Source organism: Gymnogyps californianus, chromosome 10, assembly GCF_018139145.2.
Source record: "Gymnogyps californianus isolate 813 chromosome 10, ASM1813914v2, whole genome shotgun sequence".
NCBI classification, from domain to species: Eukaryota; Metazoa; Chordata; class Aves; order Accipitriformes; family Cathartidae; genus Gymnogyps; species Gymnogyps californianus.
In genome coordinates this window covers 25,722,041-25,866,219 of record NC_059480.1, presented here as the reverse complement: position 1 = coordinate 25,866,219, position 144,179 = coordinate 25,722,041, and the positions used below count along the sequence as shown (strand labels likewise).

General features: G+C 39.8%; 1 protein-coding gene across 1 annotated transcript; it reads right to left on the bottom strand.

Moving 5' to 3' along the window:
* Window positions 1-39,069: 39,069 nt before the first annotated feature.
* SI (sucrase-isomaltase) lies at window positions 39,070-91,905 on the bottom strand. The gene is made up of 47 exons (XM_050902271.1): window positions 91,782-91,905; window positions 90,162-90,235; window positions 85,786-85,906; window positions 85,589-85,698; window positions 84,737-84,888; window positions 82,257-82,428; window positions 80,778-80,877; window positions 80,061-80,173; window positions 78,818-78,943; window positions 77,842-77,973; window positions 77,544-77,663; window positions 76,223-76,336; window positions 73,417-73,501; window positions 72,678-72,795; window positions 72,117-72,288; window positions 71,342-71,458; window positions 70,636-70,790; window positions 70,006-70,090; window positions 68,678-68,734; window positions 67,901-68,025; window positions 67,424-67,512; window positions 64,608-64,657; window positions 63,105-63,275; window positions 62,005-62,154; window positions 60,170-60,376; window positions 59,191-59,345; window positions 57,755-57,923; window positions 56,786-56,882; window positions 56,562-56,674; window positions 56,334-56,459; window positions 55,392-55,520; window positions 55,167-55,274; window positions 54,821-54,883; window positions 54,418-54,552; window positions 53,832-53,916; window positions 52,787-52,925; window positions 48,697-48,830; window positions 48,243-48,277; window positions 48,035-48,151; window positions 46,626-46,774; window positions 45,586-45,670; window positions 45,434-45,490; window positions 44,657-44,781; window positions 44,285-44,373; window positions 42,758-42,807; window positions 40,399-40,569; window positions 39,070-39,132 (listed from the first exon to the last, which is right to left on the bottom strand). The coding sequence occupies exons 1-47, from the start codon at window positions 91,903-91,905 to the stop codon at window positions 39,070-39,072; spliced, it is 5,433 nt and encodes a 1,810-aa protein (XP_050758228.1).
* Between the last annotated feature and the right edge of the window lie 52,274 nt (window positions 91,906-144,179).

Genomic DNA, 144,179 nt, shown 5'->3' with positions numbered 1-144,179 from the left:
GGAGGCTAAAATGCTTCATCAACCAGAAACAATGCATTTGGTTTCATTTACGTCCCCACAGATAAGATTAGAGAGATGAACAAGTTCAGGTGAAGTACAACCAAGGGCTTTGATGAAAAGAAAGAAAAAAATCTGCTAAATTCAATATGAACATTTTTTAGATCTTTATGAGTTTTTTTATGAGCCATTTTTTAACTTATTAATTTGCGTGCAGTTATCAGTTTTCACATTGAAATTATAGAAAATAGGAATTTCTATGCAACTATCTTTGGGCAGTTCTTGTTTGAAAGAAATTTTATATTTCAGACAGATTTGTTTTTCCTATTGTATGCATTTTCTTAAAAAGTGGAAGATTTAATTCTTTTATTTCTGAGTTAACAATTCACCATGTCTTCCTTTAACGTTGAGAACATATTCATGCTCAGAATCTGCCATAGTCTGTGTGGCTAGCGCTTGTTTTGTAGCTATATTTAATGTTATATAGCCCCTATATCTACTGGTCTGCAAGGTTTCATACCTTCTCCTGCACTTTCTCTCCTAACAGCCATGTTAAGCAGGAAAGCGCAAAATTTTTTTTTTTTTCTTCCCCCTTTCTGTTTCAGATGGAGAACTGAGGCATGAGAGATGCTGGTGGTCAGGAGTGGTTGGGTCCCTAACCACTGAGATAAGGAGATGGGTGTTCAGGAGGCTGAACTCTGCCACTGGAGGTAAGGATGGAAACATGTTTGTTTGCTGAAGAGACCCACAGTAATCGTGAGCACAAATGGCCTTGTCTGTATCTGTTTGGTATGAAAAGGAATTGGATCTCTTGTTTTGAAAGTGTGCGTCTAGCAACAGCTGCAACTCCTGGCCAGAAAGGTGCCATTAAAGGAAATCTGATATTCTGTCCGTGTTCAAAAACATTTTCCATGTCAGGAAGTGAGCTGGCAATTGTGTAACTAAGGTTTCACAGCATAAATACCTCTCTGGATTAACCTTTGCTAGACAGTAGCTCTTTCACTGCTGTGCACTTCAGCACCTCTCTCCATTCAAATCCTACTTCGGAGCCGTGGCTTCTTACATGAAGAAATCCTTTCTCCAGGTATTATTTTCTCCAAAGTACAAAAAGGATATGCACTAAAGCAACATGGCAATTTGTGGTGCCTCCAAGTGACTGCAAATTTACCCAAATACCTGCTCCACAAATACGCTTGAGAACCTGCTCTACCTCTGCTTGCAGCGATTGCTGGAAGGACTAACTCCTCCGTCCTTGGACAGTCACAAAAGGCAATCAAGAGACACATTTGTGGCATTACAGATGCTAGTAGCTTTAGAGAGAAGAAGCTTTTAGGGGCCTGCTTTCTTGATATGGTGACCTTTTAAGATCAGGAGAGATGAAATCCACCTTGTGACTATAAGATGAGCAAAGGCAAACAGTGCAGGCTCACTGGAAATAGCTATTGATGCATTTGTTCTTAATGTTGCGCATACAAAGGGTTCACGTTGTTTATTTATTTATTCGCTTTAGGTAATTGGGCACAAATATGAAAAGGCTGCATAGTCCAATTCACTTTTAAAGTCTTACACTCTGGAGAGAGTTAGCGGTGCTGCTGAGATCAACACCAAGGACCCCATGTATTAATTCAAAGATTCTCATAAATAAATTTCCCGCATGTTTATAGTTTTCCCTGGAAGTTTAATTTTTTTAGAAAGGCAAAGAGATTTTTGGCAGCTGGACTGAAATTAATATAGCACAGCTTGTGCATTCAGGAGCAGTGTTGAAGGCTTTGTGTAATGCTGGGCAGAGCCTCTTCTTCCTTCCCACGGTGAAACCCCGAGTGTGACATTTTGGATCCCAGGCAAAAAGGACAAATCTGGCCCTTTTAGCCCAAACCTTGCTGCAGCGTGTCCTGCAGTCCAGAGGGAGTGGGTTATTTGCTTCATCAGCAAGACTGTACCTACTCAAGAGATTACCAGCTGCTTTGCAGATTGATGGAGACGACAGAAGTGCTCTCTGCTAATAATTCCCGTCCGTTGTTATCCATATCTGCCATTTCTTCACTTCTGAGCAGGAGGGGACGAGCAGTCTGTATGCAAAGTGGCCTCTTGCATACCTCGCTGTGAACAGGCCAATTTCTCATGTTTTAGCCCAAAATGGTCACTGAGCAATACAACCTTGTCATTCCCCACTGAGATTGGGGAATATGAAGCACTTCGCAATTAACTGTTCCTACCGACGGTCTCCCTCCTAGGTGTCATTGTCTTTTAAACAATTTTTCTGAGTGGTTTATGAAATAATGCTACAGGGAGTGGCATGGCTGATAAGGTCTGTGTGGTGTTTGTACCAATTACCTCAGATTATTGAATCTGGCCAATGTCAGTTACTGTGTAAATGAGATTATTATTGCTCCTCCAAAAACAATAAAGTGTGCACAAGTCAGAAGCGATGCATGAATATGTAAATGACGCAGAAGGCCATTAATATCATAAAATTTTGCAGCTTAGTGCTATGCTTGGAAACCACAGTGGTTTTATTTTGTACGTATCCAAACACAGCAGATTGGTTTCCTCAAGGAAAGCCAGGTTATGGAGAAGTTATATTTCTATTACGCAGCATTTGCATAGAAATGATTGCTTCCTATGGGGCTTGATGTAGTAAGAGAGCAAGAGAAAGAGGAAGTGCAATGGTAAAACACCATGATACCGTGATTATTTTTTAAACGTAGGAAGGAGGACTTGTTATACCCACTTGTAGTGGTAATGATGGTATCAGTATGAGGCTTCTTTAAAGATAGCCTCAGATGTAATCACCTTGAAGTAATGCATGTTATTTGTCTGCCACTTACCAAAAACTGATAATGGTTAGTGATATATCAAAAAAAACCAACAAAAAAATTATTTTTTAGTTCTTATGGAAAACCAAACTTACTTTTACATCCTTGATGAAATGTGCAGTAGAGAAGCCAAGAACAGAACAAGACAATTTCAGACTCAGGAGCCACTGTTCTCCTGGGCATGTTTGAGGTACATTAGTAAGGAACCACTGGGAAGCTTTAAAAATGCTGCTTTTCACATGGAATTAAAATCATTAGACATGTTTCTAACAAGGGTCGTTAAGTACAGAAACGCCATCTGGGACTTGGGAAGTCCTTAGTGGAGCTCGCTGAAAGCTGGGCAAGGAGGCTGCAGAAGTCACTTTGGTGCTTGCGGGGTGGGTAAGTGGCCGCTGAGCTCCCGTTCGGTGACCGCCGGAGCAGGACGGAGCCACTCTCCCAGCACAGCCCGTCCACGGCTCTACGGCACCCGTGCAGGAAGGGATGGGACTCTCAACTCCAGGGATCTTTGTCCAAGGGCGATCTGGGTTTTGGAGTGTTACAGAGGAAAAATAAAATCTCGTTCTTCTGATGGTTTCGTTAATGGGCATGCTTTTAATGGTGGATTTAAAATCTCATAATTTAGATAGGCTTGCTTAGCTTTTATTTGTAATTGTTCATGCTTCTTTCCTAATTACTCCTTGCCCACTAGAGAATTTGGGCGTGCGTTTTACAAAGCAAGTGGGAAACAGGAGTCATGGCAGAGGGCAGCTGGAAGCCATGCCAGATGATTCAGCACAGTTGTTTTCGTAACGGAGAAATGACAGGCAAATCGATTGATCATGCGAATGAATTTCTTGAAATGTATAATGTGCAAACATGAATTGAATCCTTCATGGTCCTGGTACAGAAGCATATTTTCCCTCATTGAAGAGATTTTAAAGAGGAGGAGAATGTTCTCATTACAATTTTTGTCGTGAGGACAGATTGCTTTCTCTTTTTCCATTCTCATTAAAACCTCTGTCAAAAAGAAGCTGTTTGGAATTTTAATGCTTTATATTTCTTGTAATTCATGATGTTTAGGCTGTAAGAATCTGACCTTTCCACTGCTCTGTGATTTGACTGACTGATTACTTCTTCTTCAAGTTACCACCCATTTTTTTCCATGTTACAAAGAGAGGTAATTAAGGAAGATTTACATGTCTGTTCATCACTTCTTTCAGTGGTGTAGGTCAGACATGTCCGATTGTTGCATTGAAGTTAAGAGATATTAATCACTTTGGGTGAACTTACAAAACATCCGTTCCTTTTTTTGCCGTTTATTGTTCCCAGGTATTCTAAATGAGAATAAAATATGCAAGACTACTTTCAGGCATGAAAATTAATGATCAAGACAGAAACTCACTACAGTGGAGACTTTGCATGGAGCCTGGGTGTTGGCTGTGATTTCAGAATTGCTGTTTTCAACAACTTAATAGTCTTTCCACTCCAACAACAGATTCCCTCTCTTTGCTGAATAACTCACAGAGGAATTTAATGCATTTTATAAACACCTTCTAACAGAGTTTTCAATTTATTAAAGTTGCTTTTCATGATTCTCTGTTGCGGGTGTTTATATAGCCATTGTACCGGCATTAACAAAGTATCTCCGTTGACATATTGTCCTAACCTTTGAATATTGCTAAGGTGAAATCCTCCCCCTTCCTGACATTTATATTAAACTATTTGCAGCATGCATTCCTGAATAAAAGTCTTGAATAAAATCTATTCCTGTTTGGCTACACGGCATCCGCTTTGGAAACCACAGTATCCTAATAAAAACATATATCTAGAAAGGAGATTATAGTTTACATGCACTTATTTTTGAGCTTGCCAGATTTGTTAGATCCAAGTGCTGTAAGTTAATATAAAACACTACCAACATTCTGTGTGGACAGAATTTTTATTAATAAGGAGAAAAATTTATTGTGAAGCTTAGTTCATCTTGCGTTTTTCTGATATGTTCTCTCTTCGGTGCTTTTTGTTTGGTAGAGCAACATTCTCATTTAAAAGGAGTTCTCCCCTGTGTTTGAACAACCTGATTTACTGTTTCACTGGCCAAAGGTATTTTAACTGCTTCTTTTTTTAATTATGACTCTGTTAACATTTTGGTACTAACACATCTGTATGAGAATAACAGAAATAAATGTAAGCAGAACAGCAGCACCTCTGGCGTCAGAGGAGGGAGAAAGCCTGGTTTACTGTTCAGCCCCAAGGCTGAGTGCGAGACCAACCTTTCCTGGTAATTGCTTGGGAAATTTTGATGTGTCGGCTGGTAAATACGTCTAAAGCCATTTCTGCGGATAGCTTCTCGGATTCTTACCGAATCTGAACCCACGGGCTCCACACGAGCGCCGTGATGACCACTACCACCACAAAGCTCGCTGCTGCACCGGGCGTTTTGGTTGAAATGGCTCATCTGAGCTTCAGCCTAGACCAGCCTCGCGAGTCTTACGTCTTCTGCCAGGATCACATGGCAGAGCTACTTCTGCTTTCTTTTTACCAGTTTTAAGGTTTGGTAGAGAGGTAAGTGAAACATTTTTTGTAGGCTGATTTAATACTGCATTGCTCTGCCTGCAGCTTCTTGAAAACTGCTTTTATTCACATTTAAAAAACAAATGATCTCAATCATTCTTGCTCTGTCTTTTCCCAGAGTTGTCTGAGGGCTTCCTTGCGGCGCTGTTGTCCAGGTCTGTGACTGTAGGTGGACAGCCTGTCACTAAGCTGTGTGTTACTCCCTGCCTTCACGCCTGATGCATAGGTCTCCTGTGTATTGGTACCAGTGCTGGCACTGGGCATCCTGTGCTCAGTGGTATTTTATTGGCTATAAAAATCTGGAAAGGCAACTTCTTTGTATGCAGAGGTAGGAAAATCTTCCGTCTTCCTTCTGTAGGATCCTGTAGGTTTGTAAAAGTCTGTTAATGACAAGGCTGCGTTTCAAGGCACTTCGGAAAGCTGCAGTTGTGACGTGACATTTCTTTTCCCGTGACAATCATTGTCACAAAAATAGCTATGTGCTGTCTGCAGAGACTCGCGGGGTGCGTTTTCTTGTGGCTGGCTGGTGACGTTATTACAGACAGAAGGTTTAATGGAGCTCGTGCTGGGCACACACTTGAATAGAAAAATTAATTGAATAATCATTAAAGTTTATGGACCAAATTGCTAAATGTGTCCATGTTCAGAGGGAATCTAAACAGAAGTAGCTCGTAACTCCTGCCTTCCGCTAGTCCCCTCGTGCATACGAGATGTCAGCTTCCATTTTCATCGATAGGTGTGGACTCACTCTCACCAACACATAACCATATTTACAGTCACCTATTTTGCCCTCTTATGCTAAAAGAATCTAAATCTAACTCTACTTGAATATAAAAGGAAGGAGCATAGTTGCTCAGGCATTTAATGTGAGTGTGAAATGTTTTGAAAGTTTAAATTGGTTATTTTTAATGTAACTTGTGCATTGCTCTGCTCTGCAACAGACAAGTCGTGGCACTTTAGCACCTGTGTAATGCTCACATCTCCGCCGGTTTAAAGTTAGAGAAAAAGGTGAAGTGTTGTAATTTGGTCTTAAATCTGAAGGTTTCTAATTTCAACTACTTTATCTTCTGAATTTATTTCACCCTATAACTTCTCTTCAGAATTCAGTGAAGAAGCTCTGAGACAGATAACAAGAATGATCAATCAGTTTGTCAGGTTGGGAATGAAAACGCTGTTTGGGAAGTGAAATCACAGCGTCTATTGAGGAGAACAAATTAGAAATTATTCAACAAACTCATGGGCTTTTGTTACTGACATAAAATGTTTCTGAGGGACCACCTTCTTTGGACACATTTGGTTATGAAAGTTTCTTTTAATTCCTCTCTGGCCCAAAAGGATAGGAAAAAACTGAAGACCCTTTTGGATAAGACATTCGCTTTGGACACCAGAGCTGAATGTTGCAGGTCCCGCTGTGTTTGCTGCTCACAGGGGTGAAGGGTCGGAAGGCTGGCGGGGTGAGGCGTCTGCTGGGGGTGATAGGAAGGAGCAGCCCAGGGAAGGGCACCGGAGCTTTTTACTTGGGGCGGGAGATCGGGGTTTAACTTCTTTAGTTAACTTGTGATTCTAAATGTGATTCTGACTCGTGATTCTCATTGACCTGAGCCCTCTTCTACCTGCCGTCAGCTAAAATCCAGAAATACTTAGACACCAATGTTTCCAAACGAAGTTTTGTATGCTTAATACTTCCTTTTCTCTCTGATTGCGCAGCTTTGATGATAACTCCTCTTTGTGTTGCCCCAGTAGGTATGATCATTTGAAAGTCTTCCGGAAAAAACTGTCTAGATCACTGTGTCATCTGAAAATTCAGGAAGAATTCAGACAAGTGAGATATCTTGCTTCTGCTTTTGCTCGGGAAATTCCCGGTGAAATCTGGCTGGGGCAGGTTTGTCACTTGCACTTGTACTGAATCTTCCTGATAATTTGAGAAGCATCAGGAGAGATGACTTATCATATTCCTCTAACTCTCTTGAGCATCTGAAGAGACTTAGATTAAACTGCAGAGGGAAAACTCTGCTATAGGCAAGGGAAAAGCATGAAATAGTGCCTGGAAAAGGTGAATCTTTTGGCAGATGGAGTTTCAGAGACTTATGAAGTGGGACTGAGATTAAAATTTTTTGTAAGATCAGATACAATATGTACTATTTAATTCTTGCCTTGGTGTAGCAGTAGCTTTCTGAAAAATAGGGTGAGATTTAGTGTTTTCATTGGTTTACTTATATGTTTAAAGCAATTTATTGTTTAAATGGCTATAGCATACATCTTTTCTCCACTTGCCAATTTTCTTAAATTGCTAGCTGGTTTTGGAAGCCTGTGTGTTCACGTTTTTCTTTAAAGTTTATATTTCAAATCTGCGTAGAAAATTACCAATGAACTAAAGATATTTTCTCTGGAACTTGCAAACTTTGCTGTGTCTTGATTCCTGCAAGCAACAGCAAAGACTGTTTCCCATTTAAATGAATGAGAGAAGTCATCGTAGAAGATTTATTTCTGCTGCCCCATTTTTCTTATTTATTCCTAACATTCTGCCCATTTGCCATGAGCTTCTTCACATTTCAGAAACAGCTAGTCTTCTGTGAGAACAAATTGTGCTATTTATTTCTGTCCTCAGAGGAAAGTGATGGTTTAGTGGGTGAAATGTCCAGGACAATAAGGAGAACTGGTGCTACGTATTCCCAGCCGAAGAAATACATCTTAAGTAAATTGCTCTCAGCTGAAATCATGGGATGTCATGGAAGTAGGAACTGATTTGTATTCTGCTCTTTGTGTTTCTGAAGCATCAGAGCCTGCCTGTGGGGAGGAAAAGCGACGGCCTGGGCATCGCTATGCAAATAGTTTGCTTTTTGTCGGGGGAAAAATGGCAAATGGATTTTTATTGCATTTTTTAAATGCAATGTTTACCCTTCATCTTTAAGAGGATATATCTCTGTTATGAACCAAGAGGGAAACAGCAAATTTCAAAGGAGAAAAAAAAATAGAGTTGTTTGAAATTGCAAGTGTATCTGTGCTGTCAAAAGCTTAGCTCCCTGGTTTGGTCCCAAGCCCCAGTCCTCCACACTTATCTGTTAATATTCGTGATTTTGCTCAGCAATGCTTGGTTTGTTTCAAAGTAAAATAAAATCCAGGATCTTTTCCCTGCTATTTTTTTTTACTGACTGACTCTGCATAGTGCTCTAAAGCTGTCGCAAGACTCCTTGACGACACTCCGTGCTGTTTGACCCATGTTTTGAGCCTCTCTGCCCAGCTGCAGCACAGTCCCCTCATGTCAGATCAAGCTGAAAAATCACAGAACCCTTTTCTTAGAAACACAGGGGGAATACCTGAGCCCTAGAAATGGCCTGGGTCGGGGCCATGATATATGGCAGACGGTTTCAGAAGAGACCACCTCTGAGCCCTCCTGCCTGCTGGCCTCTGATGGCTGCCTGGAGCAGAAACCTCTGTATATATGCGATGCAGGTGCCTATATACATGTTGCTGAAGTTATTTCACTGTTCTTATTTTAAATGGGAAAGAAGGTAATAAACGAATGATGTGGCATGAATCCTAAAGGTAATTGTCTTATCTTAGCCCAGAAAATACGTGCGCCAGGAGCCAGTGCAAAGTGGGGGTGCAGATGGATTCGTAGAAATTCCAGTTCTGCCTCTTTTTAGGCCTGGTCTGAAGGCAGCTGAAGGCAGAGGAGATCTCCTTTAAATGCTGTTTTAATCTCAAATATGCAGAGATGGCATTGCTCCTTGGAGTTGCCTTGGTTCATTCCGCAGCTTCCGAAGGGTATTTTTCGATTTGAAGACAGAAACATAAAACGATCATTTCAAAGGTAGGTAGGTGCAGCGAGGCGCTTCCCGCCATGTTTCAGTACTGCTAAAAAGGCAGTTTCAAAAATCTCATTAGGCTCCTCCAGGCCTTTGAAATTCAGGCTTTTAGTGTTGCTATGTGTATTTAACATGATTAGTAATGTCTCCCAAATGATCTTTCCCTACATTTACTTTGCACATTGCGTAATTTCATTTGACGCTTTGTTGACAGCCACTGGTACGTTCTCACCTGAGTCTGGCAGCAGGTGAATCCTGATCAGAAATTTGTCATTTCCTTTGCAAATATGTGTGTCTATACACTAACATAAAATGACTCCTGATGTCACTGATACATAAAGAATCTGATGATCAGGAAAGCAGTTTCCCCCTGAATACTGTTATTATGAGTCTTTTTTTTTTTTTTTTTAATTGTAAGAATATGTTGTGGAGGGACTGTAGCTATAAAGACGTTTCTTTTGAACAATTCTGTTTGTTTCTGTTTCCTTCAACTTGCTTTGCAAGAGGAATAACCTGTGCGGTAAATATAATTCTGTGCTTTCCACAGAGCAGATACCCCGTAAGCCTAATTTGGATTGCCTGGATTTGAGGGCAGTCCAGGCAATACTCATTTCCTAAATCCAAATAGACTTCTGGATGACTTGTAGTCTCACGGTGTATCTTTGAGAGAAGTTTAAAAGTTGAGGGGCTGAGTTTTGGAGAAAAAAATCAACTGGCTTTCCTGGGTGGGTACTGAAAAGGGAAAAATTCCGTGTAGTTCTGCACAAGAAGTGCGATTTACTGCCAAGGCAGCGGAGCGGGAGGTTTCAGTAAGTGGTTACTGTGCAATACACGGTCTAGTTTTTCATTACAAGTTCGCCCATGATTTGAAGAAACTTACAGAAAACATAAATAGCAAACTCAAATATATTTTTGAAATTTCCATAACTGCGTAAGTCACAGGAGTGCATTACATCAGATGCTATACTTTTCCCTCAACATTTAAAAAAGAAAAGGCTCCTGAAAAGTAGCAAAACCGGAGTCTTTTAATTAAAGTTGTGAACAGCATAATTATTTCAGTTTTCACAACATTTGGGAGAGAGCTGAAGTGTGATATTTATATATATACATATATATATGCACACATACATACACATGTATATATAATCTAGCCTCTTCAATTTTTGGTGTTGTTCATCTGCATCATATGGTATAAAACAGTAAAAAAACCCTCATTTGAGCTGATGCTGGTCTGTTCAGAAAGCTGACGGAACATCTCCTCTGGCACAGCCACGGTGCCCTGTTGTGTGCTGGCAGAGCAATGGAAGTTCCCACCGCAGCAGCATTGGGGTCCTGAATTCCCATACCCACAAAGTTTGCTCTGATTTATGCACTGTGTCGCTAAGGCCAAGGTTTTCCGGGAATGCCTCTCAGGTAGCTGATATTTGCAGTGCTTTCACTGTTTTAAATATTGGAGGGCGGGGTACCTGATTAAGCAAAGCGGTCATCTCTCTTACTCAAACATTGCAGAGCACAAAACACCACTCCAAGCTCTGGTTTTGCAATTCAGAAAGACGTCTGAGTCTCGTTGGGTCTAGGTAAGATCAACTGATAAACTGTCCTGCTCTACCACAGAAATCACCTCTGTGCTTCGTGTGTTCTGGCCGTTACCCTCCAACTCTCGTACTTGCACCGGGAGCTGTGGCTCCCCAACTAAATGGATGCAGCTGACAGCACTGACCTTGTCCGTCAGCCTGCTTAGTAGAGAGCAAAGCGGCCGGTGAGTCTGCCTTGCTGCTGCTCCCTCGGATCAATAACAAATACCAATAAACTCAGGCTGATAGTTGGAGGCAGTATCAAGATACATCCAGTGAGACTCAGAGAGGCATTGGCTGATATATTGTGGGTCTGCGGTACCTCTGCCTCTTCGTGAGGTGCCGCTTCCTTCATGAATTGCACGGCAGCAGCAGAGCGCTGCCGTCCCTGGCACGTTTTGTGTAGGGCTGGGAGGAGCGAAAGCCAAATGGCGATTCTCATCCAGAAAGGAGATGTTCCTTTACATGAACCGAAAACAGAAAAGCATGGGTTAACCGGGAAAGTGCATCTCGACAGAGTGATTTTAAACTTCTCACCAACCTCCTCCACCAGACTGTTGCAAAACACTGTCTAGCGAGGGCAATGCTGCAAACCTTGAGGCCGGTGCCTGCTGTTGAGCACGTCAGCAGTGCTGCTGGCCTGCAGGGGATTGATGGATATCGGTTACAACTGGCTTATTCTGAGGCTTTACTCGAGTCTCCGCTTTTTTGCACGATGGAGCCAGACTTCAGAAGGGGCAGCGGTGGGATTTCAGGCAGACCCTGCTCTGCCCATCCAGCTCTTGGGCATCCCTGAAAGCCCCGCAGCTCTGCCTGCCCCATCCACCTCCATAGCTTGGTGGCAATGGGGTTGCGTGAGGCTTGCAGTTTTTCTGGATTTTTTTTACCCTCTTAGGCTTAAATATACGACCAGATGTGTACAATTAGTTCTCTGTTATTTAACTGTTTTCTGCAGCTACTTGTATGTAAAGTGGCTGTAAGAAAGGGAAAAGGATTGCTTCGTTGAGCTGTCAGACCCATACTCAACATTCTCAGTTTCATCTTTTGCTCAACCAAAAGCATCTTTTGCCAGTTTCAGGATGAGAAAATAGGAATTCCAGTTTTTCATCATTTTTTTCTTTCTGTTCAGTTTACAAACTATTTGGAACAAAGACTCTCATTTGTTATGTGTTCGAATAGTTGCTCCTCTAATGGAGTCCTTGAACATTTTGGGGGGCTATTTAGAACATAAATCATAACTATGCATTAGGCAGAGGGAAGAAAAAGTTTTATTGAATTTTGCATATCCACAGATCTGTAAAATTAAACAAATTGGAAAACAAAACCAGAGCAAGCCTTCTTGCGATATTACAAAGCAGTAAGCATGCCATCTGTTACCCAGCACTCTTCTGTCTGCTGGAGTCCCACAGCAGTTTAGAAAAATGGTCTTTGTGAGACCCTCAGAGAAATATGTCCCCACGACTTGAGAAATTGAATCAGAATAATATCAGGATGTGGAGATTCTGCTATGGAAATCCAATTATGATCTGTTACAGGATTTATTGTGTTGCCTCGAGAAGTTAGTAGCTTCATGGAAACACATCCTTCCCAGAGAGCTCTCTTGCTGGCCTGGTTTCCCCTTCTCAATGTAAATATGACTGAGAGCTTCAGTTTTATTTCCTTTTTTTGGTTGAAGTGCTGCTTTTTCCAGTGAGCTTTAAGGAACTCTTCATACAAACGCCTGAAGCACGGTTTGAGGCTTTGACCTGTTGTAAAGACCCAGTTATTTTTTTAAGGTCTAATTCACATATTAGGCTTAATCTTATGGACTTGAAGGGAAGTCTGTTACTTAATTTTTCTTCTCTAGTGCACCCTACTGTGAATTTTGTTTTTATTTCATTTCATGTTTTCAAAGTAATCATACCACTCTGGAATTTGTTTTCTGTTTCCTAGATTTGGTGAAAGGTATTTATCTATTTCTTATAAAAAATAAGGTCGGTTGGGCTTTTTTTCCTAGGATGGAGTTCTCACTCTGTAATGCATTTATCCTTCCTCTACCTCTGAGAAGCAGGAATGCCTTTTTATCCCTGTTTGACTGGTGGCCCATTAAAAGAAGAGTTTGGTACAAAAAGCTGCTGTCAGTTCCCAGTCCAGCACTGCAAACACAAGAGCGTCCTTTGGGTGTGGTTTGTTCTCAGGCTTTTTTCAAAGAATAAGTATGGTAATGGACTAACTTTTTGAGGTTTGGAGAGATGGTTTGGGAATATTTCTATCATCAGGCAGAAGTCATGAGGATGAATCTGTCTGATGATGTTTGCTGTAATTTTGAAACACTTAGCTGTTGAAAACAGAGGTTTTATCCAAGTAGCTTTTCTCCTCATTGCTAGCTAGAGTGCAGGCAAAGCAATGCCTTCTTCCAGGTTTTGTCCCAGTGTTTTACAGGGTTTGTGAACTCTTCAAAACAAACTCCACGTGTTGAAATTGCGATCAGGAGGGGGAAAAAGAAAAGCTGTTCATAGTGCCCTATAAACTCTTACAACATTGCTTGAGAAATTCTCTTAATGGAGATGACTGATTGAATGGTTTGTTTCTCTTGTGTGAGAAATAATAATTCTAAAATTTGATATGTTTCCCAAATATTCTTGTTGTGTGGCTTAAAAGCGAAGAATGATGGGATTTGTACCTCCAAGGTAAATGTTTAGAAACGATGCGACATAGAGTTTCTTGTGTGCTGTCTAGCTGGGGAAAACAGCTGCATCTCCTATGATCAAGCTGATGGCTTTGTTCGAGTCCGACAGGCAGACAGGCTCCTTCCCAACAAACAGGTAAGCTCTTTCCTTAGCAAATAGGTCACAGAATCTTAAAAAGAGAAAAAATATAGAAAGGAAAGGAAAGGAAAAAGAAGAAAACACCATTTCAGCTCTTAAACTATGCTATTTACATTTCTGTGAACAAGCCAGAGCAGCAAGCAGAAGCTTCAAAAATGCATACTCATTCTCAATACTTCAGTGTCTTTATATAAAAAAGTTTGTATGAAGTATATGTAAATATATATATATATAATTATAATACACATACATAATAAGAAATGCACAATGGACAAGTACCGCGTACAGTTACACACACAGACAAGCACAGCAGAAGCTCTGAACTTTCAGAATATACCAGCAGGCCGCTGTTTGCACGGAGTCCTGTTGACTTGATTTATTCGATACCAACTCTGTAAAAAATAAGAAAAGGAAAATGAAACTTTATTAAAAGTATACTTTGAGGAATTGGGACACACACACATTATAATACGATATGACCATTTGACTGTATTTTATTTATCAAGTGATGGGACGTAGTTTCTCATAGTTTCTTGTTTCAGTTGAATTGTGGAGTTATGAATGGTATGGTTAACTGATACGTGTTTTGCTAGGTGAGCCAAAACGACCTCAGACAGCTAGTGGCTTGTTTTATGTTAGTCTAAACTATTTTCATTAGCTTCTCTAACAAAACAAAAATCTTAAAAATGTCTTTATGTTTTACTCTTTAAAAAAGAAGTACTTTGAAATGAAACATTGAAAGTAAAAAATAGAAACAATTCTGCTTTGAAATGTTGAAACAAAATAAAACACTTTGATGTCTGCTAAAACTTTTTTCCTCAGATGAGACAATTTCCCTGAGATGAGACAATCTTGTGAATTAGATATAAATAGTTCTGTTGACCTGAATCTGCATTTTTCCACAAATACATTCTGAGACCAACACTTTGTCCATTGTTAAAAGTGTTAAGAAAACCATCTAGCACAGAGGGAATGGCACGTAAGCTTGTAAGACCATGCATATTACTGTTAAAGGATCAGATCTTTTAATATTTGTTTGTCTAAATATATCTCAACCACTAAATCTTCATGTTCACTGCTAGTGAATTGGTTTGCTACTGTTTCTGTCTGCTTTACATTAGAAGTTATTTTGAAGACATCTCAATAGGCCAATAAAATCCTGAAAATTTCTGAATGTCCAAAAAATATTCCTCATTCCCAACAACAGTGTGGAAAGTAATTCCTTTTTTCCATTACTTTTTAATTAATACAAGCAAACTGTTGGATTTCTAATACAGTACTTCCAAGAAAATAATTTTCCATCATGTTTTGTGCCCAATTATTTCCTTCTCACTGCCAGTGATTTCCTTTCTTGCCTGGTTCTGTTCAGTTTCTTGCAAAGCCACCCCCTGAGCCCTAATGGCAATACTTTGGGATTTTATACTGAAACACCTCACATGCTCATAGTTGTATCAGTCACTGATCCTGAGATGATCATTAGATTTAATCCTGAGTTTTTAAAGCGGTCAGTGGATGTGCAGCTTGAGATGTCCAGTTTTACTTGAAAAAACGTGTCAGGAAGGCAGGAAGATGATTGGGTCAAACGTATGGGTTTTCTCCTCCTGTGGTTTCCCCACTGACTTAGGCAGCCAGTGCTTTCAACCTTACGAATTTGAAATCATGGGAGCTCTAAATAATCCAGGGTGCTTGGGTTCCTGTATTTTCCTTTTTCCCTTTTTTTTTTTTTCTGGATCTTCTAAAATAGCGCTGCAGCTGAAATTAGAGGTGTGACGTCTCTGCATGTTCTGCAGCCCTCTGCGAGTCTTCTGGTTGTGACCCCTTTTCTGAAAGGACCGAGTTCTCAAATCAAGATGTGTAGCAATGCTTCTGTCTGTCTGTCCTTCCTTTTCTGCCTTTCTTTTTCTCCCTTTCCCTTCTGCCAGTTCCATTGGGAGATCGGTGCCAGGCTGTGCAATATGTGCATGAGTTTTCCCAGGTCAAAGGAATCAAGCAGTTTCATGGATAATGAGGATATGAGTGTACCAGAGGATACGAGCCTACCAGGAAGGTAGAAATTTCTTCCACTTAGATGCTGCACTAAGTCAAATAGGTTTCAAAATTATTTTAGGTCAATCTAGAAAAAAGCTTACAGAAAAAAAAATTATCAGATAGTGAACGTACTCATTTTAGATGGTCTCTTCGGGCAACACTTAGTGCAGAATTGATTGCTTTTTGATTTTTTAATTTGTTTTTAAAAACAACATTTATAAATATATTGCTGTAAACAAGCCTCCATGTTGTTCTGCAGGAGAAATTGCTGCATGCAGTAGTTTCATGCAGCGTGATTATTCAGATGTACATTGTGGACTATATTGACAGATCCCCGTAGCTTTTGAAAAATCCTGTACATACACCTCTAATTAAGGATACATATGCCATGATAAAAGAATCATTTGTATTTATGTATGTGAAAGCTAATCTCTAATTTCAAAGCAAGATATTTGCTTGCTTTCTATTTTTTGATTTATTTATTTTCTTCTATTTTTAATACCCTTTTCTTTTGGTTTTATATCATGTATGTATCAGACAACATACTCTGGCTGAGACTAATTTAGTGGGAAAGGCAGAAATTTTATTTTTAGATACTTGATCTGAGTAATTGTTGAAAAATGTATGGTAACCCAAAGTTTTCTTTTCTCTTACAACATCTCTATTCTTGTGCTATTTCATAAGGTTTTTCTTTTCCTTGCTTGTTGTGACGTCAACACACCTTGACATTTTGACAACTTACGGGGTTTTATTGTTAAGGGGGACACCAAATGACAAAACCACACACTTAGATGTATCTTCTAGTCACTCTCTATTAACCTCACAAAACATGTTTTTACTCTGTCACTGCTTGTATTAGAAGATTTTGATCTGCTGGATTTCTTTTCAATATATGCAAAATGATTTAAAAAATAGATTCATCAAAATAGCCAAAACCATGCATAACTACACATGAAAATCTTGATTTGAACTGACAAAAGGCAAGGATCCCAGTTAAAGCAGCTACAGATTTTCCCGTTTTGTAGCACGTCTGTATCTGCAGCCATCGCGCATTTCTGGCCCCATAATACCTGTCCTAAATTGGATAAACATAAAGTAGAATGGCAGTTTTACACAAGTGACTCCAAATAGCAAAATTTTAGTTCAGCTGAGGCCCCGTCTTGCAACAGCTTTGAGGAGTCAAATTTTTTGGAATCCAACTACATTATCCAAACAGTAGAGTTATTTAAAAATATTTCCATTAAAGTATTTCCATTCACAACTTTTTTGTGCTTTCAGGGTCCTCAGAAAAGCACATCCCACTTTTTGTGCATGTAGAAATGGAAAGGGAGCAGATCATTACTATTATATATGATTTGCTATGTGCGAAAGGTTTAATTCACAATGAATTGTAAGGAGTGAACAAAAATTTTGCTGCTTTATCCAGTAATGTGTGTTTGGTTATTTTGGCAATTGTAGCCACTGTCATCCTATTACCTTCTTCTTTTTCACAACTTATAATAAGAAAGGCATGTTAAATCCATTTCAGCCCATGTTGGGCAACGTCAGCGTGAACTACTCAGTGTCACACATTTTAGTACAAAGGTATAGGGAAATAGAATAAATGGGATTCCTTACCTCTATTCCTTTCTCTTATAAGTTTTTTCATATAATTTTGTTCAGAGTATTATGCAAAGTTTAGAAAATGGCATCCAGGCTAGATCCGCTCCACACCTACTGCTGCTGGGGAAGCGGCGCGATTGCCTCTGAGCGATGCGGAGCGGACAAGCCACCAGCAGAGAGAGGGGGGCTCCGCGTTAGGTTTAGCCGATGATTAGTTCTAGATTCTAAAATTCTCATCATACATGTATATGCACATATATGTATGATATTCACGTTGCCTCTTATTTGCTTTTATTTGTACAGCTGTAGGTTACATGAAATAAATAATCTTTTCATATGTTTAAATGACCTGTCTAATCCCAGGATTCAACATTTCAAACTCTTGCTGCAAGAACTGCTGGCTTATGTTTTTAATTTCCTTGAAATGTCCTTTTTTTCTAACAGCAAGAATGTGTTAAAATGTTTATTAAGTCTTGCTCTTTTCCCTGAGAAACTCAAAGTATAATTACATTTCATAATTATCCGCCTTTGCCTATAACAGCATTGTTCACCCTCTGGACCTGTTGTTCTGTTGCTATTCTATCTCGTGCAGTGAAATTCTCTTCAGCTTACTTAAATAACATTAATCCCATCAAAAGTGACTCAGATAATGTCATCAGCTATGACACAGTGTTCTCAGCATTTCTTGCTTATGCTGTGGTATAATGTCCTCTTAGGTGTAATTAAATTATGTCAAGAGGATTTTCTTAGCGCGAATAGAAAGAGAGCATTTAGGTACAAGATGGTTTAATTTCAGCCTAAGCCTGGACTGCCGCTGTTAGATGACTGTTGATCTCCACCTCATTGTTCAGCGTGTTACGATAGCTCTTTCCTCTCCGAATTGAAGGTGCCGACGACCAGGACGAGGGGTCAGGGCAGGGAGCAGCGGCCGGAGCCTTCTCTCGCGGGGACGGAGCTGCCCCGGCTGGGGAGGGAGGCTCCTGCGGGACCTGCGAAAGCTGTCACGCTCTGGGAACATTTGGTGCACCTTTCCGAAAGCCCTGACCATCTCTCCCCGTTCACAAAATCAGTTATTCTGCATGAAAGGGAGTAATAGCATTTTGGCTTATATTGGGCTTTAATGGTCCAAAGTTTGCTATTGTCTTATTAATGGGAGTAGCCCCACTAACTTCAGTGGGAGATTATCACCCAGTGGAACCACCGGTGTGAGTAAAAGAGCCATAATTTGGTCATCTGTTAGTTTTACTAGCATTCTAAATTATACTGCAGTAACCTGTTATTTATGTAGTACTGAGTGCACTAACTGCTAGATATATTGCATCTAGTTTCTTCCTTATCTGTTTAAGATGCAAAGCAAACCATTACATTTGTTGTATTATTTTCTTCAACCTTTATTACTTTTGTAGTTGGCAAGAGCTTTAAATGGGTTACACCACAGCTTTGTTAGCAATAACTCTTCACACTTTTTCTAGCCATCTACTTGTTTTGAAATGCTGTGGAAGCGTAAGAGCAGCAGTAGTCACACTTACCAAATCTTGAATTTGATCTAAAATATTACAGAAAGAATGTCTTCATTTTAATAAAGTCTTTGTCTTTTTTTCTGTAGGCAGCTTTTGTTTAAAAGCATTTCAGAAAGGAAACACACATTTATGAGAAATGAGATCTGTTTGAACTTCACTCTGCAAATGAAAGCTGTCTTCTGCTGGTTGTCTTTAGATGCATCCAAGCAAAAAAGAAAAGAGGCCATGAAATCTAGATGTGATGTAGATAGATATCCCCAGAGTTATAGGTGAATCTGGAGGTTGAGTTCCCTCCTGTCCATGTTATGGTTAGTCTTTGTAAGTGAAACGAGTCTGTACCCGATGCGTTCACCTTCTCAAAGTCAACCATGATTTCTGCTATGAGAGCAAGTTTTTGAATTTGCAATGAAGGCAAACAAAAGCTCTTGGTGTATGATAGACTCTGTCCAGCTCCTTTTTGAAAGAGAAGTTTTTATTCACCTAAAGTATTCGAGATCTACCTGAACTTCTGTGGGTGGCATTTAAAAACAATGTACTCAAAACTGAAGTTAGCTTTCATTATTGTTAATTGCCTCCCACAGAAGTTCAAGCGGGTTTTGAATTGCGTGAAGAAGGTACAAGAATATCTGAAGTGTTCTGGTATTTAAAAAAAAAAAAAAGATTGACAAATTGCATTTGTACATTGAGAGCCCTAACATTTCTTCATCAGTCATGCAGACTTGCTCTCTATTGTGCTTTTCAGAAATGGAACTTAGTTTTTGGCTGCGAGTGTAATATTGCTTCATTATCTAAGACAATTCATAATTCTTTCCTTTCAGAATAGTTTATTAGAATGATGGAAAACAGTCAAACACTTAGCATATTGTGACTATGAATAGGGAAAAACTATTAATATTTGATGATGATATTTCTGCAGTAGACCAAACAAAATTCTCTGCAAAGTGAAATAAAATGCATAATAGCTGAGCCTGCAAAGGAAATGCGCAGAACTTAGTATGCAATTGTCTTTATTTTTAATAATTTGTTAAATTGTGTGATCACGATAGCAAGTAATGTACATGGCAAACTTGAATGCTCCATACATCATTTTTGGATGCAACTTACATGATCTGGTGGCTTTTTCCTTTAAAGTTTCTCATAACTCTCATGGCAAAATCATCAAAACTACTCAGTGCAGCTGTGGTCCACAGAGATTACAGGCACAAAAGGAATGTGTCAGCTTTCCCGTAAACAAGGTATATTTTATAGCATTTTTAACGTAGCCATAAGCGTTGGTTGTAGCTTGAAACTTGGCACTAAAGTTTCCACCAGTGCATTTTGTTTTCTGCTATTGTCTTCAATGGTGATAAGTTCAGGGAGAATTGGTTTTATGGTAGAGAGAAATAAAAGTGTGAAAAAAAGAAAGTCTCCGGACCAGTGTTCTTGCATGCAAAAGGCACAATTTTTAAGAGCCCTCTCGATACAGATAGACAAGGTATTACTGTTAAGTTCAAGGAAAACAAGTAGAAGAGCACAAGGACACTTATTTGTAATATAAAGTTGTACAAATCTGCCTCATTAAAAAGTTTTAAGAGAGAACATGCAAAAAGTTAGAGCAGCAAATACAACCTGGTTCAAAAAGTTCTGTATGCAGGCGTCTGTGCAAACATGCCACTGCCCAGTGGCGAGAGGCTGGGAGGAATAGTCCCTGTTGCCATCGACAGAGTAACTCACACCTTGTGCAGCTTTCCTGCTCAGAAAAGGGCTTTTCACTTGTAGATTTTCTCCAGTCAGACTAATAAGCATCACACCTTTCTCCAGGAGAATTATTTCAGCCATCAGCAAAGACTCTCAGTTTGCCGAGTGGGCTGACGATCTCATGGCAGAAGCAAGTTAGGCAGCAGAGCAGGAACACAAAAGTGTCTTCGTGAAGCAGTCTGGTGACAGGTTGTGTACATATAAAGTCTGTAGCATCAATAAAAATTCAAATTTACTCGTAAAAAAATGATTATTTTCTCCCAGATTTAGTTTCCCCAGAGGGTCACCTCTTCCATGTCTTTTCTCTTTAAGAATACCTAGTAGGAGACTGCCTTTAATCTTAAATTTCTTTTAATGTGATTTGTAGTCATTTTAGCCAAAATTTCTAGTGTAGCATATAAAACCTAAGGCTGTTTCATGATTGCATGGAGTATGCGTTAGAAGAGAGTTAATAAAACACCCAGTATTTTTCAGACTTTGTGTCATTTACAGAAGACAAAAACTTTTGGCAGCTATAATAGTGGAATGATTAAAGAGCTCTCTAGCAAGCATATCAAATAATTGCTGATTTCACAATACTGAGGAAAAAAAAATATCACCGTATTTAGGAAAAAAGCAGTAGGATTTATTACTACCAAAACCAATGAGTCAGCATAATAAGCCTGCACAGATCTCTTGATCACATAAGTTCCTGTAAGTAGATGTGTACTCCAAGGTCTGCATGTCTTCTCGTGATGCTGCTTCAAATTGCAAGTTCAACCGTTTTGTGAGATTAAATTTAGGTTTATATTACTAACTCGTTCACCAATTTTCTAGCCCGCTCAAATCGCTTGCCTGCTAATTTGCCCCTCAGCAACAGGCCAGGAGAACTGCTCAATTCTTCCTACCGGCAACTGCCCGGGAAGCCTTTCTGCAAGAGTTATGGGGAATTGACGGAGGATCTTCAGCACTCCGAATGATGTTTTATCAATATTTACCTGCACATATTAGAAATGCCTGAGGACAGACAGGCTGTGTGATGGATTTTGCTACAGGGGCTAAGCGCAGGTCCTCCCTTGTGTACATAAGGGATTCGAAGCTGTTCTGCAATAATACGTGAAAACTGTTGGGGTTTGTTGTTGTTTGGTGGGCTTATGTGTGGCTTTTTTTCTTTCCTTTTTCCTATTTTTAGTGGTCACTGATGTTTGCAGTTATTTATTAACTCTGTAGAAGTTATTTGGAAAAGAAAAGTGAGAAAGGGCTAGAGTATCTCAAGGCAGGCTACTGCTTAGCCCGTGCTCGGGAGTTATTAAGGGACAGTGGTGGAATGATTTTTCCTTCCTCCTTTGCCAGTGGAAAATACCATTAAACTGAAAGTGGAAAATTCCCACAAGAGAGAAAAGGAACTTGTTTGGAGAAGGCGGCTGATGGAGACAGGGGGATGTGTTATATCCGTCTAGAGAAGCTAAACCAAATTGTCACCATCAAATGCGCATGGTTTTCATTCATTCCTGTAGAAAGCTTTGTCTCTGCTCTTAAATTAGACAATATTTTTGTTGTGGATGGTTTTGCCGTTAAGCTGTCAAATGAGCCAAGTGAAATGGCGTTTGCTGTTATCTCTTCTGATTGCCTTCTGTGGTTAATTCTTTTTAGTCATTTTCTAATAAGTATAAATTTTGAAGAGAAGCTTATCTCTGACTTGATGTATACATATGTTTAAGATATATTTGTTAACATTATAATTGTAGTATCATGGTATAGAAATGAAAAACGGGCAATTCAGTTTTTGCCCATTATTTCTCAAAATCAGACAAATGTCTAGTTAAAAATAACAGATACTGTAAATCTGCAGTTCAACAGCAGAAGGCTATCCACTGAGGACATCACAGGCAATACAACAAATGCTTGAAACCCAGGGTTTTTTGTTTGTTTAAACACGATTATAGACAAATAAAAATAAAAAGGAATTTTGCTATTTACTTCTTTAAGTATTAGTGGTAAAATCCTTGAAAGTATAGCTCAGCTCTCAAGCTAATGTCAGTGGTGCAGCTCCTCCTTAAATAAGGCTAAACAGTCATATACAGTTTCTTCATTTCAAACACCTTATGTGTTAATAGAATTATTATTGTCTCACAGTATTTTTCTCTTTCTGAAAATAAAGATGTGTTATGGAAACAGGGACATTTAACTTGAGTAAAGATCCTGGACCCAGTCACTAGAAAGGCTGTCTGACATCAGCAATGCCGAGGTTTCACCATCCCCATTTGTGGTGGTACTTGCAAAAATGGAAAAGGACAATTGCATCGAAGTTTTGTTTATTCTTTCTGCACGTTTTTATGAAGAAGCAATCAACTATGTGAGAAATAATTAATACCTGCAACTTTTTTAGCATTTTAACGTTTTGTTTCACATTTATTGAGGTTTCTAGAATAGTAAGAGAGAAATATGGAGCAGGAAACCATTTTCACAGAAAGTCTTATCCCCCCCACTCCTTTCCCTATATTTGGACCATAGACCACTCTAGTAGGGGTCTGAAAACCAGGTGGTTAATGAAATTGAATTTAGGAGTGAATTTGATCTGATGCTGAATACCCTAAAATTCATGTATTTGACTTCGAGGTGGGAGAGTGATCATAAAGTTGTTAGGCCATGCTTGAAGTTAAGTTGTCATCTGTTCTTCTCTGCACTTTTTAAAGGGGTCCTAGTATATTCTTTTCCTTCTTTCCCATTTCTGTCTTGTAGTAATACTTTTCTGTTTCATTAATAAGTTCTGGGATATCACATTTGCTACATTCTTTTCCATTTTCCCTAACTCCTTAATTTTATCTTTAAAAATGGGTGCAGTGGGAGGACTTTCAGAGCTGGTAGATCTTCTTACGGTAAAACTGCTAACAATAAATGTGTTAGCAGGGGCTAGTAACATTCAAAATACATGGGGTTTTTTAGTGGTTTGGGGTAGGCTTGCATCTAACGTGGGCTATTGAAGTGAACGGCGCTCCGTTTCCTTCTGCTGCTGGATGGCAGTTTTGGGGGATGATCTGGGAGATTCCCAGCTCCACATTTCCATGGGACTGCCAGGACGGTCAGACGAGGAAACAGTTTCATGTAACTCGGTTGGGTCTGGAATACTTGACATCAACTGCCAGATTTCTGGATTTTTCTCCAAACACAGCTCTTGGAGGTGGTTTCTGTTCTGAATTATACTGTCCTGAATCCAGAGTCATTCGAGTGGCTGAGTGATGCCTTTAACATATTACTCTCCCAACTTCTCATCTTGAAGTTATTTCCAGCCCGTCTGTAATATATGCAGCCCTGCTAAGCTGTTAAATAAGAAAGAAGCTGCAGAGCACTGAAAATATTTAAATTGCTGCCTTTTCAGATTCTCTTGCTGCTGTCTAATGGGCCTTCAAACGCGCCTTCATTGTTTCTCCAAGCACATTGTGCTGCGAGCCCTTGCAGATAGATCCCTTCTGCTTCCAGAACTCATCTCGGTACCGTGCCTGAGATCAAAATGAATGCTTATTTCAAACTAATAAACAGGCTGCATTTTCTGACAGACTGTATTCACTAGAGTAATATCATAATGTATTTCTTTTCATGTGTTTGTTTCCCAAGTTGTCAATTAGCGGGAGAGAAAGCGTCACTCTCCCCACCATCTTTATTTCTGTGACCAGATCTTTTTTGGTACATCGTTTGTCAAAATGTCAGTCGTGTAAGCTTGCTGGGGGTTTTTATGTGTCTGAAAATATTCTTAAAAGATGTTCTTTCATTATATAGTATACATTTAAACCACATGCTTTTGAAGTAACGTTGTTAGGCTTTGGAAACTTCTGAAGTTGACAACAAAAAAGACGACTGGGAAGTTGAAATTCTTTGATTTCAACAATAATGGTTTTTTTCCTATTGTGAAAATATGTGACTTGGAATTTAAAAAAAAAAAAAAGCTTTCCTGGTTTTCCCATTTTTCCACAGTACTGCATGCAAATTCCCCCCCGCCCCGTTTGCAGCAATCGGGGTGCAGGGCAGCGCTGCTCCCCTTCTTGTGGCCTCAGGGATGCGCTTTCCCAGCCACATCCCTCCCAGGAGCCGCGGGCAGGTAGGGATGTAGGGTGCCCTCGGGATTTCGGGAGGCTCCATCTGGGCTGAACCTCCTCATCTCGCATATTTTACTGTGCCTATGCTCTTCCAGTAGGCTGGCAATAAAAGCTTTAATTGTACCTGAAAGTTAAACCAAATAACCACTCGGTCACCTTGTACTAAAAGCTCATTTTATTCCATGGGTCCTGGTAAAATTAAATATTTATAAGAAGGTACCTATAAAGTAAATAAGACTAAAAGCATGATACTTGCAGTAAAGGGACTGAGGGATTAAAGTTTCTCAGCAGCGTTTCCTCACCGTGTACAACAGTTCTCTCCGCTGTTTGGCTGCAGCATGTTTGAAAACTGCTGCAGATTTGCTGCAGCACAACCATATTTTCCTTTACAGCAGATATACCCAACGCTGTCTCCGGCGAGCACCTAAGCACGATGATGATGTTCTCATACACATTTTGCAATAAGTGCATAGCTGCTACTTTTTACTTTTACACGACAGTGAAACAAGCTGAAGGGCTTTTTTAAAATATTTGATTCCAAAAATTCAAAAATGTTTAAAAAAATGATAAAATTTCAGGCTATAGGAAATGAAGTATTTATTTTGTCATCATTCTTGAAGATAATTACCAAAATATTAAGAATGTCGTATTTTAAGCCTTGCTACTACAGATGTACTGATTTGTTAAATTTCATGATTATTTAAAATTATCTCAGAAAAACAAAGGAAGCACACTGCTTACATCCATACATCTACACAGCTGAACAGATAGCTGGAAAGATATGTATGTGAACAGAAGACATATAGATAGCTGTGCATTTTCTAAGCATAAATATCCGTAAAAACAAATATGCACAATTTCTAAACATGTTAACTTTTTACGGAGTCACCACAGTAAGAAAAAAGTATTCTTCATAGATGCTGGAAAGAACATTACAATATGTTATATTTTTTATTGTATGCATTACATATTAAAAAAGAGAAAAGCGGTATCTTTTGTCAAGTAACTAACTATTTTCCTGTTGACATAATCAGTTCTGCAGAATATGTAGATGCATGTCTGTGTGTGTAAATATTTATCATAATAGACACATTCTGTATAGGTATATGCTATACATGAATGTGAAAGCCACATTTCTAGCAGCTCAAAATATTTCTTCTCAACAACAACAAAAAGAATATTATGATTCATTACCTGATATGTAAAGGAACTCTGAACGAATCTGTGTTGGAAATATATAGCCTCAAAGTTTGACATTTTCCCTGCACAGTCATTAAAAAAAAGCTTCTTTTGGTTTTGCTCCCCCTTTATTTAAGGAAAAAATCATTTGCTTTTTGGCCCATATATGTATCTGTATTCTCATAAATATGCTTTATAGTATGGTGGAAAGTATATTCCCTATCTAACATATATTAGTAATAAATAAAAAAATCTTGTAGGAATTATCTAGCAGTAGGTAGAGAATTCCAGCTTTTGTTCTTCTCTTGCAAGGAAATATTGAATAGAAGGAAAGTGTGAATTACCTCTCCAGAACTGTAATGGAAGACTCAATAAGAAATGCATTAAAATGCATTATGAGAGGCAAAAAGCCTGACCCAAAGTTCTTCTCATAAGATATTAATGAACGGTTCTATTTTCTAGGTACTGAGAGAGTATTTAAATAATCACTCTGGTCATGCATGTGGCGCTGCCAGCGAAAGCCTGCGCTGGCTGACGGCAATATTCATTTTTTGAAAGTCATAAAAGCATAAAAATGTCTGAAGAAATATCAAAAACTTAAGCCTGTTGGAAGTCAGTATAACAGGGCATAAGATAGATCCATCCAGTAAGGGGAATGCTGATCTGAGAAATGTTTCCAGTATGCAGATGAGAAACAACAAACTTCAGTCAGAATAGTCTGCTGCTAGAAAAGACATGGGCATCTTTTTCTGGTGGGTTTTTTCAGCGTAATTTCAGAGATTTCAGTGAAGTCCTACCTGACTTACATCCTATGAGAGAATCCAAGCCCCAAAAATGCTGAGAAAACGCAGTGATATTTTTACTGATCCCATGAAAGACATGCATTTAGCTGCTCTTATATTAACACCAGGGAAACGGAACTTGCTGAGGCTTTGGGGAATCACTTTTGGTGAACGTTTGCCGCCTTTTCCCACCAATCTTCCCGAACTCCTCTTTGCAGCGCCGGTGCCGAGCAGCGCTGCGCCCCGGGGCTCTGCCTCCACCTCTGCCAGTGCAGGGAAGGAAAGGAAAGGAAAACTATTTCCACAATATTCAGTCATTTACCATGGCAACAGGTATATAATGTCATGTCAGCGTAGTTGTGTAATACTTGTCTGGAGTAATAATACTGATATATTTGTGTATCAGCGTGGGATATATGCGTGTGTGTATGTATATATATGCATAATATTTTTAAATTATTTGCAAATTAGTTTTTTAATGGAACCATCAAAGCAAAATAAAATGCACTGAGGCTTAGATTGTCTCATTAGTTTGAACTACACAAATGTTTGTTTTCTCTCATGGACATAATATCCAGTGCTATAAATTATTCTAGTGTGTTGAATGTCTCTGTGCTGCAGTTTATTTGGGGGTTAGTTAGTTCTCTAGAGGATCCACACCAGAGTCATCTACGTCTTTACTGGTTTGGCTGCCTCATACCAGAAGGAGCCATACGTGATGCTCTGCGACCACCTCCCGGTGCCCGTCACGGCAAGGGGACGTGCTGGTACCTCCCGCTCCCGTGGGCATCTGTCAAATGCATCTGTAATAGGTGACCCACCACGCCGGCAGGTCCGTCGCCCTCCACGTACCAGCCGGGCGGTCAGTACCAGCCCGCAGCCCTGCCAGCACATGGCTGCGATGCAAACATCAAGGAGATCCCGCTTATCAACATGTTTGTCCTGTCCTGTTCCTGAGGCATTCACATCGTTGGGAGAAAAAGCATTAAATAGCCTGTTTTTCATCTTGGAGAATAAAGAAAAAAGTCTGAGGTATTCTTCAAGCTCCCTGTTATAAAATAATATACAGGGACTCACAGCCTGGTTCACCTTAGCACATAACTTTTGTTTAAAACCAGCCTGGCTAAATCATGTTTACAAGCGTATCTGCAGGTGTAAAAATCACTGGGTCAGGTAACTATGGATATATTTATAACTGCAAGTCAACATTCCTCACACTCTCATGCACTTTTTACAGCCTTCATTTGTATAGGCAGGTTTTTCTGACCGACAAGTCACCCAGCACTGCCATACTCGAGCAATGTTAGTATACTTGAGTCATATTTAAAGCACACGATAAAATATTGCCTGAGCCCAGAGGTGTTGCCCCGGTGAAATAAGGCATGTGAACTAGCAGTCTCTTGAGTTTTTGATGCACAATAGAATCAGCATAAAGATGCTCAAAAAAAGGATTTAATTGAACTTTGCAGTCCCAGACTCTCCCGAGTCTCACCTCACTTACCCTCTCAGCAGTATTATTTATCATGTATTTTTAGTTTCAACAGGATGATCCTTCTTTATGATCATCTTGGTAATGATGTCCTTTAGTTTCAGAAATAATTTAATTTCAGATTATTTTATTAAAACCATTTCTTTTTGCTTTATTCGCTAGGTGCTGCCATGCAGAACATGCTGAGATGAAAAGAGCCTGCAAGAAGCTCAGCATCCTCAGGAACCCTGACAGCGAGGAACCAGCAGAGCTTTCCTTGACGACAAATAACCTTACCCTAATGCCAGCTCCCTCACCATCGTTCATTAATGTTACAGTTTCCTCGTGAACTTGCCACTCAACAGAGGGAAAATTAGGTTAATCTATGGAGAAATAATTCTCAAAATGAACCAGACTTTTGGGTTATTTCAGTAGCAGAACTTTGTCTCCATGTTCCTATTTCAAAGTTTGCAAACTTTGAAGTAAGCCTCTGTGTGTTAATGCTGTGTTAACGAAGAAATGCACAGGGAATAAATTGTCCTTGGGAGTGTTTCCGAGGCTGCTACGCATGCACGTACATGGGGGAGAAGGAAACTACGCGCAGAGGGAACGGTGGTATCTCTAGCTATATTCAGTGTACCTTTCGAAATTAAATATTTAGCCTTGCCTGTAATAAATTCAGTGTCAAAACGCACCACGTACCGAGACTCTAGTCAGGAGTTTCATTCCACGTCATTTCGTCCTTCCAGGTGTCTTGCCCTTACATGCAACTCAAATCGCTGATTTTCTGAGACCATTCCCAACGTGGAAGGATTCATGAGTAATTTTATAATCAGTTTTTTCTCTATTTTTCTGTGCACACTAGGTAAGAAAATATTTACTCTTCATTTGGGATATGATAGCGAAAGAAGTGGGGCGGGATGTGTGATGAAAAAGGGTATTTCAAAAGAAAAAGCAAAAAACCCACCTTTGTATGTGCGCCAAGTCTGCAAGTGCCACGTGAATTATAAATCACTTAGATCTGTCTAGTTTGAAACTATTTGGGGAAAAGGGGATTGATAACTGTTTACTAGTCCATGCATTATGAATACAAAAATTCAATTCTCTGTTCTGAATTCGTTTGGAGACAAGTATTACTAAGGAAGATTGTTACCTGCATCTATCCTGAAGCAAGAAATCATTTAATGCAAGCACTTAAAACAAGGTAATTAACAGTTTAGAATATTCTAAGTCATACCCTGCTGATATTAAAAAAATTCAGAAAAATTCAAACCATGCCACTATTTTTACCATGTTAATTTTTGATTTATGTTAATTTTTAAAAAAATATTATTATTTGTGTAACCACATGTTCTTTTGAGTGATACTATTAACTTGGGAGGATTTGATGATGTATTTGCAAGCCTATGTATTTTGAAAGGGAATATTTAAAATCTGTTAGCTCAAGCTCTCTGTAAGTGCTAGACATGGGTAGTTTGGGGTTGGTACCTACATCAAAAGTTAGGTGACTAAGTGACAAAACGAGCTGCCTGTTGCCTTACTCCAGCAGTTCTGCTTGAGCAATTTAAGAGCTGTTTTTCCCCTTCTCTGCAACAGCAGTCATCCAGTCATTTGTGTAGGAGAAGCTTGCTTCGGCTTTGCACCTAAAGGCTGCTGCAACCCAAACCAACCCGCTTGTCACTTGCTTCCCTCCTGCATCCCCAGGGCTCGCTTGCATGATCAGAGGGAGGTGGAAAAGAGAGACCTATGCAGGTGTAATTCCGAAAAAAGTGCCGATCAAATTAAACTGTACGTCATCGTTTTCTTTCTAGTTGTTATTGCTGATTTATTTTATCTTAAGGTTTCTGAATCCTGGCGGGAAAGTGGAGCATCCTTAAGGGTGCCTGTCACCTGGAGGGAGCAACCCACAAGCACGGGCGGTAGCGGGACGCTTACTCCCTCCGCTCGCCCTGGGGAGAGCGATCCCTCTTGCCCCCTGCCCGGCGTCCTGCCCGAGTGGGCTGACATTCCGGTTGTGGTCGATCTCCGAGGGCGATTCGGGAGAGGAGGAGGGAGGTGAGTCCAGTAAGTGACCATGGAGTAGGCTGGGCAAAGTCCATCACAGACAAGTTGACTTTTTAGATGTAATCTGGAATATCAGTATTAGATTCAGGGTTTATAGACATATATATTTTTTAATACTGACTTCAATTTAAAACTGTACAAACATCCTACAGTATTATATCCCAGAGCTCTATAGTGGTTATATTCAAAAACAAAAGGACAAACAAAGTGACTGAAACCGTCCCTGTGAAAAAAAATAAAAACTTATTTCACCTAAAAGAATTCTATTTTGATTTATAGGGTGCAGTTACGCAAGAGTTACGGGAGAAATGGGACAAGGATAACAAGAAGGGGGGAGTTATGCAAGAGTTCAAAGGTAGGTAGCTGATCAAAGGTTAAATACAAGAAAAGGAATTATTCTATTCAAGTGAAAGATAGGACATTGTAACCTAAATAGATGTTTAGCTTCAATTAAAACTCTTGGAAAAGGCTTTTGTGCTGTGGGTAAGTTCTCAAAGTCAGGCAAACTTTTTTTTTATTGCTTGAAATGTTATATGGAAAGAGCGAGATTAGGCTATCACTGAAGGATGGGATATCTCAATTTTCATTTGAAAATGTTTCTAGTTATAAAAGGTAGAGGGCAGAACCGATTAGATCCATTTAAAATTGCAGTGTGTAGAGGTGGCATGAAAATATTTCGTTTTCTGAAGTTAGAGATGGAATAGGTAGAACCCGTAAAAGCATTTTCTCAAGCCTGATAGCGGCACAGAGTGCTGAACAGAAGGCAAAGGCTGGCAGTGAAAATGAGAAAAGGAGTAGCTGAGGGGGAGATTAGCTCAATTGTGAGAGGTATTTCATTAAAGGAATCAGATGGAAACTTGTAGAGGAAGCAAGAGCTGCCTGGTATGAAAAATAACAAAACATGCTTCCCGAGCGTCACTGCCTGCTGCAACAGAAGATGAATGCGGGAATATTGGATAGCAGCAAATTAATCTGAGAGCTTGTATATGCAGTGCAGGAAATTCTATTTTCTTTTCATTCATTATTTAATACGATGGAAACGTATAATTTTGAAACATCAGAAAAACATTTGACGGACGCCGTGCCGTAAGAAAGCGTTTAGCGGTGGTTTAGCCTTTGGACTTCAGGGCTTCTGCCAACGCGAGGACGGGGCTGCCCGGTGAATCCACACATGAGGCATCTGCCGAAGCGGTGTTTCACTCTCTCGGTCTGGGCACAGAGGTGGGGGGAGCCGGGGGACCACGCAGCACCGGGGGCGAGGGCTGGGGAGCGGGGCTGCGAGGGACCACCGGGACTTGGGAAGAAGAGTTAGCAGGGGTGAAGCTGAGATGGCACAGGAGGAGGAGAGGGGAAAGCTCTCCCATTGCTTGCCAGCCAAGGGTCTCTGGTTAGAGTGGCCCACGGAGTGCTTTCCTTTTTTAAAAGAATGAATCATTGGTAGGCGACAGAAAAATATCCGACTCTGCAGCCCTAAGTCGTGGCTTTGAGGAATTCAGAGTCCGCTGCCATCCGAAGCCCACAACCAGAAACTGTCTTACGCCAAGAGGCAAAAAAAGCTAGGAGTGCCGCAGGCGTGCGCCCTTTCCTATACCACAGAGATAAGGCAGAAGAAATGGCAAAAAAATGTGAGGATCAAAAGCAGTCTCCGAACTCATTGCGAGTTGTTAGAGAACCATTTTAATGAGGGTTACTATTTCTCCTAGGATTTGCAAACATTGTTGTAACGTTATTACCTAAGGAGATGCTATTTAGTGGTATTAACACAGGAGGAAAACCTTTCCCTTTACCCAGCTCTGATTAGCTTTACCCTTCAGCAATGTCTGGGTCAGCTAATGCTGGCCAAGTCCCTCCTCGGCATCGCTCCTCTCCAGCAAGCGGCACCGGGGAGGGAGTGGAGCACATTAATCCCAGCGCAGCAGATAACAGTGTCACGATTAAACAGCAAACCCAGCTGTGTTTCCTAACAGGACAGATCCTCCCGGAGCTTTTTTTTCCCTGTCTGTTCTAATCCAAACGTCCCAGCGCAAATGATAAGATACGGGTGTCAGGACGTTGCGAGGAATTGTGTAGATCAAATAGGAGACAACGGAGAGGAGAAAAGAGATGTTGCAGCTGTTATTTTAAATGAATGTACTGAGTTGGGCAGTCTTTTCAGAGGAGGCAGAAAGTGTCACTACAGATAACATTTATTAAATATATATCTTGACAGTGTAAATATTGTTAAGAAATGCTATTTATTTTCTCATGAATCTGTTAAAAATAATAACCAAGATAATTAAACACATTGGTGAAAGCAATAACAATGAGCGAAGCAAACTGGTTGGGCTTGAGAAAGAGCCCAGCTCTTTCTCCAATTTCCATTTGCTGGCTTCATTCCAAACATTGCAATCACAAGTCACAGTGTGTTACTCTCCATTACATTCATATTCATGAGAAAATAACACAAGCCATCAACGTTCTGTAATTTTTAGGCAGCAGCTCTTCTGGATGCAAAACATCAGACTGTACTCCCCAGTCCTAGACTTTTATCCAAATATCAAAACCAGATACGAGGTTATTTTTTTAACCGGCTGTTTCAAAGTGAATTGAACTGTCCTCGTGACGTCTTGTACAGGAACGATCCTCAAATACAGGGAACGGGAAGGCTGTTGCATCAACTCCTGTACACATCTGGTTTAATCCCAACTCCCGTGGCTGTATCCTGACGGGCCCTAGGTTTGGATATTCGGCTATGGAGAAGTTGAACATTTTCTATGTTACACAGCAGATGCTCCAGCTCAGCTCTTCCCATGCCAGCAAAGAAAGCCACAGACCTGGAGGGACTCATCTAGACCAGATTCTTTGCTCTCCTGCTTTCCCATGGCGTTTTTAAGAGGTAATTTATGGCAAATAATGTTTTTAACAAATACTTTTTGACCATCCCGCCTGAATGTCACTTTTATTTGCCTTTCCTGCACTGAGCACTCAATGCAAATTGCTTCAGTTCTTAAAAATAACTGGAATATATTAGTATCGGCTGCTTTATGGCCTGACCCTGAATATAGGGTTTATATCAGTGGGAGTAAATGGTGCACTATATCTGCCTGAAAGGTCTCATGAGATTATTAAAAGGGAACCACAGGTCAGAGAGCATTTCTAAATTGCTTATTACATAATTATTATAATGTGCATAATGCCTCATATGCATTAAACATTCAACTGAAATGACTCTGAATTTGAGAATAACCATATAGTAAGTAAAAAACTCCTTATTTTACATAATAGAATTTAAAATATTAATAATTTAAAGAATATATAGTGTGTGTAAGTGTATACACTTATACACACACTTATGAATTATATATATGTAGCATATACCAAATGTGTATTTAAACACCTAACCTTTCCACACAGGATAATTTGAAGTGTTATATCGCGTTGGATTAATTTTTAATGTTTCAGTTTCAATTCATCATCATTCAAAAATTCATATTGCAATATATTCGTATTACTAATAGCAGTGAAAACATCACCAAGCTTGACTTAATCCTCAGAACAATATGAGATCAGTATTTTCAGCAAATGTAAAAAGGAACATACAAACTCTTCATTACTGGTGTAGCTTCCTACCAAAATTTCCTGGTTTAGCTAAAAAAAACCCAAAAAGTTAATCAGCTGATAGTACAAAAAAGCCTTGCATTTTTTTATAAAATAGAATTAAAGTGTTAGTCTTAGCGCCTGTCACTGGAGTTGGGACAAGCTTTAAAACATATGACCATGCTAGTTTGCTCACTACCTCAAGATAAATAAAATGTCAGGAAGAAAGAACTCCGTGTCCCAAAGGGGACATCGAGGTGAGCTGCTTGCTCCGGAGCAGCATTTAAAAAAGCCATTTGAAAGCCTCACACCCTCCCCGGGCTATCCCGAACGGTGAAACACCGCTCGCTTTTCGCAAGCCAGACCACGCTCCCGCCATGGTGCCAGATGTTGCCATCCAGCTGCTACTTCCAGGCTCCAAGGAAAAATCCAATTATCTGCGCGTGTGTGGCAGCTTCATCAGAACAAGCACAGCCAAGTGTGACACGGTTTCGTCTTTTACATTAGTGGAATAGTAATTTCAGGGCCATCAATGTCTCTTTAGCACAACGATATCTGCTCCTGTTCAACAGAGATACTCCACCCCCAGACAGCCCATCCACTCACTCGTATACGTTGTACCCGAGAGAAGTCCTTCAGAGTAAGTGCGTGCATCATTTGGAAATCCTTTGGAGTCACACTGAAGGCAAATGTGAGCTGATTCTTTATAATTTCCTTCCCACACCAGTTAGTGGGGGTTTTCCTCTTCAGTTGGCATAAGTGGGCACTTCTTTTTACCAGTGAAAGAGCTGCTTTCAAAATGCAATAGTTTCACGGAGGAAGATCTAAGCTAAGGGAGGAGATCTTGTATTGAACAGCTTGCTGCTAATATCCTTCAGCCACAACGTGAGACAGGAGGAAGGACAATCACGCAACAGCATCTTCCAAAAGGCAAAAAATGAGAGCACTCCGACTACTTTTTAGTCCGTGAGAACCAGAAATATTTATAAAATCCATTATTTATGTAGCATATGCTATAACTAAGGTATCGACGAAATCTGTAGCTTCTGTCATCTTCCCAGATTGCAGTAATATCAGGTGTGATACTGCAGGAATTAACCCTGCAGCCTGAAGACCTGGGTTCTGACCCAAAAGCATCCTGGAAACACCAGTATTTCGTTATGGTTTCCATAGGTTTTGAGTCAGAATCTGTTTAAGGCAAGTCACCCTCTGGTTATTACGGGGCGCTCCTCTGAAAATGTCCGCCAGCTACTCATCTGGCACGGATGTAATTTACAGAGCTGTCACCTCGATAGTGCTCATCACGTTATGGTTGCTAGAAAGAAAGCTCCCAGCTATTTCCAGGCTTGTGCTTCATGTGTTGTATTATTGAGGGATTCTTGGATCCTTCCACTTTCCAAGCATGAGAAAGGTAATTCGACCTGACTACAACACATCGCTGCAGCCATGTAACCGTATTTAAAATACAAAGATAAACTACTAAATGGTGCAGGAGACTGCAGAGAGGTCTGATGTACTTGCTATTCGAGAAATAGGAAGGAAAAGGAGTGAAATGAAAACCCAGTTTTGCGGTTTTTCTGCTTTCTCTCTCGAAAAGACAAAAAGCAGAGCTTTCTTAGCAGAGGACACAGAGGTCAGGTGGGAATTCACCCAAAAACCCCACCTTGGCCTTGCAACCCAAACATGCCACGTTTCGTCAGAGCGCGGTCTCCTTCGGGTCAGCTGCGTGGGCTCAGCGCACAAGGGCAAACACAACGGTTGCCGGGCCGGCTGATGAATTAATAATAATTGGATACGAAATGCTTCTGTACCGCGAGGTGTTGAAGGTCGTGCTACCTGTCATTGGAAATGTAATTTCCTCTCGATTTGTGGTGGAGTTACGGACCCGGCCTCCAGCAGTCCCGTCGCTGGCTGGCCGGTGGCCTTGCGCTCAGGCTAATTTGGGGAGCTGGAGCACAGCTCGGGCTTGTACGGCACCTTCACTGGTGCAGCGATAAATAACTGCAACATTAACCATTCGTTATGTGGAAAAAGAAATATTTTATATTCTTTAAAACAGTCGGGATTATCCGCTAGTACCTGAAAAGCTGTCATCTGGAGGGGGAATTAATTCATTGGGCCTCTCCTCTGTATCCGCCGCTCTTTTCCAGTGATAAGACATTTGTTCATCTTGCAGAAGCGTGTTAGCCAAAGCTGGGGGGATCGGCACAACCACCATCAGCTTTTAAGTGCAATTGCTGTACGTTGCTACGTTTCCCAAGTCCTTCGCATGCCAAGGTTAGAGCAGCTGGAATGCCGAAGTTTTTGTTTGATTACAACTCCTAATTACCCAGCTAGGCGAGACAGTTTTATGAAGTTCATTAACCTGTTACTTGACCTTGATTTAATCTCCAGGCTGTGTTTTTGGTCTGCAACAATGGATTCAAAGGCCATTTTTGCTCTGGTAAATGAAGCTGTACCCGTGCTGGGACCTGTGCCAGGGGCAGGAGACAGAGGTTTTAAAAACCAGACCTCATCTTTCAGGAGTGGATCCAAAGCCCACAGAAAGAAACTCACTGATTCCCGTGAGGTTTGGATCAGCTCCGGGATGACCTGCTTAAAACATGAACATTTTTTCAAGGGAAAAACAGATACTCATAAGGTCCTGTTTGTACCTGGCTGTTCTCTCGTGTAGTTCCCCTGAAACCTGAACGTTATTAAAATTTTTAAAAAGTCTCATTAAAGAGGAACCCCACTTATTAATGATGAAATAAAACACATGTATTTATATGTGCATATATATTTGTGTATATATGTATATGTGCATATGTTATGTTTATGCATGTATGTATCATGGATAAATAGATGTGTATATACATATTTCTGTACACATGTGTGTAAGCATATATATAGTGATGTGTGTACACATACTTATATAAAATACTCATATATATACATACCTATGTATAAATACACACACACACACTCTCTCAATATCTATCTATCTCAAAGGCAGATTTCAGCTGTACATACGACACGAAGAACCCTGCTGAAAATGGTCGGGGTTCAACTTCCAGTTTGTCAAGGAATTAAAAACGCAAGACGTCTCATTAAGAAGTGAGCTTTGCTTCCGTTCGTTCATCCATCCAAACCATGACGCAGATGCGAAATGGATCCTGGCTCCATGCAAATTGCTATGTCGCCCAGTATCCTGCCTCTGGCCGTGCTCAGGACCAGTTTCAGACCAGGATGCGTGCGGGGCGGTGTTTTCAATGCACCCTCCTCATTTCCAGCAGCCTGTTGGGTCTTCGACATTATTTAGCTGCCTACCGGGGCTAACCCACAACAACATGCTATTCGTAATGTAACTCCGGTATTTTAATACTAGGAAAAAGTTAGCTGAAAATTTTAATATACCAAACAAATTGATGACTTTTCCAAGTACTGTTTTCTTTGGCTTTATTTTTTAAGAATGCCCAGAACAGCAGCCAATAAAGTTCAGGAAAAGGATATTGAAAGCAGAACTTTATGGCTTTCAGGGAAGATATTGTGCCTTCAGTGAGAATTTTCTGGTGCAATGGGCAGCAGGATTGCGTCGAACCTCTAGGTGTTGTTAGGCTATTTTAAGAGTAATTTTTTTACATGCTAGAAAGTCAAACTACACAGAGGGCGATAGTCAAAAAATCCCATCCTCAACACAAGTAGTCTGTTTGTTGCTGCTCACTTAATTCTGTTGAAAACTGCCCCACTACTCAGCACGGCTCATGGATTTTAATGGGACTTCCTGCAGCAGGAGATGTTTCACAACACGTGTACGTATCTGACCCAAAGAGAAGCATTGCCTGAAGAGCTACTATCGACCTGCAAATAAATGCCCCTGAGTTCAGCATATCGCTTTTTTGGTCTCCAGCTAAGGACAGTGATGCTGCACAGGTATTTCAGAAGTGAGCCGTGGGCCAGGCTCTGCTGGGCTGCATGTGCTTGTACAAGCTGGAGGAGGGGATGCAGGATGGAAGAGACACAGCAGGGAGCACCTCCCTAAGGCGGCCGACGCGTGTTTGAAGCTGTGATTTCTCAGTCTGTATGAGTTCCTCATGAATTATTATCTTGGGGACGCAGTAAAGGCCTTCCCCTGTGGCTGAAACGCAGGTAGTTCAGCTGACGTGCTGAGCCTCTCAAAGCCGAGAAAACAGAACAATGAGGTTCCCCAAATAAAACTAACAATAAGAAAAATGATGAAAATCATAAGCTCTTGGAAGCCTTTGGCTGTACCTGATGTTTCACACGTCAGTCGGGTGGGCACAAAGCGGTAGGACATCACATGAGAGGGAACGGGTCGAAGGCTCGGTAACCTGCACCTCCCCTCTCTGCAGCGACGGGACGCGTCCTTGCATCTGCTTACTTACGCAGCTGGTCGTCGCTAGCTCTGGAGAAACAGTGGAGTTTGTTCCTTCAGACAAAAATATTTGTCAAAATGGTAACTTTAGTCCTAAATGATAATTTTCTCTGGATTGCCAATTTCATTATTATTTTACGGGGAAGTTTCAATAAATTCAGCCCTATAATTACACTGATCCAACTATGAGATGCTACTTAGCTGTTTTACCACAAAATGTTAAAGCAGAGAGGAATCCTTTAAATGAATCTTAAGCGCAGTCACTAGAGATTACTGCTACCTCTGACAGCAGTTTATTCCCATCAAATTTAATTGTAAACATGCTTTACCAATCTGTTTAGGTCATATGCTGCACTCTTGGGATACAAAGAGTCTTTACCATGAATTACTATTATAGTAAACATACAACATTTCCTTCAGTGAAATAAACACTCAGAGACCAACATTCATTAGTTAACCTTGAAACTTCAGGTTTAATTTTACAACTTCAGATTAAAACACTGGGGAACACAAATGTCTGGCTAAAGTCATATAAAAAAAAACTTCAAATGACTTTTGCAAGTCTCAGTATTTTATAGATCAACAACTTGAAACATCGTTTCATGCTAAATCAGTAATCTGAAAACATTTACTTCGTCTGGCCTTAAATACTTCTCTGTAGCAGTGACTTACATATGCATAATTAAAATTAAGATGCAAGTTAAATATAGGCAGAATTATGGCCCCAAATCCATGCAGGTAACACCAACCCTATCTTTTTTACAAAATTTGGCATGCATGAAGTAAGCTGGAAATTCTACTCTGAGAAAACACGGAGTTTTACATTCAGTTCTCAGTTTTGAAAGATGAAGTTACACTGAAGTGCCATACTGTTTAAAATACAGATTTTTGCATCACATGGAGACATTGTAGTTAGCCTTCAACAATACTGAAACATGACAGCTTTGTACACATAATACCTTAATATGAACTGACTGTAACTAGTGTGTTTTTATAGTAAAAAGTATTCTAAGATGACAAAGAGGCACTTTGAAAATGGAAAAATTGAAAGATAGTTTTAAAACAAAGAGAAAATTCAGTGGTATGGCCGATGTGATTTTGCAGGCATTTTAGCTCCAATGCGCAGTGTAGTTTTTGCCTAATTCAAGTTGAAGCTCGGTGATTGTCAGGAGCTGTGAATAAAACAGACAAAACGAATAATTAGTAACTCCGCCCTGAAGATCCACTGCTTTTTCTGTGTTCAATAGAGATAGTGGCTTCTCATTTTAAGTTACAAGAACTTATTCCTCTTCCTTTGCTTTTGTGTTTGTATCACTATAAACATAGTTTAACCAGCATAGATTTGGGATGTCTGATCATGAGGCTCTGATCCCTCCCCTTCATTCAGAGGCTCTTTTAGAACTAAGGTTCCTGTTATTTTTTAAAAAAAGAAAGGAATTTTAAAAAGGCAGCAAAACTTGGAACATACTGTAATTCAACTGTGCATATGAATTCCCTTTTTTTTTTCCCATCCAAAAGTCAACAGCAGAATGAAACACTTCCATTCTCTTTTACATTTTTAACTCATCGTTTTGGTTGTGTACAAAACCTACATAGTTCTGGCTTTCCACTGAAAGAGAGGAAGAACTAAGACTTAACAGAATACGGAATTTCAAAGGAAGGCTAGTAAGATCCCAGTAACAGCAGAGGTTAGGCAGTCTCCCTCTGTCAGAAAACTGGCAAGCCTGAACGCCTCAGCAGTTCTGCTCATATTTGAAAGGTGCTCCATAGGAGTGCCGTTCCGAACAGCAATACAATTACACACATTTCTTTCAGCTGCCTTTAGGAGTGCTTGAGCGGGGAGGTGGGAAGGGGTAATGCCCTGGACGGCATGACCCATGCAGATGGAAACCCCGGTGCTCTGAAGCTGGTGGAAGGTATGCCGATAACTTTAGAAATGGGATTTGACTTGTACATGTAGGAACCCTGCGCTGCAATGCCTACAGCCGAAATCTGACATGACAGAATAAGAAATAGTGGTAGGCAAACAGGGCTGGGAAATGAAAATGTTGTCAGACAAGACTGACAACAACGGGGTCATGTAGAGACTACGAAAATACTTGTAGTTGCTTTTCCTTCCTTCAAATCTCACAGGTTGCAAGTAAGCTATTAGGAAGAGTGGAAACCAAGCACAAACCAAAATCCACCACTCTTCCACTGTCAGAAGCAGTTTGGGTTCCTCAACAGTAATTTCTATGCTTAAAAGCTCTACCACACTTACTGCACAATATTTACTATATATTAAACAGTGTATTATATAATCATTACCTGATGGTAGCTCATGTATCTTGCTAAAATATACTTTAAATATGGTATTACAGCTGAGAGCTGAATCTCCAAAGGTTTAAGAGCACATGTGCAGTTGTGAAGGTGGCATTACCCTGCAAATGGCATCTCACCTTCTTGGTGTCATTGTAGTTCACGGTGTGAGACGATGCGATTGTCCTGCCATTCTGTGATATGGTCACCTGCTGAACACTGGTGGGCACCCCCAGGACTTTAATTTCAGTAAACATTAAGTTGTTTGGATCAGTGTAACCATGATGCAAAACCGTGATATCTAAAACGTTCTGAAAGGAAAAGGAAAAAAAAAAAAATCATTAGACTGGTACAAGTCCACTTGAGCTTTTCACTTGCTTTCTTCTCTTCCTATTTCTTTTAATGTATTTTTTTTTAACTACCTGTATGTTGTTATTCATTTTCCAAATGTTGAAGGCTTCAGTTTTCTTCACATTGTTAATCTGGCTAGATCCTGGGCTCCGCTGTGTCTTTAATTGCCACTCGGCTGACAGATGTGAGGAGCAAAGCAACGAGACGCTCTTAACCCCTGACGTGGGCAGCAAGTGCTGCAGGGGCAAACCCCTCCTTCACTGTCACAGCCTCGTCCGCTGGCTTCTATGAGGCCTGATCCAGGCTCTGCTCTCCCTGCTTTACGCCCTCCCAGAACAGCTCCTCCACCCCCATCACCTCCCTCCGCACTCACAGGTCCCCTCGCAGTTCCAGTTGCTGTGACTTTCAGTAGATTATGGGCACAGGGTTTCTTTAGGATGTACCCGGGTCCAGCAGGTCTCCAGAGAGCGAATGCCGTGTTAAGCAGCCTGGAGACGGTGCCTGCTGGTTCACAGCCCGCGTGTGATCCCATGCAAATGTGCTATGATATAATTCTGCATATTTAGTGCTTAGAGGGTATTACTTTTAGTGTGAGTATTTTTCATTGTTGGTTGATTCAAGACCTCTTTAATTAGGCTTTTCCTTACCAGCTTTTTGTAAGAGCAGGGAAAGGTGCATTTATTTTATAATCTCTTTGCAACTGCAAATACTGAATATTAGCAAAACAAACTTCTCTTCCTTAGCAATTAACATCCAATTATTTGACAAAGACAGAATTAAGTGAGAAGAAAGAACAGTGTGGATAAAATTAGAAGACATTCTGGCACCCTGGAAAACTAATGAAATAACAAACTGTGTTTTCTATTACAACAGAAAAAACATTTATTTTAAACCAAAAGTCCATATAATTACAGTCTAATTTAATTCCAGATATTCAACTGGTTATGATAAAAATTGAAATCCGACATCCTAGAAATGCCAGTACTTAAAATAAACACTCCTGTTCATTGACTTTGTTAGCCAGGAATGCATGCCAGATTTTCTGTGTTGAAGAATAAAGAGAAAAAGCAACCCTGAACCGAGGCAGCGACTCCGCACCAGCTGCTGTGCAAAGCTGCGGCTGGGACTAAGCCGCTTTCTCTGCTCTCCCATCAGGCTGCTTCTCGCAGGCTTTGCAAAGCGGCATGGTTTACAGCAGCAAAACCCACCATCTCCTATGGGATGCTGAGATGCCTCTGTAGAATGGGATCAATGCACACATCCTAAGATGCCTGGAGAACTGGGACTCAGGTTTACAACTGATAACCACAAACACATCTCCAGCTTGTCATTGATGGGATGGCATGAGTAGGAGTCATGAATGGGGCAGGTCCTGTTCCTTCCCCTTTGCCTTTTTAGAGAATGATGTATTTTGTGGTTGCCAATGACTGGGTATTGTGCTGCTTCCTCCCAGAACTAAGATTACACACAACAAATACATTCTACGGTGAATATGGGCAAATGCACTACTAACAGAGATGCCCTCCTTCTGACCCTGTGAACTTTTCTTACTTTTTGGAGCAGTGACATAGCTTGAACAACAAGGTAGAGAACAGCAAGGAGGACCCTGAACTTGCAAAATGGATAAGGAACAATTTTAGGCGCCCGTTCTTGAGAAGAAACCCAAATTCTTTGCTGGGCAGAGATATTTCTCTGTAGTTGTAAGCTGGGGTCAAAGCCTTTTGTCCTTAAAACTTCCTGTCTGCAACCTCCATCTCCCTTCCCACCAGCAAGGGCTGGTTTTCCTGGCATGGCTGTTCTGACCCATCTACGTGCTTGAGATGTTCTGCATTGATATGTGCTTTCACTTTATAGAAATCATTTATGAAATAAACTTGTACTTTCAGAATTATGTCAGAAATTACAATGCTATAAATGTATACCCTATTTAACAATACACTATAATTGATAATTTCAGAATCATTCTTTAATTTGTTCTTAACAAAGTTTAATCATATTACTTGTAGTCTATTCAATCGTGAGCACAACTTAATGTTCGGGTGGGATATCTAGACATTATGAAGTCCCAAATTAAAATACCTATAGTTAAAAATACAATAATAATCACCTAAAGTGATTATTAAAAAAATGTGAGCAAACGTTACTTACCTGATTAGCGGTAAATGATATTAGCAGATAAACACCGTCTTCATATGCGTCTGTTAAAAAGAAAGTATAAAATAAAATGTATTTGCTATTCACCTGATTTAACACATCAAAATTTCAGTTCAAGAATTGTGTCCATATACTATACACAAATATATGCTTGTCTATCTATACATAAATAAAGTTCTGTATTTCCAGAAGACATATGCTTTTAGACATCAAATACTTTCTCGTTGGACTGTGTGCTATTTAAATGAGGACAAAATAAGAACATTTCAGAGGTAAGATACAAAAGAAGGCAAAGAAACAGCTTGAGGAAGATCAAGGGTGTTAAGACCAGAAAGAGAAAAAGGTTTCTCACTGAAGAAGGCACGAGAGTCATTTCCCGCATCCACCTCTAGTCACTGTCCATGACCATGGACATCACATGACCGTGACAGAAATCGCTGTTGTATGTTTTATCAATCCTATTATTCAGCACTAAATGCACTCAAAGTAGTGCTGATAATCATGGGCATTGTAGGTTCTTGCTTTTCTACACTACGGAAAACAGATCACAGGCAGCCTGGCGAGATGCACCTTGTAATCTATGCTAATGTCATTTCTCATCAGCCTTCCAAAAACACAGCCATCATTTCTGGATTCCAGTGCTAACAGGCAGTGGTGTACGTGAAGCACCTCAAAATACACTAACAGCATCCTGCAAACTTCCCTACACATCATTATGCAAAACAACACCATTTTCCGCATTACTTGCAGCGATCTTGAGTGATAGCTTATTGTTATTACAAGGGTAATGCACTCTGGATGGAAAGGATAAATGACATTTAAGTATCTCTTATCTGAAGACGATTTAGATTTAGTAATGTTGAGGAAATTAGTTAAAGCTTCCCACATAATCTATAGTTATGGTTCCCATAGCTTTGAGGACAAATCTTTGTTATCTGTGTTGCCTTAGGTCCAGGGCACAATTTCATTTATACAACATATTAATTCTATAAATCATAGCTTTACGCAGTTTAAATCAGGAAAAATCGGTTTACAATAATGCTAATCTGAAGGTTTAATTTCAGTTTTGTCTCTGAAGGCAGGTTCGGATGTGTCCTCCAGAAGTGCGATTGCTTTGGCCAGAGTCCATCATTTCCATCTGCTCCTAATGCTCCTCCTCGAACACCCCACGCTACACTGAGGACTTCGAAGGCAGAAGCAACCACCAGCACTTCTTCTCCAGAGCAACGTAGTTTCTCACAGCTTGGAGTTTCCACTTTGACAACTGTGTTATTGTTAAAAACTGCAGACAGAAAAGCTCATAAGTCAGCTACTGAGCATTATTTGGTTCTCAAGGACTGCTGTAATTTGTTTCATCTCTCCCCAGTTCATATCCTTGGGTTCTGTTCTGTCTGGTTGAATTTAGGCTTTGAATATCTCCAAGGGGGGAGGCTCCACAGCCTCTCTGGGCAACCTCTTGCAGGGTTCGACCATCCTCCCAGCAAAAAAGGATTTTATGAAGGCAAGAAGCACCATACATACCAATGCGAACCCCATCATCCCAATAAAGCTGTCCTTCTGCAAACAGAGTGTCATTCAAAGCGACAGTGAGTCCCATTGGGTTTTTTCGGCTATGGAAAACACAATAATTTTTCCTCAATTTCCTCAGCTAATCACATTTCATATTTCTCTAATTTAGAATTTTTAAAGAAATATTGTATGCCGCTCAATCGATCTCCCATAGTCACCTTCCTAAGCCCATACTATTAAATTTAAAGGAGACCATTAGGACGAAAACAAAAGAAAAACCAGCCATATAGTTCCAGTGCTATCATACATGTAGTTTCTCTAAGGACTGGTAATATTTCTATGTAATTGTGCAAAACTAAATTTTAAATTTTCAGTTACTCTTACCTGTAAAATGTTGTATTAGCAGGTCTTTGCCAAGCAAGGATGTATCCACCTCGGATATGCAGGTTGATATGTTCCAAAGGAGCTGGTAAAAGTCTGAATTGTCCCCTAAAGCCAATATCTTCATCCTATGCACAAAAAAATAAAAAAGTCTTCTACTGAATTGCTCTCGCTTTACAGGGTGTGTTTAGGATGAAATGATAAATTTTTGCTGGACAGATTAACTAGGAGTTGTTACTGCAGGACTACCTACCTCATGCTTTTAAGAGAAACTCTGAAATTCTGGATCTATAAAAGGCTGGCTTGACCGTAGGTGACAGCAGCTGAACCAAAGGGGCCAGTCAGGTGAAATACAAACTTGTGAGTAATGAAGTGATTTTTGATGCCTGCTCTTCCTAGTACCAAATCTTTTCTTATTTGCTGTGAAAGATGATGCAGCTAAACCTGTTTTGTCTTTCTCCGTTCCAGCATTTCTTACAAAGACATTATGTATTTCATCCGAGAGTTTAAAAAGTCAATAGGAGGACTTCAAATCAAAGGTACTATTTCACCTTTTAATTTACCCTAACTGTGGTCATGTTATTCTACAGTATTATACAGGAATCAAGGATTTTTTTGTCAGCTAAGTAGATGATACATTGCTAAGAACCGCTACTGAAAGCAAGTTTGTCAAAGGGAGAGAGAGGGCTCCCACCTCACCACCACTCTCAGCACACCCTGCTGCTGTCTGAACGGCTCTGTGAAGAAGACATACAAAATGGAATTTTTTAAATGACTTACTGTGTAGTAATCATACCAGCGGGCATTGGGTAAGTAAGCATTCACTCTTACAGCATTCTGGAATTAAACATACACGGTTTAGGTGCCTTAAATCAAAAAGTGAAGTTTAGCTGAAGTGACTGTAATATTTTCATAAGCGCTTAAAAACGTACCTGTTGCATCACAGGGCTGATGAGCAGCGCAGGGCCCCAAAGGAACTGCTCATCTATTTCCCAGGTTGTTCTGTCTTCCACAAACCTGCAAGTTAACAGAATAATGATTAGACATTGCGTGCTGAACTTTGCCAAAGTGTTCCTTCTTTAAGACATTTTTGTCAGGAATTGAATCTACTGTTCCTAGTATCTACTGTAGCCTCATCTTTATTCTGCTATTAATAATTCATAGATCAATTAATGCTTGCCAGGAATGCATAAAGATCCTAATGTGAACCTCACGAGAGAAACGCAAGCTATTACTTAGCTTTCTTTTTTTGCCATTTCTTTGCATTTGCTTTTCCGAATATTTAGATCACAAAACTCAGAAGGTGTGTTGTGCTTGGCCATTATTAGCAATAATATTAGGTAGTGCGCAGACTGGGAACCACTTTCTCATTTGCAAATTAGCAAATTAATTTTCAAACAACTCAGTGTTCCTCAGCCAAGACATGCACGCAGATACTAGACCGCATCTAAGTCCACAACAGAAGGAGTTAAAGCTTTTGCAGGTACCGCCCCGCCTGACAAGGAACAGAGAAGGCTTCATGTGTCTAACAACATTTTTTTAAAGTATCTGCTATGCCAGCTTGGACACGCACCAAAAAAGCCATTGTTCCCTGCCAAATTCTCAGGATTTGTGGCAGAATTCCCTCTTTTTTGCTTCAAGTTTTTGTCCAGCTCTTTTTGCAACATTTGGTTTTTTGATTCTACCTATGCCCAGCATTTTGTTCCTTGCCCCTAAAGAGGTTAAAGGTGAGCTTTAAAATTTAAAGATTACTCCTAGAGAAGAAAATGTTCAATTTTGCACAGTGAAAAACGGAGAACTTGTGCTGTTCACGTGAGACTTGATATTGAAAGCTCATATTCTCAATCTCATGCTTTTTTTTTTTTTAATAAAAATTGCTGTAACTAAGAGAAAACTTTATTGTTAGGAGGCTCGTAACTACAGAAGTTCTAGTGGAAATTCCTGATGAGGAGAGCAAGGGAGTCGCACTTACTCATGGAGTATGGGGCGGATCACAGTGCTGCCATGGGCATGGGCGTCATACATTAACGTGTAGAGGTAGGGTAACAGGGTGTATCTTATATTCAGCACGTTCCTGGAAATCTCCTCAAATGTCGAGTTCCAGGAAACAGGATCTTGCCTCTGAAAGAGAAGAGACCGTTGTTAGTCAAGCGGGATTGTTGTGTTCAGAAAAGCTAAAACCAAAATCAACATAGCAAGACAAAGCCGAGGAAATGTCTCCGCCAAACCAGAGCACCTTCATTTGTTTATTCTTCAATTAAGGAGTAAGTGACACTAAAAGCAGGAGGTATCACTGTCAGCCCTAAGAGGGGAACCAGAAAGAGGGAAGGTGAGAAAAACCTGGGGGGAGTACTGTAAAAAATGTTTAATGCAAAGTATCCCGAAGGCGTGACACGTCCCAGCGTACATAATTTATTATCCCTCTTTTCTGCAGGGCAGCACTCAGGACTTGCAAGAAGAGACCGAAGCACTAATGACTGATGTCAGGGAGCACTTCCAATCTTTATTAAATGTAGTGAACAATACCTCAGCAAATTGGGTAGGACTGGAAGCAACATGATAACCCTGAATCTGCATTTTTAAAGGCTTTAAAAGTCCTATCGAAAGGTGTGCCGCTGCAAGATAAAGCACACAGTTTTTGAAAAGGAGACTTTAATCCATTAGATAGATGCCATACAAATAGCTCTACTCTGCTAGACCTGAAGCTTTAACTGGACTACAAGTGCTGGTTCCATTTTTTTTTACTTTTCCAGTTATCTTGCTTTACAGCTTTCTACCATATAGTCCTTAGCCAGCACAGACCTACATTTAGGCAATTCTTTTCCTTTGCTCTTAAAAGAAATACAATATCTGACGGTGGCAAATGTGCAAAGTACAGAAATTGCCGAGTCTTACTCCAGAATCTTATTACACTGTTCCATTTTCTTGTTTGTTGTATAATTATGGACAATTAGGGCTGAGAGCACCAAGGTCAGTTTTGCTCCTTTAAGTGCGTTTGCCGTACAAGCGCTCTATTCTAGCCTTGCCGGTGGAGTGCGTTTAAATAAAAATGGCACGCAGGGAAAAATATGTAGGAGTTTGATTCAGTCAAAGCAAACTTAGAATATGCTTCCTTCAAGTGGTCTGAATCCCAGAGACCTATGCCCTATCCTCTGCGGGCATAAAACCTCCCAGGTGAGGGGGAGGCTTACAGCAGAGCTAGCCTATAAACAAAAAGACAATTTTTATTTGATAGAGAGGCAAACGTGTTCTTTTCTTGTCCATTTTGCTTGGAATGTACCTTTTTTTGAGGCAGGCCAGCTTGTGCTATGTTCTGCCTGGTCTCTACATGTGTGTTGCAAAGGCCCAGCCGTTAACAACCATTAAAAAATTGCAACTCACCCTTGTTCCTTTCTGATTGTGATTCCTCGAATACGGGTAGAATGCACCCAGCTGCATCCAGCGAAGGCACAGCTCATACTCCGAGTCTTTCAAGAAGCCACAGATATCTGCTCCTGTCTGAAATTTTTAAAATGACCCAATTGGAATACTTTAAAATCATGTATGGCATCAAGATAGTTAAATGTAAGATAATTACTCATTAGCTTACATAGGATATTCCAAAGAGACTGAACTCCATCATACCTGAAAGGAAAAATAATTCAACATTACTAGCTGGGTTTTTTCCCCCCTTTGGTATGCCAATGGTTACATAGATAATACATATTCTAATGCTGAATGAGAAGAAAAAAAACCAAACAAACACAAACCCCACGATTTCTCTAATGTGTCTTGTTTTTCTGCTACAGAAAGAGATGGGAGCTGGTTGGCGTAGGAATAAACAAAGAAATGAGTGGCAGGACACAGGGCATGAATGTGGCTGGTCCCAAGGGAATAAAAGAGAATCAAAGAAGAAGTAAAAAAGCAATTGACCACGAATTGTGATTCCTGAACTAAAGTGCTTATTTCAGCTAAAACTACATGAATACTAAAAGCAAGTAGTTGAAGGAAAGGAAATAACTGCACACAGTAAATTGAGTACAGACCCTTTTCCTTCTACATACCAATAACAGATTTAGCTAGCTGATCCCAAGCTGCAGTGTTATCACCGAGCCAGTGTCCTGCCCATCTTCCACTACTGGGATATGTGGAACGGGTAATAACAATCCCACGCTCCTTGGTGGCACTCTGCAAACCGCTGACATTGAAAACAGACAAAAAAAACAAATTACAGGAGAATTTATTACATAAGATCCTCTGAAACTAAACATAAGGGCTTATATTTTCATAGCAAAGGGCAGCATTGTTGTATGCGTGAATATGCATACATCCAATCCAGATGTGCGTTTTACAGCAACTCACTACGATTCACACGTACACAGAAACTCGGCAGTGTCAGCCAACCTGTAGGTGGAAAGAGAACTGGCAAACCAGGAGGTGCTAAAATACAGATTTCCAGCTCAGGCTAATTACTGTGTGGGAAAATACGAAGGCAGCCCAACTTGCACATTTTCTAAGGACTCCACCATGTGTTCCAGGGCACATTCCTTTCTTAAAGTACTTGGAAACTTGCAGCAACAGTTGAAAATAATTTAGCAAAACTCATACTAAAAAGATCACAAGGGGGAAAATAGAGGTGCCAGGAATATTGGACCTGTCAGTATAACTCTAGTTGCCGAAAAGGTATTGGAACAAAAAAAAAAGTCTTGGATCTGTAGTCACTTCAGAAACACCAAGATGACAAGATTGCAATATGAAACGACCAACATGGATTTGTCTAGAAGCAAACGCATTAAACCAGCTGTTTTCTGCTCGGGGCAGGTAACAGGCCTTACAGCTACGGAGTGACTACCAATGTGTGTGACTACCTTGGCATTAGCTGACCCCTTGGTCTGATCACATTTGGCTTCCTCATAAGCAGAAGAGATTTCAACCAGAGGTTAGTAACCTTTTGAGGGTGGTGGGACTTATTTCTCTTTCCCAAATTAGAGGCAAAAACCTACAGGGCGGGAAACGTACAGGTCCTTGCGTTTGGGGGATAGAAGGAAACAGCTAGCAGCAGGCAAGGACTGTCATGGACTTTTCAGGATGCTCTGGCACTAAAACCCTATGGCCTTGCTCAGGATCATTACTATTGGGAGGGGAGACTGTGGCTTGCTGATGACTCAGGAGAAGAGCTCCTGAGGCCCCAGAGGGGTGGGTGTGAATGAGCTGGATGGAGAACCGATTCACCAATTAACCCCGTTCCTCAAATAATTAAAAAAAATATTTAATTTTCTTAAATAAAGCCTTGGCCATTGCCACAAAGTACCTGCAAAGGCAATCAAGGAAGCTTGAGGGGAAAAAAAAAAAAAAAATCGCTGAGTTCAGGGGAATTCATGCTTCCTAGTTGCTCCGCCAAGGATACGAGCACCTTTCTCGGCAGCATATGCTCTTGGTCTATCCGATGTGACTGGCATGGATGCATTACTGCTCCACTTCCTTAGAACAATTCCTTTGCAGCCGTGTACACGTACTGTGAATCATTACAGCAAAATACTAAACCACAATACTAGTTAGAAAGCTACACTGATTAAATCGCACTGCTCTCCAATGCTAGCTCCACAATAATTGCCTAAACAGCTGCTCCAATAAGGCACTATTTATTTTCCTACAGGATTTGCAGCTTTAGTGACACTATAATTACCGCAAAAATACACAAGTCACTTACTTAAATTACCGTAGTAATTAAACTAGACTAATGTGCTGTAATTATTTCTTCCAAGACAAACAGTCAGTTTTCTAGTATCTTTTATTTCTTTGTAACTTACTAGCAAACCTTCTCAGCCTCTGCTTGGTTTACCCTACTTCAACAATGCTTTGGAAATTGCAGCTAAAATTTCAAATGTAAAGAAAGTGTATGATGTTGCATGTAGAACTGCTCAAGGATGAGCACGGCCCGAGTGTTTTGCTGACTCGAGGTGCCCGCTTTCCGCTTCAGGACTGAGCTGAAGCTGTGTCCATGAAAAGCAATCACTCTTGTCACAAAGCCCCACTTTACCTCCAAACGGTTACTGCATTCACTAGGAAGTGTGCTGGCTTTCAAGTCTATGCAAAAGCCTCATTAGGAAAGAAGAGCGTTAAGCCAATATCCAGAAGCTGCCTCTGTCTAACCGATGGAGAACTGAAATTGCATTGTTACATAAAAAATGGAGGTGCGCTTTTAAGCTACGGGCTTTTGTGAGTTTTGCGTGCAAACGATCTTCTTGTTTGGATGGTTTAGTGTCAGAATCAATTATTATTACAACATGTCTTCGGTTACACAAGTACTCCTTCAGTTAGTACCAAAGAATAAATTGGGGCGTGATATAGAAATTTTATTTTTTTTTAAACTAACATTTGTCTATAAATTTCAGGTGTGACAATATCTGTACAAGCTGTGTAATTTATTGCAGTCATTTCTGTTACGGTACCTCTCAAAACAGAAGGAAATATTTCACCACATGTCAGTTCCTACTTAATACGCAGAAACGATGGTAATATTCCTCTTAGTGTTAAATTATTGTCTGCTTACAATGCCCAAATCGCACGTGATTCGGCTGACAGCAGAGGTATCAGACATGCCTTCCTGTCCTGTCAGCAATTTCGCTCCTGCCTTGACTGGCAGCGCTGCAACGGCACGCTGCCAAATATAACATCCACTCAGTCAAAAATTCAAGCAGCCTTGATATTTTCTTTCTTTATGGTAATATCAAAGTTACCAAGGGCTTTGAGGTCATTAAGACCTATAAAAAACCAATTGTTCCTTGCTTACTCGTTGAATTGGAAATGAAACAGCACAGATATATTATCATTAGATCAGACGTTATCTAAAGCAGGCTGGGGTACTATTCACAAAGGAACAGATAACGACGTTTGCCTTGGAACTGAGAAAATAAATTCCTAAAAGTAAAGCATTACGCACACAGTTTGCATTTTAAAAGTCACTGTTTCCCCTTTTCACTACTACTCAGTTTCTTTTAAATAGAGGACATAATCAAGCCCTTCTTAAACTAACATTGTTAAAAAACTATAGTCATTTTCCCTCACTGGAGCTATAGCGTAAGGCAAAACCAATATCAACCCTAGGAGTAAACCAGGCTATCCTAGCAAAACCTAGAAACAAAGAGTATTTTATATTCTCATGACAGTAATTATGTGAGACTATCATTGAGTAATTACTGTTCCCAATAGCTGATCAAAATGTTCAGACCTGTTCTCCATTCTGCCTGGTGAATGAGTACCCGAGCAGTGTCTTGGCATTGACTGCTCTCGTTTACAATGCAGAGCATCGCCCCGCGATGGCCTTGGTGGCTGCCTCATAATAGAAACCGCTGCTGGAAAGGCAACATGTTGTGTTTGAATGTGTCGGGACAAGGAAACGCTCGATGGCGAGTAATTACAGCCAAATTAAACTATATGAGAAATAGCACCGTGGCCATCTTAGTTCATAATACAGGTCAGCAAGTAAGCTTGCATAACATAACTTTTAGATGGATGAAGTCCTCAGAACTGGTACACAAAGAACTGCTCCCCAGCTAGGTGAGCAATAAGTTTCTTTAGTACCAGACTTGGGTAAACTGTCTTTAAAACATACCTTGAAAATTGTGTCTGCTCCGGGTCAGTGATTTTAAAGCTGCTAAACTCAAAAGAAAGACTTTGCCTGCTTGTCTGGAGACAGAGCGCGATGCAGCTGCAGGTGTAGACATGCTTAAGCAGGTGGGTTTTTTTTCTTCTAGCTAGCTCCAGTTGCAGAAGGTATTTATTGCAGTGAAACCACGGAAGCACAGCTGCAGCCCGGACCTGCACAGACCCACCTCACCTTCTCCTGCACAGCCTTTCCAGCAGCTCAGGCTCCTACCACCCTGCTTGCACCACAGGCGAGATCACTGTGCTGAGCAGTAACGGGACTGAAATAATACCAACTGCCAGAGCTATAGCACTGCTGCTCAAACTTTTGAACATCAAACTCCACTTCTAGCTGAATTGAAAAATCAAAGATATTAGAATGAAAAGAAAGATTTCTCAGGAGTGCAAAATGAACTGATGAAAGTTTTGGCCATAAGAATGTAGACACAGAATATTCATTTGTAACATATATTGGAGACAACAAGAAAGTATGCAAACTTCACTTACTCTAGGGTAGGTTTTGTTTGTGACCATCCATAAAGACTGTGGACATCGTAGTGTCTAACTGGGGTACCGTCTGGAAGATATTGTTGACCTTCCATGCATAGAGTTTTGACACTTAATCCATCTGACCGGTACCCCAAATCTAATGGAAAGGGAACAAAAATATTTATTTTTTAATAATGAACATTCAATAATGATTTGAGTTACTTTTTCTTCATTTTCATAAACCCTTAGGCATTCAGTCTCTTTTAGGCATGCATACTGTCATTTATTTATTTATAATTATAAAAATAGCATTTCCAAAATGGAATATTTCTAATATTCCCATGTAGGCCTCTGGGTCTGTAAGTATTTTAATATCTCAGTTACAGATGCTCTTAGTGAAGAGGCTCAAAGAGTAAACAGGGTATATCCAAATTCAGAAAATATTGTAAATCTTTGTAAACACTGTCATATCATCCATATAAACAGAAAAATGGGTGTGGCGGGGGGTATGGTCTGTGTCTGAATATTAACTTCCTGACAATTCCTGAGAAACTATTCATAATAACTGAAGACGACAGTAAGCAACAGTATGCTATAAACCATTAATAAATAATTACTAATTAGTAGTACTTCAAGTATTTGACTGTATAGATAAACAGTAATGAGAGGAGACAAAAGGATATTTTCTGAATTTTTAATTGCATTATTTGTCTGAGAAAACTGTAAAACAGAGAACTACATTCTCTATCACGCCTAAAGCAGAGCACGTAGATATAAAATAGGTATCAAAATCCATATGCAGGCAAGTAGCTGAAAATAACTTTATTTTTAAAAAGTGCCATGCAGTTACTGCTGCCGCTGAAATAGATGGGGTTCAAGTGTGCCCATAATCTCAGAAATAAAGGGCCACTTTCAGTTACGAGTTGTGTTTTTATATACCTAACTTGAGGCATTTACCATATAAGACCATATATTTACCATATAAGACCTTATATTTACCATATAAGAAATTGCGTAGTAACCAGAATGACCTAAAACTGTTTTAAGGAGGGATCAGACTTACGGGGTATATATGGTGGCATATTTAGGAGGTCATTTCTACAACCGTCAATGGCGCCATTCAGAAAAGCTGCCGGTTCATTCATGTCCTAAAAACATGGAGCAAAACCTGATTGTATTTGCTTCAAACTTACAAAACACACTAAATTCGAAATTACAAACAAGCAGCATTGTAGAAGTCCTCAGGAGCCTTTGCAGCCACAGTCTCAGTCTGCCGTTCCATGGTTTCTTGACACGTTCACATGTGGCATGGTGCAGGGACAGGGAGCCACAAAGTGTTTCAAGGGAAGAACAGTGAGTCTGGGCTCTGTTTCCCCTGTGCAAAGTGTCACAGTGGAGGACACAATATACCGAGGCAGTGCAAGTGTACAACCTAGAGTCAAAGTGGTGCCTTTGGCTGGAGGCTCACATTCTGCCTGGTGCTCTGCTTGCTTTCCCTCCAGTCTATTTTTTTATTTTACTTAATGGCAATTTAATGCCAGATACCCTCTGAGCTTTAACAGCAGTACATACACTGTGAAACGTGGCCCTCTCTGCTAGTGTCTGGCAGAGAAAAAAAATCCAGAAATCGAATGCATTTCTACACTTACAATCCACAGGCCATCAAACTTGACACTTCTCGAGAGGTTGGTGGGATTGTTATAGAACTCCAGGATTTCTCTCTTCCACCACCCCACTGTGGAATTGCGAAAGAAGTCTGGGAAAGCAGCATGTGCTCCATAGATCTGTAAAAATAGTAGGACAACAAAACAGATAGAGGATTGAAAGCATCCCGCTGTTAGAATATTGGAGTTTGTTTAAAAAATCTAAAAATTTCTAAAAAAATAAAAAATTACTTGTTCACTAAGGTTTTGGGTTCTGTTAGGAAGGCTAGCCAGTTTCTGCACCTTATTCCTCCCACTAGATTTATCAACTAGTTTGCTGCTATTTTCCTTAATTAATGTGCTGCTCTGTCTATATTTGAGTCCATAACCAAATCATGTCAACATTTACCTGTATTTGGGTTTGCTCAGGCAGTGACTCATTGATTTGTACGTTGGGAAGAAATGGCCAGACCTAATAGGACAAAGGACATTTTAAAATAATCAAACCACGCTGAATATAAACTGAGCATCAGCAACAGACAGATATAACCTTTCTTCCCTGATACCTATGTGAATGAGAACACAAACTGAAGACAATCCAGTTTGTAGTATTTATTCAATGTGTCATTTACAGCCAGGCATGAATATACCATTAGCAGACTTTCCCCCTATGGATAGCACTGAAGTCTAGGCTGACATGTTGCTCACTTGGATACAGCATGCCTCTACTGTCATCAACTTTTTAAGAACAGTACCTTGGAATATATAATGTCATTGGTATTGGGCCATTTTATGAAGACATCGTCCTGCACACCTCTTGAGAAGGTAGGATAATTGGTTTCATTTCCAGAGATGGCTGGATCCTAGAATTAAAAACACTTTTACCCTTATGCTCAAAAAACAAGTTTAGAAATGCTGTTGAACATATTCTGCATTCTGCAATGTTATATTGAAATTTAAAAGCAGTATTCATGACTGACCAGGATAATGATAAATCTCATTCCTTCTTCTTTTATTCTGTTAATCAGAGCTGGTAGTCCAGCAAAGCGTGTGCCAATGGTGAAGTCCAGTTGCCTTTCCATATAGTCAATATCTGCATATTGGACATCCTGCAGTTCACAAAACCAATTAATGTAAAATGATTTTTTTTTTCTTTTTTTGCCAAATACATATTTATTGAAAATCTGCCAAATTAAGTAAACTACTGAACTTTTGAATTGTAAAATTGGAAGCAGCTGTAACTTAAACTAAAGCTTTTAAATGAATATTACACAACCTATCAGCAAGTTCAATACAAAATAAACCTTTCACTTATGGATCTAGGCTGAGGGTAGAAATTAATACATGACAGAGAAAAAAGTCCTGAGTTTGTATATACATGTACGTACACAGAAACTGCACGTTACCATATCTATAAGGAAATAGTGGAAAGAATTGTTCTGTATTGAAATAGTGATGTTAATTACATTTAAAATGAAGTCACATTCAATTTACAGTATAATTTTGTTAGATCTATGTGCTATACCAACTTTCCCACAACAACCTGTGCCAAATCATAGCTGACTTGACATAGAGCAATACACCATTGAAATGATGCTGCTGCTTTTTTTTTTCCTGCTTGTTTTTTCTTGTTGATCACTTCTCCTTCATAGCCAGCATGGCGAGAGCCCATGACTGATTAAGGCATCTGGGTGCTTCTTTGGTATGAATGATAAAGAAAATAAAGCAGCCTAAGGCCTACATTTAACACAGCCCAGAGTGTGCAGAGATGTTCAGCTCTGGCATAAAATACAGTCTGCTCTACTCCACCGTGGTGGTGGGTTTTTTGGTTGATTTTTGATTTTGTGTTTAAATGGTCTTAGTTAATACTATGAAGCCAAAAGTTCGAGCATGAGCTCAAATGTTAACTGCTACCAGCATACATAGGGAATCCCAGCTGCCTTCATGTCCTCCACCAGCTGGGCGATTTCTGAGTCGTTCCTGTATCCATAGCGGCACAACTGGAATCCCAAAGACCAGTAGGGTGGCATGACTGGTCGTCCAATCAGCTAAAAATAAGAAAGAATATTTGCGGTGAGTAGGTGAAAACAAACCAAACCAACCAACCAACCAAAAACCGGCAGTAGTTTGTAATAGAGTAAGAATCCTACTGCAGTGTACTCCTGAACAACAAGTTCTGGCGTTGGGCCCAAAACCACGTAGAAGTCGAGAATTCCTCCAGTGGTGCGGTATGTCAGGGCAGGGGTTGGCTGGAACGTCACATCTGGAAATAGAGGAGGTGAAATGAGAAGAGGATGCCTGGATTCGCCACTGTTGCAAAACACTGACCATAAAAATAAAACACATTGAGAAAAGAAAGTGAAGGTTTTCTTACCCATTGCATTGCTGTTAAGCAAGAGAACTCCATGGGCATTGCCATCTTCTTCAAGAGCCATGTAAAATGGCTGATAACCATAGGAATTCAACTTGTACTGCAAACAAAATAAAACACATTTTACTGGGGAAACATCACAAGCACTCACTTATTTACATTGATTAATAAATTTAATAAAACATGAGACACACAACTGCCAAACATACAACAAATAAACTCCAAAATTATATACTTTAACCCCACATACTTGCAAAACATACCTACAGAAGATTACTTTCCACTTCACACTTTGAGTCAGTCTTGTTCAGACTGACCAGGCAGGAAAGAAAGCAAAGGTATTACTGCCTTTAAAACTTGCTAATGAGAAAGCGCTTCCCCAGGACAAAACTTTCCCTTCTTTTCAAACAGTAGCAGGTTTCTATATGATCAGGAGATGCTGGTGACATTCTGTTATCTTTCATTTACTCAAAAATATTTTCAAACCTGAACTGGAAATTAGAGCTATAATTAACCACCACTATTTCATTGGTCATTCCCTGCAAATTGCAAACATTGGGCTATCTCGTAGGAAATAACACAAGTATATACATAGGCATAAGATTTACCCCTGTAAGTACTAAATTAATCCCACAGTAGTAGGAGTTGTCCTGACTCGTGTCTAGATTTCAGAATAATTAGCTGAGAAGAATAAAAAAAGGAGGAATGTGCTGTTATTTCTAAGCCATTTGTTGTCTTCTGACATCTGACTCAGGGCCTGAGCTCCACACATTGGTCTTGCTGGTCACAAAGAATAGGTTTAGAGAAGACCATTGCCATTGAGACACCATCCAAATTATAAGCCACGATAAATACGATCAAAGCCAATAGGTGTGTCCAGTATCAGCAGACACCCACTGGACTTTAAAGTCCTGCTGAATACCTCCGCACATTAGGCTCATTGGTCCAAAAGCCACATTTGGTTCTACTTACAGCAGGAGGTTGGTCCCTTGTGAACATTCCCCAAGTGTGCCAGCTCATGTTACGTCGAAACATGGTGTGCTCAGTTTCTCCAAATCCATATATATACTGGGATGTTAAGCGGGTAGAAATCTGAATGAACATGTCGCTGAACGTGAAGGTGGGCAGCTGCGAATCCCAGCTGAAATGGAAAGAGGACGATAAAAACAAGACTATAGCGTCTTCAGTGCTGTGTTTAGCTGGCAGACACTTTTTTTAGGCTAGTCTTTTTCTCTGAAAATCTCACTCTTCAGTAAAAGTGGAATAAAACTGTTATAGTTATCAAGAAAACTTAAAGCACAGAAAATGGGGATGTCTAAGAATTTGATACACAGTTTAGAGACACAAAGTCCTCTGTGTCTCTCAGAGAAATATATATTATGCACAGGCATCATGCACGGCAAGCTGAGTCATATTTTGGCAATTTAGTGAGAAAATGTGTTTCAGGAAACTATGATCATGTTTTCCTCCCAGACTGATCCTTGGTGCAACATGGAATATAGTAAATAAGGTGCTTTTTACAGTTCACTGGACTTTTTGTGTGGATTACACTGAAACTGTATTCATAGGTCTCATTTGTTGTAAATCAGCATCTTTACAGTCGGAAACCAAACTGCAACTTGATGGTGCTCTGCCAAAGAATTACATCATTCCAGGAAGCTGAATTGCAGTTTGAATGATTACTCTGGTTGGCAAAAAGGAATTCAGCTTGCAGTTAAGTTTTGAGTACTTTAAAAAATGACATAAGAATGGTTTTTTGCATAAAAAACATAACACACGCAACTGCTAACATCATTGTTCTCTGTTTTCTAGCTCTGACTTAAGCTTAATCAAGGAAAGAAATGAAGCTCCTGTCAGACTTATTAGCTGTCATGTTACCAAAATCCATCTGCAAGTTAGCTGAGACACTACTTTCTTCTATTTTTTTTTTCCTAACCATTCCCCAAAACCAAACCACATGATCAATCCTTAATGATCAGTGCTGTGGTCACCCAAGGACAATTTTAGGAAGTGTAGAAAATCACTGTGCCTCCCAGAGACTTGGGAACTACACAAGAAATGGCCTTTGGAGTTGTCTATGTTCTGCACTTCAACATGTTGTAGAGGACTTTTAGCAAGTGTCAGACTATGAAGTGACGGGGAGAAACCTTAGATAACTACGGGAAAAAACAGGATATTGCTCAGGGCACCTTCTCCATCCTCCCCCTGGTCAGTGCTCTCATACAATGCAATGGTGAAGCCATCTCCACTGGAGCAGCATCTGGCATTTGGCAGACAGAGCCATTTCATGGGAAGGATACAAAAGCCAGTCTTAAGGTATTTAAAACGTAGTACACAAGAAAACAGTTTGGCTTGAAAAGAGCTAACAAAACCAAGTGAAATAATAAAATAAAATGACTATGGCTTACATGACTGTTCCTGTGCTTTTGCGCCGAACTTGTATACCAAACGGTTTTTTCTGAACTGATACTTCATAGAGTCGTTCCTTGTCCGTGCTCGTTGGGGAGCTCGGGAGATTTAGTGGTACCGGAACCTCATATCGTGCGTTTTGATAATCATAAATCTATGAAGTAAAAATCAATTCATTTCAATGAATGAGTTGTTTGAAATCTTACCTATAGTGATAGAAATCTGAACCTGATAGAAAATTGTTGAAAACACTTGCCGAGATGAGTATTTTCTTTCAATATGTATTCTTTAACCAATTCTTTCACAGTATTTGGTCTGGGGAAAAAAAACCCAAACCTTAAGGATTTATTTTGGATCAGAAATGGATTGTCTAATTATTTATATGAATTTAAAGTATATACCTACATTTAAAATATAGGTGTATATATATGATTCTGATTCATCTTTTAGCCAACTCTGAGAGATTCTTTTTAAAGTTTTCTGTATTCTGAAAGCTGACAGAAGTTAGTTTTTGATGCCTGACCATTTTAAGGCATCGCACTTACTTCAGTATTATTAAATGCACTGTAATAAATTAGTCTAAAAAATAGTGTATCAAAAATTTTAGAATAAAAGTAGAATGATTAATGTAAAAATAAACTGTAGTCATGATAACGCTTATAGATAAATTTCCCTGTATATTCATAAAATGTCTTCAGTTCCAGAGTTTCTGGTTGACATTACACATATACATTGACATTATACCTTTGATTCATATAATTTCATTGTAAAACCGAGTACAAAATTCTAGGACAAAAAAAGATGCAAGCTAAGAGCAATAACAACTAATTGGTTAGAAGGAGAAACATATTTAGGCAAGGGTGCTACTGTCTGTGTAATATAAAATTGACTATAAAAAGCCCTTTATAATTTCCATAAATAAGACTATTTTTAACAATGGGACATTAGATACTCATAGAAATTCTGGAATGACATTACCTTAAATTGCAGCATGTGGTTGAGATGATATTTCACCTCCAAGCGTAGTGTACTAATTGGTGTAGTGAAATTCTCATTAGCTCTGGTCTTGGCACTGTTTAAGGTGAGGTTGGCTGCCAAACCTGATGAGGTGTATTCTACTTTGTCTACAGAGTAAGCATTGTCGGAGCTGTAAAAGCAGGGTGGAATATCCAAGTTTGATGTTACCTGCTGCAAACAGAAATAAGTAACAGGTTAGTGAGCTACACTGGCCTGCTGTATTTTTTGTTAGTTATTAGCATGGAATCCAAAGCTCCCATTTTTATCAGATATCTGTTAAATGTAGAATTTGGGGAAAAACTTAATGCAACTAGTGAACAATAAAGTAATACAGAACTCATTGATCTCTACACTAAATCAGATACAATCAAACAATTCAGTGAAGGCTGTACAAATAGTTCAGTCAGGAAATTGAATCCTCGTACAATGAAGGTGGATTTAATTTTCTTGTATCTGTGATGTTCAGTTCAATCCCACAGCATGGCTTAGTCTTGGCCTGTTGAAATTCCTAAAGCTTCCTCTCTTTTAATCCCATTGCTCTCTGGTCTCTGTCTGCCTTCAAGGGGATGCACCCAAAACCTGTTAGTTATTCAGGCAACATCAGATGAGAGCTTTCCATTGGCTTTATTCACACAAATTATCCTTAAAATATCCACCGAGAATTACATCCTATTTATCTAAGATCTCCTGACAGCAAGATCAAAAATACTTTTAGTTCAACTACAGTTGAAAATAAATACTCAAACTAGGTACGCTGAGGTTAGATGAGCTGATGTCGCTTAATGCATTAGCCTTCCACCTCTTGATACTTACCATCAATCCTGCCTAGTTGTTCAAATGAAACTATACCGGCTCCGCACATCTTAATTGCTAATGAATATTTATTCATCTGTTGTCACCAAATTCAAAGCGCCTTTCAACTTGAGCAAGTGTTCAAAACACACCCAGTCCATAACAGGACCAGAGTTCGATTTCACATGAAAAGTCATTTCCAAATATCCAAAATTACAAAAAATATTCCTAATAGTGCAACAAAATCAGGACAGTTCATCAGCCACTTCAGCTGTTGCTGGTTCAACAGTAGCTAGCAGAGAATTCTGGCCTTCACACCTAGGAGATATGTCCAAGCTGTAAATCTTAGATTTAGGGGAGCATGGAGTAACTTAGTTGGAGGGACTCTCTGAAGTTCAACCCTGCCAAAGCACGCTGCTCCTGTATGTTTATAGCCATGGGATATTCATAAATAAAACTACGTGGTAAAGAACTGCATGTCGGAGATGATGATTTGGAAATACCTCCTTGACACGGATATAAACAATTAAGTTCACATATGAACCAAAATTTCTGGGGGATTCAAGGATTTCTTCTCAAACTGCGATCCAGAGGAATCGGTTTGACTTAAAATGTGCTTCAGTGACTATGAAGGCGAGACAAAGGGGATAAGCCTTGCAAGCCACGGTGCCAGGGAAGCAGAAGAGGTAGCTGAAGATGCAGATCTCAAGCCTATTCTATTTTTTCATAACTCTAATATTACTTCTTTCCATCTTTCAAAAAATACCACAGTTTTCCTCAATTTCTGATATACTTTGGAAGAGCTTACATGGTTGCCAACTACCTTAGTTTTAGTGAGGTCAATAAAATCTGCTAGTACAGGCCAGCTAACGTCTGTGCCCCTGTTTTCTTTGAATCTGACAAATCTGCCAGACTACTTTTTCCACTGTAGCAACTCTAAAGAGAAAGCTATGATTCTGGAAATGTTTCTGTCTCATTAGTTTAGAGAAATAATTTTTGCTTACTTCCCAGACACAGCCAAGTCGTTCACATTTTTCTTGTGTTGGATTGGGACTGGGATAACAATTAAACCTTTCATTGACACTCAGTTGTTGAGTCCATTTTACTGTGTAAGATTTTCCCAGTTCAAGCTGAAGTCCTGTTATATGAGCAACCTATAAATATTAAACAATAAAGTTATTAAATCCCACATCACATCCATCTTTCCTTCAGTCAGTAGAGATGCTGGTCCTCAGGAACAATACATTTTGCTACGTGACAACTCACAAAAAACCCTGTCCTGTAACAATTGATACAGTCTCTCTTTTACAAACACGCACATCTGATATTCTTGCAGATAAAATCTGAAAAATTAAGAATCTAAAAAAATTGAGTCAATCCCACAGCTTCCTTGGAAGCAAACAGGAACAAAGATAAGGGCACAGCTCCTTCACATTTTGAAATATGAATTCAAGAGGTAAGAAAAAGTTAAAATATTTTTATTTTGATTCAGTAACTGAGATAACAGAACAGGTAACTCAGGTGCTTGTAAAAATTAAAGAGGGTGTACAATGCAAGTTCAAGGCAATGCCAGCACTATCCTTAGTGTGGGAAAGTACTTTCATGAAAGCTTCCCACTAGCAGCAGCACATTTTCTTGCTTTGCACATAAAAGCACTGTGTTGCTGCTTTCCTGTATTCATCCTGTGAAAAACGCTGTATAAAGTGATAAAGGAGGTTTAAACAGTGTGCTTGATTTTGTTTTAAAAATCAATGCATAAATACTTATCTAAAACATAAGTATTTGTTACCCTCCTCCAATATCAAACAAAATCACAGAGCTATTCCTCCTCTTAGAAATTAAATGTTGCTGCATGAATAACTGCATAACTAACTTTCTGTTGTACTGAGGGTCTGAGAGCAAAACTTATGAGTTTTGCTTATGAGTTTATGAGACCACTTTCTATGCAGCTGAGTTGAATGCAATTGTACTTTTGTTCTCTAGTAAAATACACAATGTATTCTGTTGAAACGACATTAGTACTGAGTATTGTCCTTTGCAATATATAAAATACGTGGCACAATTTCAACGATGTTTACTTCCCATTTTCCTGTTATTGTTTTACCTTTTCTAAAGGATAATAGGTGATATTAAGCGGAGAATTTTCCACAACATCGTTCTGAGATACAGTAACTGCCGTTATTTCCTGGAGCGCTCCCAGTATCTTGATTTCTTCAAATTTCAAGTTGTTTGGATCCGCATAATTGCTGTTTATAACAGTCATTTGTAGAACATTCTGAAAAACAATATAGTGATCACATTCTTATAAAAAAAAACCTGCCAAAAATCCTCCTGATTTAACAATTTTTTCTAATTAGATCTTCATACTGTAGCATAAAGTAAGCCAATACCTTTTTCCTAACATATTAATTATTGCCCTGCTTGTTGTTATCACAACAATGCTTTTCTACCATGTATATAATATGCTTCATAGTTGTGTTTCAGCTTCCGTTTTTGGCTTGTTTTGGAAATAAGGAAAGGCTGACACGTGTCTGTGACAGGGCAGATAACCTCTACTCGACTGTGATCTCAATGGGTTCTAACAAGTGAAGGTTCACATTCCCTTTTCTGATATAAAAATACCAGTTCCTATTCAATTACATTACTTATTATTAGATTAAGAGTCCAAACAGTGGAACTGTATCATGGCTGTCACATATGCCAGTGTAAAACTTCCTTATTAGTCTCCACATGAAAGTTGATGCTAATTTTTAATTCAGCATCATTACGATTTGGCTACAAGAGTTTCAAACTCCAATAGTAACTGAGGTTTTTTATCTACAAATCTATGATTACATACGATTAAAAAAAAAACCCTAATGCATGTGCTTCCACTTTCTATTCCTTTGCTTCCACTCCCGTGTTCCTATGCATTCTCTCTCAGTTGCTGCCCTGCTGTTTCACCATGGCAAGAGAAAGAATACATTTAGCAGATATTATTATTATAAAAAACTATGTTATCATATTGCTTGGAATCCTTGTCATATGGTATCTCTGGTCAATATTGAATAGAAACACTACCTGGACTTCGTTCTGCCATAAATTAACCCTATCAAGGCAGTTTCAGTTTAAAAAAATTAAAAAATTAAAACGTAGTCATGAAGTAGATTCTGTGGGTTCAGACAATGCGTAGGTTTTCCTCACTCTTTGGAGACATTCAGCTAAACTTTTACAGTATATTTTTTTTATATCTACTTACAGAAGATTTTTTTTCAAATTTCCAATAGTTTGAGAATCATAAACACTACATTCACCTCCTTCTTTACTCTGTTTTAACTGCTGCTGATGCTTTATAGTTCTCTTATTCAATAATCACTGCTGCTGAGTTTGTTATGTGAAAGGAAACAGGAGTTCTTTAGATACTTATCTTAACTAGGAGAAGAAAAGACAAATAGCAGATTTTCATCCCAGTTAAGTTACAGTAATTTGAACATGACTCTGCTTTGACTTTGTCAAATATTTTGCTTCTCAGTAAATATTATATGAGAATAAGGAGGGAGAAAAAAATGCCCTTTGAAGATACTATTTATGAAAATGAAAATAAGATCATTTAAAATAAAATACTTACATTGGAAACTGTAAACTCGTAGTAAATGTAGGCTTTACTCTCAACTGTACCTAAAAGGTAAAGAAGTTACACTTGCAGTGCAGAAAGGAACAGCATTAAAAACAGGACTGTGCCACTGCTAGAGACCAATAAATTGCTAATTATTATCATTACTGCATTCAGAGACTGCACTGAGCAACTCAAATATTTACTAATGTTTCTTTGAGGAACTGAAATTTCTCTTTGTCTTCTTTCCTTGGGCCAGTCTCCCAGGAGACCTAATTTTCCAAATTTTTCAAAAAAATTATTGATACAAGCTTTTCTAAAATGTACTATTTTTTTATTTTACTGTTATTCCTTCTTAGCACCTCTTAAATGTAGATGTATGGCTCAAAGTTAATCCTTTGAAATACCCTAAATAAGTACTTTTCATGCAAAAATTACAATAATATTAATAATCTCTGCCACAGAACCATAACAGAGGAAATAACACACAACCGGGAAAAAGAAATACAGAAGTTGAGTCAATTTGGCATTTTTTTCCATGTACGACAAGAAAAATACTGTCATCGCAAGCAAATTGTAAACAGTTTCCCTGAAAAGACTGCAACCTGTAAGTTTTGGGCAGGAAATAAAACCATAAGATGTTTTATTGCTTTGTTTCTTAACAGAAGTGAGTACAATAATAGCTTCGTTATTTTAGGCCTTGACAAAGGAGTACATATAGCTGTCATATCAGCAACCACCCAAGGCCTTCAATATTTATGGCAGCAATAATCAGCTGAATCACAGCTCTATTTCTTAAAAGCATCCCTAACTTTCACAAAATTCAAAAAAAGTAGAGGCTTGAAAGTTTTTCTGGTAGATATGATTGGTATACTTAAAATAACAAAAGGGAGTTCCACAGGTTGAATGCATAATAGAGGACAAGGTAGCTATGCAATTAGGAAAGGGGGATGCATTTTTGAACCCCAAGAGCTGTTTGCTTTCATGGAAGTTGAGTTAGAGCCCCAGGCCCTGCACAAGTGAAACAAGTAGATTGTGACTAAGGATAAAGGTAGCTTTTAGCAACTGGACAATAAGCTGGAGAAACTGGACTGCTTAGAGTATCTAGAAGAAGGTGGTTAGTTGTATCAGAAGAGAGAGGTAAGAATGCACCAACTCAGATACCACCTGTGGATGGACAGTGGTGAGGTTAATTCACATGGGAAAACCTCTGTCATCTCCTGAACATCTAAGGATCTCTCCTGAAAACATGCATGCATAGTTAGCCACCTTATGCATAAAATACCTCCATGAATCACTGTCTGCAGGACCTCTACTTAATTTTCAGAATTATAAATTAAACATGCACATAATATTGTAGCGTTATTTATTTTTACCTCAATGGTAATATTACTCCAACTTCATTCTTATTTGCACAATCTTACTGTTGCAGATTTTCCTATTTTCTAATCTACATTTTATTCCAGTGTAATTCCAGTATTCTAGCTAAAGAAAGCTCTGACACTGTTGCCACTGACAGGAGCCTATGGATACAGCAGGACATGAATTAGAGAAGATCGGGTCTCCAAAGTCCTTAGCTCCGAATGTTACAGTTTGTTGCAAATAAAACAATAAAATCTGTGAAATACAAGTCCTTAAATCACTTCAATACAACCTTGAGTATTTTGTAAAAGTTCTTCAAAAAATCATTTCAGGATAACCCTTTGAACCGCTTCCTGACTTTTCTAAAAAGTATATAATAAAGGACAAAGGCTGCAAAAGCAGCCTGAACAACTTAAGTACCCCAAATCCTTTTAGTTTAATGGAAACAGGAAGCCTAACTAAATCGTCAGAAATCCCACAGAAAATCCCACAGTTCAAGATACTTCGTTTTTCAAAATTTCCTTCGTCTCAAGATTAAAATGAAGAATATATCTATGGATACATAATGGAAAGGGTCTTTCCATTGCTCTGCAATGAACTCTGCTTTCCTTAGACATGCATGTATTCCAAAAGCATTACCTTTTCTGAAAGCCGAAACCTTAAATTAGAGGTTTAACCTTAAATTAGAGGTTTGTGTCTTTTTTTTTTTTCAGTTGTGTTGAATTAAGTGGTGACTTTAATCTTACACTAAGCAAAAAGGTATGTGTGTTGTAAATTGTTTGACAGAAAAAAAATGGTGAGATAAGTAGTATCAATGCCAGTTCATCACAAGCGATGAGGTTGACAGGCCTTGGCATAATCATAGCGACTGTCCCAGAGGGAAGCAAGTTCTTCGGCAGCTTTACTAAAGGCAAGGTTGGCAACATGACAAATACAGCCGGTACATGCTTACTCGCGTGCTTATGCACCAGTATGCTGTGGCAACCACATGGCATAAAAAACATTGGCTCCAATACTGTACTTTTGAGTTAAAAAAATTTCTACTGTTTTCACAAGCAATTTAAATAATTCCAGAGAGTTAATAACGGTGCTAGTTTTTCATCTTCTACCGATTCTTAGTGTCAAACACTCATTATGTGCATTCTTGCACCCGTTGAAACTAATTTGGATATATACCAGAATATATATCAATCTTGACAGCATGGTTTAACAGTCAGCATGCTAATGCACCAAACCTTTACATATTTAAGGCTATAGTGAAACCTGAAAAAGTAAAAAATAAATTAATAACAGTTACAGTTTTCCACTTAAAAGTGGTGAAAAACTATTGACATAGGAGCAAGTATTAATAGCGTGTTACAACATTCACAATGTCTTATTCTTGCTTGATGAAATCAGCAAGAAGATTGAAACTTGTATGTATGTATGCTTTGTTAATCCTACTTATTTCACTATCGATAACTGCTCACCTGTAGACTCTCCATCATCCCAGAACAAGTCCCCAGAAGCAGCATTGTTGTCATCCAGGGCAATTATAAGTCCCATTGGATTCTTGCGGCTGTGGAAAGAGAGGCTTTCTGTCTTACATGTATAGCAAATATCTAAACAGTCTTAATGCATCCTTCATGTTCATGTTAAGAACGTGACACTCAACAGGGTTGCAATACTTTGAGAATTGCCTTAGATTAGTCCTTGGTTGCCTTTCATTTTCATGTCAACTGATTAAAATACATGGCAAGTTTACAAAATGCTATGCAAAAAAACCTGTAATTAATCATTGAACTTGTAATGTAAACAGCTGAGGAAGTGAGGTGTGGCTTACAGTTATTCCCATATTTCAAGGTGAAAATGTTAAATACAATGGGCTGCTACTGATTTGTAACCTGAAAGTCCTCAGCCCAGTCTTGGAAAAAAAACCCATAAAAGCATTCAATTTTGAAGCATACCTTGCAACTGTTGTGTTAGCTGGTTGTTGAGTAGGGTAAATATAGCCTCCTCTCAAATGGAGTCCCAGTTTATCTGCTGGCAGGTACATACTGGTCCATTGTTTTCTCATTGAGATTTTTGCCCCCTTATTGACAAGTATGTAAAAGAGAACGGGTGTGTTGCATTACTCGCTGCTGTGAACAATTTCTTAAGTCCTGAGTTTCATCTTAATGCTTTCTTTTAGAAAAGGCTTAAGTTATGTAAATATCTACGTACCAATGGGCACATAAAGATAAAACAACTGCATATCAATATGATCTAATGTCATAAATCAACATCTCTCACTATTTAGTTTTGGCTCAGTCAGCGCAGAAAGCAAGTCCTGTTGGGACTATGAGGTGAATATGGGAATCTGACATGAACAATGTCCTTTTTCACCCATCAAAAGCATTATCACAGCAGCGGGAAACTTATTTGCAGAAATGAGATTAGTAAACAAGATCTGCAGACCCTTGTGTATTATAATTATAATTACTCTATTTTATTTCAAATATGGTCTTTGCTAAAGTTTCCACTCAATCTGTCTTCCCACCTCCTGCGCTATATTCCACGCCTCTGTGTCCTTTCTTGAGGCGTTGATTCATGCACTTACCCCACCAACCCTTCAGCCCTTGTCTCACCATTTCCTTCCTGCGGGCTTTACTTTAGCTCTCTGTCACCAAAGCCGGGCTGACAATCTTATTTCATCACACAGCCATTTAGATCATCTCCCCATAGTATCCTCTGCATTTCCTTACCGTATCATACTCATACCATACTGCATCAGGTATATATGCTTGAATTGCATCCACACCCTGAAAGGTGAACAAAGAAATGACTTTCATATTTGAAGGCAACTTAATCGAACAAACTAAATTTTCCAATAAAACTAAAGTTCACATTGAGAAAATCATTGACACTTCTCCTCTTCGCTGTTTTCTTTAATGGTTTTTATGATGATGTCCAGAAAGGAAGACAGCAATCCAAGCACCATTTCTGCAAAGCTACTGGGAGACAACTGAATCACCGCTCGACAGTGCGGCAGCTCATCTATGCAACCCAAAGTCACAATGCTTCAAATCCAGCGGCTCAGATCATATCCACAAGTATCTCTATATCTTCTTTATTTTCACATTTTTCTGGGCTGGCATCTTTCAGATTCCTCCTTTCATTTTATGTATTTAACAAATGTTTTGTGTTTCTCCATGGCATGTGTGTTACTGGCATTAACAATCATTATTTACAAGATTCTGCCACAATCTATTTGTTTTCTTGTTGCACCACAGACGAGCTGAAATGCACCGAGAGAAGCTGATTCTGAAGGAAATTCAGAGATGATACAAAGTTGAGGGGAATCACAATATCAGACCAGATGACTTTGACTCCCTAGGGGACTGGAAAATAGGAGTGGGATTTAATAGCACAAAGTGCAAGATTTTCCATTTTGGCAGCGATAAAAATATGCTGTGGGCTCTCTCACTGGAAGCAATAAATGAAGGGGAAAAAAAAAGAAAAAAAGAAGCAAAACCTAGGCTTGTTAGGAATCCGTCAACAGCCATAAGTCAGTAATGTGATGTACCCATGAAAAAATAAATATAATCTAAGGATCTGGCAAAAACCATGTTTGCGCTGGAGACAGAGCTGTGTTAATGCTAATAAGCAAGGCCCTCTGCAATCGCTTTGCCAATAGAGTTTACAGGTCTGGTCAAGACAGAACGGTTCACACTAGAATAGGACCAGAGCACATTTCCTGGGATCCTCCGGGAAATGGCAGAGCCTATTTTTGTGGTTCAGCTTGTTCAGCATAAAAAAGGAGCGGGAGTGTGATTTCAGCAGGAAATACCTACATAGTAGAGGAGCTATAACCTCTAAACTGAATAACAGAATTGTCACAAGGCTGAACAACAAAGGCTCAGAACTGAAGGTGGTTGCTAATCAGAGCAATAAAGGAGTGACAGGAATAGTGTAACTTGGGGATTTTATGCTGCAGTCCCCTGCCAGAGAAAAGAGCTGCACCTGGTGACGCAAGGTGTCCCTGTGCCCCGTGAAGTGCTTGTGAGAGAGATACCAAAACAGACAAACCTACCGGCTCAAGTACAGGGGAAATAAGCAGCCCAGGACCCCACAGGAACTGCCTATCCACACTCCACGTCACGTCATCGGAGTAGAACCTGGGCACGTGGGAAGCATAGAGCAGTAACTGGGGTTTTATGAACTATACCATCAGCAGCAATCCCAATAGCAAACCTGCCTTTTTTTTTTTTTTTTTTTAATCTGAGGCAATCTGAAGATGAGAAGGTAAGGTCTTACTAGTTTAGTTAGTATTCTCTACACATGTGTGAAAGTGTAGGTGTGCGTGTGTTCTTGACACAGCTCTTTCAAGAGTTTCCTGACACAGCTCTTTCAAGAGTTTCCAGGCAAGGAAACATATATTCTGATATAGATATATGATGGTGGAGAATAATTTCATTAGCTGACAATAACATCGCATAGCACGGAACAGTGACTGACAATAACATACGCGTATATGCAGAAGTTACAGATGGTTTCTGATTACTCCAAAATGGTATTTCATGAATTGAGAAGTTGTCTATATATATTTCAATGTGCATTCCCACAGACTACATCAGTGTTTAGAAAGTCCCTAACAACATTTACTGCGTCTGATTTTTTTATTCCTCATCAAACTATCACAAAGGCTGATAAGTAAACTTACTCATGCAAAACTGGCCGTACAACTGTGCCTCCTTGAGTATGAGCTTTATAAAAGAGCGTATACAGGTAGGGCAGCAAAGTGTAGCGAATGTTCAAGTAATACTTGGAGGTTTTCACCAAGACTGAATCAGGTCCAAACACAGCCGGATCCTGGGGCTGAAAACAAATATCCGATTATTAGTATTTTCATCATGCAGAAAACACTCTGCCAAGCATGTGAAAAGTGGCTGCTGTTTCAGAGAGGCAGAAATTCAATGGTGCGCATCTGCACGGTGTTTGCCTTCTGGGTGGTGTGACTTGAGGTCCTGCTCCTCCGGGCTCACTGTGTTTTGCACTGCGCTTCCCTCCTTGCCCTTCTGCAAGCAGGGCGTACCAGGGTTAGCCTGGGTTTCATCCTGGCGTGCAGTCAGGTGCATGCCAAAGGGCTCCCAAGAGTCAGTCTGATGGGTCACAAGCAGTGAGTGCTTGCCCTTGGTGGTAGGCACAACCAATGGTGATGAAACTGTTGCCAAATAAGTGTAGTCTCAATTAACCCTTATGAAGCCAAACCTCTCAGATCTAGATTTCATAAAGAGAGCTTAAGGTTCCGCCATTTTCAAACTGGTCAGCTACATAATCGTCAGCGATAGTAATGATTACTAGTGATACTGTTAAAGGGAATGTGGTAGTGTAACACAGAGCATTTTGTAAAAGAAAGCACAACTTACTATGAATCCTTCGCAATTGTGATTCCTGGAAAATGGGTAAAATGCTCCTACTTGCATCCATCGTCTGCAAAGTTCTTCTGTGGTGTTGTCAAAGAAACCACAAATATCTGCTCCAATCTTTAAATAAACACAGAATGTGTTGGATGTACAGTACGCTGCACCTCTAATCTCTACACAAAACTTCTAGTTTTCAGAGATGCATTAATTCAACCTTAATCATTAGTCAGGGTGACCAAGCCAATCAACACATTTGTACCTTTCTTTTTTCAAAGTCAACTATGTTGTACAAAAAATTAAACTGACTATTAGCTAACACTGCCCATCATTCTATTTTTTCCAAACCTTTACCTTCCCGTTTGGTTCTAATATGCATACATTAGGAAAAAAGCTCAAGAGTCATACAAATTTAAATCTTGGAAAGGAATTTGGCTATTTCCCTTATAAATGGATGTCTCTAATTTGAAATGTTAAGGAAAACACCAAAGTGTTTCGCATTGATCACTAGTGTTTAAAAATTCCTAGAAGTAACAGGTAGCTTGGGATATATAATATGTTTGTTATCCACATTTATCTCACCATACACACACAGCCACAGTAATCAAAATAAGTGGACTAAACCAAAAATTAGTAATTGAAAAAAAATGTTAAACCCTAAAGGGGATTAATCTGGAGCTGAAAATGTAAGATGGTTATCTAGATAGCATTTGATTAGATAATCTGTTATCAAAGAGGTAGAGTTACTGTTTTGAAAGGATGTCACAAACTAATGTCATACATAAGGAATTCCAAAGAGGTTGAAGTCCAGCATTCCAGGTATTGCCCATTTTAAGTGATCCCATGTTGCCGCATTATCTCCCAGCCAGTGTCCTGTGTGCTTTCCTGATCCAACAAAAGTAGACCTCGAAATAAGGAAGCTTCGTTTTCCGGGAAACAGTGCTTTGATGACTCTTAAAAGGAAACAAGACTGGAATTATGCAAAGGAAAAAAGACAACACGTACATCAATAGTTTTATATAAGGCAGATTTACACTGACTGATTTACAACAATTATTCATCCCAGGGATGCGGACTCCTTTACAGTTAACCAGGTGTATTTTAGTGAAGTTCAAGACATTAATTTTAAATAATCTTTCTATACAGCTTTGACAACCAATGTGTGGCTTTTACTACCAACTTTAGTTAGTAGATTTTGCCTTAGCTGCATTGGCTTAAATATAATACAGTATTTTCCAGGAATTGGGTTCCTTTAGAAGTGAAATGTCTTGCTGTTTTGGAAAATGCAGGCCATGTACTGTTCTGAAACCTTTTTGTAAAGATTTTAGGATGCATTCCTTACTGTTGTGTTGATATGGCCATGGAATATCCATAAAGACTGTGGACATCATAATGTTTCCCCCACTTCTGCACTGCATCCATACAAATTGTCTTGGAAAACATGAGCTTATCAAGAATACCTTCAATAAACGAAAACAGATATCACTTTTAAAGGACATTTTTATTATGAATATTTCCAATCTTTTCTTTAATGCACATTCATGACATTCAAGCCCTTTTCTCTCTTTAACGTTTGCACTAAGGCCAGTATTATTACTACAAAAACAAAATGCTACTCTTGGCTGCTGGTTGGATTCATCTTTGCTCTGTGACCTTTTCTACTCTGGAGTTTTGCACCCATGCAAGGAATAAATGAGATCTACTCTCTAAATTTCTGAATCGTTATCTGACAACACGTTGGCAGTGGTTACTTAAACCTACTACTTAATACAAACTATGAACCCCATTTTAGTTCTGCATACATTTCGAAAACTACTGATAGTGAAAGAAGATCATTATATTATCAGACATATTTAAGGCAATGACAATATTCAGTAATAATTTGAAAAGGGAAAAAAGCCAGTTATATAAACCACGCCTTCGACGAGGGCCAAAGTATAATGGTATTTTCTGTCAATAGTAATGTTCAAACCCCACCCATAAGAACCACACTAAAATCACTTTGCATCCTTGTAGCCAGTTGCACAGTAATTCATAAACTTTTTGATATTTCGCTTTCTGGTTAAAGCAGATGGACTTACTGGGGGTGAAAGGCGGATAGTTTAAGTCATTCTGCGCACAACCGTTTTTTGAGCCTTTAATGAAGTTGGATACTTCATTCATATCCTAAAAAGGTAAGATACAGAATGTAATAAAGTTTCCTCAAGTATGTTTTCCTAACGAAGTCTTACATTCTATTCTCTTATCCTTTAAGGAATAATTAATTAGAACTAGTACCATACAATCAGGCAAGAATGATATAACTCAGATACTGACCTGGTCCATTCCTGTATTAATATAGGTCTCAGTGTTGGACAGATTTCTATGTGCAAGCGAGCGGCACATCACAAGAGCTACATCTTATCCCTCCACAGAAAGAAATTGCAAGAGGTGCTCATGTATACATTGTTCCTACCTATGATCAACTCCACACATCTCTCAAGGAAATGTCTTTGGTATGGAGCGTGTGTTTGGAGAGAAACACAGAACCAGCAAATGTACATTGTTACTTTCTGTCAAAATACACAAGGTGACTAGATATTCTTAAACATCTCCTTTATAATACTTTCCAAGCCATTATACTTTCAAACTTTGCTGTCTCCTTCCATGAATATTTTATTTGGCAGTGCTGTAAGTGCATTTCTGTGTGCATCCCTGAACATGCTGCAGGAAAAGCATGCATGGAAGAAGAGAGCAAATTCATCATGGAGACAGAGACACTGTAGTCTAGGGGCCAACTTGCTTCACTCAAATTATTTGCTCTCCGTAAGAGAGCTGTGCAGGCTTACACTTCATAGCTTGACGGGACAGAACCACAGAGTCAGCAAAAATAAGTGAGAAAAACTCATTCTATCACATTGTATTGGGTTTGCATGGCAAGGTTTTGGTAGCGGCAGGGCTACAGGGGTGGTTTCTGTGAGACGATGCCAGAAACTTCCCCTCTGTCCGATGGAGCCAATGCCAGCCGGCTCCAAGACGGACCCGCTGCTGGCCAAGGCCGAGCCCATCAGCGACGGTGGTAGTGCCTCTGGGGTAACAGATTTCAGAAGGGGGAAAAAGTTACTGCACAGAAGCGATTGCAGCCAGAGAAGAGTGGAGTGAGAAGATGTGAGAGCAACAGCTCTGCAGACAGCAAGGTCAGGGAAGAAGGAGGGGGAGGAGGTGCTCCAGGCGCCGGAGCAGAGATTCCCCTGCAGCCCGTGGGGAAGACCATGGTGAGGCAGGCTGTCCCCCGGCAGCCCATGGAGCTCCACGGGGGAGCAGATCTCCACCTGCAGCCCGTGGAGAGAGGACCCCACACCGGAGCAGGGGGATGCCCCAAGGAGGCTGGGACCCCGTGGGAAGCCCGCGCTGGAGCAGGCTCCTGGCAGGAGCTGTGGCCCCATGGAGAGAGGAGCCCAGGCTGGAGCAGGTTTGCTGGCAGGGCTTGTGACCCCGTGGAAGGGACCCACGCTGGAGCAGTCTGTTCCTGAAGGACTGCACCCCAGGGAAGGGACCCACACTGGAGCAGTTGGTGAAGAACTGCAGCCTGTGGGAAGGACTCCCGTTGGAGAAGTTCATGGAGGACTGTCTCCCGTGGGAGGGACCCCATGCTGGAGCAGGGGAAGAGTGTGAGGAGTCCTCCCTGTGAGGAGGAAGGAGCGGCAGAAACAACGTGTGATGAACTGACTGCAACCCCTATTCCCCATCTCCCTGCGCTGCTGGTGGGGAGGAGGTAGAGAAAATTGTGAGTAAAGATGAGCCCAGGAAGAAGGGAGGGGTGGGGGGAAGGTGTTTTAAGACTTGTTTTTATTTCTCATTATCCTACTCTGATTTGACTGGTAATACATTAAACTAATTTCCCCAAGTTGAGTCTGTTTTGCCTGTGACGGTAATTGCTGAACGATCTCTACCTGTCCTTGTCTCAACCCATGAGCCTTTCGTTATGTTTTCTCTCCCCTGTCCAGCTGAGGAGGGGAGCGATGGAGCGGCTTTGGTGGGCACCTGGTGTCCAGCCAGGGTCAACCCACCACACATATAGCAGCTGAAGGACTGTATTTTGCCATACAGGTTAATTTAAAATTATTACAGCTTTTTAAAATGCATGGTAAAATGTTCAGTAGATTCTTGTTTTCTTTCAAAATATTTATTTATTTTTAAGTAAAAGGAAGTAGGAAAAACACAAAAAGAATAAAGGGAAGAAGGCTCTGAGAGAGGGATTGAGAAGTTTAAGTAAAGATTTCCTTCAGGCACCCACTTTTAGAAGCTTTATTACAGGATATTCCTTTAAAAAACCAATCTGGTCAGTCAAAATGGTTCTTAATCTCATCTGATTTCCATGAACTGTACCTAAAATCCACTGTGCCAGACTGTGTTTTAGTCCTTTTGTGGGAGAATCTGCCTAGGGAGCCTGATTTTTCCAAATCCTTATCTGCAATAGCAATTGTAGATTCAACCAGAAATTCCATGAACTACTTGGAGCATAGATACATAGATCATATGTATTATACCCTGTATTCAGGACCTGTTTAGCATACATTCACTGAGCAGGTATGCAGGTCTCCAAATAGTGCCATTCTGAGTACAGGAGTCTGCTAGCACTTGCCTTTAGCACTGGTTCATCAATCGAAGCATTTTAAGGTGTCACTGAACATCCAAAAACCAGCACGCTGATTGTTTAAATGCCATGATTAATGATTCAAATTAAAATTTAAAATTCAAATTTGAATTGCAAATTCAACCTGCCCTGATTTCAGGTTAGTAATAGTAAACACCCCTTTCAAATTCAATGCAAACTGAATTTGATAAACATCTATCCTTGCCTATTTTTAAAAATAAAAATAAAAATGAAAGTTCTGAATTACTTACAATCCAGATCCCATCATATGGCACTACATTATAAAACAGTTTGCATTCTTCCACCCACCAGCTAGTGCAGTCTGGGTTGGTGAAGTCTGGGAACACAGATTCCCCTGGCCACACCTGCAATATTAAAAGGGAAATAATTAATTAAACTTTTAATGATATTAAAAAGAGTTCATAGACTCGTAAAACAGCCCAGGTTAGAAGGGACCTTGAAAGATCATCTGGTCCCACCTTTCACGGGAAAGGGAACCCAGATGAGATCCCCTAGCACCCCGTCCAACTGCATCTTGAAAACCTCCAATGATGGGGACTCTACCATGTCAGGGAGGCTGTTCCACTGCAAAAAGTTTCCGGTGCAACTTATACCCATTGCCCCTCGTATTCTCCATGTGCTTCCTCGTGAAGAGAGAGCCTCTGTCCTCTTTGTAGCTGCCCTTTAAGTACTGGAATACTGTGATGAAGTCCCTCCTGAGCCTTCTCTTCTCTAGGGAGAAAAGACCCAACTCCTTCAGTCTTTCCTAATAGAGCAGGTTCTCCAGCCCTTTGATCATCTTCGTGGCCCTCCTTGGCCCTTCGTGGATCCTCTCCAGTCTGCCTGCATCTTTTTTGAATTGTGGGGACCAGAACTGGACACAGTACTGCAGGTGCAGCCTGACAAGCGCTGAGTAGAAGGGGATGATCACATCTCTATCTCTGCTAGTAATGCCCCTCTGGATGAAGCCCAGGATCCGTTTTGCCTTCATTGCTGCCATGGCAAACTGCTGACTCATGTTCAGCCTGTTGTCCACCAAGAGCCCCATAGTTAGCCATGAAAGGCAGTGCGAATGTAGTGCTCTGATGAAGACTTTTGAACGACAAACTGCTAGAGTGACAATAGCTTGCATGCGGAAAGAAGGCAGAAAGAGTATGAGTTTCTTAACTTTGGAGTTTGCCATTGCTTTTCTTTTAAGTCATACAAGGAACAACACACAACAGAAAAATGTCTCAATAGAAGTTAAAATTATAAATTAAAAGGATAATGTGGGAGCTGGCTATTCAGTCACTACTGAAAATAAATGGGAGCTGGCTGATGAATTGTCCCTTGAGCCTTCAAACTACCTTAGTTTTCCGTTTTGTTTAATATAAAAAATTGCAAAAAAAAAACCAAAGAAGGGTTGAGAAGTATCATATCCTAAGTGAGACCTTATAAACCTACTTCTCACTGGCAGGTAATTTTACTGAAAGAAGCAACTTAGAGACTGACAGTTTAAAAGGAGCCCCCTGACCTAAACTAAACCATAACAGTGACAACAGACCAAGTTCAAATTCATAAAAACATGATTACCTCCCCAAGTAAGGCTGTTACTCCATCTGATTCATTAACCCAGACTTTTTTGCTCTCTCCCCTGACGTAGCTTCCGTATGGACTACCGTCAACTAGATTTTGTATGCTAATAGCAGGATCCTAAAAAAAAATCACAAAACAAAAAAGAAGAAGAAACCAGGATACGCTCTATCAATTATTATAGACTACTAGAATGTTAGGCAATAAATGTAATAATTACATAGAATAAGCAAATCATAATAATAAATAGTTATAATGATAGTATTTACAAGAGAAAAAGAAGGAGTTAAATGCTTACCAATATGATAATATATTTTTGTCCATAGTTATGCATATAAGCTGCAAAATTAGGGAGATCTCGAAACTTTACTTTGTCATAAGTAAAATCTTTCTTTTCCTCCATATAGTCAATATCAGTGATCTGAGCATCCTGAAAGAGAAGGGAGCTCAGCTTTAACATGAGAAGTGATATGTAAAGATTTTGTATATTAGTCCAACACAATTTCTTCTGACAATTCCCGTTTGTCCTATAGTGAATTTACTGTTGGGACTTTACTGCAGCCTGGCAGAAAGTATGCTGTCAGGACAGCTTGCAAACAACGTGCATCTCATCTCATACTTACAGCCCTAATTAATGGTACTGACACATCTTTTGTGCCTAAAAAGAGCTGCATTTTATCATTAACAGAATTTAAATGAATGTGTATATTGGCATCCTTTCAAATAGCCCCTGGACGTGTGGCTATTTCATTGCAGTTGCCTGACTTCAAGAGCTATCCCCTTAAATCCAAACATTTCTTCCTCAACTCTTAGCTTAACATTAGGGTATTTTTATTCTGTTTAAGTCATCAGGCTAATTTAATTTGAAATTTAATTTTAAAAGTTAATTGTACTTTACCTTCAGCTGTCAATTAAGAATAATATATGGTTCCATAATTGTCCACAGGACAATTAAAAAAATATTTCATGGATTAGGTAACATGAGAAGATAAGTGGATACAGTTGGACAGTATAACTGAAAAAGTATTACAATAAAGTGCTCAAATACAACTTACTGTAATTAAGCCCCACCATATCCCACATTCTGATAATGGGTCTACCATTAAAATGCACAAAAACCTTTGACACCAGAAGCCTATATATTAGAAATTTACTAATTTAAACTGATGTGAAATGAACCAGTTGCGGAACCCCATGGTCAGGATCTCTGGGTCATTTCTCCTGCAGAGCTCTGCCTTCACGAGGTTGCTGCCCTCCTCAAACCCCATACTTACATAAGGGAGTCCAATCGCCCTGTTCCTTTCCACAACTCTCTTCACCTCATCCAGAGACCCATAATTCCAGCGGCTGAGCTGGAAGCCCAGGCTCCAGTAGGAGGGCAACGCTGGCAGTCCCACGAGCTGCAAGTTGAGAGCAAAAATCCCACACACCATCAGTGGACGCTGCGTGTGTCACCTCAGTGCCCGTTTCCCTAGATCCATACTCCTCAAATCTATTTGAATAATATACACTAAGCTTGAGTGTGTGAAATGAGCAGCCCACTCCCAAATGCAATATTTTTCAATGATTTTTTTTTTTTTACTTTAAGAAATAAAAATATTTTGGGACAACACCCATTTTTCAAAGTGTCACTGAAACCTAAAGGGATCTCAAGAAGTACAAAAGATTTCAGTAATATCTTATGGCCATAAAATCACGACATACCTGTGAGCACGTTATCTACCCTATAATATTGCTGACTGCTGCCTGAGCAGCGATCCACCCCCCCGGCCAACTCCCCCCAGTTCATATACTGGGCATGACATTCCATGGTATGGAATATCCCTTTGGCTAGTTGGGGTCAGCTGCCCCGGCCATGCTCCCTCCCAGCTCCTTGCACACCTGCTTGCTGGCAGAGCATGGGAAACTGAAAAGTCCTTAACTTAGGATAAGTGTTACTTAACAACTAAACCATCAGTCTGTTATCAACATTATTCTCACACTAAATCCAAAACACACTGTACCAGCTACTACGAAGAAAATTAACTATATCCCAGCCAAAACCAGCACACATATGAACAGGAATTTGTCCTTATAACAAAAGTGAGCCCCAGCAAGGAAGCACAAGTTATTCCATGTAGACCATCTCTAGTGCCAATGACCACTGTGTAAATCAGTCAGGCCATACAGACTGATGAATTTAGCAGCTGTAGAACTCTTGAGCCTCGAGCTGCTGCATGGTCTCTGCTCCAGCATCTCCAGCAAAAGTAGAGCGTAAGTTTCAGCTGCCTGTAACAAGCCAGCTAAAAGTATCTACACCCCAGCTCAACCCCGGCTAGCTATTACTAATGACAGCAGTCACATTAGGGACATACTAACAGTTATGCTTACTTAAATATATACTGAGTCATATTTTGGTTAATAGATAACATTGTGAAGACATACTGTCATATAAAGAGGCAAAAAAAAAAACCCACCAAAAAATCCCAAGCACTTTTAAAAATCTGTTCAATGCATAATCTCTCCAGCTAAAGGTACCTTCAGGTACTCCTGGACTACTTGCTCTGGAGTGTTCCCCAAGAGGATATAGAAATCAAGGATCCCACCAATGGTTCTGTAGGTCACTGCTGGAGCAGGCTGCACCACAAACTCTGCCGGACAAGAGTGCACAAACCCAATTCTGAATACCAGCTAATTCTAAAATAACTTTGTAATTTTCTAATTGATGATTAGAAAATTTACTTAAGAAAAAAACACAAACCAAAAATACCTAAGGAACCCAGAACCATTAATTGAACTTGCAATGAAGCGGAAATGTATTCAGGTGACTCTTTTAAATGTTTGCATTTCCATTCCTTTACATCCTACAGAGAAGAGAATCAGAAGAAATCCAATGGCTCAACCTTTTATGTTTAAATTTTTAGTACAACTTTCCAGCCTCAAGAGATGTGAAGAGCTCTGTAAAGCATACATATATGCATGCTTATCCAAAGAGACTAAAGGGTATTTACTTTCAAGTATTGTTCACTCCAAATTTAGGCTCTGATTGCAGCGTCCTGCACATCTGCACAGAGCTGCACAGGCTTTGGATAGGTTCCTGACCCTCAGGTTTCCAGCACTATCTTCATGTTAACTGTGTGCTACTTACTGCTTACATCGTGTATGCTGAACACTACAGTTTTGATCCCACTCCCACAGATCATTTAAAAAGATATTTAACTGCAATGCTCAGAGCTACAGAGAAAGCTTTCTTACCCATGGCATTGCTATTCATTAGGAAAACACCAAAGGAGGCTCCAGTGCTGTCTTCCAAACACAGGAAGAAAGTTTGAACTCCGTATAAGTTATGCATCTCCTTAAAGGATAAAAAGGAAAAGTCAGCTGATTAAAATCTCATAACAGTATCTGTTCTGGGATGTTCCAAAATATATCACAGGTAGAACATGAAACTTCTCAAAATATAGCAAACAACAAAAATAAAAATCCTAACACCTTCCTGCAGTTCTCTTTTCTCTTTCCTGGCATTCTTCTCCTTTATGAGAACATTTTCCATTAAAACAAAAACTTTCCCCAAATATATAGATAACATAAGCAAGCAGCTATGATGGATCTTCAGGCAAGGATGCATATATTGCAGTACTATTTCTGGGTAATATATACACACATCAAGCAAACAATAGAACTTGAAAGGTGTTTTCATCACCTTTCACCATAGATTAGATTTTACATCTAAACTATATTTCTATTAATCCTGCAAGGTAATAATTTTTATGTCTAATCTGTGGAAGTAAGAGAGTGCCTTGCTTCTTTTTTATTTCCTTTCTAACGTTTCTTTCCATTGTTATTACCAACAAAAACCTTCGAAATTTTAACAATAGTTGCAAGAGTTGTGCTTCTTCCCCTGCAAAAGAAAACTCAGAACAAATTAACGAGAAACAGAACTTGAGCAATGTGAAATTAGCCTAACTTGATTCTGTTCACTGTTAGTTTAACTTAATGAGTCTACACTCAGTAGAGCCATTCAGGTAAGAACTATCTTCAAACCAGAGAAGATAGCGAGAAGGTGTCTCAAGGTAAGGGGTACAAATTCCAAATTATTAATTAACTACAAACAGTGGTCTCACCCTCTAGTTTCTGTTAGTATAACTCCTATTTCAGCAAAACACTGAAGTATTCTCTCAAAATAAAGCATATGGGTTGTTGCTTTATGAAACTGAGGTAATAGCGACAGTCTTACAATTATCGAAAAATGGGTGCCCCGGAAATCGTTTCAGAAGGAGACAGCCATACAAACTATAGAAACGAATAACAGCTAACAGTCAATATTTTATCTTATAAAGAGACAGCTGTGAAAGACAACTTTTCCATCATTTGCCGAGCTACAAGGATGTTAACTGAAGAAGCATGTGTCATCTGTACTGAATGCTGCACACAGCAATGCATTAGAACATATTGTTATTTATTTTGTTTATCAGTAGAAACTGAAGACTCTCATACATTAATGTTTATCAACTGGTTTTCAACTGCATGTCAACACAAAAATAAAAATATTTATAAAAACCTATTCCTCAGGGAACTTTCATCAGTACCATCTAGCTTTTAGTAATAACATGCAGTGCCTGACAAGCCTTTGGGGAAAAACTCAGTGGATATTATTAATGTGTCTACTGCATAACAGGCTTGAATTACAGAAGTCATCTGCAAAGAATGAGGTGTAATAAAACCAGTCCTTACTCCAGAGGGACCAATATCCCTGCTGAACATGGGCCAGGTTTTCCAGTTAACATCGTGCCGGTACTGCTTATGCACGTGCTCTCCCACACCATAAATGTTGCTGCTAGGTAGTTTGATTGACAGCTGTAAAAACTGGTCAGCATACTGCAGCGGTCCTATGGTAGTATCAAACCTGATGAAACAATTTAAAAAAAAAAAACCAAAAAACTATTTTACCAAGAATTGTTGTAATATTTGTTTCTACTCCTTTTAGTTAGAGCTGGATAGCAGGTTCAGGTCTCCATCCAGAGACCTGAAGGAGAGGGAGGCGGGATGGTAGTTTGAGTTTCCATCAGTCATCACTTTTAAAATGAAACAATCATAAATGGAACGTAATTGTGACTTAAACCAGATTTAAAGCAGAGAGCAATTGGAATGAAGCTGTTCCTCAGATTTGGAGGTTATCTACAGCGTCATTAAACCAAGAGCTTACAGGCGTCTGCAGAAACACAGTCTTTCCTCAAAAGCAGAGAAAATTACTTATTTTCAAAATGACTTATTTTCAAAAAGCAGAGAAAACGACGGCAAACTACCTCAATGTGTATTAACAACATATGCAATTTCAAAGGAATATGCTTTTATCTACTCACTTTATGTAGTTTTAATTAGAAACTCTTTTTACTACCGTATTTTCGTGTGATATTTGTGACATTTAACGGTCATGATGTTCATATAGAGGGCAGTAATATCTCTTGACTTCATGCAAACACAGCCACATTAATTTTAAGGGACTTTATCACTTCAGGTGTATTAATACACTATAACCGTATTTATCACTATGAGTATGTAATTATCACGGAATTCTTTTATGCATAAAGAGGTCCTTCAACTACTAAACAAATACACAGTGCGTTAGCAACTACACACACTGCACAAACAAACAAGTGACAAAACCAGGGCAGTTTGGCTTGCTACAATTTTAATCTGCTCATTTACCTTCTCTTTTTTTTTTTAAGTTAAAAATACTAACACTTGAGAAAGACTTCCCAGGTCAAATCCTCACCTGGTGTATTTCTGTCCAGTTTTAATGATTCCAAGGACTCTCTTGCCCACCTGCTCACAAACTGTACTGAAACCTGCTTTCTTGGGGTGGGGGGGAAGTCTGGATTCCCAATGAAACTAGGGCAGTCTTTCAGGTTGTCTTGCAAATGATGACGGGAATAGCTCTATCAGAACTCCAACTCTTTCGGGGGGCTCAAGTGTAACAAATGATGATGGAAGGTCGTAGGCTTTATAACTATCTGGGTAATTAGGATTTTTGTAATGAACTGTAATAACACATTGGTCCCCACTCTTCCCTCTCCAAAGAGGCCTCCCTTTTGTTTGGTTGTTTAAGAGTTGGGGGAAAGCACTCATCTTGTGTAAACAAACTCAGCAAGGATTTATCTCTGAGGGGCTGCCCTTATCCCATGCTAACAGCAGCTTTCTTTAAGATACTCAAAAGCAGAGTCAAGCATCATTGAAATTATTTTCTTGAGAGACAGACAATGCAACCACTTTTATCAAATTCAACGGAAGCCTAAGGAAAACATAGACAATCTTCCAGAGCACTGTTTCAGCATGGTTCTATTGGACTAGGTTTCTTATTCCTCTTCCATATACCTGTTTAATCAGTCATGCACTGCTGAATACCAAGTCCATCTTTTGTGCTCTCTATAATTGCAAATCAATCATTATAGATGATTCTAAGCAAGAAAACCATACTAAAAAGAGCACAAAAGTAATCACTAATTAATTAAACTTGAAGCGTTGATAATCCAACTGGCCTAGCACTCTGACAGGAAATCATTTTTGGACTGATTTAATAAGCATGTTCGTCCCGACACTTCCCCCTTCTAATGGGTCTTAAAGCCATGCCGTTAGGTTTGTAGCTTTGTTTTATTTATTTATTTTTAGAACCTAAATGGGATGAAAGCATTCAATGGACAAGTCCGTCAAATCTTTCACTTACAGCATTACATGACCGGCTTATCAGTGGTTTGCACCAGCTATTCTTGGGTATCACAGGTCTAAAGGGCAACCTGGTTTTGGTGATTCAGAGCTTCAGCATGATTGTGACAAATAAGATACAAGATGCAATGAAGAAAGCATGTTCCCATGCAATGTCACTGGCAAGGAGTCCTTCAGATAACAAAAATTCCTCGAATTGCTGGAACAAAGTAGCTGTAAAGATTTCCCTAGTATTGGGAGGAAGTGAACAGAGAGCCAGACCTAAAGCCTTTTAGACAGAGCTCTCCATATCACAGAATTTGTTTCCAAAGGCCTTGCAGAAGGCCTTGCAGAACACGCATCAGTCAAAAGAAGAGAAGAAGGAGATGACACGTCCAAGAGGGCACCTCACACATGGCATCTTGGACGTACATTGCTTGCGTGGCAACACGGGCTTTCAGAGAAAACCAATGATATCCATGTCATTCAGAAAAAGCACCAACGTTACTTACAGCACTCTACCGTTGCTCACTCGGGTCACCACGATGCCAAAGGGGTTCTGCTTCACGTCCACTTTGTAGTTTAAATTGGAGGCCGCGGATCCAGCGAAAGATCGTACATGCTCATGAGGGACTTCAAATCTTTGTGTTTGAGGATCAGTGATCTGCACATATTTAAACAACAGAAGTGTTGGGCCTTTAAAAACTAATGTCTAATCCAAACATTTTCCAGCATTAACATATAGTTCTGACTTAGGATAGTTCACCCCATCCCAGTCTCCTCTTCTGCCTTCATTGTTATTCACTTCCAACTTTCATCACTCATTTTCAGCCATTTCCCTCATAATACTTGACCCTGTGTTTCCCTGGCTCAGCAGGAACCCATCACAAGAGGAAGATCTCCCACAGAAGAAACCCTGCTCAACCCCAGAACCCATCGATACCCCACATTCACGGCACGGACTGTTGAGTTTTCCATAGAAAACAGAAATCTTTGGAAGATCTAATGTTGTCTGTCAAAATGATTGAGAGATATGGCCAGGCTATAAATAAAAAGTAAGTAAATACATTTATCCCCAAAATTTTCCTATGATGAGGAAAAAAGGGTAGATAATATAAAAGCTGAACTTTTCAAAGGTCTCAGTAATTTTTCATGCAGAAACCCCACTGTGCTAAATGCTCGTTAACCTGATGCATTGCAACAGGAGAGAGGACAAAGAAAGGAGGAGCCGAGCACTTCAGTGGGAGTCATAAGAGTGCATCGGAGGGATTAATCCAGCCCTCCTAACCTCTCTGCACAGTAACAGCTAGCCTAAAATCTTGCACAGAACATGAACCTTAAAACAGCATAGAAAAAAGATTAACCTTGAACCGGAAGCGATTCGGTGTCTGATACTCTCCCGTGAGGAGGACAGCGTTGATATCATTTCCAAAGAGGGAAGGTGATGGCAGCCTTGTTAATGTAGTCTCGAATCCTTGGGAAAAAACATATGTTGCAATGTCATTGTGTTGCTTCGGACATCGGCATATGAATAAATTGGGGAGCTCAGCCTGCAGCTTACCTGCCTGAGTTGATCTTGTTGACCCATCCACTTTGTACCCATGGTTTGAAGAGAAAAAACACCAGGGCACACTGGTATCGCTCTCGGGACTCCAGCAGCAGCCACGCAGGGTGCAGGTGCTCTGATTCAAGGACATGAGGGGCACAAATGAGCTGATTTTACACAAATAAATCATCTATACTAAAACAGTTAAAATGCACATGGAATGTCTTTTACCCCAAACACCAGAAACCTTAATAATATCTGCAATCAGACCAACTGTTTCTCTGAAACTCTATTGAGTGAATTCAATAGCACAGAATACACTAAACAGAAAGGATTTTTTTCTGGATTCAGAGTAGAAACTTGCTTATTAGACATTCACTCTTTCTTAAAACCACAAGATCCACAGGCAAAATGAACATTTAAAAAGAATTATTGAAACATCTGAGCTGTGAGAGATGCAGTATATTCTGACCAAAAGTCACACACTGGAGAGGAGGTAAAAGTTATAGTTGGTTTAACATCTGGTAAACATCTGGTTAAACATCTACATATGCATAATTGAGCATCATGCATAATATCTACATTTTAATGTATTTTTTCAATATCAGAAATGTTCAGATTGCTGCATAACCTCAAATTGAGATAAAGCAACTGTTTTTTCAAAAAAACCCAAGCAAATAAACCTATTGTTTAAAGCTTATATCTCAGTGTAGTGGCACCAACCTTTACGCTACCTTTCAGTAGTCTAATAAACTACAGTACCTTTGCTTTGCTGTTTGAAATTAACTTATTAACACACTGTTTGTGTGAGTTTCATGTTTAAAGATAAGATTTGGGTAATACATCACTAAGTTTCCACACATTTTCTCACATTAAAAACCCAACTCATTACTTAGGGCAAAGGGCAGTAGTAATACAACAAGCTTCACTGAGGGCAAAGGGCAGTGTCCATAAGTGATCTCCGGTATCCAACATGCAGATCTTCAAGACCTTTCCTTCCACCTGCCCACTAACAGAAGCTGTTTCTGCCTTCATCTGATTGTGCTCAAACGTTTTTGGTGTTTGTGCCATGCTTATTTAAAATATTCTGCAGCTTGAAAGAGGTGGAGATGGTTCAAAATCTCTATTGCTGCTGTCCTTGGTGGCACTTTTGGGTTATAGAGCCCAACCTGGTCGGTGCAGGTCAACTGCTTTTCTCAGCCTCTGAACAGAGCAAAGATAAGCCAGCTCCAGCCCAGAAATCATGCAAGTGCTGAAGGAAAGCACAGAGGGAGCTCACAGAGCCACCCGCTTGGGAAGTCTTTGTGGGTTTATTCGGTAGCAATTGCATGGAGCACAGAAATCTCTGCAAAACCACCCAAGATAAAATCCAGATTCACTGAACAGATAAATGTTTGTCTCTCTGTCACGAACTCATCACATCAGAAAACATGTCTGCTGTCATTTTCATTAGGTTCCAAGCAAAAAACGTGGTTGGAGGAGAGATAGAGTGACTCATTTTTCCTCACATCGATCCACAAATCAATGCACTTTCTAAGGCTATGAAAAACCCATACTCACTTTCCACCCTCACAACTCCCACCACAAGAGCTCCCTATTTCCCATTTTATGATCTATTTCAGAGTAAATGAGAAGAAGCGACAATCCCCTCCAAGACTGCAGAGATCACAGCTTTGCTCCCTTACTTCATTTCCTTCATTTCCTTCATACATAGGGGAATATACTAAATACATAAGAACAGAGTTGCTACCTCCATTCTCTTATCCCTTCCTACACCAGTGACTATCCCATGCAATGCAGAATAGCTTGAACAACAGATTTTCCTAAAGCCTGGTAGTTCAAGCATCTGCGTTCCCAACTTCGTAAGCATGCTTTTCTTTTTTCCCAGCTACGTGAATACTTGTTGACTATTTTCAGCAGTTACTTTAAAGTCCAGTAATATTCTTCTAGCTAGATCTTATTCTAGTGGATGTGGAAGCTATAGCTCTGTATTTTCGTGGCACATTGAGCTTGCTGCATAAGGAAGTAAATACAGAAGTGCAAGATCAGTTACGCCTGACACAGGGAAAGGAGCAGAGTTCAGCCAAAGACACTGGAGAGGCTGTTATAAAAGCTATCATTTAGTGTAAATAAAGACGTGAACTGATCACAGCCTCTGAGCTATAAAACCAGCATAATAGATACCAATACCCAATAAAGCCAAAGAGAAAGTCAAAGCTTAATTAGAAATAATCCTGGATAGGAGGAAACAGTTTACACTGGGGTACAGTATGAGATGGCTTCTGAACATTGAACTGAGCACCAAGGATTAAAAGAATAGCTTGTCTATGTGCTCAACTAAAATGTTTCTTTTATGTGCACCCAAACAAACCTCTGCCAGCAGGATATTTTGGGAAAAAAACACACAAACCAAAACAAAAACAAGAATACACCCTTCCTCCAAGCTTTCAGAGGTATCAGTCCAATAATGGACTACACTAGCTCTGTTCATGGTAGTTCATTTTTTATTGGTGCATTCTTCTTGTCTAATCAAACTTCATGGTAATTTTCCACAGCAGTGAACAGTTAATAAATATCTACTTTCTTTCAGCATGTCTATCTCCGTCAACCCTGTGATCGGTTAATAAGTATCTATTTGCTTTCCATACTTCTATCCTCTGCAATCCTACTCATTTTCTGGCTTCATGTAGGACATCTTCAGTGAACAAAGAAATCAAGACAGACACTAACCTGCTATATGAGCTTAGGTAAATCATAATTTTCCCAGCTGCTGTTTTTTCTGAAAACCACTAATGGAAAACACTGCAGAAGAGTAATGTTATTCTAAGCAGGTACCTGTAGTTTTACAGCTCTGCTGGTTGCTGTGTTAGAATAGCCTAAAGAAGGACAACCAAAATGCTTCCAGGAGAAAATTTATACAAGAACAAATGGACACACTGGGGCAGAACTCTGGCTTGTATCAGGCATGCACCTAACAGCTTTCATCAGGGAACAGGTTAAAGGTAATATTTATCTCTAATCCTGTGAAATCAGCTGCCTGGTCTTCACTAAGGAAAGAACAGATTCAGGAATCATTTATTTTACTTCTAATTCCAGAGCAGATACCCCAATGTTCAAATCTAAATCTAGTCCCACTTTTCTGCTGGTATCTATACTTTAATTATTTTTAATTCTTTCTAATCAGTGATGGTAAAAAGCAAGGGCAGACTTACAATAAGGCTTACAGTTGCAACCAGAGCAAAACTATTTCCCTCACTGTATGATGAGTGCATCACGTAATGTGGGGTGACTGGTTCAAAGGTAGTAATTAAAGATTAAAGGGACCTGCATGACTGCTCCTACCGTGGTGTGCTTGCTCTGGGGGGGTGAAGGAACGGAAGGAGTAGAGGAACAGGCTGTGACTTGAGCCTTTACTAACCTGTTTGCCCGCAGGACTTTATTGAACTACATATCATAACAAAACCCATGGCATGACAGAAGCTTTAACAACTGCCATTTCTGGAATTAGACTGGGAATTTCCTCAGAGACTGAGACAGCTGGTTAATAATTTTTCATACCTCTGTGATTGACGTAAACATCACACATCATAATATATTCATTATTTTTTCTCCTAAGCTGCCCCCCCAAACCAGAGAAAGATGCCAGGCATCCACCAGCTTCCATCAGAAAATGAGAACATCCATCATAAAGATGAAAAATAATAATAATAATAAAAATAATAATAATAGCCTTTCAAGACCAACCACTACAAAAATGTTCTGAATGTGAGAGCACTGAAAAATTAAGATGATACTTTTCACTGGGAATCTTAACTCATAGATTCTTAAGCCAAAAGGTCATTTCTGAACTCTGCACTCTCCCAGATAAGAGACACTACAACTAAGAAAGGAAGACACTGAGATTCAAATTGGTTCTGAAAGGAAACTGTGACCACGTCTCTCATATTATAAAAGTCTTGTGCATCTGGGTAAAGTGCATCTTCGCCTGCTATTTCTGAACTATTATAAGTGCTAGTACTTGACCATCAGACAAAACAAAACTGTTCAGGCAAAGCTGTTAAAAGTAAAGAGTGACTTTTTAAAACTGCTTGATGTCTGACTAATTTGTTTCCACCTATCCCAAAACCAAACTGCTGGGGAGTACTTTGGCAGTGGTCTTCAACTTTTGAAAGCAAACTGCTACAGTGGCTAGAAAAATCAGACCTTTTGTCAATGGGCTGAAATGGGTTATACAGGAGTTACACTTCCCTGCAAAGTGTTCAGGCAATCACAGACTTAAAAAGGTTAAGAAAACAACTGATATAGTAGAGACAAGTTAAATTTTTGTAATTAAGCATGAGGTTTTATGGAATAAAGCCTATTTTCTAATTTTTTCTAGAATGTTTTCAGACCTTTGTTGCTACTTGATCCAGGATGCAGTCAATTCTCTCTGCTATTAATATGTTCGGACATTCTGGTGAAAATTCTGTTAGGGAAATAAATTAATGGGTTATTACCAGGATTTCCAAAGTTTAGGAATAACTTGATTACATCTTAACTCAGTAACTGCTTCTGCTGGCTGTTTCTCACCATCTTGAAACTCTAACTGTTAATATAGATTCAAATGAGTGTAAACAATTGCTAGTGTGATTTATTTTTAACTTTGAAAAATGGCACACAACTATTTCAGATAAAGGTAGGACAACTTCACTTTAAAGTTTTTGAATGTATGGGTGACATTGATAATTTTATTTCTTAAGGTATACATTAATCCAGTTTTCAGTAAGTCCTGTAGCTCAATATGCATTGCTTCTTGTCAAAATATATGCCAAATTATAATTGGAAGGATTTTTGTTTTTCTTAAACAGTACTGTGCTCCTTCCCCCAAAATACTGTTCTTCCACAGCAGCTTGAATTACAGCATCAGGTAAAAGCACCTTAAAGCTCCATTAAGATGCTCCATTACATTTCAGGTTTGCCGGATCAAATTTAAGGTGACCTCTTGGCAACTTTAGCTGACAAAAGGGTACCCGATGGTTGTTTTCAGTTTCTCCCAACACTGAAAGTTACTTTACATATATTTTGGAACACTGTATATGTTTGGAGTGAGAACTATGAAGTGTAGAAATCTTGTCTCAGGCTGAGATGCACACAACTACACAGACTCGCCTGTTTGCATTATCTGCAACATACGCACTTGTACTTTTTGCTCAGGCAGACCCCCACTCATCTTGAGACTGAAACAGGCAGAAAATATGCAGATATTAGTCTCTATGGGCAGTTTTACTACAAAAACCACCAAAGTGTTTGTTTTGTATAAGCAACTATTTTTATTTTACTGCCATTTTCACCTCCAAGCTTTTTGCTTCAATCCCCATGTGTAAATGGGGTTACTCACACAAAATGGAACTGTATGTAAAGCAGGGTGCTCTATATCACATCTCTGTAAGATAAGTGGATTCTAATGTACCAATACATTAGCAGGAAACACTATAGGTTTTTATGGTTATAGGGTTTTTTTCCACACAGTATGTCTGCTCCCACATAGTCTCCCTGATCCCTTTTCTTTTTTTCAGACTTGTCTTTTTTATATTAAAAAATTTTGAAATCATACCAGTTCTCTGTTTATAAAACAAGTCCACTCTTGGGAGGAAAGGATAAAAGTTTTTTTCATTACAATAATTCTGAGTCACGCTATTTATTATGTTTTTAACTGGTAACTTTACTCATATTATCTGCAGGAAGGACTGACTATGATTCACCTTTGGGTAATGATAAGAACATAACAGTAGCACTCAGAGTCAGTACTTTACAGTGCTTTTTTTTTTTTTACAGCACTTACAGTGATTTTTTTTTTTTCTCACTTGAATATCCACGTTCTTGAAAAGCCTGAATCCAACAGTGACAGAAAGGATGCCAACTGTTAGTTCCTGAAGCTCTGTGGCATTTACAAGAGTCTCAGCAAGCAGAGATGAGCACTTCCCACTCCGGGTTTTTGCGCTGGTCCTACAGCAGCAATGGGAAGTACTTACCTGTAGTTTTGACTCCGGATTGTCCTGATGCTAAAAGCCCAATGAGGACACAGGCTATGATCGCCACCAGGCAGAAGAGGACGATCAGGGTGACTTCCAGCCCACTGAACTTCCTCTTGCCCATCTAGACCCAGAGAAACACCGCTGGTAAAAGGAAAGCACAAGTAACAGCTTTGAAAACTCTATAAATTACTTTACCAATTTAATAAATTAGCAAAAGTTATAAATGATGCAGGTTTTAAACCATGTCCCCTAATCCCAGGGTTTAAATAACACACTCTTTAAGGACTATGTGCAATAAACCTCCTGCTCAGGATAATTCACATAGCGCAGATTGCTGCACTATTACACTAGTGGGCAACCACTCAGAAATGTTTTTTCTTCCCTGCAAACCACTTTACACACAAAGAACAAGTTTCTCCTGAGATTAGCTATGGAGTTTCTTACATGTTACTGAAATTCCTGAAACAGAAAACAAACAAAATCCTCTTCCTCTTTTTTTTTTCCTTTTTTCTTTTTGCAAGTTTTCTTTCCTTCTTTAGAACAAACACAAACTAGATCCTGTTTTATAAAGGAGGATGTTGATTTGTTAAAAACGTACTTGACAAAACCTCTGATGAGCTCTGATAGCGTGCTCGTGACATGTGGGAAAGACAAGACATAGGTAACAGGGTAAGTTACTTATTTGTAAAGTGGAAGAATATATCATGTGTATAAGCCCATGGTACACTGGGAGCTTTTGAAATCACAACTGAATTGAGGGAGCGTATGTTGATAGAGTCGGTGCCTTAAACTGCTGTGTAAAAGTTGTCTTTTTCCCAGTATTGTTTTTTTTTGTGAGGCACAGTGGAGCAAGGCGTGCTGTGCCAAGGGGGCTGTGCTGGCTGCAGAGCCAGCCGCTCAGCCCTGTGTGAAGAACAACACGGTACCATTAACGTTGAACTGTGCACCAGCAATAAAACTAATTAAAACTAATCTCCAGCATCCAGATCAATATACATTGGCAGCAGCTACTACATTTTACATTTGGTTAAGAACATTTAACCTTATAAAACACCCTTAAATACAGAGAAATTGGTTCTTTTTAGTTAAAGCAAGGAAGTGCGGGAATACATGTGCATTGCACTGCAATATCAAAACACTTTTACATGTTTTAGTGATGACCCAAAGGAGTGAAAAATACTTTAGAAGAAGCTTTTTTTTTTTGTGAAGTAACAGTTTAAGTCTATTGTATATTCTTGCCTCCCATTTCTTCCAAGTATAAGCCATGACCCTACCTGCACTCCTATTCATGGAAATCCCACAGCCACAGGAATGAACGAAGAGTAAAAGCAATACTGGCCTGTTGTGGTTTAACCCGGCAGGCAGCTAAACACCACACAGCCGTTCGCTCACTCCCCTGCAGTGGGATGGGGGAGAGAATCGGAAAAAAGGTAAAACTCGTGCGATGAGATAAAGACAGTTTAATAGGATGGAAAAGGAAGGGAAAATAATAATAATGATCAAAGAATATAGAAAACAAGAGATGCACAACGCAATTGCTCACCGCCTGCTGACCGATGCCCGGCCAGTCCTGGAGCAGCAGGCCGCCACCCCCTGGCCAACTCCCCCCAGTTTTATTATTCAGCATGACATCATATGGTATGAAATATCCCTTTGGCCAGTTTGGGTCAGCTGTCCTGGCTGTGTCCCCTCCCAGCTTCTTGTGCACCCCCAGCCTCCTCGCTGGCAGGGCGGTATGAGAAGCTGAAAAGTCCCTGACTTAGTGTAAGCCCTGCTCAGCAACAACTAAACAATCAGCATGTTATCAACATTATTCTCATCCTAAATCCAAAACACAGCACTATACCAGCTACTAGGAAGAAAATTAACTGTATCCCAGCTGAAACCAGGACAATATTCACCCCTTCTTCTATACCATCTACGTCATGCCCAGGTCCCACACTTTCCAATACATCCCAAATAATCACCACCACCTTTCCTGTCTTTTGATATATACACACAGATATCATTCCCTTAGTCTATGGGCCATCCATCTAAAATGTCCTTTGAGTTCATTTAACCCATGACTTTGGGCTCCATCTGTCATAAGAGTCCTTCAGGGCAAGAGAGATGGTGTGTGGTGTTGGACTGTTGCATGCTGAAGCCAGTTCTGGTTCCATCACCGCTGCGCTTGTCCGGTTCTATCATCACTGCACTTTGCTTGGTTTCATCAGAATTCATTCTTCACTAATCTGGGTAATTCTTACTGTAATACCGTTGATATGGTGTATAGCAACCATAGTAGTGATGGCATACAGTATTATATAGTGATTAACATCATACAATTCAAATCATTGGCTATTCTCACCCAAAATCAAATCCCCTTGAGGTACACATCAGACTTCCCTATCCTTCCACATTACCCACCGAGTGCACCCAGGTCCTTGAGCAAAAGCAATCCCATGGACGGGTTTGCCTTTGCCCGAGGCAGGAATAACCCAGACTGTCCTCCCTAGTATATTTTTTATGTGCATTACAGGGGTTTTATCCCCTTCTACAGTACATAAAAGTTTTGATTGGGCAGGGCCAGCTCAATGGGAAGTTCCTCTAGTGTTGACTAACCAGGTGGCTTTTGCTAAATGTGTATATCCCAATGTTTGAATGTCCCAGTACCCATTGCTCTCAGTGTAGTCTTTAACAGTCCATTGTATCGTTCCATTTTCCTGGAGGCTGGTGCATGATAGAGGATGTGATATACCCACTCAATGCCATGCTCTTTGGCCCAGGTGTCTATGTGATTGTTTCGGAAATGAGTCCCGTTGTCTGACTCAGTTCTTTCTGGGGTACCGTGTTGCCATAAGACTTGTTTTTCAAGGCCCAGGATAGTGTTCCGGGTGGTGGCATGGGGCACGGGATATGTTTCCAGCCGTCTGGTGGTTGCATTGTAAGCACATGGAGCTTGCCTTGGCGGGTTTGTGGGAGTGTGATAAAATCAATCTGCCAGGCCTCCCCATATTTATATTTCAGCCATCGTCCTCCATACCAGAGAGGCTTTAACCGCTTGGCTTGCTTGATTGCTTCACATGTTTCACATTCCTGGATAATCTGTGTGATAGTGTCAATGGTCAAGTCCACCCCTCGATCACGAGCCCATCTATATTTTGCATCTCTTCCTTGATGGCCTGAGGTGTCATGGGCCCACCAAGCTGTAAATAATTCACCTTTATGTTGCCAGTCCAGATCCACCTGAGCCACTTCAATCTTAGCGACTGATCCACTTGCTGGTTGTTTTGATGTTCTTCAGTGGCCCGGCTCTTGGGTACGTGAGCATCTACGTGACGAACTTTTACAACCAGGTTCTCTACCCGGGCAGCAATATCTTGCCACAATGCAGCAGCCCAGATGGGTTTGCCTCTGCACTGCCAGCTGCTCTGCTTCCATTGCTGTAACCACTCCCACAAGGCATTCGCCACCATCCATGAGTCAGTATAGAGATAGAGCACTGGCCACTTCCCTCAGTCAGCAATGTCTAAAGCTAGCTGGACGGCCTTTACTTCTGCAAATTGGCTCGATTCACCTTCTCCTTCAGCAGTTTCTGCGACTTGTCATATAGGACTCCACACAGCAGCCTTCCACCTCAATGCTTTCCTAAAATGTGACAGGACCCGTCAGTAAACAGGGCATATTACCTCTCATTTTCTGGCAGTTTATTATACATTGGGGCCTCTTCAGCACGCATTACCTCCTCCTCTGGCGATATTCCAAAATCTTTGCCTTCTGGCCAGTCCATAATCACTTCTAGAATTCCTGGGCGACTGGGATTTTCTATTCGACTTTGTTGTGTGATCAGTGCGACCCACTTACTCAATGTAGCATCAGTTACAAGAGGTGTAGAAGGGACCTTCCCTTTGAACATCCAGCCCAGCACCAGCAGTTGGGGTGCTAATAGGAGCTGTGCTGCAGTACCAACCTCTTCTGAAGCAGCTCAAACCCCTTCATATGCTGCCAATATCTCTTTTTCAGCTGGAGTATAGCGGGCCTCAGATCCTCGATATCCCCGACTCCAAAACCCTAGAGGTCGGCCTCGGGTCTCCCCAGATGCTTTCTGCCAGAGGCTCCAGGTAGGGCCATTCTCCTCGGCTGCGGTGTAGAGCACATTTTTAACATCTGGTCCTGCCCAGACTGGCCCAAGGGCTACTGCATGAACTATCTCCCGTTTAATTTGTTCAAAGGCTTGTTGTTGCTCAGGGCCCCATTTGAAATTGTTCTTCTTCCGGGTCACTTGATAGAGAGGGCTTACAATCACACTGTAATTTGGAATATGCATTCTTCAAAAACCCAGCACACCTAAGAAAGCTTGTGTTTCCTTTTTGCTAGATGGTGGAGACTAGTTATTTTGTTGATCACATCCATTGGGATCTGATGACGTCCATCTTGCCATTTTATTCCTAAAAACTGCATCTCCTGAGCAGGTCCCTTGACCTTACTTTGTTTTATGGCAAAACCGACTTTCAGAAGGATTTGGACTATTTTCTTCCCTTTCTCAAAAACCTCTTCTGCTGTGTTGCCCCATACGATGATGTCATCAATGTATTGCAGGTATTCTGGAGCTTCACCCTTTTCCAGTGCACTCTGGATTAGTCCATGGCAAATGGTGGGGCTGTGTTTCCACCCCTGGGGCAGTCGATTCCAGGTGTACTGGATGCCCCTCCAAGTGAAAGCAAACTGTGGCCGGCCCTCTGCTGCCAAAGGGATTGAGAAAAAAGCATTAGCAACATCAATTGTGGCGTACCACTTGGCTGCCTTTGACTCCAGTTCATACTGAAGTTCTAGCATGTCTGCCATGGCAGCACTCAGTAGCGGCATGACTTCATTCAGGCCACTGTAGTCTACTGTTAGTCTCCACTCTCCACTGGACTTTCTCACTGGCCATACGGGACTGTTAAAGGGTGAGTGAGTCTTGCTGATCGCTCCTTGGCTCTCCAGTTGATGAATCAGCTTATGGATGGGGATCAAGGAGTCTCAGCTGGTGCAATATTGCCACCAGTGCACCGCTGTGGTAGCGATTGGCACCCATTGTTCTTCAACCCTCAGCAGCCCCACAACGGGAGGGTCCTCTGACAGACCAGGCAAGGTAGACAGCTGTTTAATCTCCTCAGTCTCCAAGGCAGCTATACCAAAGGCCCACAGGTACCCCTTTGGGTTCTTGAAATACCCTCTCCTGAGATAGTCTATGCCAAGGATGCATGGAGCCTCTGGGCCAGTCACAATGGGGTGCTTTTGCCACTCATTCCCAGTTAGGCTCACTTTGGCGTCCAATACAGTTAACTGTTGGGATCCCCCTGTCACTCCAGAAATACAGATGGGTTCTGCCCCTTTATAGCTTGATGGCATTAGGGTACACTGTGCACCGGTGTCCACTAGAGCCTTATACTCCTGTGGGTCTGATGTGACAGGCCATTGGATCCACACAGTCCAATAAACCCAGTTGTCCCCTTCTTCCACCTGGCTGGAGGCAGGGCCCCTCTAGTCCTGCTCATAGTATTGTTACTCATTTCTTGTAAATATGAATCAGAAGTCCCTTTATTAAGATCGGAAGATCAGCCCTTCTACTCTGTCTGGGGAACTGCCAACTGGAAACTGGAGCAGCAATTTTCCCAGAAGAACCCCCTTTTGTGATTGTTCTTCCTTGCAACTCACGTACCCATGCCTCCAGGGTCAAGGTAGATTTTTCATGCCACTTCCTCATGTCCTCTCTGTGGTCACGCAGGTAAAACCACAGGGTGGCCCGTGGTGTGTACCCACTATATTCTCTCTCTTGAGCAGAGGAACGCTTACTCCTAATAGCCGAGATACTGATCCATACGGGTGGGGAGTAGGACGTATCCTCTTTGAATTGCTGGAACTCCTGGGACAGTTTTGCCACAGCCAAGACACATGCCCGTAGGGAGAAAGAGACTTTCTTTGTATTGCCGGAGTTGGCCAGCCAATTCATCCACTGTTTGTCCCTCTCCCTCTTTCCAGGTCATTACTGACAATGAGTTGGCATACGACAATGGTACACTCCATAAAAACTTCTGCCACATGGGTCGTGTGCACTTGACTTCATCTGGATCTTTGGATAACTGCTCATTGTCCAAGTCATCATAACTCACCTCCAGCACAGCTAATTCCCTCAGGTACTGGATACCTCTCTCCATGGTGGTCCACTTGCCTGGGTGACATATAACATCTTCCTTCACGCCTGACAGGAGTTGCCTCCAGAGGCTGAGGGCTTGTGCCCCTTCTCCAATTGCTTTGTCAATGTTCCCTTCCCTAGAAAGGGATCCCAGCTGCTTGGCTTCCCTACCCTCTAATTCCAGGCTACTGGCCCCACTATCCCAGCATCAGAGCAGCCAGGTGACAATGTGCTCGCCTGGATGATGGCTGAAACCTATTTGCCTATCCCACAGCTCACTCAGGGATAGGGATTGGGTGGTTACTGCCTCGTTTATAAGTTCTGCCTCTTCCTCCTCCTCCTCTTCTCGTGATGGCCCTGCTTCGGAGTAGCCTGTCTCAGCCACTTCTTTCTCCTTCCCCTTCTTAGTAGGAGTTTCTTCCCTTACTAAACAAGCTGACTTTCGCATCCAATATTTCTTCTTGTGTACAGAGGCGACTGATACCGGCACAGGTTGGTTCTCTGGTTCAGCCACAGTGCCCGTCGCGGGGCTTGGGGTAACTGCAGTGCCTGTCGCCGGGGTTGAAGTAGCTGCAGTGCCTGTCACAGGGGCTGGAGTGGCCGCAGTGCCTGTCGTTTTGTCGTCAGATCCAGAGACCTTCTCTTCCCCTTGAGGGTACTGAATAGTGTTGAACAGGGCTCGGTAGGCATGGGCCAGGCCCCAGCACGTTACAGCGATTTGTGTCTCTTTGGAATTGCCAGGGTGACAGCATACATTTTCCAAATATTTTACTAGTTTTTCAGGATCCTGCACTTGTTCAAGGGTGAAGTTCCAAAACACTGGAGGTGTCCACTGTCCTAGGTACTTGCCCATACTATCCCACACACCCTGCCACTCATAACTCTCCAGCTTTGGGCCAGATCTCTGGGTGATCCTCTTACATAGTTGTTTAACCTTAAACAAGACCTGAAACATATTCAGGAGACATAGCAATAGGAACATGCTAGTGTGAAGATCCCAAGGATACTCAAGATTCTCAAGAGCTATTGTAACTAGCCTGGAGGAGAAGGGAAAGGTGAAGGAGCAGGGGAAAGTGTCCCCCCTTGTCTCCCCCATAGATTGGCTCTCCGAGGAGAAAAGATAAAGAGTGTAATTATTAATAGTTTCCAAGAGATGGTTCCCGAAGTAGAGAGATGACGGCAATGCTGAGTACAAATACCAGATTAGTCTCACGACCCGCAATTTTATCATAACATATGCCAGTGTTACACAGTACAGCAAAATGATAACCTTAATCCAGCCCCCAGAGGTGATAAACAGCACAACAGGGAACACATACAGCAAGTAAGGTGCTACATAACACAACTCTGAGAACAAGCACAAAAACTCTGAGAGCAAATAAATCAACATTGTGACCAGTGACTATTAAACTAATACAATGAATTGTATTGTTTTGTTGTAACACATTTGTTTTAATGCACTCTGGTCAGATCGGTCATTATCTCAACCCTTCGTGCCTTATATTGGTCACCAAAAAGGACTGTTGTGGTTTAAGCCGGCAGGCAGCTAAACACCACGCAGCCTTCGCTCACTCCCCCACAGTGAGATGGGGGAGAGAATCGGAAAAAAGGTAAAACTCATGGGTTGAGATAAAGACAGTTTAACAGAACAAAAAAGGAAGGGAAAATAATAATAATGATAAAAGAATACAGAAAACAAGTGATGCACAACACAATTGCTCACTACTCACTACCAGCTACTAGGAAGAAAACTAACTCTACCCCAGACAAAACCAGGACATGCCCCATCAACAGTCCGCAGAAGAGTAAAGCTACTACTTAGATAACTAAGAGCTTTTCAGTATGGTGATTAATAAAGAAGCTTTTGTAAATACCAGTGCTATTCATATTTTCTCCATTAATATCAAAATTTGCAGCCATTTTTAATATTATGTTTGTTGTTACTCCCTCAGGGACTATTGTACTTAAAGTCTGCAATTACACTTTATATTGAAAAGCATACATCTTAAGGCCTGTTTTTTATGATGAGGAAAGGATACTCCAGCAGTTCCTCTCCTGAGTTCCCTTTAACATTGCCTGAATAGATGTTGACAAGGAGTCCTAAAAAGTAACATTCATTTTTCTGAAAACTAGAATGTTATTAAAGTTCTTGTCATCAAGCCCCCCCCCCCCCCCACTATAATGTTGCATTTCAGTTCTTTCCTTCTCATGGTCTCCCCAAGACCTAAGACTTTGGAAATAAGGCTTTATAATTTAAAATGTAAGTTCTTTTGTGTGATGTGTACTCAGCAGTGAGGTAAAGGTCTCCAGACACTTGGATGCAATAAAATGAATGACATACCTTAAAGCCCCTCTGGTTCCTTCATCTGCTGCTCTTGATTGTAAAGCTCAATATCAAAACCGATGCTTTATGCTTTGCTGTTATCAGGTCATTGCATTGTTTGCTAGCCGATCTACCAATGGCAGGTATGTACATAATTACAGGCAGATTGCAGAAACTCTTTGGACTAAACATAGTTACTATGATTATTGCAGCCAAGGAATGGCTGGTTAATTAATAATATTTTGGTTCGATATGATGCATCAGATTCTGCAAATGAGAGAAAAGCAGCCATAAAATGCCAATAAGCTTATCTCTGTTGCATGACTGAACAGTTTTTATTCTGTTCTTTTTCCATACCTTTGTTACTAGAACCTTCATGGAACCTTCACATTCTTTGTCTATCATTTCTGCTTTAAACACCACAAGAAGTCATTAAATGTTCCCAAATGGGGAAAAGAGCTATTAAAATAGTTGCAGGAGAGAATCAATTTATGACCATTAAAACTTTTTTAGGAATTAATTATAAAATATTAATTTTAATATTAATATAAACAGATTTCATGGGATACTAACAATAAGTGTCAAAAGCAGAAGAAAAAGGTGAAAGATTAACGTGGAAAAGAGTTTATAGGGAAGAGGCTTCAATCATAATCTTAATATGAAAACTTCATACGTAATTGGATTTTGTCTTTTTCTCACAACAGATAGATAGAATCTTAACACTAAATTTTTATTTTCCAAAGGAAAGCTTCAATTCATACTATTAAAGTATTTACAAGTTATTTGTCAGTAACGTAGAAATGGCTGAGAAGTGCCACTTGTATTTTGTGAACTGTTCACAAATTTATTCCATTTCCTCAATCTCTCACCTCCAACTGTGAAGTGCAGGTCCTCTCTGAGCACAAAGGGAATGGTCCTCTTTTCCTTAGTCAGCACTTAAAAGAAAGAAAATCAATCACATATAGAGCACTGGGGCTCTCCTGTAACCATCCATCTTTACACAAATCAATGCCACCACTCTCAATGACTCTTGTTTTTGAAATGCAGCCTGTTATTTAGCTATCTCACCCTCTCCATTTCATTGTAACATCATGCATGTCCGCATGTGTGCAAGTAACCTCTCGAAATGTAATTCTAACATCCCTCTCAATATTGCTAAATATGCTGCTTTATGAGTGCATATTGAGAAATAATGGTTTCACATGGATTATGAAGATATCAATGGTTTGGGAGGCCTGGGGGTTTTGTTCGATGTATATCTGTTTTCCAGGGTTTATATCTTTATTTAACTGTTCCAGGAAAGTACTCAGTCTGGCAAAGCGCATGGCCATGTGTTTCTTTTAAACATGTCTGCAATCACCCTGCCATCAATATAACCATTTGCTTAAGTGCTTTCCTGAATTCACGGTGCTACAAACTTATATTATCAATCACCTAGTGAACATTTGCTATGCAACTTGAGAGCGTAAAAGCACTGAACAAAAAAGTCTCACAAGAGGGTTAACCAGCAGGTTTCCTAGCTGAGTATATTTTCATTAGTCTACAAAGGATATCAACAACAGGGCTTTCAGGTCAAGATGTGATATTGAACTCCAAGAAGGAGGAATGGGGAAGGCTCTTCAGCTGGGGACACTGAGAGACCATAAAGACAACCAAGAACTCTATTAAATCAAGAGCTGGAACAGCATGGTCTCTGCTGTGTCCTGCTTTGGTTTCCAGGAATTGAAGAGCTGATTCGTTTCTGACAGCTGGTATTACTGTCAAGCAGAATTACTAGAAGCCCAGGAGTATAGGCTAGACTATAGGGAATAGCGTAGGAAAACAAGCTAGGAAATGAGGTACTGTTAAAAATGTAGTAATTTAAAAAGAGACATTTATGTCTTAGTTTTTAACAGGTCCATTTTTAATTAAATCACATACAACTTGAAAAACTTGTTAGCTGGTCATAGTTAGCTCCCTGGTTGTATTCATTCAGACAGGTGTGCTAATAATTGAGTTTTCAGCTAAGGCACCATGTTAGGAAAAAGAAATAGCTTACGCTTTTTCTACCGTTTCACAAGATTTGTTTTTTCACTGTTTCGGTATCAAACATTTACTTTAAGTTACAGTTTAGAGCCCTTAATTCCTGCAACAAGCTGCTTGGAGATTACCAGTTCAGTCAGGAACATAATCATTAACCGTCATGGAAGGACATCTATCACAGATCCAATGGGAGCACACTCCTGTACTCCCCACATGTGATGTTTGAATGGCTGAAACCACTGTGCAATCACAGTTCAGCAAATTGGGAGCTCTTCAGTGCAGCTATGGTCATATTCAAGGAAGGAAGAAGGCTGAGCAGTTTTTAGAGGCAGCAATGGGGAACCCTGTGCTCAAAGACTCATCTCTCAGGCCTGGGAAAAAGAAAGTATCTTGATTTAGCTTCTGCACACGACAAGGCAGCTGCCAACTGAGGTCTCTCCTTCTCTGAAATACTAGATGCAGCCCTTGTTCCTTCAGAAGAAGAAGGAGGTATCAGCCCTTATCACCTTTCTGTGTACTGAAGCGCAAGTGACTGTTCAGTACAAAGAGCCATAGGTCTGCGCTCCACTCCCAGGTCAGCTACTCATTAGCTGACTGTCAGCTGCCAATCATCATGCACTCATCATCTGCTTGCTTCATGATTTTTCCATATGGGTAATGAAGATGAAAATAGTTCTGCGGATGCTTCTAAAGTCTTTAGATGAAAGGCACTGTGTGAAAGCAGGATAATGGTCTTACCAAGACACAACATGAGACAAAACAGGCAAAGACAGGAAAGCTTCAGTGAGAGCTGCGAGAAGATTCTGCTTTAATGACTTACATAGTTCAGATCTGAACAGATTTGCATAGCTCTTGTGTGAATAGAATATTGCAGGGCTTCAAAGAAACATATATGTCACTGTGAGGTCACACTAAGTGAATTATGGTGACGTATAGAGCTTTTTACCTATAGAACAGAAGAGGATCCAGCCTCTCCAAGGAGTCACTGGATTGTTATCCCAGGGAGTCTTACAGCCCCTGAAGTTTCTGGCTGCTATGCCTTGCTGAACAAATGCCTTATGGTCTGTGACCTGAGGTGCTGGTCCTTAGTCACCTCCTCTGGTAGGAGTGCCCCATGGCTCCTCCGCACTCAGGCTCCTCTTCCAGGTATGGGGACAGGGGGACCATGCACAAGTCCCTCCCTGGCAGTATGGGCACAGTTGTACTACAGTTTATATCTAAATATATCTGCATATATCTGAACATTACAGATCCTGCATACATTGAGTAATAACTTACTTTTCCTGAGACAAAACCAATATCCTAGTTAGTCAAAAGTTAAATAACTGTGTCAAATCAACCCAATCAAAAATAGAAGCACAGCTCCTCTTCATACTGAAAAAGATTAGGTTTTAGAAACTCCATTAGAACAATCCCAGCCCATAGAGAGAGCTAAGAGAAACTATAACTACACTTTTCCCATTCTTATATTCATCTGGAGAGAAGACTGGGTGCTTTCAGGGTTATTTCTCTATTTTACATAAACAGTGAATAAAATACATAGTGCTGAAGCAGAGGCTGGAGACTAGGACTCCTTAATTTGTAAAGAGTATCTTAGTCTTTCAGCTGAAGTCATTGCATGTTCTCTCTGGCTTGATCAGCATTGAATTATTCAACTACCCTGGCACTGCTAAACAGGAGCAAAGAAAAATTTAGGTTGATACCTCTTCCCCTTTATTTTTTATAGATATAGTACCTTATTTTCTTTATCACATGGGTAAATGGAAACCTGGATAAAGTCTTCAGACCTTTGCAGAACACCGCCAAGCAATGTAAGGTGTGATGAGTTTGGTGGAATTCAACGTGAAGAAGGTTCAGCACACACCTTAACCAGTTCTTTAGCACTCTCCAAGACGGCAGTGAACATCTGGAATGAGCAATGTGGTTTACAGAACAGCTTTGTCTGCTGCACCACCATCCCCCAGGGCTCTACCAGCACCTGTGAGCTCAGTAAGGAGACGGACTGCGAAGAAAACACCTTCAGAAAGTTCATTAATGGCTACAACAAAGTAAATGCTTGCCATGCCATAGGCATCTTTTTCCTCTTTTAAGCTTCAATAACCAGTGTTCAGAATAGAGCTTTGAAAACCAGCGTGAGGCAGCTTTTTTATTGAAATTTCTAGACAGAAGTCTTACCAGAGCTCCCTGGGATATTTTGATCGCAGCTCCAAATCTGAGCATGAGGGCACACTGTTGTTGAGCTTTGCAACGTGTTATCGGCTGCTGAAGAGGATACAGAAGATTCCTATGTTTAGGAAAAAAAAAACCCAACTGTGAATCAATTTTAAGGAGAAACTGAGCAAGAAAACTCCTCATGAAAAAAAAAAAAGAATAAAAAATATGTACCTGCCCTGGAGTCTCCTTCAGACATCAAACTGAGATCAATGCAAATCTGGCCAAGCAAGACAAAGAACTGGGAAGCCTCACAAATGCATTGCAAACATTTTTTCCCCCCAAAGAGACTCCGGAGAGAACGAATTTAAATTCATTTAAAGTTGTCTCGTTTTCCCAAAGCACTTCACAATTCAAGATCAGATACTGTGAGCTTGGTCTCAGACAAAAGTAGTTTTCATTTTATAGCAACTGACAGCCAAAAGATTTTGATTTTGTTTATTAACCAGATACAGAAATAATGTCAATTGAATAATTTCATTGTCATGGAAAAGTAGAACATGTTTGAAGTTCATTTTCAAAGTACATGTAGTTCTTCTAAAAGAAATACAATTAGACATTGTATAAATACTATCTTTTTGTAGATAAATAGGTTTCTGTGTGTCTAAACCACGGGCCTTTATCCTCATTCAAATAACACTTTTGAGCCAACAAAGTATGGCAGAGGTAATGAACACAGTCTAAAATTGAATCCCAGTGTTATTTATGAATTTTTATTAGGTCGAGTTAGAGACCAGTACAAGCCATGATAGTGATTACAAAGATAAGAATTCCAACTGAACATACACTGTATAGAAAGAGGAAGAAATTTTGCAGCTCTTAGTGCAAATGAGGAAACTACTTGTTGTGAATCTCTAAAATATAGCAATCATTGCTGCAAGTCTTACTGTAGTTGGTGCAGTACACGTTTCTCAGGTGCTTGCGATGATTCAGTTGTTAAGGCCTGAAATCAGAGCAAAAATGTTATAACAAGTGTCCTGGTTTCGGCTGGGATAGAGTTAATTTTCTTCCTAGTAGCTGGTACAGTGCTGTGTTTTGGATTTAGTGTGAGAATGATGTTGATAACACGCTGATGTTTTAGTTGTTGCTAAGTAGCGCTTATCTTAAGCCAAGGATTTTTCAGTTTCCCATGCTCTGCCAGCAAGCAGGTGTGCAAGGAGCTGGGAGGGAGCACGGCCGGGGCAGCTGACCTGAACTAGCCAAAGGGGTATTCCATACCATGCAACGTCATGCCCAGTATAGAAACTGGGGGCAGTTGGCCGGGAGAGGCGGATCACTGCTCTGGCATCAGTCAGCGGGTGGTGAGCAATTGCATTGTGCATCACTTGTCTTTTCTTGAGCACTATTTCTCTTTTTTTGTTATTCCTTTTCATTACCATTATTATTATTATTATTGTTATTATATTATTATTAGTTAGTAGTATATTTTATTTTACTTTAGTTATTAAACTGTTCTTATCTCAATCCACGAGTTTTACCTTTTTTTTTTTTCCCTCCTCCCTATCCCACTGGGAGGGGGGAGGGGGAAGCGGCTGCGTGGTGCTGAGTTGCTGGCTGGGGTTAAACCACGACAAGAAGTCTTCCAAAAAACCCCAAACCCTCTCATTCTTTTTCTATAGCTAGTGAACACAAAACGCAGAAACTGAGAAGGTGTCTGATGTAGAAGGAACAAGTGTCATGATGGTTTGAACCATAATCAGGAATATAAATCACTTGACTATGTCTGTAAATTAATAACTGTTGCTCTTCAAGATAGCAAATGGTAGGTCTTGTTGTACTCTTTTTCATTACTATTATTATTATTATTAGTTTGTAGTGTATTTTATTTTTACTTTAGTTATTAAACTGTTCTTAACCCACAAGTTTTACTTTTTTCTTCTTTCCTCCTCCCCACCCCACTGGGAGGGGGGAGGGGGAAGCGGCTGCGTGGTGCTGAGTTGCTGGCTGGGGTTAAACCACGACAGAAAGGAATTATAAGATTGCTTGAAAAAAATATATTTTTTCTTTGGCCATCCATGCATCAAGATGTGGAAATATCAAAATGTGTTTGACACCGTTACTTGATCAAAATCTATTGTCTGCTTTTTTGTTTTTTAAGCTGTAATGAGATAGCATTAGGGATATTAAAAAATGTAAAGTGTCCTACAAGCAAGTGATTTGAACCTGTCATTTGTAGCTGACAATGTTAACTTTAGGATAGACTTCACTGCCTATAAACAAAGGGGAAAAAGGAGCATTAATATTTGCTTCCAGCTAATTGTTAGCTCCTGACAGTGCATGAAGTTCAAAAGTATACCACCAGTAACTCTCAGCTACATCCTCACAGCTCTGCTCTGCCATCTCAATGATGCTCCAAAGAGGATAGCATTGTCCACACCCTTAAGGAAGCTTTGGGCTGCTGCAGCACATTCACACTGAAGCCTACTGAGGGCATTTGCAGGCCTATAAGTTTCAACAGCTGCCTCTGTGCCACCCCCCTTAAACTTCTCTGTGTCTCCCCTCCTTCACCTTGACCTTCTTAAGAGTCAGACAGTCTCTTTAGCAGCGATCCTGATCTTCCTGCTCTGCTCTGGGCAATGTGCGGAGCACAGAAAGGCATTCTTGATTTGCAGTTCGATGAAAACACCCATCATAGCAAAGCTGAAAAAAACCCAAACAAAGAGAGAGAAGTTTAATTCGTTAGTACTTATTCCTCCTCAAATAACCGAATTCACAGTTTGAGTCAGTTAGCAAAATTATTTTAACAGAGCTCAGATGCTTTTTCAAGAAATGCTGACTTTTCAGAAAATGAAGGCATTATTGAAGGGTGGAACTTGGCAGTGTGTTAAATCTGAATTGTTCACGAGGCATGTCATAAGCTGACAGACCAAGCCCACTGTGGGTGCTTGTTTTGGAGTCTTATTGCTGGGAACGGCTGTTAGGTTTTTTTCTCAAGTCTTTGTTCTCTCAAGTTCTTCAGCTTTATGTGGTTTGTTTTTTTTTTTTTGGTGTTCCTTCCTAACTGAAATGTACCAGCAGAAAGGAATCTTCACTTCTGCTAGCAGATCTAGAGACATTAGAGACATTTTCTGAACATGGACACGTCAAGGTTAACATTCAAGTTACACTTTATTGCTTTGAATAAAAAAAGTTTATTGCTTCATATGAAACCTAATTGGTGAAAAACTGAAGAAGTGGTTTCAGGAAACAAAAATGCATGTATCAGGTATTAAACCTCTTTAAAAAGAGAGTCCTCTCTCCTCCTTTGATTCCTTACAAAAGAGGGAAAACTGTCTCTTAAACCTCCCAAGGCACGTCATTAATTTTTTGCCTTCTAGAAACTGATAAATTCACACATGTATGTGCTTAACTAAAGCACGTACAGTCTAATAACTCAACCATAGGCAAAAGAGAGTCTTGGATTTAAGAGCCCAAATCACCCCAGTCTGTATTTAAGCTGTCAAAATGCACACTAACATAAAATAAATATTTATACGACTACCTACTTGTGCCAGTTTGAAGACACATATGCACAGACCACTAGGAAGCTCAAGAGTCTGCCAGCTCCAAAGATTCTTGATTCATACATCAGGCATATCCAAAATCGCATTTGATATATTTTCTAACGCTATTTAAAAAAAAAACCAAACAACTGGGGACTCACTCTAACTTTCTTGGCTTGTGAAGTTGCACATACACATTTTTTACTCTTTCTTGCAACCAGGAAGGCCAGAAACTTTAGTTATTGTTTTTAAATGAAGGTTAATATCTTCACCTCATTAGAACAATTAAAAAAAAAAGATACCAAGTATTTTAAGGTCAAATTATGGAGCTGCAATACCGACAATAACCTAAAAGCAATAAAAATATCCAGTTAGTAAATAACACTCAAAACACACCTTATTAAGTCCTAACTTCATTATCCACAATTCCTAACCTATTACATTTTTTTTCGTATCATTATTGAACAAAAGCTGAAATGACAGATTGTCTCCCAGCTTTTGGAGTGAGGAAAAGATAATTCTGAAAGTAGCTGCTTAATGAAATCACTGTTTTGACCCTTTGCATTTTTTTTGTCAAAGCTTGTCTGCTGACTGTTTCTATGACTTTCCTTGTCCTTGCTGCAGATGGTCCTCCAGCCAACACTTGTGTTTCTTGCTGCTACTGAGCAGGAAACAAAGCAAAGCCACCATTATTATATACTGATTCCTTGCCAGCTTTTTACTTTTTAGACTTTTTATTACAGGCATTGTTCAGCTTTGCATTTCTTTCCAGTAAAAATAATAGATGCTCATTGCAAGAAAACAAAAGGATTAAAGCCTTAGGAGCTTTTTCAAGAAAGGGTGAATATTTAATATTCACATATTTGTTATAATAACTGAAAGATGTGAATAACATCAGTGCCAAGAATCTAATTTTCTTACGCCTCCCTTTCTATATGGTAATTTAGTAACCACTCAGCAGGTGGACTGGTCTGCATAAGTGACACGAGGGCTCATACAGGCGGTATGGATCAGCTCATACTTACACCATTCCAGACGTGGGAAACCTCAAACTTCAAAGACGTACGATTTCCATTAGCACAGTCCCCTCCATGTCGTTTAACCTACATAGTGACCTCTAAACTGTAGCCTTGCACCTAGTGGTAATGTTTGTATCACTACTATGAAGGATTAAAACGCTGAAATGTTAAATAATCCCCTTAGATGCTTCTGTTTTACACACACATTCCTCACAAATCCTTAAAGATTCTGATCATACTGGTTTCAAGGTTTTCTCTCTAAACACAACAGCTGGAAGCTTTTTTTTTTAAAAAAAAACAAAAACAAAACCCTGATATTTTTACTGTCACTTGTAATCTCAAGTAGGAGTCTGAATGAAAATATCAAATAGTGCCAGACTTTGAACAAAGCTTTGGGGGCCAGCAAGGCTGCAAGTGTTGTGTAGGTGCTGCGCATCACACCTTCTACAAATGACGATGCAGAGAGAGTTGTATTTACACCCGGTGCAGAGAAACCTCAGCCTTCCTCTTCTGCCAATCTGTGTGCATTGACTGACTTTGCTTAACTGAATAGCTTTCTACTCGCTGAAGATCTGGTGTGTTCAGTAGAAGGTTACAACTCGTTTTCCCTCTTCCAGATGTCCGGATTAGAAAATGTGATCCTCTTCTTCGGCCCATTGGATCTTCCTCTGTGAGCTCCATAGGTACGCTCATCCTTCCTTGAGCCCTAAGTGAGTTCAGAGCCAGAAGCAGCAAACAATAGAAAGGTACATGGTGCGGAGCATTTGCTGGGCTGCCGTTCTCTCTTGATAATGTTTATTTCTTGACACTCTGGTGACACCATGGGTACAGCAAACACCACAAAAACCCAGTCAAGGTACAGGACCTGAAAATTGTTGGAAGCGGCTCCAAAAATCAGCAGGTACAGTTTTTACATGTTCAGGGAAGACACAAAGACCCCTTCCCTCTACACCTTGAAGTATTAACACCATCATTCGTTAACCAGAAGACTTATGTCTCCTGCAGCTCATCTGAGGTTCTTTAATATCACTGTCACCACAAGGCTCAGCACCATAAATTTTTGCATTGCTCTATCCCATTAATATACACTGGGGTTTTCTACCTCATCCGTAAGATGTGTTTACGCTCTCCACATGACAAATCTCCCAGCACAAGTATATTACCTCGTGGTCAATTTATTACCATTCTAAGATGCTCTCTCATACCATCTCCTCTCCTTTAAACACCACCGCAAAATCACGAGGCCAAACTGCACTATTTGCGTAGCAAATCGTTTTAACAATTCCTTCACTCAAGCTCTTGCCATTACTTAATATCATCAGACAGGGAGGAAAATACCTTAGGGACTCAGTCTGGGATAGAAAGCTACTCCTAGGACCAGGCAATCCTCTCCTCTCTGATGGCTGCTAGGAGAGCAAAGCTCCCCGTCTAGCCTGCAGCTAAAAGATTTTGCAACTTGAGGGACCCCATGGTGCACAGGAGGGTCTGAACAGAGTCACGATCTGCAGAGAATCGGACACTTACGTGTCCCACAAGATCAACAGTAGACAATGGCTCTTGAAAGAGAAAAAGGCAGGGGAGACACGGAGAGAGAACAGAAAGACAGGAGCAGGGAACTAGCCAAATCGAGGAAAAAAACTCAATCCCATCATTTTTGTAGTCTAAAATTGGTGTCTCTACAGGATGCAGAAGTGGCCACAGAGCACACTGATAAGGTTTTTTTCCTGAGAGCGGGATAACTTCTATGATAGGTGCTTAGGCAGCTCCCATAAGGAGCCAAGGTTGCTACACTGCCAGCAGAAGAAAGGAGTGTCTGCAACATCCTTGGGCAAACAGGAAAACTACGGGTTATGCTAGAGCCAAGATGAGTTGGCAATTACTTTCATAGTGACGAGCATACAAGAAGCACCCTAAGAAATACCCCTTAAATTACCAAAACATTAGCAGCAGCTCTGCAGGGCCTTGGTAAATAGTTATCCTTACAGTTAATATTGAACTGCGTTATTAAGGAAGTACTGATAAAGAAGCAATCTTTTACTAACTCTACAGATTTAACAATGCATCACTCACTCTAGGAAAACTTTGCTTCAAGGAAGGAATAGCTTGACTACCAGAATGACCTCGTACTGTCTATAAAGTTTACTAGAGTTGAATAAAGAATTTCAGTTCAGTTGATAATACACTTTTGTGAACACATATAATTAACCCAAATAATTTTAAAATGAATAAATAAATTGGGAAATTAAAGGAAATGAAGTCGTTGCTATAGTAATATAAAACTTCGTATAACAGTCCTAATTTATCATGAAGGAAATATGAAAGCTAATGAATTCAGTACATGACATCTTTTCACAAAGGAGTAACTTTACCTAATTTTAGCCTGAGAAGGCTTTCTTGTAACTCTTATTGAAATCCTCTTTCCTGTAACGAAGGACCCCACAGCTGGGCAATTTTACCAGAAAGATTTTCAAAATTAGGAATGCAATATGACATTCTTCTCCCTGGAGCATCACCAAGATCTCCCAATGCTAATGTGTTTATATTTTTTCGTATGTAGTAGTTTCATGGTATTGCTGTGTCACAGGAAGGATGAAAAGAAAAGGTAAGGTAGTCTTTAAAAATAGGTATAGTCTTTTAAAATATGTATGGGGTCATATCTATGTGTAATGTAGGATGAATCAAGTCTTCTGTAAATTTTTTTTTCAATATCTTTTTATGCATAAAGGAAAAAATGTAAGCTTCAGAATACAAGGGGTCACTTTTAGTACTTCTCCTTCTGGTTCAAGTTCTGTACAGCACTGTTATCCCAAAGCTGTATTCCAATAATATTTATCTCAAATCAAACACCTGACTATAACTTAGGACACTTCCTTGCACTGTAATAGCTTTGCCATTGTCTTACATGACATTGTCAGACACAAGCCAAAGGAGAACAGGGATCTCCAAATGGAACTATTTTAAGAAAGGAAAGACTACTCCCAAAGGAAAGTACTACTTGGAGTAACTGTGTTAATTCTGAATTCTGTAGATGCAGATGGGACCTGCAGATGGTGTGCACCTCAGTCTGACTTGCTTTTCTCCCCAGATTTCCTACTGGGGTGCTCCTCCACCTCTGCCTCCTTCTCTTTTATTCCAGTCCAATGATCACTACTGAAATCCTTACAGTCTCATTGCTGTAAACACCAGCTCATGTCTAGACTCTGTCAATTATAAAAGACCAGAAGGTCAGGAATGCATCCTCTCTGTAGCCTTACTGATATTTCATCTGGAAAGGATATATAAAACTGAGATTGTAGGTGGATAAAAACTCCTCTTAACTACACAGCCACAGTGGGATCACAAAGTAGTTATAACAGGAATGCATGTCCAATAATGATGGAGTGATATGTGTTACAGACTGTTAGATGTAAATGAGTATTAAATAAGGACCTTGTGAAATGAAAGATTTTCTGTGTGAATTGGCAGAAGTGTAGCTGCTGACACATGTCCAAAGGGAATGGAAGGCAATCTCAATGGCAAAATAATAAGTAAAATGCCAAAACTGGTGTGATACTATTGACAGAAAAATTATTATTCACCCACAAGAAAACATCTCAGGATCGTTGAAAATGAGCTGAGCATTTGTGGTCACAAGTGTTCAGGTGGAGATACAGAGGTTATAAATATGAGAGAGAAAGACAGGAAAAGAATATTGTGGCAAAAAAATGTCTTAGACATAAATGTCTCAAAGAGTTGATGAAGAGGGTTATATAATGCCATTAAAAAGTGGAAAAATAATAAAGCAAAGGGCAATCAGATACTGTTAGGCAATGATGACTCATGGATATAAGTATTTTTCGGTCCCCTTTTGCTAGAAAAGATCTACTTTATTTAGAGCATCTAATTTAAAATCTAATGCTTGTCTGGTATATGCATTTGTACCAGGTTGAAGCAATACAGCATTAGCCACTTTAAAACAATATTGCATAACTTAAGTTTTACTGTCTTACTCAAAAACTTGAGGTATCGTCAAATCAATATTACTACCTAGGTGATTATTGCAATTAGAATGAGATAAATTCTCAAAACTGAAAGTCTAGAAACTTTTGCAACAAATCAGAAAAGGGTAAAACTAGCTCAGGAATGATAGGTTTGTGGAGACACTCTTGCTACCATCAGATAAATTATTCTTGAACATATGAACCAAGATCCCTTTAGAAAGTGGAAGATATTACAGTATCCTTTGTTTGAATGGTGGCATTACTCAAAAAGCTTGTTTTCATGCCAAATATCACCCTGCTCCCGATGAAATATTATGCTAATATCTGAAGAGACATATTTTTGTAAAATGGTCCTAGAATGTTGCCTATATTCCTTGAGGGCTATATTTCAGGAAACATATGACGCTATACTCATTTTTTCTTTGGACTGCTATCTGTCTTCAGCAGAACTTCCAAAATATGCTGGCAGCCCATCGGGTTACAATAATTTAAAAAAATTAAAATCATGAAGATTAAACATGAGTAAGTTGCTATGTAAATTAGCTTATTTATAGCTTTATCAAAAGCAAACATTTCCAAAATTTTTATTCATTTAATTCACGTGTATTTAAAATTTTATGTGTCTTCAGAGATGTGACTACATAATATGAAATTTCTGTGGTTTGGCACAGAAAAAAATGAGAAAATGTTTGGTTGTGCTTATTTAAGAAAAACATACCAAAGCAAGAATTACCTTCTAATTTAGAAGCAAACCACTTAGGATCATCCAAGTTGATCATCCATGCCTCATGGTAGCCAACGTGAGACTGGACCTGAAACAAAGAAATCATGGGCAGAATTATGGCCCCAAATCCATGCAGGTAACACCAACTGTATCTTTTTTTTACAAAATTTGGGACACATGAAAGCAGCCAGAAATTCTACTCTCAGAAAACATGGAGTTTTACATTCAGTTCTCAGTTTTGAAAGATGAAGTTACACTGAAGTGCCATACTGTTTAAAATACAGATTTTTGCATCACATGGAGACCTTGTAACCTTCAACAATATTGAAATGTGACAGCTTTATACACATAATACCTTAATATGAACCCACTGTACTAGTATGTTTTTATAGTTAAAAGTATTTTAAGATGCCAAAGAGGAAGTATGAAAGTTGAAAGATAGTTTTAAAATAATGAGAAAATCCAGTGGTATGGCCAATGTTATTTTGTTATTTTAGCTCTGTTGCACAGTGTAGTCTTTGCCTAATTCAAGTTGAAGCTTGGTGATTGTCAGGAGCTGTGAAAAAACTAAACAAAACAAACAATTAGTAACTCTGCCCTGAAGATCCACTGCTTTTTCTATGTTCAATAGAGATAGTGGCTTCTCATTTTAGGTTACAAGAATTTATTCCTTTTCCTTTACTTTTGTGTTTGTATTACTATAAATATAGTTCAACCAGCGTAGATTTTTGGATGTCTGATCATGAGCCTCTGATCCCTCCCCTTCAGTTGGAGGCCCTTTTAGAGTTGATGCTCCTGTTACATTAAAAAGAAAAAGAAAGAAAGAAAGAAAGAAAGAAAGAAAGAAAGAAAGAAAGAAAGAAAGAAAGAAAGAAAAAGAAAGAAGGCAGGCAGCAAAACTTGTAATTCAATTGTGCATATGAATTCTTTTTTTTTTTTTTCCATCCAAAAGTCAAGAGCAGGATGAAATACTTCCATTCTCTTTTACATTTTTAACTCATCTTTTTGGTTATGTACAAAATGTCTATAGTTCTGGCTTTCCATGAAAGAGAGAAAGAACTAAGACTTAACAGAAAACGGAATTTCAAAGGAAGGCTAGTAGGAACCCAGTAACAGAAGAGGTTAGGCAGTCTCCCTCTGTCAGAAAACTGGCAAGACTGAATGCCTCAGCATATTTGAAAGACGCTCCACAGGAGTGCCTTCTCGAATGGCAATACAGTTATACACATTTATTTCAGCTGCCTTTAGGAGTGCTTGACTTTATTGTCGAGGGAGGCGGGAGGGGGGTAATGCGCTGGACAGACACAACCCATGCAGATGGAAACCCATGCCAATAACTCTAGAAGAAGTGGAATTATCAAAATTTCAGTTCAAGAATTGTGTCCATATACTATACACAAATATATGCTTGTCTATCTATACATAAATAAAGTTCTGTATTTCCAGAAGACATATGCTTTTAGACATATAATACTTTCTCATTGGACTGTGTGCTATTTAAATGAGGACAAAATAAGAACATTTCAGAGGTAAGATACAAAAGAAGGCAAACACACAGCTTGAGGAAGATCAAGGGTGTTAAGACCAGAAAGAGAAAAATGTTTCTCACTGAAGAAGGCACGAGAGTCATTTCCCGCATCCACCTCTAGTCACTGTCCATGACCATGGACATCACGTGACCGTGACAGAAATCGCTGTTGTATGTTTTATCAATCCTATTATTCAGCACTAAATGCACTCAAAGTAGTGCTGATAATCATGGGCATTGTAGGTTCTTGCTTTTCTACACTACGGAAAACAGATCACAGGCAGCCTGGCGAGATGCACCTTGTAATCTATGCTAATGTCATTTCTCATCAGCCTTCCAAAAACACAGCCATCATTTCTGGATTCCAGTGCTAACAGGCAGTGGTGTACGTGAAGCACCTCAAAATACACTAACAGCATCCTGCAAACTTCCCTACACATCATTATGCAAAACAACACCATTTTCTGCATTACTTGCAGCGATCTTGAGTGATAGCTTATTGTTATTACAAGGGTAATGCACTCTGGATGGAAAGGATAAATGACATTTAAGTATCTCTTATCTGAAGACGATTTAGATTTAGTAATGTTGAGGAAATTAGTTAAAGCTTCCCACATAATCTATAGTTATGGTTCCCATAGCTTTGAGGACAAATCTTTGTTATCTGTGTTGCCTTACGTCCAGGGCACAATTTCATTTATACCACATATTAATTCTATAAATCATAGCTTTACGCAGTTTAAATCAGGAAAAATCGGTTTACGATAATGCTAATCTGAAGGTTTAATTTCAGTTTTGTCTCTGAAGGCAGGTTCGGATGTGTCCTCCAGAAGTGCGATTGCTTTGGCCAGAGTCCATCATTTCCATCTGCTCCTAATGCTCCTCCTCAAACACCCCACGCTACACTGAGGACTTCGAAGGCAGAAGCAACCACCAGCACTTCTTCTCCAGAGCGATGGCTAAGCGATGTAGTTTCTCACAGCTTGGAGTTTCCACTCTGACAACTGTGTTATTGTTAAAAACTGCAGACAGAAGAGCTCATAAGTCAGCTACTGAGCATTATTTGGTTTTCAAGGACTGCTGTAATTTGTTTCATCTCTCCCCAGTTCATATCCTTGGGTTCTGTTCTGTCTGTCTGAATTTGGGCTTTGAATATCTCCAAGGGGGGAGGCTCCACAGCCTCTCTGGGCAACCTCTTGCAGGGTTCGACCATCCTCACAGCAAAAAAGGATTTTATGAAGGCAAGAAGCACCATACATACCAATGCGAACCCCATCATCCCAATAAAGCTGTCCTTCTGCAAACAGAGTGTCATTCAAAGCGACAGTGAGTCCCATCGGGTTTTTTCGGCTATGGAAAACACAATAATTTTTCCTCAATTTCCTCAGCTAATCACATTTCATATTTCTCTAATTTAGAATTTTTAAAGAAATATTGTATGCCACTCAATCGATCTCCCGTAATCACCTTCCTAAGCCCATACTATTAAATTTAAAGGAGACCATTAGGAGGAAACAAAAAGAAAAACCAGCCATAAAGTTCCAGTGCTATCATACATGTAGTTTCTTTAAGGACTGGTAATTTTCTATGTAATTGCGCAAAACTAAATTTTAAATTTTCGGTTAATCTTACCTGTAAAATGTTGTATTAGCAGGTCTTTGCCAAGCAAGGATGTATCCACCTCGGATATGCAGGTTGATATGTTCCAAAGGAGCTGATAAAAGTCTGAATTGTCCCCTAAAGCCAATATCTTCATCCTACGTACGAAAAAATAAAAAAGTCTTCTACTGAATTGCTCTCGCTTTACAGGGTTTGTTTAGGATGAAATGATAAATTTTTGCTGGACAGATTAACTAGGAGTTGTTACTGCAGGACTACCTACCTCATGCTTTTAAGAGAAACTCTGAAATTCTGGATCTATAAAAGGCTGGCTTGACCGTAGGTGACAGCAGCTGAACCAAAGGGGCCAGTCAGGTGAAATACAAACTTGTGAGTAATGAAGTGATTTTTGATGCCTGCTCTTCCTAGTACCAAATCTTTTCTTATTTGCTGTGAAAGATGATGCAGCTAAACCTGTTTTGTCTTTCTCTGTTCCAGCATTTCTTACAAAGACATTATGTATATCATCCGAGAGTTAAAAAAGTCAATAGGAGGACTTCAAATCAAAGGTACTATTTCACCTTTTAATTTACCCTAACTGTGGTCATGTTATTCTACAGTATTATACAGGAATCAAGGATTTTTTTGTCAGCTAAGTAGATGATACATTGCTAAGAACCGCTACTGAAAGCAAGTTTGTCAAAGGGAGAGAGAGGGCTCCCACCTCACCACCACTCTCAGCACACCCTGCTGCTGTCTGAACGGCTCTGTGAAGAAGACATACAAAATGGAATTTTTTAAATGACTTACTGTGTAGTAATCATACCAGCGGGCATTGGGTAAGTAAGCATTCACTCTTACAGCATTCTGGAATTAAACATACACGGTTTAGGTGCCTTAAATCAAAAAGTGAAGTTTAGCTGAAGTGACTGTAATATTTTCATAAGCGCTTAAAAACGTACCTGTTGCATCACAGGGCTGATGAGCAGCGCAGGGCCCCAAAGGAACTGCTCATCTATTTCCCAGGTTGTTCTGTCTTCCACAAACCTGCAAGTTAACCAGAATAATGATTAGACATTGCGTGCTGAACTTTGCCAAAGTGTTCCTTCTTTAAGACATTTTTGTCAGGAATTGAATCTACTGTTCCTAGTATCTACTGTAGCCTCATCTTTATTCTGCTATTAATAATTCATAGATCAATTAATGCTTGCCAGGAATGCATAAAGATCCTAATGTGAACCTCACGAGAGAAACGCAAGCTATTACTTAGCTTTCTTTTTTTGCCATTTCTTTGCATTTGCTTTTCCAAATATTTAGATCACAAAACTCAGAAGGTCTGTTGCGCTTGGCCGGTATTAGCAATTATAAGATTAGGTAGTGCGCAGACTGGGAACCACTTTCTCATTTGCAAATTAGCAAATTAATTTTCAAACAACTCAGTGTTCCTCAGCCAAGACATGCACGCAGATACTAGACCGCATCTAAGTCCACAACAGAAGGAGTTAAAGCTTTTGCAGGTACCGCCCCGCCTGACAAGGAACAGAGAAGGCTTCATGTGTCTAACAACATTTTTTTAAAACATCTGCTATGCCAGCTTGGACACACACCAAAAAAGCCATTGTTCCCTGCAAAATTCTCAGGATTTGTGGCAGAATTCCCTCTTTTTTGCTTCAAGTTTTTGTCCAGCTCTTTTTGCAACATTTGGTTTTTTGATTCTACCTATGCCCAGCATTTTGTTCCTTGCCCCTAAAGAGGTTAAAGGTGAGCTTTAAAATTTAAAGATTACTCCTAGAGAAGAAAATGTTCAATTTTGCACAGTGAAAAACGGAGAACTTGTGCTGTTCACGTGAGACTTGATATTGAAAGCTCATATTCTCAATCTCATGCTTTTATTTTTTTTAATAAAAATTGCTGTAACTAAGAGAAAACTTTATTGTTAGGAGGCTCGTAACTACAGAAGTTCTAGTGGAAATTCCTGATAAGGAGAGCAAGGGAGTCGCACTTACTCATGGAGTATGGGGCGGATCACAGTGCTGCCATCGGCATGGGCGTCATACATTAACGTGTAGAGGTAGGGTAACAGGGTGTATCTTATATTCAGCACGTTCCTGGAAATCTCCTCAAATGTCGAGTTCCAGGAAACAGGATCTTGCCTCTGAAAGAGAAGAGACCATTGTTAGTCAAGCGGGATTGTTGTGTTCAGAAAAGCTAAAACCAAAATCAACATAGCAAGACAAAGCCGAGGAAATTTCTCCGCCAAACTAGAGCACCTTCATTTATTTATTCTTCAATTAAGGAGTAAGTGATACTAAAAGCAGGAGGTATCACTGTCAGCCCTAAGAGGGGAACCAGAGAGAGGGAAGGTGAGAAAAACCTGGGGGGAGTACTGTAAAAAATGTTTAATGCAAAGTATCCCGAAGGCGTGACACGTCCCAGCGTACATAATTTATTATCCCTCTTTTCTGCAGGGCAGCACTCAGGACTTGCAAGAAGAGACCGAAGCACTAATGACTGATGTCAGGGAGCACTTCCAATCTTTATTAAATGTAGTGAACAATACCTTGGCAAATTGGGTAGGACTGGAAGCAACATGATAACCCTGAATCTGCATTTTTAAAGGCTTTAAAAGTCCTATCGAAAGGTGTGCCGCTGCAAGATAAAGCACACAGTTTTTGAAAAGGAGACTTTAATCCATTAGATAGATGCCATACAAATAGCTCTACTCGGATAGACCTGAAGCTTTAACTGGACTACAAGTGCTGGTTCCATTTTTTTTTTACTTTTCCAGTTATCTTGCTTTACAGCTTTCTACCATATAGTCCTTAGCCAGCACAGACCTACATTTAGGCAATTCTTTTCCTTTGCTCTTAAAAGAAATACAATATCTGACGGTGGCAAATGTGCAAAGTACAGAAATTGCCGAGTCTTACTCCAGAATCTTATTACACTGTTCCATTTGCTTGTTTGTTGTATAATTATGGACAATTAGGGCTGAGAGCACCAAGGTCAGTTTTGCTCCTTTAAGTGCGTTTGCCGTACAAGCGCTCTATTCTAGCCTTGCCGGTGGAGCGCGTTTAAATAAAAATGGCACGCAGGGAAAAATATGTAGGAGTTTGATTCAGTCAAAGCAAACTCAGAATATGCTTCCTTCAAGTGGTCTGAATCCCAGAGACCTATGCCCTATCCTCTGCGGGCATAAAACCTCCCAGGTGAGGGGGAGGCTTACAGCAGAGCTAGCCTATAAACAAAAAGACAATTTTTATTTGATAAAGAGGCAAACGTGTTCTTTTCTTGTCCATTTTGCTTGGAATGTACCTTTTTTTGAGGCAGGCCAGCTTGTGCTGTGTTCTGCCTGGTCTCTACATGTGTGTTGCAAAGGCCCAGCCGTTAACAACCATTAAAAAATTGCAACTCACCCTTGTTCCTTTCTGATTGTGATTCCTCGAATACGGGTAGAATGCACCCAGCTGCATCCAGCGAAGGCACAGTTCATACTCCGAGTCTTTCAAGAAGCCACAGATACCGGCTCCTGTCTGAAATTTTAAAATGACGCAATTGGAGTACTATAAAATCATGTATGGCATCAAGATAATTAAATGTAAGGTAATTACTCATTAGCTTACATAGGATATTCCAAAGAGACTGAACTCCATCATACCTGAAAGGAAAAATAATTCAACATTACTAGCTGGGTTTTTTCCCCCCTTTGGTATGCAATGGTTACATAGATAATATGTATTCAACAATTAACCCCGTTCCTCAAATAATTAAAAAAAATATATTTAACTTTCTTAAATAAAGCCTTGGCCATTGCCACAAAGTACCTGCAAAGGCAATCAAGTAAGCTTGAGGGGAAAAAAAAAAAAAATCGCTGAGTTCAGGGGAATTCATGCTTCCTAGTTGCTCCGCCAAGGATACGAGCACCTTTCTCGGCAGCATATGCTCTTGGTCTATCCGATGTGACTGGCATGGATGCATTACTGCTCCACTTTCTTAGAACAATTCCTTTGCAGCCATGTACACGTACTGTGAATCATTACAGCAAAATACTAAACCACAATACTAGTTAGAAAGCTACACTGATTAAATCGCACTGCTCTCCAATGCTAGCTCCACAATAATTGCCTAAACAGCTGCTCCAATAAGGCACTATTTATTTTCCTACAGGATTTGCAGCTTTAGTGACACTATAATTACAGCAAAAATACACAAGTCACTTACTTAAATTACCGTAGTAATTAAACTAGACTAATGTGCTGTAATTATTTCTTCCAAGACAAACAGTCAGTTTTCTAGTATCTTTTATTTCTTTGTAACATACTAGCAAACCTTTCAGCCTCTGCTTGGTTTACCCTACTTCAACAATGCTTTGGAAATTGCAGCTAAAATTTCAAATGTAAAGAAAGTGTATGATGTTGCATGTACGACTGCTCAAGGATGAGCACGGCCCAAGTGTTTTGCTGACTCGAGGTGCCCGCTTTCTGCTTCAGGACTGAGCCGAAGCTGTGTCCATGAAAAGCAATCACTCTTGTCACAAAGCCCCACTTTACCTCCAAACGGTTACTGCATTCACTAGGAAGTGTGCTGGCTTTCAAGTCTATGCAAAAGCCTCATTAGGAAAGAAGAGCGTTAAGCCAATATCCAGAAGCTCCTCTGTCTAACCGATGGAGAACTGAAATTGCATTGTTACATAAAAAATGGAGGTGCGCTTTTAAGCTACGGGCTTTTGTGAGTTTTGCGTGCAAACGATCTTCTTGTTTGGATGGTTTAGTGTCAGAATCAATTATTATTACAACATGTCTTCGGTTACACAAGTACTCCTTCAGTTAGTACCAAAGAATAAATTGGGGCGTGATATAGAAATTTTATTTTTTTTTAAACTAACATTTGTCTATAAATTTCAAGTGTGACAATATCTGTATAAGCTGTGTAATTTATTGCAGTCATTTCTGTTACGGTACCTCTCAAAACAGAAGAAAATATTTCACCACATGTCAGTTCCTACTTAATACGCAGAAACGATGGTAATATTCCTCTTAGTGTTAAATTATTGTCTGCTTACAATGCCCAAATCGCACGTGATTCGGCTGACAGCAGAGGTATCAGACATGCCTTCCTGTCCTGTCAGCAATTTCGCTCCTGCCTTGACTGGCAGCGCTGCAATGGCACGCTGCCAAATATAACATCCACTCAGTCAAAAATTCAAGCAGCCTTGATATTTTCTTTCTTTATGGTAATATCAAAGTTACCAAGGGCTTTGAGGTCGTTAAGACCTATAAAAAAACAATTGTTCCTTGCTTACTCGTTGAATTGGAAATGAAACAGCACAGATATATTATCATTAGATCAGACGTTATCTAAAGCAGGCTGGGGTACTATTCACAAAGGAACAGATAACAACGTTTGCCTTGGAACTGAGAAAATAAATTCCTAAAAGTAAAGCGTTCTGCACACAGTTTGCATTTTAAAAGTCACTGTTTCCCCTTTTCACTACTACTCAGTTTCTTTTAAATAGAGGACATAATCAAGCCCTTCTTAAATTAACATTGTTAAAAAACTATAGTCATTTTCCCTCACTGGAGCTATAGCGTAAGGCAAAACCAATATCAACCCTAGGAGTAAACCAGGCTATCCTAGCAAAACCTAGAAACAAAGAGTATTTTATATTCTAATGACAGTAATTATGTGAGACTATCATTGAGTAATTACTGTTCCCAATAGCTGATCAAAATGTTCAGACCTGTTCTCCATTCTGCCTGGTGAATGAGTACCCGAGCAGTGTCTTGGCATTGACTGCTCTCGTTTACAATGCAGAGCATCGCCCCGCGATGGCCTTGGTGGCTGTCTCATAATAGAAACCGCTGCTGGAAAGGCAACATGTTGTGTTTGAATGTGTCGGGACAAGGAAACGCTCGATGGCGAGTAATTACAGCCAAATTAAACTATATGAGAAATAGCACCGTGGCCATCTTAGTTCATAATACAGGTCAGCAAGTAAGCTTGCACAACATAACTTTTAGATGGATGAAGTCCTCAGAACTGGTACACAAAGAACGCTCCCCAGCTAGGTGAGCAATAAGTTTCTTTAGTACCAGACTTGGGTAAACTGTCTTTAAAACATACCTTGAAAATTGTGTCTGCTCCGGGTCAGTGACTTTAAAGCTGCTAAACTCAAAAGAAAGACTTTGCCTGCTTGTCCGGAGACAGAGCGCGATGCAGCTGCAGGTGTAGACATGCTTAAGCAGGTGGGCTTTTTTTCTTCTAGCTAGCTCCAGTTGCAGAAGGTATTTATTGCAGTGAAACCACGGAAGCACAGCTGCAGCCCGGACCTGCACAGACCCACCTCACCTTCTCCTGCACAGCCTTTCCAGCAGCTCAGGTTCCTACCACCCTGCTTGCACCACAGGCGAGATCACTGTGCTGAGCAGTAACGGGACTGAAATAATACCAACTGCCAGAGCTAGAGCACTGCCGCTCAAACTTTTGAACATCAAACTCCACTTCTAGCTGAACTGAAGAATCGAAGATACTAGAATGAAAAGAAAGATTTCTCAGGAATGCAAAATGAACTGATGAAAGTTTTGGCCATAAGAATGTAGACACAGAATATTCATTTGCTACATATTTGGAAAATATCAAGACCATATAAACATAGTATATGCTAATTTAGAAGATACTGCCATTCTTTTTAAACGCTGCCACATCATCCATATAAAAAAAACCTGGTTGGGGCGGGAGGAAGTTCCATGTCTGAATATTAACTTCCTGACTATTGCTGAGAAACTGTTCATAATAACCAAATACAACAGTAAGCAACAGGAGTACTTTAATAAAACATCAATAAATAATTACTAATTAGTACTACTTTACACCAGTACTCAAATAAAGCCAAGCTAAGAAAGCTAAGTATTTCAAGTATTTTACTCTGTAGATAAATGCTAATGAGAAGATAATAAAGGGATGTACCCAAAACCCATTAGTTATTCAGGCAACATCAGATGAGAGCTTTCCATTAGCTTTATTCACACAAATTATCCTTAAAATATCCACCGAGAATTACATCCTATTTATCTAAGATCTCCTGACAGCAAGATCAAAATTACATTCAGTTTCCTGCTACAGTTGAACATAAACACTCAAACTAGGTACGCTGAGGTTAGATGAGATGATGTCGCTTAATGCATTAGCCTTCCACCTCTCGATACTTACCATCAATCCTGCCTAGTTGTTCAAATGAAACTATGCCTGCTGCGCACATCTTAATTGCTAATGAATATTTATTCATCTGTTGTTACCAAAATCAAAGCGCCTTTCAACTTGAGCAAGTGTTCAAAACACACCCAGTCCATAACAGGACCAGAGTTCGATTTCACATGAAAAGTCATTTCCAAATATCCAAAATTACAAAAAATATTCCTAATAGTGCAACAAAATCAGGACAGTTCATCAGCCACTTCAGCTGTTGCTGGTTCAACAGTAGCTAGCAGAGAATTCTGGCCTTCACACCTAGGAGATATGTCCAAGCTGTAAATCTTAGATTTAGAGGAGCATGGAGTAACTTAGTTGGAGGGACTCTCTGAAGTTCAACCCTGCCAAAGCACGCTGCTCCTGTATGTTTATAGCCATGGGATATTCATAAATAAAACTACGTGGTAAAGAACTGCATGTCGGAGATGATGATTTGGAAATACCTATAAACAATTAAGTTCACATATGAACCAAAATTTCTGGGGGATTCAAGGATTTCTTCTCAAACTGCGATCCAGAGGAATCGGTTTGACTTAAAATGTGCTTCAGTGACTATGAAGGCGAGACAAAGGGGATAAGCCTTGCAAGCCACGGTGCCAGGGAAGCAGAAGAGGTAGCTGAAGATGCAGATCTCAAGCCTATTCTATTTTTTCATAACTCTAATATTACTTCTTTCCATCTTTCAAAAAATACCACAGTTTTCCTCAATTTCTGATATACTTTGGAAGAGCTTACATGGTTGCCAACTACCTTAGTTTTAGTCAGGTAAATAAAATCCGCTAGTACAGGCCAGCTGATGTCTGTGCCTTCATTTTATTTAACTCTGACAAATCTGCCAGACTACTTTTTCCACTGTAACAACTCTAAAGAGAAAGCTATGGTTCTGGAAATGTTTCTGTCTCATTAGTTTAAAGAAATCATTCCAAACACAGGCAAGTTGTTCACATTTTTCTTGTGTTGGATCAGGACTGGGATGACAATTAAACCTTTCATTGATATTTATACCAAAACTATGTTATCATATTGCTTGGAATCCTTGTCATATGATAGCTCCAGTCAATATTGACTAGAAACACTACCTGGACTCCACCCTGACATAAATTAACCCTGTCAAGGCAGTTTCAGTTTAAAAAAATTAAAAAATTAAAATGTAGTCATGAAGTAGATTCAGTGGGTTCAGACAAGGCGTAGGTCTTCCTCTCACTCTGTGGAAACAGTCAGCTGCATTTTTACAGTCTACAAAGATTTTTTTCAAATTTCCAGTATTTCAAGAATCACAAACACTGCATTCATCTCCTTTCTGACTCTGTTTTAACTGCCACTGATGCTTTAGAGTTCTCTTGCTCAATAAACGTTGCTGCTGAGTTTGTTATGTGAAAGGAAACAGGAGTTCTTTAGATACTTATCTTAACTAGGAGAAGAAAAGACAAATAGCAGATTTTCATCCCAGTTAAATTACAGTAATTTGAACATGACTCTGCTTTGACTTTGTCAAATATTTTGCTTCTCAGTAAATCTTACAGGAGAATAAGGAAGGAGAAAAAAATGCCCTTTGAAGATACTATTGATAAAAATAAAAAATGAAAATAAGATCATTTAAAATAAAATACTTACATTGGAAATTGTAAACTCATAGTAAATGTAGGCTTTACTCTCAACTGTACCTAAAAGGTAAAGAAAGAAGTTACACTTGCAGTGCAGAAAGGAACAGCATTAAAAACAGGACTGTGCCACTGCTAGAGACCAATAAATTGTTAATTATTATAACTACTGCATTCAGAAGCTGCACTGATTCTGTACAAACTGCAAAATAATATAAAATTATATTTTTCAATGATGGAAAAAAATATTTTCTATATTTAATATGCTGCCAACTCAAATATTTAGTTTATTTTATCCAGTTTTACCAGTGGTTTCACCTTGTTGTCAGGTCTTGATTCTTACTTTGCATTCTTTTAAAGCTCAGAATTTAAGATTCATTATCTTAACCCTTCTGGTAGAGGATTTCCCATTTCTAACAGAAAACAATTAAAGCCTTTTCTTTTTCCCTATTCATTGGGAATGTTGGAGGTTATTTGCCATTGTTAACAGCCTTTTACATTTTCAAAATCTCTTTAGTATTTCCTCTCTTCTCTTGCAGTTTAGATAACACAACTTTTTCCCATGAGGCATGTTTTCTAGACTGTAACTGTTCTTGCTGCTCTCTTCTGGTCTCCTATTTACTTAAATCTGTGCAGAGGAATGAAATCTGTAAGCAGATTGGTCTCTCTAGCAAAGGCCCACCAAAGTTAAGAGGAATGATTACTCATTGCTTTTCCACTACAACCCTAGGAACAGATTTTCTGGCCAGAAACCCACTTTCCACAGGAATGAAGGAATGTAAATTACACATAAATTTATGTATATTAAGGTTAAGTATATGTCATAGTAACTTGACTTGATTTGCTCTCTCTGTATGTTTTCTTCTTCAGGCCAGAGACAAGCTCATGATTTAGCCACGTTAAGCATTCACTACAATTTCCATCTGAAAGCGTTCAGTTTTGCTCTTACCACTGTTTCTTTGAGGAACTAAGAGTTCTCTTACACTTCTTTTTTCTTAGGCCAGTCTCCCAGGAGATGCAAATTTTCCAAATTTTTCAAAAAATTTATTGATACAAGCTTTTCTAAAAGCTACTAATTTTTTGTTTTACTGTTATTCCTTCTTAGCTTCTCTTACATGTAGATGTATGGCTCAAAGTTAATCCTTTGAAATACCCTAAATAAGCACTTTTCATGCAAAAATGACAATAATATTAATAATCTCCGCCACAGAACCATAACAGAGGAAATAACACACCACTGGGAAAAAGAAATACAGAAGTTGAGTCAATCTGGCATTTTTTTCCATGTACAAAAAGAAAAAATACTGTCATCGCAAGCAAATTGTAAACCGTTTCCCTGAAAAGACTGCAACCTGTAAGTTTTGGGCAGGAAATAAAATCATAAGATGTTTTATTGCTTTGTTTCTCAACAGAAGTGAGTACAATAATAGCTTCGTTATTTTAGGACTTGACAAAGGAGTACATATAGCTGTCACCCATACATACAGCAACCACCCAAGGCCTTCAATATTTATGGCAGCAATAATCAGCCAAATCACAGCTCTATTTCCTAAAAGCATCCCTAACTTTCACAAAATTTAAAAAAGCAGAGGCTTGAAACTTTTGCTGGTAGATATGATTGGTATACTTAAAATAAGAAAAGGGAGTTCTACAGGTTGAAAGCATAAAGTTTTCTAAGTTTTTTAATTTTCTTTCCAGTTAATTTTCTAATATTGCCACCACTTTACCTCTGGAGAACAAGCATGCTACTTTTTGTCATTTTCTGTAGTTGTCCCACTAACTGCCTGCACAATAACCTCCACCAGTATCTTCTCCTGCAGGGTGCAGAAACCCTTGACTACAGACTTCTGAGCTGAGATTTCTGATGTACATGTTCTACTAGGAAATATCTAGTGGGGAGTTTGGTACTCCAAGGAGACCGGTGAGTGAAGCTGAAGGCTTTGACAGAGGTGCTCTGGTCAACGGAGTTGAGTGTTTCCTAGCCTTGCCCCCTCCAGCTGCCTGTCCCGACCTTCTCCCCAGGTGAAACCTCGCAGTGTCAGCTGCGGCATGGGAAGTGAAACATAATCACATTTTCCTTTCTGCTGCTTTTATTAGAAGGACAGTGACCTCTAGCAGAGGACAACGTAGCTATGCAATTAGGAAAGGGGGGATAAAGTTTAGAATCCCAAGAGTTGCTTGCTTTAATGGAAGCTGAGTTAGAGCCCCAGGCCCTGAACAAGTGAAACAAATAGATTGTGACTAAGGATAAAGGTAGCTTTTAGCAACTGGAGGATAAAACAGAGAAATTGGACTGCTTAAGAATCTAGAAGATGGTTAGTTGTATCAGAATACAGAAGTAAGAATGCACCAATTCAGATACCATATGTGGACCTGCATGGTTAAACAAAATACCTCCAAAAACAACTATCTGCAGGATGTGGACTTAATTTTCAGGATTATAAATTAAACATGCACATAATATTGTAGCGTTATTTATTTTTACCTCAATGGTAATATTACTCCAACTTCATTCTTATCTGCACAATCTTACTGTTGCAGATTTTCCTATTTTCTAATCTACATTTTATTCCAGTGTAGCTAAAGAAAGCTCTGACACTGTTGCCACTGACAGGAGCCTATGGATACAGCAGGACATGAATTAGAGAAGATCGGGCCTACTTGAAATGCAACAGTATTAACTGGCATATGCCATAAACCAAAGTCCTTAGCTCTGAATGTTATGGTTTGTTGCAAATAAAACAATAAAATCTGCGAAATACAAGTCCTTAAATCATTTTAATACAAGCTTGAGTATTTTGTAAAAGTTCTTCAAAAAATCATTTCAGGATAACCCTTTGAACCGCTTCCTGACTTTTCTAAAAAGTATATAATAAAGGACAAAGGCTGCAAAAGCAGCCTGAACGATTTAAGTACCCCAAACTCTTTTAGTTTAATGGCAACAGGATGCCTAACTAAACCCTCAGAAATCCCACAGAAAATCCCACAGTTCAAGATACTTCATTTTTCAAAATTTCCTTCATCTCAAGATTAAAATGAAGAATATATCTATGGATACATAATGGAAAGGTGCTTTCCATTGCTCTGCAATGAACTCTGCTTTCCTTAGACATGCATGTATTCCAAAAGCATTAACTTTACCGGAAGCCAAAATAAATTTAACCTTATATTAAAGGTTTGTGTTGTGGTTGTTTCTTTTTTGTTGTTGTTTTAAGTTTTAACTTCAGTTGAATTAAGTTGGGACAACTGTATATCAATATGATCTAATGTCATAAATCGACATCTCTCACTATCTAGTTTTGGCTCAGTCAGCACAGAAAGCAAGTCCTGTTGGGACTCTGAGGTGAATATGGGAATCTGACATGAACAATGTCCTTTTTCACCCATCAAAAGCATTATCACAGCAGCGGGAAACTTATTTGCAGAAATGAGATTAGTAAACAAGATCTGCAGACCCTTGTGTATTATAATTATAATTACTCTATTTTATTTCAAACATGGTCTTTGCTAAAGTTTCCACTCAGTCTGTCTTCCCACCTCCTGCACTATATTCCACGCCTCTGTGTCCTTTCTTGAGGCGTTGATTCATGCACTTACCCCACCACCCTTCAGCCCTTGTCTCACCATTTCCTTCCTGCGGGCTTTACTTTAGCTCTCTGTCACCAAAGCAGGGCTGACAATCTTATTTCATCACACAGCCATTTAGATCATCTCCCCATAGTATCCCCTGCATTTCCTTACCGTATCATACTCATACCATACTGCATCAGGTATATATGCTTGAATTGCCTCCACACCCTGAAAGGTGAACAAAGAAATGACTTTCATATTTGAAGGCAACTTAATCGAACAAACTAAATTTTCCAATAAAACTAAAGTTCACATTGAGAAAATCATTGACACTTCTCCTCTTCGCTGTTTTCTTTAATGGTTTTTATTATGATGTCCAGAAAGGAAGACAGCAATCCAAGTACCATTTCTGCAAAGCTACTGGGAGACAACTGAATCACCGCTCTACAGTGCGGCAGCTCATCTATGCAACCCAAAGTCACAATGCTTCAAATCCAGCGGCTCAGATCATATCCACAAGTATCTCTGCATCTTCTTTATTTTCACATTTTTCTGGGCTGGCATCTTTCAGATTCTTCCTTTCATTTTATGTATTTAACAAATGTTTTGTATTTCTCCATGGCATATGTGTTACTGGCATTAACAATCATTATTTACAAGATTCTGCCACAAGCTATTTGTTTTCTTGTTGCACCACAGACGAGCTGAAATGCACCGAGAGAAGCTGATTCTGAAGGAAATTCAGAGATGATACAAAGTTGAGGGGAATCACAATATCAGACCAGATGACTTTGACTCCCTAGGGGACTGGAAAATAGGAGTGGGATTTAATAGCACAAAGTGCAAGATTTTCCATTTTGGCAGTGATAAAAACATGCTGTGGGCTCTCTCACTGGAAGCAATAAATGAAGGGGAAAAAAAAAGAAAAAAGAAGCAAAACCTAGGCTTGTTAGGAATCCGGCAACAGCCATAAGTCAGTAATGTGATGTACCCATGAAAAAATAAATATAATCTAAGGATCTGGCAAAAACCATGTTTGCGCTGGAGACAGAGCTGTGTTAATGCTAATAAGCAAGGCCCTCTGCAATCGCTTTGCCAATAGAGTTTACAGGTCTGGTCAAGAGAGAACGGTTCACACTAGAATAGGACCAGAGCACATTTCCTGGGATCCTCCGGGAAATGGCAGAGCCTGTTTTTGCGGTTCAGCTTGTTCAGCATAAAAAAGGAGCGGGAGTGTGATTTCAGCAGGAAATACCTACATAGTAGAGGAGCTATAACCTCTAAACTGAATAACAGAATTGTCACAAGGCTGAACAACAAAGGCTCAGAACTGGAAGGCGGTTGCTAATCAGAGCAATAAAGGAGTGACAGGAATAGTGTAACTTGGGGATTTTATGCTGCAGTCCCCTGCCAGAGAAAAGAGCTGCACCTGGTGACGCAAGGTGTCCCTGTGCCCCGTGAAGTGCTTGTGAGAGAGATACCAAAACAGACAAACCTACCGGCTCAAGTACAGGGGAAATAAGCAGCCCAGGACCCCACAGGAACTGCCTATCCACACTCCACGTCACGTCATCGGAGTAGAACCTGGGCACGTGGGAAGCATAGAGCAGTAACTGGGTTTTATGAACTATACCATCAGCAGCAATCCCAATAGCAAACCTGCCTTTTTTTTTTTTTTTTTTTAATCTGAGGCAATCTGAAGGTGAGAAGGTAAGGTCTTACTAGTTTAGTTAGTATTCTCTACACATGTGTGAAAGTGTAGGTGTGCGTGTGTTCTTGACACAGCTCTTTCAAGAGTTTCCTGACACAGCTCTTTCAAGAGTTTCCAGGCAAGGAAACATATATTCTGATATAGATATATGATGGTGAGAACAATTTCATTAGCTGACAATAACATCGCATAGCACGGAACAGTGACTGACAATAACATACGCGTATATGCAGAAGTTACAGATGGTTTCTGATTACTCCAAAATGGTATTTCATGAATTGAGAAGTTGTCTATATATATTTCAATGTGCATTCCCACAGACTACATCAGTGTTTAGAAAGTTCCTAACAACATTTACTGCGTCTGATTTTTTTATTCCTCATCAAACTATCACAAAGGCTGATAAGTAAACTTACTCATGCAGAACTGGCCGTACAACTGTGCCTCCTTGAGTATGAGCTTTATAAAAGAGTGTATACAGGTAGGACAGCAAAGTGTAGCAAATGTTCAAGTAATACTTGGAGGTTTTCACCAAGACTGAATCAGGTCCAAACACAGCCGGATCCTGGGGCTGAAAACAAATATCGGATTATTAGTATTTTCATCATGCAGAAAACACTCTGCCAAGCATGTGAAAAGTGGCTGCTGTTTCAGAGAGGCAGAAATTCAATGGTGCGCATCTGCACGGTGTTTGCCTTCTGGGTGGTGTGACTTGAGGTCCTGCTCCTCCGGGCTCACTGTGTTTTGCACTGCGCTTCCCTCCGTGCCCCCCTTCAATGACTGAGCCATTCAACGCATTTGTACCTTTCTTCTTTCAAATTCAGTTATGTGTTGAACTGACTACTAGCTAACACTGCCCATCATTCTACTTCTTCCAAACCTTTACATTCCTGTTTGGTGCTAATATGCATACATTAGGAAAAAAGCTCAAGAGTCATACAAATTGAAATCATGGAAAGGAATTTGGCTATTTCCCTTATAAATGGATGTCTCTATTTTATTTGAAATGATAAAGAAAACATCAAAGTGTTTCACATCGATCACTAGTGTTTAGAAATTCCTAGAAGTAACAGGTAGCTTGGGATATATAAGATAATATATTTGTTACCCACATTTATCTCACCATACACATACAGCCACAGTAATCAAAATAAGTGGCCTAAACCAAAAATCAGTAACTGGAAAAAAAGGTGTTGTTTTTTTTTTCCTGAAGGGGATAAATTTAGAAGTGAAAATTCTTGCTGTTTTGGAAAGTGCAGGCCACATACTGTTCTGAAATCTTTTTGTAAAGATTTTGAGACACATTCCTTACTGTTGTGTTGATATTGCCACGGAATATTCACAAAGACTGTGGACATCATACTGTTTCCCCTACTTCTGCACTGCATCCACACAAATCGTCTCAGAAAACATGAGCTTATCAAGAATATCTTCAATAAAGGAATACAAATATAACTTTTAAAGCATATTTTGATTCTGACCACTTCCAATTTTTTCTTCAATGCACATTCATGACATTCAAGCCCTTTTTCCTCTTTAATGTTTGCACTAAGGCCAGTATTACTACTACAAAAATGAAAAGCTACTCTTGGCTGCTGGTTTGATTCATCTTTGCTTTGTGACGTTTTCTGCTCTTGAGCTTTGTATACTTCATGACAACACAAAAATAGCAAAAGAATCCATCCATTACTGCTAACACCTCCATAAATGCAGCTTCGCTAAGGGAGCGGAATTTAGTACACCGATGGATAATGTGCTTCAATTTGTTCAGTGCATAAAATGATTAACTCACTGATTAACTCAGCCTACTCCACAGGCTCCAGATCGCTTTCTGACCCTCATGTTTCCATCTCAATCTTCAAGTTAACTGTGAGCTACTCACTGCTTATATTGTGTACGCAAAATACTACTAAACGCTTACAGTAATCACTGCCATCAGATATCTGGAGACAACTTTCTTTAAAATGTTACATGATACACTATAAAAAAAGGACATCTACATCAGCTCAGTTTTGATCCCACTCCCACAGATCATTTAAAAAGATATTTAACTGCAATGCTCAGCGCTACAGAGAAAGCTTTCTTACCCATGGCATTGCTATTCATTAGGAAAACACCAAAGGAGGCTCCAGTGCTGTCTTCCAAACACAGGAAGAAAGTTTGAACTCCATATAAGTTATGCATCGCCTTAAAGGATAAAAAGGAAAAGTCAGCTGATTAAAATCTCATAACAGTATCTGTTCTGGGATGTTCCAAAATATATCACAGGTAGAACATGAAACTTCTCAAAATATAGCAAACAACAAAAATAAAAATCCTAACACCTTCCTGCAGTTCTCTTTTCTCTTTCCTGGCATTCTTCTCCTTTATGAGAACATTTTCCATTAAAACAAAAACTTTCCCCAAATATATAGATAACATAAGCAAGCAGCTATGATGGATCTTCAGGCAAGGCTGCATATATTGCAGTACTATTTCTGGGTAATATATACACACATCAAGCAAACAATAGAACTTGAAAGGTGTTTTCATCACCTTTCACCATAGATTAGATTTTACATCTAAACTATATTTCTATTAATCCTGCAAGGTAATAATTTTTATGTCTAATCTGTGGAAGTAAGAGAGTGCCTTGCTTCTTTTTTATTTCCTTTCTAACGTTTCTTTCCATTGTTATTACCAACAAAAACCTTCGAAATTTTAACAATTGTTGCAAGAGTTGTGCTTCTTCCCCTGCAAAAGAAAACTCAGAACAAATTAACGAGAAACAGAACTTGAGCAATTTGAAATTAGCCTAACTTGACTCTGTTCACTGTTAGTTTAACTTAATGAGTCTACACTCAGTAGAGCCGTTCAGGTAAGAACTATCTTCAAACCTCAACATACTATTTATTAAGAAGAGGCAGTTTATAAGAGAAGTATTTAGTAGAGATAGAAAATAAATGGGTTTATTTCTAGAATAGAGCTTATTTATAGTGAGACAAATGTGAGCTAATTTAGATTTTGGTCCTGAAAACAAAAACGAGCTTCATGACGTTTCACCGGGCCAAATCATACTCTGCATCACCTTCTCTAGTAATTATATCTTGACAGTGCATAATTAGTTTCTCCTGTCGATTTCCCCCACAGCTATCAAATTTGCAAAGAAAATAAAATACATACTCAAAACATGGGAAAAGTAGAAGACTCAGAAGACACAAGAAATAGAAGCGGGGTGGGGGGGAAATGTGTGTGTTTATTTCATTGACACATAGGGCTGCTAATATATAATTACTGTTGTCATAATTCCAGCTGGATCTAGACAAGAAGGAGGAGGCTCGGGTCCTGTTGAGCCCCTGAGTGTCCCACCAGTGGAGCCGGGAACAGCCATGCTGCCAGAGGAGGAGGCTGAGGAGGAGCAATTTTTACGCTTGTCCTACAGGTGTGCTCTAATGTTCCCACTTTCTTAGCCAGGACCTTCCTCTCTGCGACCCCTCCTTGCTAGCTCCTGGGGGAGGACAGACAGGTACCACAAATACAGGAGGGACAGCTTAAGGAGATACAACTCTCCATGGCTCACTTGCAGAAGCATCTACCTGCATCTTCAGATGCCTAATTAATTTTAACAACTTCGCTCATAACAATGTCCAACACTAACATTGCTGTCCCTAGTGAGCTCAATCAGACAGCGCTCACCTTGCCACACATCAACCCAACATTGCAATCTCTTCTCAGAAAAAACTCCCAGAGAAGGTGTGTCAAGGTAAGGGGTACAAAATCCAAATTATTAACTAATTACATACAGTGGTGTCTCCCCCCAGTTTCTCTTAGTATAGCTCCTGTTTCAGCAAAACACTGAAGTGCTCTCTCAAAGTAAAGCAAATGGATTGTTGCTTTATGAAGCCGAGGTAATAGTGACAAATGGTGTTTATTCGAGGCTCATTAGCTAGTTATAAATAAATTACTTCAGGAACTCCAATAAAAAACAAACCAAAAATGTTCATGTTAACAAATATTCTTTCATTCATGCTCTACATTGATTTCTTTCTCCAAAATGTCCATAATGTGTTCATTATGTACTAGACATGTAGGGTTTTCAATAGATGTTGCATAGCATTAGCTCAAGAGAGTGCTTACAAGCTTTAGCAAATATTTCCCTAGTTAAAGCAAAAGATATTCATGAACATAGCAATAAGATCTGATTGTTTACATCCCCAAAGTACAGAAAAGACTGTCTCTGGGAATACAAAGTTGGAAAAAGCAACAAGCTGAAAATCAGTATCATTGTTTGAATCGGCACCTCACCTGATTTTAACCCACATATACTCAGTGTATCTCTGTTAGCAAATCACTGCAGTGAGGACTTGACAGAGCAACACGGTGTATCTATGTGCGCAACTGTTAAGAGAACTTGGATCAAAGCCTAAGGAAGTCTCCGTGCGGATGTAAGAGTCTTCTCTTATAATTATCGAAAAAGGGGTGCCCCGGAAATTGTTTTCGAAAGAGACAGCCATACAGACTATAGAAACAAATAACTGCTGACAGACATATTTTATCTTGTAAAGAGACAGCTGTGAAAGACAACTTTTCCATCATTTGCTGAGCTACAAGGTTGTTAACTGAAGAAGCACGTGTCATCTGTACTGAATGCTGCACACAGCAATGCCTTAGAACATATTGTTATTTATTTTGTTTATCAGTAGAAACTGAAGACTCTCATACATTAATGTTTATCAACTGATTTTCAACTGCATGTCAACACAAAACTCAGAAATCAGGGAACTTTCATCAGTACCATCTAGCTTTTAGTAATAACATGCAGTGCCTGACAAGCCTTTGGGGAAAAACTCAGTGGATATTATTAATGTGTCTACTGCATAATAGGCTTGAATTACAGAAGTCATCTGCAAAGAATGAGGTGTAATAAAACCAGTCCTTACTCCAGAGGGACCAATATCCCTGCTGAACATGGGCCAGGTTTTCCAGTTAACATCGTGCCAGGTACTGCTTATGCACGTGCTCTCCCACACCATAAATGTTGCTGCTAGGTAGTTTGATTGACAGCTGTAAAAACTGGTCAGCATACTGCAGCGGTCCTATGGTAGTATCAAACCTGATGAAACAATTAAAAAAAAAAAAACCAAAACTATTTTACCAAGAATTGTTGCAATATTTGTTTCTACTCCTTTTATTTAGAGCTGGATAGCAGGTTCAGGTCTCCATCCAGAGACCTGAAGGAGAGGGAGGCGGGATGGTGCGGGGCTGGAGCAGAGCGGCCCTTGCACAGACGACAAGATGAGCGGTGCCCATTGATCCTATAGAAACCTCTCATACAAGTGGCCCATCTATTTTCAGGGGTACATTTGCACTCCCCTCTTCCACCAAAGCTTCCTACCCTGCATTGGTTGCACTGAATCCGGAATCCACTCTCTGTGGCCACTCACAGTAACAGGGCAGATGGAAAATTTCCATGGGTGGACAGAAACACAAAAATAATCCACTCCGTCAGATTTTGCAAATCAATTGCAGCTTTTGCTTGCCAGGGAAAATGAACAAGACCCGCTCTTGAGTCCTGCTAGGTCAGTCACTACAGGGAAAGGCAGACTACGGCTGTGCGCTAGCTCTCAAACCAAGCGTACATGAGTGCAGATTAAAGAAATAATGTGATCCTTAGCATGGTTCAAACCCCGTTTGATGGCTATCACATCTCCTGTCACAGATTCTGCATAAAGCCACTGCTAAGCTTTTTAAGGAACGTGAAGTTGGTCATGTTGAAAATAGATACAGAGACTACTGTATATATCTGTACAAACAGAACAAGCCGGAGATCAATACTCCTCCTTTACATCTGTTAGTAAAACACACAGTAAAAGTCAAATGCATTAATAAAGTTTCTTCTGTTAATCTAATTTTCCACCTTTTACCATTCCCTTTCATTACAGACAGACAATTCCTGTCCCAAACAAGGATTACGAGAACTTTAAATACTTAGGCAAAACCTAATTTCACTCCTTGTTTCTACAGGGAGGACTCGGGAAACGATGGGGAAATCTGAGCGGTGCTGAGGCAGAGAGCAGTGGGAGGCAGCCCGATTCCTGCCGTGGGGTGCACCAAGCAGCAGCTCACTGCAAGGCAATGGACTCATTGATTTGCTCTCCTTCCTTTAGCTCTGCTGAGCTATTGCAGCTGTAACAGTGAACCAGACTCTAGACGCCCTTGACCAGCAACGCTTCAGGTTGTGACCCTGCCTGCCATCTCCTAGGGTGCCAAAAAGGCTTCATTGGGCACCTTAGGCATCCTCCCTCCTGATGGATGGAAGGGACCATCCGTAGGGATCTTCTTCTGCAGCCAGGTGTGTGCCCACACCACCACCAAAATGCAGTCATTTTCTATCGTGCGACAAGAACGCTGGGATTTTGGTCATGTTTATCTTAGCGATACAATTAAATACCTCCCTAAGAAGCCAAGTGCACAGGAATGGTTGAACTGCTTTGCATTTCCTAAGCAACACCAAATATCATCCCGGGAAGGGTCTCCCACAGCTCACGGAATCAATCAAAACATGAAATTTCATTCCTTTTGAACTCAATCACGTTCATTTTCCTCTTTCATTCCTCTGAGATTTTGAACATTTCCAATTGGTACATGTGTCAAAATTGACCCCTACCCGGAAGTAGTTTGAGTTTCCATCAGTCATCACTTTTAAAATGAAACAATCATAAATGGAATGTAACTGTGACTTAAACCAGATTTAAAGCAGAGAGCAATTGGAATGAAGCTGTTCCTCAGATTTGGAGGTTATCTACAGCGTCATTAAACCAAGAGCTTACAGGCGTCTGCAGAAACACAGTCTTTCCTCAAAGCAGAGAAAATTACTTATTTTCAAATGACTTATTTTCAAAAAGCAGAGAAAACGACGGCAAACTACCTCAATGTGTATTAACAACATATGCAATTTCAAAGGAATATGCTTTTATCTACTCACTTTATGTAGTTTTAATTAGAAACTCTTTTTACTACTGTATTTTCATGTGATATTTGTGACATTTAACAGTCATGATATTCATATAGAGGGCAGTAATATCTCTTGACTTCATGCAAACACAGCCACATTAATTTTAAGGGACTTTATCACTTCAGGTGTATTAATACACTATAACTGTATTTATCACTGTGAGTATGCAATTATCACAGAATTCTTTTATGCATAAAGAGGTCCTTAAACTATTAAACAAATACACAGTGCGTTAGCAACTACACACACTGCACAAACAAACAAGTGACAAAAACAGGGCAGTTTGGCTTGCTACAATTTTAATCTGCTCATATTACCTTCTCTTTTTTTTTTTAAGTTAAAAATACTAACACTTGAGAAAGACTTCATAGGTCAAATCCTCACCTGGTGTATTTCTGTCCAGTTTTAATGATTCCAAGGACTCTCTTGCCCACCTGCTCACAAACTGTACTGAAACCTGCTTTCTTGGGGCAGGGGGGAAGTCTGGATTCCCAATGAAACTAGGGCAGTCTTTCAGGTTGTCTTGCAAATGATGACGGGAATAGCTCTATCAGAACTCCAACTCTTTCGGGGGGCTCAAGTGTAACAAATGATGATGGAAGGTCGTAGGCTTTATAACTATCTGGGTAATTAGGATTTTTGTAATGAACTGTAATAACACATTGGTCCCCACTCTTCCCTCTCCAAAGAGGCCTCCCTTTTGTTTGGTTGTTTAAGAGTTGGGGAAAGCACTCATCTTGTGTAAACAAACTCAGCAACGATTTATCTCTGAGGGGCTGCCCTTATCCCATGCTAACAGCAGCTTTCTTTAAGATACTCAAAAGCAGAGTCAAGCATCATTGAAATTATTTTCTTGAGAGACAGACAACGCAACCACTTTTATCAAATTCAACGGAAGCCTAAGGAAAATACAGACAATCTTCCAGAGCACTGTTTCAGCATGGTTCTATTGGACTAGGTTTCTTATTCCTCTTCCATATACCTGTTTAATCAGTCATGCACTGCTGAATACCAAGTCCATCTTTTGTGCTCTCTATAATTGCAAATCAATCATTATAGATGATTCTAAGCAAGAAAACCATACTAAAAAGAGCACAAAAGTAATCACTAATTAATTAAACTTGAAGCGTTGATAATCCAGCTAGCCTAGCACTCTGACAGGAAATCATTTTTGGACTGATTTAATAAGCATGTTCATCCCGACACTTCCCCCTTCTAATGGGTCTTAAAGCCATGCCGTTAGGTTTGTAGCTTTGTTTTATTTATTTATTTTTAGAACCTAAATGGATGAAAGCATTCAATGGACAAGTCCGTCAAATCTTTCACTTACAGCATTACATGACCGGCTTATCAGTGGTTTGCACCAGCTGTTCTTGGGTATCACAGGTCTAAAGGGCAATCTGGTTTTGGTGATTCAGAGCTTCAGCATGATTGTGACAAATAAGATACAAGATGCAATGAAGAAAGCATGTTCCCATGCAATGTCACTGGCAAGGAGTCCTTCAGATAACAAAAATTCCTCAAATTGCTGGAACAAAGTAGCTGTAAAGATTTCCCTAGTATTGGGAGGAAGTGAACAGAGAGCCAGACCTAAAGCCTTTTAGACAGAGCTCTCCATATCACAGAATTTGTTTCCAAAGGCCTTGCAGAAGGCCTTGCAGAACACGCATCAGTCAAAAGAAGAGAAGAAGGAGATGACACGTCCAAGAGGGCACCTCACACATGGCATCTTGGACGTACATTGCTTGCGTGGCAACATGGGCTTTCAGAGAAAACCAATGATATCCATGTCATTCAGAAAAAGCACCAACGTTACTTACAGCACTCTACCGTTGCTCACTCGGGTCACCACGATGCCAAAGGGGTTCTGCTTCACGTCCACTTTGTAGTTTAAATTGGAGGCCGCGGATCCAGCGAAAGATCGTACATGCTCATGAGGGACTTCAAATCTTTGTGTTTTAGGATCAGTGATCTGCACATATTTAAACAACAGAAGTGTTAGGCTTTTAAAAACTAATGTCTAATTCAAACTTTTTCCAGCATTAACATATAGTTCTGACTTAGGATATTGCCAGCCCTGTAGCTCAATATGCATTGCTTCTTGTCAAAATATATGCCAAATTATAATTGGAAGGACTTTTCTTTTTCTTTAACAGTACTGTGCTGCTGCTCTCACAGGTGCTCCTTCCCCTGAAATACTGTTCTTCCACAGCAGCTTGAATTACAGCATCAGGTAAAAGCACCTTAAAGCTCCATTAAGATGCTCCATTACATTTCAGGTTTGTCGGATCAAATTTAAGATGACCTCTTGGCAACTTTAGCTGACAAAAGGGTACCCGATGGTTGTTTTCAGTTTCTCCCAACACTGAAAGTTACTTTACATATATTTTGGAACACTGTATATGTTTGGAGTGAGAACTATGAAGTGTAGAAATCTTGTCTCAGGCTGGGATGCACACAACTACACAGACTCGCCTGTTTGCATTATCTGCAACATACGCACTTGTACTTTTTGCTCAGGCAGACCCCCACTCATCCTGAGACTGAAACAGGCAGAAAATATGCAGATATTAGTCTCTATGGGCAGTTTTACTAAAAAACCACCAAAGTGTTTGTTTTGTATAAGCAACTATTTTTATTTTACTGCCATTTTCACCTCCAAGCTTTTTGCTTCAATCCCCATGTGTAAATGGGGTTACTCACACAAAATAGAACTGTATGTAAAGCAGGGTGCTCTATATCACATCCCTGTAAGATGAGCAGTTTCTAATGTACCAATACAGGTTTTTATGGTTATAGGGTTTTTTTCCACACAGTATGTCTGCTCCCACATATTCTCCCTGATCCCTTTTCTTTTTTACAGTGCTATCATTTTTATATTAAAAAGTATTGAAATTATATAAAATAAACAAACAGACTAAAAATCAGTCTTTGGAGGATGGGATAAAAGGGTTTTTTATGATCATAAATTCCTAGACATGCTATTTATTTCTTATGTTTATAACAGATAACATAATTGATGTTATCTGTAGGAAGAAAGGAATATGGTTCACCTTTGGTTAATAAGAAAAATATAACAGTAACACCGAGAGCAGTAAAAATATTGATTTTGCAAAGGACAGCAGAGAAATGCTTGTGTTTTTTACATTTTCTTTTTCCTCTCTCTTCACTTGAATGTCCATGTTCTTGAAAAGCCTGAATCCAACAGTGACAGAAAGGATGCCAACAGTTAGTTCCTGAAGCTCTGTGGCATTTACAAGAGTCTCAGCAAGCAGAGATGAGCACTTCCCACTCAGGGTTTTTGCGCTGGTCCTACAGCACCAATGGGAAGTACTTACCTGTAGTTTTGACTCCGGACTGTCCTGATGCTAAAAGCCCAATGAGGACACAGGCTATGATCACCACCAGGCAGAAGAGGACGACCAGGGTGACTTCCAGCCCACTGAACTTCCTCTTGCCCATCTAGACCCAGAGAAACACCGCTGGTAAAAGGAAAGCACAAGTAACAGCTTTGAAAGCTCTATAAATTACTTTACCAATTTAATAAATTAGCAAAAGTTATAAATGATGCAGGTTTTAAACCATGTCCCCTAATCCCAGGGTTTAAATAACACACTCTTTAAGGACTATGTGCAATAAACCTCCTGCTCAGGATAATTCACATAGCGCAGATTGCTGCACTATTACACCAGTGGGCAATCACTCAGAAATGTTTTTTCTTCCCTGCAAACCACTTTACACACAAAGAACAAGTTTCTCCTCAGATTAGCTATGGAGTTTCTTACATGTTACTGAAATTCCTGAAACAGAAAACAAACAAAATCCTCTTCCTCTTTTTTTTTTTCCTTTTTTCTTTTTGCAAGTTTTCTTTCCTTCTTTAGAACAAACACAAACTAGATCCTGTTTTATAAAGGAGGATGTTGATTTGTTAAAAACATACTTGACAAAACCTCTGATGAGCTCTGATAGCGTGCTCGTGACATGTGGGAAAGACAAGACATAGGTAACAGGGTAAGTTACTTATTTGTAAAGTGGAAGAATATATCATGCGTCTAAGCTCACGGGATTTCACAGGGGCTGCAGTTCAGTGAAAGCAGAAGAAACTGCCATGAGAGGCACACTGGTGGCTGCTGAAATCACAACTGAATTGAGGGAGCGTATGTTGATAGAGTCGGTGCCTTAAACTGCTGTGTAAAAGTTGTCTTTTTCCCATTATTGCTTTTTTTTGTGAGGCACAGTGGAGCAAGCGTGCTGTGCCAAGGGGGCTGTGCTGGCTGCAGAGCCAGCTGCTCAGCCCCGTGCGAAGAACACCACCATACCATTAATACTGAATTGTGCACCAGCAATAAAACTAATTAAAACTAATCTCCAGCATCCAGATCAATATACATTGGCAGCTGCTACTGCATTTAACATTTGGTTAAGAACATTTAACCTTATAAAACACCCTTAAATACAGAGAAATTGGTTCTTTTTAGTTAAAGCAAGGAAGTGCAGGAATACATGTGCATGGCACTGACATATCAAAACACGTTCACATGTTTGTATTGGGTTTACGTAGCAAGGTGTTTGCAGTGGGAGGCTGCAGCGGCATCTTCTGTGAGAAGAGACCAGGGACTGCCTAATGTCGAGCAGAGCCAGTTCCAGCCGGTTCCAAAATGGACCCACCATTGGCCAAAGATGAGCCCACCCGCGATGTTGGTGGCATCTCTGCGATAACATTTAAGAAAGGACAAAAAGCGCTGCACAGCAGCTGTGAGAGGGAGGTGTGAGGAAAAAATGTGAGAGAAACAACCCTGCAGTGAAGTATATCCTGTCACCCCACCTGCACCCCTACTCGTAGAAATCCCACAGCCACAGGAATGAACGAAGAGTAAAAGTAATACTGGCCCATCAACAGTCCCCAGAAGAGGAAAGCTAGTACTTAGATAACTAAGTGCTTTTCAGCATGGTGATTAATAAAGAAGCTTTTATAAATCGTATAGTGCTATTCATATTTTCTCCATTAATATCAAAATTTGCAGCCATTTTTAATATTACAATTATTGTTACTCCCCCAGGGAATATTGTATTTAAAGTCTGCAACTCCACTGCATATTGAAAAGCATACATTTTAAGGTCTGTTCCTTATAATGAGGAAATGATACTCCAGCAGTTCCTCTCCTGAGTTCCCTTTAACATTGCCTGAATAGATGTCGACAAGGAGCCTTAAAACATAACTTGGCTCCAATAGAAGGAATGACATACCTTAAAGCCCCTCTGCTTCCTTCATCTGCTGCTCTTGATTGTAAAGCTCAACATGAAAACCGATGCTTTATTATTTGCTGTTATCAGTTCATTGCACTGTTTGCCAGCCGATCTACCAATGGCAGGCACATACATGATTACAGGCCGGTTGCCTTCCCAGAGACGGAGGTGAGGCTGACCGGCCTGTAGTTCCCTGCTTCTTCCTTCTTGCCCTTTCTGCAGATAGGAGTGACATTTGCTTTTCTCCAGTCTTCGGGCACATCTCCAAAGTGAGAGCCCATTTTGTTGGTTTTGTGATCCTTTCCTGTCACATCACCCCAGGCCGTGGCCTGGGGACCCGCCCTGTCTGTCACTCCCTCACAGGGCTGCTGGCTACTCCCTCCCTCCCTCCCTCCCTGTCCCTCTTCGTTTAAAGCCGTCCTCTTGGCAAACTGCTCTGTGGCACGTCACGACCAAACCTGAGACAGGTAATGGCGGTACGAATCCAGCTGAGGCTCCCTTCTACACAAACTGCTGCGCTCGGGGCCTGGCCCCTGTGTAGGCCTCTCCCGAGCCCCAGCTAAAGGGTGCCTGACCCTCCCTGATCGGCGGGCAGCTGCAAGAAGGCACTCAACATTCCCAAATGAGGAAAAGACCTATTAAAATAGTTGTAAGACAATCAAATTTATGACGAAGGAATGAACGATAAGTTATTAATTTTAATATTTATATAAACAGATTTAATGGCATTCTAAAAATAAATGACAAAAGCATAAGAAAAAGATGAAAGATTACTGTGGAAAAGAGTTTACAGGGAATAAGTTAGAGTAATAATTGAAATATGAAATCTTAATATGTAACTGGGTTTTGTCTTTTCCTCACAACAGATCTAATCTTAAAATTAAATATTTATTTTCCAAAGCATAGATATGGAATAACTACATATGCCATCTCCATTAGCATAGTCCCCTCCATGTTGTTTAACCTACACAGTGACCTC

Coding starts and splice junctions, on each gene's coding strand:
- SI (XM_050902271.1), bottom strand. CDS start 91,905: ATGGGCAAGAGGAAGTTCAGTGGGCTGGAAGTCACCCTGATCGTCCTC. Junction 82,429..84,736: donor GTGAGCAACGGTAGAGTGCT/GTAAGTAACGTT, acceptor TTGTTTCATCAG/GTTTGATACTACCATAGGAC. Junction 56,460..56,561: donor TTGTTCAGGAGTACACTGCA/GTAGGATTCTTA, acceptor TCTTATTTTTAG/CTGATTGGACGACCAGTCAT.